Genomic DNA, 144,179 nt, shown 5'->3' with positions numbered 1-144,179 from the left:
TAACATTGAATTTATGGCTTTGCAGAATTCCCTGAGAATAGGTGAAGTAAAAAATTGTACCCATGTTGTCTACAAATTCCAAGAATAACGTTCCTGTCTATCCATCCATACAGGGGAGTTTACATGCCATAAACATATGGATGAAAACAGTAATTCACTAGCATCACAAGCAGGTTTTTTTTAAATGTGGGGGAAATACAGTAAATTTCAACATCTACTAAAAAAAGTAGGGTAGAATCTTTCTGTTGCATAATTTTGCATCTTATTCCTCATTCATTGTAAAATATATTTGGTGTAACTAATTTAAAATGTATTCTTCAGGCTTATACATGGGCAAAAACTATTCCTCTCAAAAGAATAGAGTAAAGCTTTATCAGTGTAGTCATTTTAGAAGAAGGAACATATTTCCCATATATAAATTTCAGTATTTTTTCATACTCCCGTGCCTGTTTAGTTTTCTCATACTGATTGCTAAGCCTCATGCATGCCTTTATACACAAATTTTTCAAAGAGAAATTTTTTTAAGGAGAAAGCTTTCAACTAACATCTTTACCTTTTAGCTATTATGTGTGTTTGACAAGAAATTATAACTGGAGAGACCACCACATAATCAGATATTATCACTCTATCTGAGCCTTCTCACATAATATTCACCCCTGAAGAGTCTTGTTCTAAGACTCTCACAGATTTTCATGTTAATAATTTTCTGTGCCTGCATACTTGCAAAATTGGACTTCAGTCAAAATTGTTCTTGAAAATACAACTCAAAGATTGGCAAACACCTTAAAAAATTAATCATGCTTTCTTTATATTAAAAAAAAAAATCTTTCTATTGTTCCTAAATCAGAACCATTAAAATAGTGGGCAGCCAATAAATACCATTTGTGGTTAATAACCATATGCATATTCAATGACTCCTGCTGTGCTGAGTTCTGAAAGGTGGGTGTAGCAATTATTTTTTGACCTTGCTCCAGAGAGGAGAAACTGAAGAGGAAGAACATTTATTGAAGTTATCACCTTAAGAGTCTCAGTAGATTCTGGGATGAGATGGGGGGCCCATCATTCCCCAGACACTCCACACCCCAGTCTTTCCTGCTCCTACGCTGGCTGGGGAAGATAACAGCTATTTGGTGATATTAAGTAAAATAATAATAATGCACTCTATTTACAAGGCACTTATCCTCCATTGGCATGCGAGGTGTCTGCCTGGAAGCACAGTAGTGAAACAATTAAACTTTATTGAGCTGTCTAATGTCATCCCCGTGTGGATGTTGGCGAATTGTAAGACCTCGCTGAGGGTTCTTTTGTATAAGACTTGAGTTTTCACTATAACCACCGTTGATTCTTTGTGTATCTCTAATTTCTTTCCATAACATCAATAAAAGAGAACATTGAGGGGAGAAAGGTCTCTTCCAAACAGGGTGTCTGACTCTGGGCTGTGATTTGCTTAGCAATTGGAGACTTTGTGTACAGTTTCTTCCAGCAAAAGGTAAAAATGCAGAAGCAATGGCTTTAAAAAAAAAAAAACAAAACAAAACATGGAGAGCAGCAGGAAGCCCTCTCTGTCCAATTACAAGGTGATCCCAGTTCATTTTTACGGTTTCTTTCTTTTTTTTTTTTTTTTATCACATATGTTTCCAAACACAGTCTTGATGTCCTGTGGGGCTGCTTTTGTAAAAAGCCATAGCTTCTGATTTAAGGAGCTTCAAAAATAGCACTCTGCTTCTTCAGTCTGAAAGAGAGCAGTCAAATAACAGCACATTTATTCTCTTTGAAAAATAGAATGATGTCAAAAGCAAAGTTCACAGCAAAATTAGGTTGATTTGTTTTGTGCTTCTGTGATTCTGGCTGTGGAAGTAAATAGGAATTAAAAAAAAAAAAACAGTGGTTTGTTTAATAAGCAAAAACTGCTATTAAAATGAATTTTGTGCTCAAAAACTTACGCTGGCAGGAAGAATCATCAATTATACAAGCTCCAGAGGGGAGTGGGGAGACTAAAGCTTGACTTGTAGCCCCAGTCAGCCGTTTTCCCCCTAGTCAGCATACAATTCGGGCAACACATTCAGAAAAAGGACAACCTCATTACTTTGATACAAATGATCGGTGGCTCTCAGAGATCCTCTGTGTTGGTTGTGACAGATGCTAAGCAATAATCCTGCCATTAAAGCTTCCACCAGAAAAGCAGCGTTGGCTAGTAGTGACAAAAGGGTGGGTCTGATTTGGAAAACTTTCAGGAAATGCCCCGGTGAGATTCTCTAAGAAGAAGCCACCGAAGTTCTAATCGAGAGCATCCGTGGCACAGGCTCCCTTTCCTGCACAGTGAGACTTGACACTCTGCAGCCCAGTGCTGACAGTTCTGCCGCCCAGCCTCACCTATTTCTCGGGATGGAGCATCAGCTTTTTTACAGGGTCCTGCCCGTGCTTTTTTTTTTTATTTGTATCCATAAGGTCAAGAGTGAAAACTGGATCAGCTCTCAGCTCCAAGAAAGCAGCCATAGGATTCCTTCTTCCAGAGATGCAACTGATGGAAAGGTTCCCAATTTTTGAAGTGATAAGGGTCTCAAATCAGTTCTGGGAACTGGTTGGGAAACATCATTTCCATTTGCAAGTAAAACAGACTACACTATGTCGAACCAGACTATTGTATACTGACTGGCTTCCCAGGTGGCTCAGATGGTAAAGAATCCGCCAACAATGCAGAAGACCCAGGTTCAATCCCTGGGTCAGGAAGATCCCCTAGAGAAGGAATTGGCTACTCGCTTCAGTATTCTTGCCTGGAGAATTCCACGGACAGAGGAGCCTAGCCAGCTACAGTCCATGGGATCGCAAGAGTCAGATACAACTTGGCCACTAAACAACAATTGTATACTGACTGAGATTTTGGTGTTTGTCTTTGATTTTCTTTGTGACTGTTCCCAATGAGCGTGAATGGGAAGGGAAGCCTACGCCAAGAATTCTGAATTTTCCAGGTTAGAACTTTGTTCTAATGTGATGGTACTATCAGTCATGTGGACCAAACAAAATTTTTGAACTTCTTTCTATTCCTGTTTTTTCCCATGAATATTAAGTTGGCCAAAAGATCTAGGGGAAAAAAAACGTGCACTCTGCATCAATATGATGTTTTTCCAGGAGCATAAATACTTCTGGAAGTACTGGTTATATCTTCATTTGTCTCAAGTACATGAAGCTGCAGCATACTGTAAGGCCAGAGCACATGCTATTTCTTCTGACTGGAACATTCTTCTATTCTTAGCTTTATCCAGTTAGCTTCTGCTCTCTCTGCAGTTTCTAGCCCAGTAATCACTTCTTTAGGGTTGTCTTATCTGATGGCTCCTTATCACATGCTCTCTAAGCAAGACATCACCTTGTTACCACCTACACAGGTATAATTTTACACCATTTGAGTTAGTCATTCTTTGATTAATGTCTTAAACAATAAACACAGACTAGAATGCAACAGACACCTGTATGCTGCACACGTGGCCAATTTTCAATCATGTGTGTAAAGATACAGAAATCAGTAAATCCACATATAATTTAAAGACTAGTTTTTAACTAAGAGTTTCAGTCCTCTATCTTATCTCTCATCAATATACAAGTTAAAGAAAAGGGCAAAACTAACTCTCCTGTGTTTTCTTTCTCTCTTTATTCCCAATTCATCATAAACTCTCCAAACAAACATTGAAATGGTCACTACCAACAAAGAGTAGAAAAATAGGATCCTCAGACTGGGGGCAAGATATGGTGGAGGAAAGAGACGAAAAGTAAATACCAGTAGTCAGGTCAATGCAATATAATCAAACAAAACTCCCAAGATTTGAAATCTTGGCTTTTGATAGCATGGAATAGAAGAAAACTTAGGGTTTTTTTCCCCCTTATCTCTAGGTCTCCTCTTTAGATAAGAGCATAGATAATCTAGAGCCCTTTGATTTATTTTCCAGATAGATAGACATGTAAGATGATACAAAGTACGTAGGTAATCTGAAAGATAAGTTGTCAATATTTTTATATAATTTATTCACTTTTTGTCCAAATATAGTGGATGTTGCATGGATTTTCAAGTATTATGACCACGTCCTCTAATAGCTGCCACTTTCTTTTCTCTCAGCTTAAATGATCCATTTTATTTTACCATACAGTCCATCTTTAGGCACACTGATGTCTGATATCCCCACCATCTACTTATCTGGGGCCAACAAATTACTTTTCTGAGAATGGTTCTTGGCCCTACTGTTATGAGGCTGGAGACAGATGGAGAACCATTAGCTTGCTGGTGAGATGGGCAGTATCCCATAGACCACTCTGGTGGTCTGCATGGAACCTGTGCAGCTTCCCAAGTAGCTAAGATGATAACAGACCTGTTCTGATATTGGAGATGCAAACCGCAAAGTACTGTAGGGGCTTACCAGAGCTCCAGGACGCAAAAGGTTTTCCATGAGAAGCAAACCCATTCCATTTGTGGCTTTTGCTAGTTTTGCACTATCAAGAAATGTATTTTTAAAAAACCTTTTCTGTAAAGCTAGCAAAAGCCACAAATTCGATACCTTTGGTTTACATGCAAAACGTCATGCCCAATTCACGTTAGACTTTGTACTGCATTAGCTAATGTAATAGAACTTTTTCCAAGAAGTTCCCAGGTCAACCAGTTTAACCTTCGCATTGCAAATACACTTGGACTTGAGATCTCAGCAAAACATTTGCAAAGTGCTGAATGGTCATGTAATTGTTGATTTAAAACTTAAAATATTTAAAGGTTGTATTGCCCCCATCTCAACACTCCTGATAAGCTCTCATGAAACTCATGGGCCAAAATCGACATTTGGTTCCATTAGTATCACAGAGACAAGTTCATATCACAGGAACAGGAAATAATTTCAGGTTAGAATCACTTGCTCAGCTGTGACATGATAAAAGGCAAAGAGAACAAAGGAGCTCCAAGAAGAAAACTTATTCCTGGAAATGGTTAAAAGGCTTTAAATTAGAGTGAGGGGGCAAGTTGTAAATCTCACTTTTACGAAAACCTCCAACAGATTTTGTAAGCTGTTCTCTAACACACATTAGATTCTGAAATCTCCGTGAGTGTTGATCCTCACTTTTGTTCTATAGTCTATTTTATTGTCTACAAATTAGGTTCCGTTGGATTTTCCAGGCTCTTATTGCCTTCTTTTCTGTGGAGACTGATGCTGAGATGAGTCAAATGATCACAACGCTCCACTCTGCAGCTTGGGGTGACTACTTTTGTAGGGTAAGTAGAAATATTCCCATTATATATAATCTATGATGTCAAAGTTGGATTATTTGGTGTTCAGGTTTAAGGTATTATTTTTAGGAACACAACATAATTAGGAATGTATAAGAAACATCTGAGAATCTACTGGTCTTTCCTTATTAACCCTGTTACTTGTGAGTCTGATTTAAAAAAAAAAAAAAAAAAAACTTAGAGTAATAGTAGAAGACTTTTTAAAATATGTCTCCATTATCTCCCAACCTATCATTAAGCTTTGGATTCACAGAAGCAAAATGGCCTTAGATGATGAAGATACAGATTATGGACTGAGGGCTACATAATTAAACATGTAAGATATCAAGGTAAAGTACCAGAATACATAAAGAGGATAATTTCTTTAGTCAGCAAATGGGCAATAACAGGAAAAGAATTTTTGTCTTGGGATAGCGAGCAGTTGTATAAACATATGATGCAAAGGCTTTTTCAAATAGACATAACATTGCCATATGTTCCATCCGAAAACTGCAGAGGGACTTGGGAAAATCAGAATGATTTAAGATCGCCTATACACATCTCTGCCACCATTTGGTTAGCTGAGCCCAAGCAGCTAAAAGTAAGAAGCGTAGTTAAATAGGGACATGTTGAGAGACCATAGTGTGCCCCAGAGATCTTTGTGTTAAGATAAAGAAAGCCATCAAACATCACAGACAAACTGCTTCTTCCCTTAAGATATGATGAAACGTGTGTACTACCTCTGGTCTCTCAGCTCTACAAAGTTCATGGAACGCTTTCCTCCAGATTCAGGCAGGAGCTGCTAAACATGGCAAGAGGGGTTTAAGACTCTGGGGAGATATGGATTTGCCCTTCTTCAGTACTTAGCTATGAGAAAGAGACAAAACTGCCAGGTGTCAAAAGACCAGTACAGTGAATAGATCAGTCTACACAAAGAGAAAGCAGCCCACCAAGCAGGCACCATGGAAACAGCAGCACCTCAATGCCAAGTACAGGCTGTGTCTGCACAGTATCAAATCAACCCATCGAAGGGTGAAAAATTCAACATGCACAAATGTTTTGTCTACATCACCTAACCCGTGTGTTTCCTTTCTCTTTGTAACTGAAGTGGACAAAAGTTTTGGTATCATGTCAGCACAGCCACCATGTCAGTAATTGGCACGTGAAGACAAGTCACTGCGTGTCAGTGATACAGACCACCACTCTTCATTTCATAAACTGAAGGGGGGTGGAAATCAGATTGATGTAGGGAGAAAGTGATATTACCAGCAGCATGGATTCCAATGGCCAGTCTGCTCCATACAGCTGGCTTCATGAATCTTGGCAAGGTCCAACTCAGTAAGATGACCAGCAGTGATCCTTCTGAAAATTGCTTTTCATCCATTTAGAGGATCAGATTCTTCTTAATACACAGATATATGTCCAATTCTTTAATAAAGAGGATAAGATAGGGACTTCTCCTGGCCAGAATTAATCAGATTGCCCCTAAAACTTCATTTAACCTGGTGATTACTTAAACATGCAGCTCAATTTGCCTCTTCTGCTATCTAAAGAGTCTTTTCTCAAAAATAAAAACAAAGTCTATATTATCTGAAACTACCCAACCATAAGAACATAAATAATACTATAATGAATCAAACCAAGCTGCTCAAAATTATGTCCCTGATATATTCACTCATATATGCATGCATTTTCTTATTATTTTATTCTGCATGGCATTTGATAGACTCTCCATTTGAAGTCTTTCTTCAGTTATGGAAATCCTTAGAACGATTTCTTCCTGTATAGACTTTCCTTTACAATCCCAATTCTAGTTCTCCTGCAAGTCCTCCCCAGTGAATGGTCAAACCTCCAGCTCTCCCATCCATAGTCCTGAAATTTTATATCTTCCAACTTATAATGTCATTGGGCTATGTTCATAGAGAATACCTTCCCTCACTTATACTCACTGATTCATCATTGGTGTACCCAGTATTGCTCCTCAACCCACTTAATGAATTTTTTATTTCAACAATCACGTTTTTCATTTCCAATAAGTTGTAACTGCCAGATCTTGTTTCCTAAGTACCTCTTGTAGTTTAATAATCTCCTGTTCATATATCATGTTTGCAAAAAGCTCCTTTATCTCTCTGGTGAAATTAAATATCCTTAAAGCCATTTTTGAATTGTTTATATTCACATTCTTTGGGTCTACAATGTTTCTGTTTGTGGTATCAGTAAGTGTTTCTCTTCCATTGTGTTGTCCGTCCTCAGATTTTGGGTACTTCTTGGTTATCCACTGTCTTAGTTTTTGGTTTCCTCAAAAGAGAGCCTGAGAAAGTGGTGCAAGTAGTTTATTTAAAAGGAATCTTAAGAAGCATAGGCCAAGGAGTGATAAGGGTGATCTAGGTAAGCAGGAAAAGCCAAAGAGAAGGGAGCCATCAGGGACTGCTCAATTCACACAGGACCTCTGAGAAGCATGTCGAACACTCTCAGAACTGTCTGCAAAAGGATTTCCATCCCCATTAGCTGAGTGCTGACCCTCAGAGTGTTTACTCCCTCCTACTTTTGGACTGTGTTTGCCTCTGGACCAAAGAAGTTCCCTTGGTTTTAGAGACAGGCCTGGGATGCAAAGCAGAGAAGACATGCCCTTAAGGTTAGACTGTTCGGTGTGTGTCCAGACACGCATGAAACTCTACAAGGCTGATGCAGCCGAAAGTAAGAGGTGGCATCAAGGTTCTGCCGCGTGTACTTGTTCGTGGAAGCGGTCTCCAGTATGTATTCTGGGTTGTGATAGTTCCTGACAGAGTAAACTTTCTGCAGAAGTAACCTGACATAGTAACCTTGAGCAGTGACATCAACCCCAGGACTTTAGCCTCAGTATCTGACTGGGCCGGGAAGTAAGAGCTGCCCATTGACTGCCATCTTTTTGGAGTGCCTCTTTTTTCTTTAGTCCACAGATAATTCTTATTCCTACTTTTAGGAATAAGTATAAATAGCTTATTTTAAAGTGTTTTCTATAACAGCTTCCAAGAGAAAAATGTATACACCTGTGCTCATTTATCTACCTAATGTGTAAACTAGTCTCTTCTGTTACTTGTCTTAAAGCATCACTTGCAAGATTAAAAAGATTCCCCTATTTCCAGTAGCCCTAGATTTAGAGCATACATCCACACAGCATGCGTACTAAGTTGCTTCAGTCACGTCTGACTCTTTGCAACGCTGTGGACCACAGCCCGCCAGGCTCCTGCGTCCATGGGATTTTCCAGGCAAGAATACTGACATGCATTGCCATGCATTCCTCCAGCATCTTCCCAACCCAGGGATCAAACCCAAGTCTCTTAACATCTCCTGCACTGGCAGGCAGGTTCTTTACCACTAGTGCCACCTGGAAAGCCCGTACATCCATACAACACTCATTTCTACGGGTTTCACCAACTTTGACCTTCTCTCTGCTTTCATTTCACTTGAATTCAAAGTGTTAATTATTGGAATTTCTCCTCTTATCCTCTGAAAAAGATCACAAGGACTGGTTAAGGTCAGTCCATTTGAAACAGTCCAAACCCAGCACCTTAGAAAACTTCATCTAGTAAATATTTTATGTCATTGCTCTTTTTCCATTACATAGATTGTTGTTTTTCAGTCACTCAGTCATGTCTGACTCTTTGCAACTCCGTGGACTGCAGCACGCCAGGCTTCCCCGTCCTTCACCATCTCCCGGAGTCTGCTCAAACTCATGTCCATTGAGTCGGTGATGCCATCCAGCCATCTCATCCTCTGTCATCCCCTTCTCCTCCTGCCTCCTATCTTTCCCAGCCTCAGGGTCTTACATTACATGATTACTTTGAGTTATTATCATGTAACAGTTTGCTAGGGCTGTCATAACAAAGTACCATAGGCCTGGCAACTTGAACATCAGAAATTTATTTTGTAACAGTTCTGGAGATGGGAAGCCCAAGGTCAGGACGGGCAGGCTGGGTTTCTTCTGAAACCTCTCCTTGGCTTGCAGTGGCTGTCTTCTTGCTGTGTCGACACACAGTCTCCCTTCTATACCTGTATGTCTAATTTCCTCTTCCTATAAGGATACCAGTCAGGTTGGATTAAGGCCCACCCTAATGAGCACATTTTAACTTAATTACCTCTTTGAAAACCCTGTCCTAGGATATAATCCCTTTCTGATGTTTTAGGGGCTCAGATTTCAACATATGAATTGGGGTATTACAGTTCAGCCCCACAACATGTGTGTTAAGAAAGATTTTACTTCATTATTCAAGTGCAGTGAAACCCTTCTAGGCCCTTACGTGTTAAACAAGAGGAGTTACCTTTGCTGTAGACTTTAAAATCATACTTTTTTTTTTTCTCCAAGTCTTACTAGAAAAACATTTCTCCTGCTAGTAATAACTGAGTGGACAGAAAGGAACATAAGACCATATAATAAACTGAGAGGATATAGCCTTTAGGTCAAAATCTAAACACAGCAAAACCTCCTTAATATGGAATAATATTCTGCAATGTATGTGAGAAGATAAACCAAATTCTAGAATAGTTTCAATTAATTTATTTTAAAACTAATATGTACATATCATTAAAAAACTAATCAAACAGTTTAAAGGGATCTAGAATGTAAAGAAAGTCTTCCTCCCACTCTATCCTCAGTTCCCAGCTGTCCTTCCCAGAGGCAACCACTCTTGTCTGTTTCTTAATTATCACTCTAGAGATATTCTATGGAAATGCAAACATGTATATTAATGTGCCTTTTGCTTTGTACAGTTGAGATATACTTTGTATATATTTTGGCTTTTTTCTGCTCTCCAGCAGCCAAAAATTTCTTCTTGTTTTCATACCTAGCTTTTAGTTGTTGATTAATAAGTCTCAACCTTTCCTTAGTTTTTTCCTAAAGCACCAATTTCCTCTAGCAATAGCCATCTGATTTCATTGTTCATATGATCATTTGCCCCGTATTTATTAAATGTTGATATATTGCACCCACTAGTGCATTTCTTTTCATTAGTACACCACCTTAGTTGGTGACTAATGAAAATGTTAAGACTTTCACTGCTACTTTTTGCAGGATCAGGCTAGCCCTGATCTACTTATTAACAATGTGAAGTCCTTGTTGCCAGTTGACTGGAGGGTGATCCATCTCCTAGTTTCCTCTCTCAGCCTGTACTTTCTCAGACCACCCCATACTTGGCACCAACTGTGGCAGATTGTATTGCCAAGAAAACAGATTCCAGATGGAGGTTAGCATGAAGAAAGATTATTTGAGAATGTTCTCAATATCAACATATGTGAAAGAAAAGAAGGAAGCAGGATTATACAAAGGGAGAGAATGAACTGCAATGCAGTCTCAGCGAAAGGCTTCATCTGAGCCCACAGAGAACTCTGTAGGTTGCCTGGTCCTTCTGAATTGCCCCACGTTAGCAGCTGCATTTATACTCTCAAATAAAACAGTTACTGGATATAGGCTACTTCTGGAAAAGGCATGTGAACTTAGACAAGGCAGCTCTCTTCTCAAGTATAATTCCTAGAGAAGGTGACAGCTGAGAGCCATCAGTCAGGAGATTTCCCAGAGGGAGGAATAAGTCCATTCTTGAAGGAGGACCTGGGAAATACCATCACAGCATCCATGATACAAATGCAGAAAAAGATACATACTCACCAATAATCAGACAAATACAAATGTAAACAATCAATTACCTCTTACAGCCACACAGGGGCTTTCCTGGTGGCTTAGACAGTAAAGAATCTGCCTGCCATTCAGGAGACCAGGGTTCAATCCCTGGGTCAAGAGGATCCCCTGGAGAAGGGCATGAAAGCCCACTCCAGTATTCTTGCCTAGAGAATCTCCCATAGACAGAGGAGCCTGGCAATCTATAGTCCATGGGGTTGCAAAGAGTTGGGCACAGCTAAGCAATTAATACTTTCACTTTTCTACAGCCATCAGATTGGCAGAGATGTAGGCAAACAGGAACCGCTTTATATTGCTTGTAGAAATACAAATAAGAATAGATTTTATGCAAACAATTTTTCATACTTAACAAATTTAAGTAAATGTATACCTCATGACACAGCAATCCCATAAAAACTCTCACACAGGTCTGTGAAGTTACATCAACAAGGATACTCACCTCAGTGTTGTTTGATGTAACAGGAAGTGAAGTGAAGTAGAAGTCTCCCAGTCGTGTCCAACTCTCTGAGACCCCATGGACTGTAGCCCATGGAATTCTCCAGGCCACAATACTGGAGTGGGTAGCTGTTCCCTTCTCCAGGTGATCTTCCCAGCCCAGGGATTGAACCTAGGTCTCCCACATTGCAGGTGGATTCTTTACCATCTGAGCCACCAGGGAAGCCCATAGTAATAGAGACTACCAATAGACTTGGTCTGTGTTAATAGAGAGAATCATAAGCAAAATATGGTGGTTGCAACTATAGAATTCTATGAAATATCTGGAAGCAACAAACTAGATATACATACAGAAACCCAAAAAGATGTAAAAAAAGAAAAAAATAGTAACAAAGAATTGAGTGAAAAATATTTAAAAGGGCAAAGTCTCTAACACCATTTATGTAAATGAAAAACACAAATCACAGCATGTATTTTATATTATGCATATTCACACATTCAAAGGTATATATCAAATATATTAGAGTCAGCGCTTACAGCAAAAAGGGGGACGGGAAGGAAATCAAGTAAAGAAACAAAGGTCAAAAATAGTAAACAAAGAGCAGTCTTGCATGAACCTTTTGTACCTGAGATCCAAAATGAGAACAATAGTAAATATAGTAAATGATTTGGTGCAAGTTGTAAGTTCAAAATCCAACAAGAAGAAAACTAAGTTGATTAGTAGGGTGTTCCTAGAAAAATTCTCTCCAGTTGGAAAGACACTTCACAAGGCTTTATACTTAGAATGACACCGCTTCCATCCTACTTAGACACTCATGGATAGTCCCAGTTCCTAGAATATAGCAAACTTTCCACAGACGCTGAGTGAAAAAATAAAATGAATAAATATGTAAAGGAATGAATGGAGTGAACAAGCACGTATTTGAATGAAAAATTAGGTGAAGACAAGAGAGTGGCAAAAGGTGTGAGATTAAACCATGTTCTGGAAGAAAAACTAACCAACAATCCTGAAGTTGAAAGTAGACTTTTCTTTGAAAAGGACATAGTAGAAATACATTAGGACTCTTCAGGAAGAAAACTTCTATCTGGTCATCCTAGCTCTTCTATTTATGAGATGGCCACAGCCTGGATCTCAGACAGACACCAATGAAAGCTGGTAACAAAAGGGTTATTATTTGCCTCTTCAACTGACTCTATTAATAGAGTTATTTATCTTTAATTATTTTCTAGAAGGACAAAAAGAACATGAGCACCCCACTCCTTTCAATCCTCATGGCAACAAGGAAAAGAGGAAGAGACTTTGCTACTTCACGACACACTTTCTCATGAGACCACAAGGCTCCATTAGATTCTTTTGTGTTCCATGAATCATCTCGAATTCACTCACTCCAATTCCCTCCACCTTCCATGCTTCCCAACACAAACCCTAATAACTAGCCCAGCCTTCATAGCTCCCAAGAACTGTCAACTGGAAAGAGTGTATTAAAACCAACCAGCCAGCCTCATAAGAAATAAGCAGGAATTGGAAATAGAAATTGCTGTTGCCTCTTCAAGGACCGAGCCAAACAAGGCTTCTCCTGAAAATGCCCAAGAGCTCCCTAAGGGTAGTACCTGGCCCTCTTCTGGGGTTCCCTGATGGCTCAGATGGTAAAGAATCTACCTGCAATGCAGGAGACCAGGGTTTGATCCCTGGGTCAGGAAGATCCCCTAGAGAAGGAAATGGCAACCCACTCCAGTATTCTTGCCTGGAGAATCCATGGGCAGAGGAGCATGGTGGGCTATAGTCCATGATGGGGTTGCAAAGAGTCAGACATGACAAAGGGCCTAACACTCTAATCTGGTCTCTCTGCCTCTCCTAATGGACTGCTTGGTCTCCAAGATAATCCACTGGGATATGAGAGGAAAATACTAGATCTTCTTTTTACATTTAGTTTATCTCTTTTTCAAAATTATATATTTGTGTATTTTTAAATTTTATGTGCTAATTACTATTATACAGACATATAACATAAACAAATAAATATATATGTATTTGAGCCTATATGATATCAAACACTTGTACTGATGGGACAAGATCCTAAAGATCTGAAACTTGTGCCCTTGGTCTCGCAGTTTTAGGTGGTGCCTAGTCCTGTTCCTCCATCCAGGTGTCCAGGGACCATCTGACTTGCTGCTAACTCCATTCTTTAGCATTTTATTGTTTGTCTTTGCCTTCATTCTAGACCAAATTCCTATAAAGTCCTTGTTCACTGGGCGCATGGACAATTCTGTTATTAAGTTGTTGCCTCTTTACAAGACTAAAAGGCTTTCGACTCTCAATGTTCTTTCTGAGCCTGCAATAGACCTACCAGGGCTCCCTTGGATCTTGGCCTCTGGTCACCAGCTGTGGCTTGGTGCACAGGGTGGGGAAGTCTGCTAGGGAGCACAGATTTGCCCTCGGTTTCTGTGCTCCTACTAACTTCCCCTAAATCCTCCACCCATTTTATTAATCCATTCATTGCTTTCAGTATGCTGAAGGGAATGTCCCTTCTTCTATTCTAGAAGTTCTCTCCTTTAGAGATTTTGTAGATGCAAACATCTTTAAAATGATGTATCATAGGCTAGACATCAAATTGTCTTCTGCTTGATAGCATAAATAGAATCCGAATAGAATACTGATGTTCATACATAATAAGGTAGATTCTATTTCTAATAAGGAAAGGAGGAAAGGGAAAGAAAATCTAAAAATATACAGACCAATAAAAATCAGGACCAATTATTACAGACTGAATCAAAGTGCTGAAAAATAAGTGCTAGTATGAGCAAGAAACTTGAGAATCTGAATGTGGTGCCAAACCTATAACAGATGTTCAATAAATATTGATTATTCTGGATTGAACATTATTCATTCAAAACTGAAAATGGCCTTTTGCTTTATACATTACTTATGACTGTGTTTTCATTTAAAATAAAAAAGTCTATGAATGTGTCTCCTACGATTTTCTCATAATTAGCCACAGTGCATGCTCTGTCGCTCAGTCGTGTCTGACTCTTTTCGACCCCTTGGACTGCAGCAGCCAGGCTCCTCTGTCCATGGAATTTTCCTGGCAAGATTACTGGAATGGGTTGCCATTTCCTACTCCAGAATTAGCCATGGAGCACATAACAAAATAAGATGAGTTGAACATCTCTGACCTGAGCAGTGAGAACTAAATTTTGGAAAGATATAGAAGCACTGCTGCTGCTGCTGCTGCTGCTGCTGCTAAGTCGCTTCAGTCGTGTCCAACTCTGTGCGACCCCGTAGACAGCAGCCCACCAGGCTCCCTCGTCCCTGGGATTCTCCAGGCAAGAACACTGGAGTGGTTTGCCATTTCCTTCTCCAATGCGTGAAAGTGAATAGTCAAAGTGAAGTTGCTCAGTTGTGTCTGACTTTTAGCGACCTCATGGACTGCAGCCTACCAGGCTCCTCCATCCATGGGATTTTCCAGGCAAGAGTACTGGAGTGGGGTGCCATTGCCTTCTCCGATAGAAACACTATATATATATATATATATTATATGTGTGCGTGCATGTGTGACTTGTAATAACATTTTGTTTATTGTCAAAACTGGGACATGTTTTACAGTAAAAGGATATCACATATCAATTAATAAATACAGTCGGGTAATATGATGGGATTGTCCCAGGCAAACCAGACATCCATGGTCATTCTACAGCCTACCAAACTAAAGACAGCATTGACTGGAAAGCAAACATAGGTAGTGAATGATTTCTGGCTGCATGATTCGTTGTCATCCAGTCAATTATATGACTCAGGACTTAGATATTAGTAAAAAAAAAAAAAAAAAGCAAATGGAAAGAGAAATTGGAAAATTGTCAAAATTAAATCTACCATAACATTTTTATTGACCTATAATCAGAATTGGGTTCTAATTGATTTCTTTTTCTCTGAGTCAGCCACACATTTCATACCTACCTTTACTACTAAATATTATAATTTATAATATCAGTCCTTATTTTCATAAGCTCTTGGCAGCTTTAGCTTTTACATTTCAAACTGCTGAATTTCATCTGTTTTCTGACACCAAATTCCTGCCTCTGCTCCACCCCAGTTTCTCTCCTTCCCCTAAGATAGCCTCTTTTTTTTCCATCTGTTCCTTCTCTGCTCACATTTTATATTCCCACTGGGAAGTCTGATTGGCTCTCCTAGCTTCAATTGCCATCTAGTTATAGCTGAGTCTTAAATCTTCACCTCCTGTCCAGACCACTCTCTTTTCCTGAGTTCCAGACCTATGTAACTAATGCTACTAGACTTTACTACTTCGGTGTCTCCCAAGAACCCCCGAGAATTAAATAACGTTTAAAACTTTCAAATTGTATTCAACATCTCAATCATGCCCCCCAGCTACTCCTCCTTCCGGGTTCCTTATCTCTATAAATGGCATCACCATTAAACCAGGAACCCATGGTTCCCCCTCAACTCCTTACTCTTTTACTCTGCATGTTCACTGGGTCACCAGGTCCTGTCAATTCTGTCTCTCAAATATTCTTTGCTCTCCAACCTCACTGTGACCAGTCTTGACTAAACTTGCACCATCATCCAGCCCCTTATCTAGTCAAACTTCCTCCAAACCTGCCTTTCTCTCATCCCTTTTTATATTGCAGTAAGAGTGACTTTTCGTACTGTTCACGGGGTCTTCATGGAGTTCACAAGGAGATCAAACCAGTCAATCCTAAAGGAAACTAGACTTGAATATTCATTGGAAGGACTGATACTGAAGCTGAAACTCAAATACTTTGGCCACCTGATGCAAAGAACTGACTCCTTAGAAAAGATCCTGATGCTGGGAAAGATTGAAGGCAGGAGGAGAAGGGGACTACAGAAGATGAGATGGTTGAATGGCATCACCGACTCAATGGATTTAAGTTTGAGCAAGCTCTGGGAGTTAGTGATGGACAGGGAAGCCTGGCACACTGCAGTCCATGGGGTCACAAAGAGTTGGACACAACTGAGTGACTGAACTGAAGAGTGACTTTCAACAGTGCATATCTGATCAGTTTTCTTTCTTGCTCCAAACTGTTTCCTGGCTCATAATGCAGTTTGAACAACATGACTTAACACATCCGTCCTCCATCTGGCCTTGCCTCCCTCTCCACACTCCTCTCATTCCTTCTCCTGTCTGTACTCCAGACTAGTGTTTCCAACACAGTCAGGTTCTCACTTCCTTCTGAGCTTTAACACATCCTGTTGCCATCACTGGGTCATTTCCTGCTTCATCTACTTATTCCTACTCCTACCAGCTCAAATATCATTTCCTCAAGGGGCCAGTTGTCTGATCCTGAAACTATATTCACTTTCTTACTATGGATTCCTGTAACGTGTTTTCTTTGTTTTAGGTTGAAAAGCATGAAATTGCCTTGTAACTTAATAACAGTAAAATAAAAGAAGTTGAAGATAAGACTTGTATCTGCTAAACTGTAAATTCCTCGAGAGTAGGAACCTGGCCTATCTCATACATTGTCTTATACAGTTCCTAGCACAGAGTAAATATTCAATGGATATTTGTTGAGTGAATGAATGAATGAAGTAAACTTTCTAGAAATGGGTCATCATTTTGACTTAATTTGAAGAATACTGATCATTATTTTTTTCTGTTGTACAAGTGCTCACGTACTCTGCTTAGTTTGATCAAATTTTAATAAACATCTTCTGAGTTTTTTAGCAGAGTACAGTTATGTGAACTGGTAAGCAGCCTCTTGGTCTAAAGAGCACAAAACTGAAGTAATTTTATAACGATCATCACTCTTCATAAGAGTGAAAGAAGGCAAGGAATCCGGGGAAAACTGGACTCAAAAACTCTTATATCCTCTAAAATTGTTTAACCCCTATAGGAAGTTCTATAGTGACACCTTGGAAAATGTGACTCCTGAGGTTTTAATTTGAAAAGGAACTTAAGAATGGGATAATTTCAGTAAGTATCATTCAAAAGGCCTATCACTTTGAATATTGGATAGCCTCTCAAAAGATGAATATGGGCATGCTAGCACTTTGCTAATTCCCATTAACTACAGCAATCCTTAGTGAATTGCTGCATTAATGAGGAAGTCATTGCCTATACAGTGTCTGCAAACAGAGGCAGATATCTTTGCTTCAGTTCTTCTGACAAGTGTAGCTCCGCTTTAATTATTTATGATCATACACCACAGCATAGGAGAGCTCACGAATATTTTATATGAGTAATGAAGTTTTAGTAATAAGATTCTTCACTCCATCTTGTTGCTATTAAAGCTTACAGAGGAGCAGGGTGAGAATTTAAGGTTTTTTGTGGATTAGTGAACTGGGAATTTGCAGGATTCCCTGGGATAGAGTTCTAAATAATACAATGAAAATAAATATCTACAAGTACAATTCTTATTTTTTTCAAGCTCTCTAATAGCCCTCAGAAGACCCTCAATGAACCACAAGGAAGATGATAAGGAATGAAGCAGCCAATGATAACAATAGTTATGATAATAATACTGTTTATACAAGTCTTTACGGATATGTCTACGCAAACATGTGAGATGGATGCTGAAACAGTTTCTAAGTAATTTAGAACAAACAATTTACAAGTGTGAGCAAAGGGAGACTAGAAAGGAGAGAGTTCATGTGGTCAGAATCCCCCATCTTAAATTGCTCAAACTTGCTGAATGATTTCTCATATCTTTCCTTAAAAATTCCAACTCTATTATTTAATTATTAAATCTATTATTATAATTAATTTAATTATTTAATCAGAATTCTGCACATAACTGTTAACTATGGTCAACTTCAATCTCTCTGAGAACAAATCTCTTTATGTTCCGGTTTAGACTATTTGCAACATTTTTTCCAACCATGATGCCTCTGGTTCTACAACTTTCATGATCATAAACCTATTGTCACTTATTCTTTCAATAATAGGTTATGGAGCAGCCATTTATACAGCAGGTCCTCTAATAAGGACCAGGAAGTTCATCCAGGAAGGTGTCTAATCCCAATATTAGGCTGTTGACCACAAAGCCCCTCATCACCTCCAATCTTCATAAGACCTCTGCACTCAAACACAAACACACACACAACCACTCCTATTTGCTCTGCTTGTCATTCATTTTAATCAGAATCACAGAGAAATATGAAGAGATGTATAGGGTATTGTCAGAAGCACGAAGTACTTTACACAGAGCCCTAAAACCTCGACCCTCAGAATAACAATATTCCAGGCCTGAAGGCAGTCTCTTGGACTCACTCATCTAAATAAAGAGCATCTGAGAGCAGAGAGGCTTCTGTTACTCAACAACTAGAACAGAATCCACCAGTCAAGTCTACAAGCCCTCCACACCCATGCATTGCTTGCCAACCCTGAAGAATGAAAGGTGAACCAAAGACTCCATAGGGTAATAAGATGGTGTGGAATGGCTACATTAAGTAACCTTCAGGAGCTAGTAAGGGTGGCCACTTTGAACTGCTCAAATAAAAGAACAAATAGCAATTCATCTTGGGCAATAAAGTGAATGGAAAATACAGAGTAGGAAAAAAGACATTGTAAATTACTAGATCTGCCAGATTGAGTTTTTCAGTTATATCACAGCCTAGGTAACCAAACTCAGAGAAAAAAGGGAGAAAGGAAAACTGATGTGAGAAAAATTCACTGCCTTAAGAATATGAATTCAGTCCTTATATGGCTCTCGAGCATAATTTTGATAAGTAATTTTATGTTTATGAAAAGGTATTATTATCTTTTCCTAGCAAATTGTATGTAAGGGTCCTTGCTCTTGCATTTAAGGGGTTTTAGAGCTTGAGGCTCCCTTTGTGTATTACTGCCTTGTCATGGCGAAGGAGCTTGTATAACTCAGCGAAGCTATGAGCCATGCTGTACCGGGCCACTCAAGAATGGATAGGTCAAAGTGGAGAGTTCTGACAAAATGTGGTCCACTGGAGGAGCGAATGGCAAACCATTCCACTATTCTTGCTGTGAGAACACTTTGAACAGTATAAAAAGGCAAAAAGATATGACACCGAAAGATGAACCCCTCCAGATTGTAAGGTGTCCAGTATGCTACTGGGGAAAAGCAGAGGGCAAATAATAATAGCTCCAGAAAGAATGAAGTGGCTGGGCCAAAGTGGAAATGATGCTCATGTGTGGATGTCTCTGGTGGTGAAAGTAAAATATAATGCTATAAAGAACAATATTGCATAGGAACCTGGAATGTTAGGTCCATGAATCAAGGTAAATTGGATGTGGTCAAGCAGGAGATGGCAAGAGTAAATATCAACATCTTAGGAATCAGTGGACTAAAATGGATGGGAATGGGTACATTTAACTTCAGATGACCATGATATCTACTACTGTAGGCAAGAATCCCTTAGAAGAAATGGAATAGCCCTCATAATCAACAAAAGAGTCCAAAATGCAGTACTTGGGTGCAATCTCAAAAATGACAGAATGATCTCAGTTCATTTCCAAGGGAAACCATTCAACATCACAGTAATCCAAGTCTATGCCCCAACCACTGATGCTGAAGAAGCTGAAGTTGACCAGTTTTATGAAGACCCACAAGACCCTCTAAAACTAGCACCAAAAAAAAAGTTGTCCTTTTCATCATAGAGGATTGGAATGCAAAAGTAGGAAGGCAAGAAATACCTAGAGTAACAGGCAAATTTGACCTTGGAGTACAAAATGAAGCAAGGCAAAGGCTAATGGAGTTTTGCCAAGAGAACGCACTGGTTGTAGCAAACACCCTTTTCCAACAACACAAGAGACAGCTCTACACATGGACATCATCAAACAATACCAAAATCAGATTGATTACACTCTTTGTAGCCGAAGATGGAGAAGCTCGGTACAGTCAGCAAAAACAAGACCAGGAGCTGACTGTGCCTCAGATCATCAGCTCTTTATGGCAAAATTCAGGCTTAAACTAAAGAAAGTAGGGAAAACCACTAGGCCATTCAGGTATGACCTAATGAGTAGCATCACCAACTCAAAGGACATGAACTTGGGCAAACTCTGGAAGATAGCGAGGGACAAGGAGTCTTGTCATGCTGTAGTCCATGAGGTCACAAAGAGTCAGACATGACTTAGTGACTAAACAACAACAAGGGATTGAGTCAACACCTCAATCTTTGGTCTTCCTCAGAGCACCAGTTATTCCAATTAATATCAACAATGGCTATTTCAGTCATTCAACAAATATTTATTGAGTGTCTGATACAAGTCTGGCCTCATTCTTAAGCATGTACTATGTGGCAGGGGCATAAGAGACATATGTGTGTGTTTGAAGGTGTTGAGTGTGCTCAGCCATGTCTGAAACTTTGCGACCCCATGGATTAAAGCCCACTGGTCTCCTCCGTCCAAGAAATTTTCCAGGCAAGAATACTTGAGTGGGTTGCCACTTCCTACTCTAGGGCATTTTCCTGACCCAAGGATCAAACCTGCATCTCCTATATTGGCAGGCAGATTCTTTATCAACAGTGTCACCTGGGAAGCCCCATGGCTTCTATTCTAATGTATCTCACAATCTGTGGGGGAGAAAGATGATAAATAAACACAAAAAATAAACATGTAGTAGAAGTTTAAAAAAAAAAAAAAAACCACTGGATTTTCTGAGAAAGTATAATGGGGATTGGGGTAGGGAGCATCTAATTAAGGGAAAGACTTCCCTGAGGAAGTGACAGTTGATCTGAGACCTAAGGGATAAAGAGTTGGTAGGAGACACATAATTAGGGCACATGCTAACTACCAAGCATGCTGGCATTGGAATGGGCTCAGCATATGGAGAGACATACCTGAGTGTACAAATGGAGGCTTGCATTTTCAGAAAGCTGCTTTGTTTATAAAAATAAAATGACTGCTTGGGGATCTTCAGGCAAAAAAAAAAAGATACTGGATGAGAAAGGAATAACTCATAGAACCTGAAGAGTCTGGTTTGTTGTCAAGGTCAAAAAAATTCATGTCTGAGGAGTGAAAAACCTTACTTCTTCTAAATATCTGTCTTATTTTCATACTCAATTTTGGAATTATATCTGAAGATCTCCAAAAACTCTTTCTACAGCCTTCTTTAGTAGTCTACTCCAAGACTGAACTACCCATAATGCCAATAATGTTTTGATGTAGCACATTTATTAAGAGTTTATGTGTGGCTGTGTCTTCAATAAGACTGTTAAGTGTACTTAAACAAAATATAATCACCACTCTTTGTATAAAAGTCTTCAGTATAATGTTAAAGACCGTTAGTAAACTTTCCTTCTCTCTCCTCTAGGATAGATGATATTATAGTGCATCACAAGTGTAAAAAGTTATCCTGGAGCATTTGCCCAATTTCAGTCTTTGTTAGTAATACTAGAAAGTCAACATTCAAAAAAATGTATATATGAATATGTATATATATATACACATATACATAAATACATATATGACACAGGACCAAGAAATAAGACAATGAGATCGTTAATAAACAGTAAGTTCATGTTTTGACCTGTAAAATGGGCACAAATCAACTGCCGTCTACAAAATATTTCTGTAGTAAAGCCATCTAGCACTACCAAGCATTGTTGTTAGTTGCTCAGTCATGCCCAGTTCATTCCAACTCCATGGACTGTAGCCCACCAGGCTCCTCTGTCCATGGGATTCTCTAGGCAAGAATACAGGAGTGGGTTGCCATTTCCTTCTCCAGGGAATCTTCCTGACCCAGGAATTGAAACTCAGCATTATTGTTTCTCTATTCACAACCTTGATCATTTCCCAAGGCTGTTCTTTCTGAGTTCTTTTTTTCCCCTTTTCTGGCCTAGTGCCATACTTTATTACCAGTGTTACACATTTATATTATTAGCCTAGACCTTTCTCTTTTCTTATGAATTACCACCACATGCTCTCAACATTAGCATTCTCCTCCTAGATTTATTCATTATCCCTTCAAAGTCTCTCTCATGTAAAACCGTATTCTTTACCTGAAAAACAGTAAATAGAGCAGAAGTGTTCCTGAAATACAACATTGCATTGATATAATTGTATAATTGTGTGTATATGTATTATGTTGGTAATTTTTCTGTGTTTATGTGCCTGGTCAATTTCCATCTTGTTTCTCCATTACCATATCCATGCAACACGCTTATAAAAGCTGTCAAAACAACACAACATATAAACTCAGAACAGGTTCAATGAACTGTTTCAGCTGCTTTTTCTTCTCATTTCCTTCCATTCGCTTCAGGAATCCTTGGGCTTCGACAGTGGGAATTGCAAAACCCTCAGGGCAGGTCCCTTTGTGTCTCATTCTGCATCTTATTTAGTGCTGGTATCCAGAGGCTATAAGTAATTCTGAACAGGCTGGTGCAACAGCTCGGGTGAGTCGCAACATCATGCAGGTTTGTCAATATTCTTCCTAACTTCGCCAGAATAAGGGATCAGTCATCAAGGGCTAGCGTGGCAGGGAGAGCAGTTCAGCTACACCAAAGCTCAGCCCCAAGCACTGCGTGTGGATAACTTAATGAGACCAAATTCGGGACTTAGTGAACTACTCTCCATCCTCCACTTGGAATAAGGAAAAGGCTTCAAGTACAGGAGGGTGGATTCCAGTTAGACGCAAAGATAAATCCTCTGAGAACATAGTAAACACTGGAATATGTTACCAAAGAAAACAGAAGAATATATTCTCCCTAGTGGATGTTTGTTTCTTTTCTTAAGTACATTTTCTCCAACATCTGGACTTGCTGACAGATGGTCCCACTCGAACCCAGGGAAACAGACTTGATGACCTGTGATGTGTACCTGGCTTGTCAGGGCTCTCTTTAAATGTCAAGTCCACTGAGAGGCCTCTCCCTCCCGCTTGCCCGCATTAGATTTCCCCTCTTTGTCTTTCTCTTATTTCCTGGATTTTTTCCTTTCCATCTCTTGAACTAATTTGGAATGATATTTGATTTACTTTTTTTTTTTTTTTGGTGGGGGGAGGTGCGGGGTGGGGGGACCAGTTGTTAAGTATTTGCCAACACACCACTGCTCCTAATTGTTCTTCCTGCTTCTCCCGCTCTGCCATGTCACAGCCAAATCAATTCTTTAAAAACTTGAATCGGGTCAAGACGTTCCTCTGCTCAAAAATCTCCAAGTGGCTTTCCACTTCACTCAGTTAAAAATAAAATTCTCACTGTACTTCAACACTCCCATGTGGATCTGCCCAGCCTTACTGTCTCCTGTTTTTTCCTGATGTCGTCTTCTTACCCCATGGCTCACAAGGCTTCAGCCACACTGCCTATCCTGCTGTTCCTCAAACTCACCAGGAAGCTCCTGCCTCAGGGTTACTGCCTTCATTTCTCTCTGCCTAGAAACCCTTCTCCCAGATAGAAGCATGGCTCCCCCAGTCCCTGTGCTCACTCAGTTCTCTTCCATACCTGTTCTCCAGCTCCGAGTGGTCTCCAAGTCTTCTGTGTGCAAAACTGGGTCCACCGACACCCAGCCTTTCTCCATTCCCTTTTACCTGCTGTACATCTTTCCATAGCAGTATCACCGCTTCACATATTGCGTATTGAGAGTGTTTTGATATTTATTTCACAGATTCACTCCCCTCCTCTCCTCCCCTCTGCAAGCTACATTTGCCTGGTTCCCACTGCCAACTGACTGCCAGCAAAGTTTGGCCAGGGAGAGGCACTCGCTGAAGCACAGAGGGAATAAACGAGAGAAAGGCCAGGATATCTCCCCTCTGTCCCTTCCTGCTTTCAGGTGGCATTGACAGCAGTGACCCAGCCACCCTGAGGGCTTCAGCCCCGACCCAGATGACTTCCCCTCAGTTCTCCCAAGAATAGCTCTGGGATTACTACTCTCCCTGTGATGCCCCCGTCCCAGAGATGAAAGCGGTTAACCTGGGGGTTGAAGCCCAATTGCCTCTAAGGTTTTTTAATGCTTCCGAATACTTGAAACCTACTTCTCAGGTGAAGTTCCCTGTTTTGGAACACCTGGAGTAGACCCCATTCCCTAACAGACCTTGTGGTACACCCATCTATCTCCTCTACCGAGGAGGCTGGTAACTGGTCATTCTCCACCAGGAACACTGGAGAAAGACACGGCGACACCCTCCAGTATTCTCACCTGGAGAATTCTGTGGACAGAGGAGCCTGGCAGGCTACAGACAATGGAGTCACAAAGAGTTGGACACAATTTAGAGACTAAACAGCAATAACCAAGAACACTCTTCTTTCCATGTCTCACTTGGCTCACTAACTCCTCCTTAAATGTCATTTTCTTAGAGAACCCTTTCCTTCCCACTCATTTTAGTTAGATCTTCCCACTTTGTCCTATCACCTCGTCATTTTCATTTCCATTTCTTACAACAACTTGTGGCTCTACATCAATTTACTTGTTTATTTGTATAATGTCTCGCTCTACCACTCACTTAGATATAATAAAGGAATCTGTCCTTCTCACTCTTTCCTCAGCTCCAGCGTCTGGGCCATAGTAGTTGATATACAAATATTTTATACATTAAGTAATGAATGACTAGACCCCTTATATCAACCATCATAACATTTCAGATTTAAAAAGTACTCAAAAAATGTTTGTAGAGTTGATTGGTATATATTACTTTCTCTGAAAAATTCACCAGTTTATCCAGAATACCAAGGTTTTCCATAAATCCTAAAAGGTGTGTCTTTCATACTGTTTTCCATGCATACTATATACGTTTTCACATGTTACCTTCAAAGAGCCTTCATTCCATAAGCAACATGAAAGCAGGTAAAGCAAGTGTATAAGTATGATCTAAGCATGTTCACATTCCTTGTGTCAAAAATGGAGAGTCCAAAATGCAGCTCTATGCAGATGATTACATTAATAAGGTTCATTCACTCATAGTTTTGTAGTTGTTATCTTTTTGTGTGTTTTTTTTCTCTCTCTCTCTTTTGGTAATTTTATGTTTGTTTGTTTTTTCTCTAAAGTGAACTCAGCTATTAAATGTTAAGAGCAAATTTGTGCCTGTAATCTTCCTCTTTGTTCTAAATAGTTACTGGGTTTGGGCTGTTATGGATTTTCCACATAGGCTTAAATTGGTCTCTGCAATGCTCTGTTCTTGTTTCTAAAGTAAAGAGAAAGCCTCAAACGAACACAGGGAAGTCTATCTTGCATCACTTTTTTTTAGCTTTCCAATTTCTATTTGCTCTTTATTCTCCATACTTCTCTGTCCTCTCTTTTGTTTAAAATCTCATTTAGCATTCTCTTGAGGGGAGAACATGAGATTACAATCTAACGATTGTAATGAGAACGGGTTAAGTTGGTGCTGTTTCCCATTTTCATTACAATCTTGGTGGCAAGAATAATGTAACAGAATTTTTAATGCCTCATATATTACATGAACATTTTCCCGTGAGTTCTTGCTCCTTTTCTGCGGACAGCATTGTTGCTATGTGCTGTAAGACTTTGATCTTTTTATATTCTGAATTATAATCAATTGGCCATTTCACCCCTTCCCCATAGATTAGAGTCAAACAAGTGAAAAATATTTTGATCTATAGCATACCACAGCATCTCATGACTATAAAATCCTATCACCGGCAGACCCATACTGGCAAACTCCACGTAGCCAGTGATTTGAATTGGACAGAAGGTACAATCCAGGCGTCCTAATGGTCAGGCACTTCTCTGAAAGGTACTGTGGGAATTGGAGTTTTGTAATTTAGAGTGTTAATAGACATGCTCATGCATGCTCAGTCACTAAGTCGTGTCCGACTCTTTGCAACCCCACGGACTGTAGCCTGCCAGGCTCCTCTGCCCATGGGATTTCCCAGGCAAGAATACTGGAGTGGTTAGCCATTTCCTTCTCCAGGGGATCTTCCCAAATCAGGGATTGAACCCATGTCTCCTACATTGCACTTTACCACTGAGCAACCAGGGAAGCAGTAATAGAGAGGGTAGGTAAATTTAAATACCAGGAGCTCTCTTGGGAAATTGATCTTTGAACTCCAAAATGATGATGATGATGATATATGTGTGCTCATTCGTGTCTGACTCTTTGCGACCTCATGGACTCTAGCCTGTCAAGCTCCTCTATTCATGGAGTTTTCCAGGCAAGAGTACTGGAGCATGTTACCATTTCCTTTTCAACTCTAAGATGCTTGCTCTTGAAACAGAAAACCTCACAAATGGTCATTACTCCAAGTGTGTGTCCAGAGCAGCAGCATGGGCATCCCTGACAGCATATGAGAACACAGAGTCTCAGGCCTCCTGCATTGGAGTCTGCATTCTAACAAAGCCCTGCAGTGACTGATAAGCCCTTCAGGGCTTGAGAAGTGCTGCTTCAGAGTGTCTTACAGGCTACACTCTGTACAGAAAGTCCCTCCTCCCCGAGTAACCCCAGTGCTCACTCTGGGCACCCAGCCCAAGGCAATGCCTCAGGGTCATAGAGCCCTGTCACCCAGCTTCTCAGAATCTCCCAGTGAGGTCACCTTCATTTAAGACTTTCTCTGGCCCTTTGCCTAACTAGACTTTCTAGGCTCCATTTACTAGGAAACTGAAACTGTTGGACAAACTAATTCTCAATGGCCTCTTAGCCTGCCAGGCTCCTCTATGCATGAAATTCTCCAGCAAGAGTACTGGAGTGGGTTGCCATTTCCTTCTCCAGGGGATCCTCCTGACTCAGGGATGGAACCCAGGTCTCCTACATTGCAGGCAGATTAATAACCATCTGAGCCACCAGGGAAGCCCTTGATTAGAAACACTTGGGTTCAAATCTCCACTCTGGTGATATTGCTGTAGGGGAAACTTATCTGTCTTCTCTGTGCCTCAGTATCTTAGTTTATTAACTGGAGATAATAACATTTACTCTATCAGTTAGAGAGTAAGAGCACTACTGTAATAAAGAAATCCCCAAATCACATGGTTTAAACTTCATTTTATATTAAAAAATACTGTTCCCCAAACACATAGAGCAGAAAGTGAGATTCTCCCCAGCATGGGTCTCTGTGATTCCCTAGGGCATTATCTTCATCTTCATGGGGAGCTTCCTTGCAGAAAGGGAAGAGCCAACATGAGACGAACATTAGCATCAGGTCCCACTCACCTGGAAGGAGGCTGGGAAATGTGGTCATTCATTGGATGCTTCATTCTAATTCTGTAACTGCCTAGCAGGCTGGGCATTCTGATGGGATAGCAGGAGTCCCCAGCACACTTACCTAGCAAGGTTATTTTAGGAGTTAAAGGAATCATGGAGATAGATTGGCTTCTCTAGCGGCTCAGTGGTAGAGAATCCACCTGCCAAGCAGGAGTTGCTGGTTTGATCCCTGGATCAGCAAGATCTCCTGGAGGAGGAAATGACAACCCACTCCAGTATTCTTCCCTGGAGAATTCCATGGACAGAGGAGCCTCTTGGGCTACAGTCCATGGGGTCACAAGAGAGTCAGACACGATTTAGCAAGTAAAACAACAAACAGCAACAGTGAAGATAAATTGCCTAATGCACTGCCTGGCACCCACACACACTAGGTTCTTAATGATGATAGCTGTTATTCTTATCATTTCATTATTAGCCCTCCTTGTAAAATAATCACAATTTATCAAGTCTTTTAGAATAAACTGATGGAACTAAAAGTGAATAGATTTCAATCCACCCACCTGAAGGGACCTCAAATCAAACCATAGTGACTTCAAGTCAGGTTTGTGTGACTTTGGCATGAACTTGAACAAATTTAGATCTCTAGAGAGGTTGACAAGCAACTTCTCCTACTTCTACCACTTCTATCCAAGTGCTTTGAGTTTTCAAAGCAAAAATGGAGGTGGGGATGTGAATTGCTCATGGTTGACAGACAGAGAACCTTCCAGGGAAAGCGCATGGAGGGAGTCTGATCCCACAGGGAGGTCTGGGGCAGGACTTGTGCTACAAATTAGTGCCATCTCAAGTCTTTTATGCCCCTTACCAGTCAGTCTTTGGCTGCAGGGTGTGAGACTGAGGAGGGAACACATGCAATTCTTCCAAAAGGGAGACAACAGCTGTTAGCAGCCAACTCTGCAGCAGGAAGGGGAGGGCTGGACCCCTGGTCATTCAGGCAGGACCCAACAGCATTCATTTCCTGTGGGCGTATGCTCAGTCCTTTCAGTCGTGTCTGACTCTTTGCAATCCTATGGACTGTAACCCAGCAGGCTCCTCTGTCCGTGGGATTCTTCAGGCAAGAATACTGGAGCGGGTGTCCATGCCCTTCTCCAGGGGATCTTCCTTACCCAGGGATTGAACCTGCATCTCCTACATTGGTAGATGGATTCTTTACCGCTGCGCCACTTGGAAGGCCTTTTCTGTTGATATTTGCTGTTAACTTCCCCCATATTTGAGAAACAAAGTACTGGGGTAAATCAGTGGGAAAAAAAAAAAAAAAAACTTATCAAGGTGCATGGATCAAGAAGGGTTTGGGTCTCACGGCCACAGACTAAATCTCAAACTCTAGTAGGCACTTGACCAAAGGGAACCATAAGAAATATGAATCATATAGTGTAATTTTCCCCCCTACTGGAAAATGACTTCTACCATGTCAAGAAACTAAATGTTTTCTGTAATAGGCACGCAAGAGCCTGGTTATTTAACCTGTTGATGGAGTACCACTCTTAGAAGCAACCTAGGTATTTAAAACTCATTACATACCTCAAGCCAAGAATATGGGTTGATCCAAACCAAGAGGTCTTTAAATAAACCAATTTGAGCTTTTGGCTCATTGATAGAAAAGTAAACATAAAAATTTGAGTCCAATCAGGGATTCCTCAGGAACGATGTAAGATACACTTATTTACCGTGTCATGTCCAACTTTTAGTGGAGAAGGCAATGGCACCCCACTCCAGTAGTCTTGTCTGGAAAATCCCATGGATGGAGGAGCTTGGTAGGCTGCAGACCATGGGGTCGCTAAGAGTCGGACACGACTAAGTGACTTCACTTTCACTTTTCACTTTCATGCATTGGAGAAGGAAATGGCAACCCACTCCAGTGTTCTTGCCTGGAGAATCCCAGAGACGGGGGAGCCTGGTGGGCTGCCGTCTGTGGGGTCACACAGAGTCGGACACAACTGAAGCGACTTAGCAGCAGCAGCAGCAGTCCAACTTTTAGAGCATCTCTCATATCCAAACCAAGCTTTCCAGGAGGCTCAGTTGGTAAAGAATCTGCCTACAATGCAGGCAGATTGGGTTGGGAAGATCCCCTGGAGAAGGGTATGGCAACCCATTCCAGTTCTTGCCTGGAAAATCCCATGGACAGAGGAGCCTGGCGAGTTACAGCCCATGGGGTCATAAAAGAGTCAGACACGACTTAGCAACTATACAAAAACAACATATCCAAACCCACTTCTCCCTGCCTGATACCACCTTCTGAGGCCTCATCACATCACACCAAGGTCACAGCCTCCAGGAGAGCCTTACCTGCCCCTGACTCTGGGACAGAGCCAGTCCCAGATGACAGCTCCACCTCAGGTCAGTCTGCCCTTGGACTCAGTCCATGTTCCTGGGCTTTGCCTCAACCTTTGTGTATAAAGCCACCTGGTGCCCGAGTTCTAATATCAACATCAATGTCTTATCCACTGCCTGACTTTCCCCTTTACCTCCCAGCCTGGTACCCCAGATCCTTTGGGACTGGGGCTCCATATCCCTAGGTCCTTTCATAGAAGTGCCTGATCACCAGCCTGTGTCTTCCTGCTGCTTGGTGACAGACTCCCTGGGCCACCTGCCGCCTGCATCTGCACCTATTATCTACTGCCAGACAGCCCTCCTCCCTGTGGAGGAGAAGGAACAGATGGGATATTCTTAACAGAGTAGTGTAAAGAGAAAAAATGCCAGCTAACATGCTATAGAAAATGAGGGTTCGACTCCTTCATTAGGACAGGAAAGTTGCTAATGATGGGTCCCAGGATATGGAGAGGCTGCCTTCACTCAGTCCAGACAGCTGTCACCGTGGGCGTGGCAGAGGCTGGTGGAGAGCTTGAGTTCTGGAGTCAGAGCTGAGGGACATCGCAGCCACCACTCGCTAACACATAGGAGAGGACAAATATTTCACCTCCTCAGTCTCTGTTTCTGCATCAGGAGTAACACCTCCCTCCCAGAGCTACTGTTGTCCTTGCTGAAATTAAAAGAGATATTACATTTGCCTTTAATCCTCAACAAATATCAGTATGTAATTCTAGAGGGAAAAATACGTGTAGGGAATTTTTTTGTTTGTTGTTGTCATTCAGTGGCTAAGTCATGTTTGACTCTTTGAGACTGCGTGGACTGCAGCACGCCAGGCTTCCCTGTCCTCTCCTGGACTTTGCTCAAACTCATGTCCATTGAGTCAGTGATGCCATCCCACCATATCATCCTCTGTCACCCCTTTCTGCTGCCCTCAATCCCTCCCAGGATTAGGGTCTTTTCCAATGAGTCGGCTCAAACTCATGTCCATTGAGTCAGTGATGCCATCCAACCATATCATCCTCTGTCACCCCTTTCTGCTGCCCTCAATCTTTCCCAGGATTAGGGTCTTTTCCAATGAGTCGGCTCAAACTCATGTCCATTGAGTCAGTGATGCCATCCAACCATATCATCCTCTGTCACCCCTTTCTGCTGCCCTCAATCTTTCCCAGGATTAGGGTCTTTTCCAATGAGTCGGCTCATCACATCAGAAGGCTAAGCATTGGAGTTGTAGTTTTTGTTTAGGGGGAAGCAATATTATGTATTTAGAATACAAGCCCAGGCTGGATGAAGCACTTGAATGAAGATCGATAAGTTCAGAAAATATGGAAGCGATGGCAATCGGTGAGGTGAAAACCAGAGCAGAAACCCAAGTCCAGAGCAGAAGGAAGAAGGCTGCAATGGCAGCCCTGGGAGTGGGAGTGCTGGGAACCGTTGATGAGAAGGTTGTGGCAGAGACTGGAATTGAATCAGAAAGGTCGGGGGGACCAGGGGAGAGGGACTCTGGCCATGCTCTAGGGAATAAATGCACCGTAAAATGTTCCCAAGGCAACAGAGAAAGCTATTAGAGAAGAAGTAAAGGGGAATCAAAGAATATGGTGCGTTTTATTGGAAGGGCAGTGAATGGAGGGAGGCACAACAGAGTATTCGGAGCAACTCGGAGAAGGAGAACAGTAGGGAAGTCTGCAGAGGGAGAGGTAAAAAGGCAGTCAGCTGTGACAGAGAGAAGAGGCAATGAAGAAACATAATAATATATAACACTAGTTCAAAACAACAGCTGGGAATAGGGAGTTGATAGCAAAGCAATGAATACCAGCAATGAGGGAACTAAATACCATTAAAATGCACAATAGTTAATAACAATAAAGCTGAAGTCTGGAAGCAATTAATAAATATATAACACAAAGTATAAAATGAATGGAGAAAACAGTGAGATTGTAAACATGACCGTTTAGTGAGAGGAGGGCAGGGGTTCACTGGAGGAGAGAGAGGAGACTGATGCAGCCAGGCTGCAGAAGTACAAAACCTCTAGGTTCTGAGTTGCTAAACGAGAAGGGAAAGGACAGATTCTTTCTCCCTAAGAGTCAATGGATGGAAAAGCAGCCCACAATGATTGTTACTCTCTGCTGTCCTGAGGCAGCTCCCATCTGAGAGCTATTTACCTACCACCATGATAAACAAGATCATTATCAGAACTGACTGCCTAGACTGTGCTAATAATGGAGCGCGCATATCCTAGGCTTCATACTAAAGGCCGTCTCTCAAAGTAGCTACTGGGGAATTGTTCTAAAAATGTGGGTCTTGGACCAGTTCAGAAATCCCATTTTAGATTCAGCTTCTCAATTCCCAAGCCTCATTCTCAACCTCAATGCATCTTTTTGGGTGGTTCTGGGAGTCAGTAGGAATCGCCATAGTGGAAGATCCCCAGCAGCTACCTGTGCCCTCGGCGGTTGAAACCTCAGTCATAGACCTGAGAGTCTCGGGCATTATAAGAGCTCCTCATCCTCAGGTGATTTGTTTCCTATATTTGTTTCCCATATTTCTCCTCTGCAAACATAATTACATGTAATTGGGACCACATGTTTTTCCCAAAGGACAGGTCAAGCCTTCTTTACTCTTGGTTCAAAGAATATTCTCTACTCCAAGCAGCATCTACGAAGCAAAAAAACAGAACAAAATGCTAGTGGTAAGAACCTGCCTGCCTATGCAGTCTATGCAAGGGACATGGGTTCAATCCCTGGCTCAGGAAGATCCCCTGCAGAAGAGCACGGCAACCCACTCCAGTGTTCTTGACTGGAGAATCCCATGGACAGAGAAGCCTGGTGGGCTACACTCCATAGGGTTGCACAGAGTTGGACACAACTGAAACAACTTCAGACACACACACACAATAACAACAACAAAAATATGAGAACTTGCTTTGCTCCCGGAAGAGGCGAAAACTATTACCAAGCTGGGGGGAGGGACAACCAAATGAATGGTGAGCTGGTTAGACTAGGTTTAGCGGGCCAGTTTTTCCTTTTTCTTTTAACAAGTTTCTCCCTTCCCCATTTTTACGTGACTTCAGTTGTCACTCTGTATTTTGCCCAATGACACGTATCCAGAGGCAGGGACAATTGCTTACCCTCCTCTCCTGCCACAAGCAGCTTCTGTTGTTTTTCCACATTGGTCCTCCTCCTCTCCTCCCCTCTCATGTAAGCATATCCTCTTTATCCAGGATTTAGTAACTCACACTATGGCCTAGTGGTAAAGAAACCTCTTGCCAATGCAGGAGACGCAGGTTTGATCCCTGGGTCAGGAAGATCCCCTGAAGAAGGAAATGGCAACCCACTCCAGTATTCTTACCTGGAGAATCCCACAGACAGAGGAGCTTGGTGAGCTACAGTCCATGGGCTCTCAAAGAGTCAGACATGATGGAGCACAGCATAGCGCTATGGCCCTGGGTGTAGCATGGACTTTGCAACTGAAACACTCCCAATTGGACAGAAATTGGAACATCCATATTTCCAACTTCCAATTTGACAATAAGAACAATAAGAAATAAGGAATCATAAAGTGAGAAAGCCAGACCCAGAAAAGAAATTGCTGGTACACACTACAGATAATTCCAGGGTCAGGTGGAAAAGGATAAAAGGAGAAAGAAGACAAGTGAAATTAAAGAAATAATTGAGAATTTTTGTGAAATGAGATATTAAAAATACCAATATAATATTACTTTTATATTTTTGCATATAAATGTTAATGATCAGCTACCTACAATTAGAAGTTGAATTTGTTTAATGTCCTCAAAGCAAGTACTTTTTATTGTGTAGGAGGCATAATATATAAATTGATATAAATTGCACTTAGTTTCAGTAAATGTAAAAGAATATTTTCCTTGGATCTACTGCTGCAAACATGGGACTATCTCTTTTAAGGAATTATCCTGAAAAGAAAGTCCAAGGGTGTAAGTTACAGCTCAACAGTTGTGACTTTAGTAAGTTCCTGGCATGTAAACCCTTCAGCTTGAAAGAGCAGAGGCCAAGCTTTGTTCTGGACCCGGCACACAGCATCTGCTGCGCAGGATTAAACACTGTGCATTGATCATGACTTACTGATGATCGTAATGATTAGCATCAATTCTGAAGACAGTTAATAGACACATGGGGTGATCTTTTCTCTTCAGAATCTAAATTTTTTGCTATTGGATAAGCAATTTGTGTTTACTGAGTTGGACATGAATGAAATTGATTCTAACTACTTTAAGTTTGATGCAATTGATACACTATTGTATGGCCTTTTAATGATAGATTCCTTGCATATATATAAATATATAGATAAAGAAATCTATTTCCTGATCTTTTTTTTTCATGACAAAGAAAGCCAGCTTGAGTTGACAATGAAATCTTCCCTTAACTGAGTGAAAAACAACAATAAAAGAAAAAAGAATAAAACCAAGAGTAGTTGGCATTCTCATCAATAAATTTGATAATGGGCTTCTGCGCTCTGTACTGTTCCTTCTGAGGATAGCAACGATGGGAAGAGATTACAGGTCATCTAGTCTAGGCTACTAATTTCACCAGTGAAATCTCTGAGGCCCTAAGTCCAAAGTCAACAATGGTTAACAGTGGGCTAATTTGTGCATCCTGGTCTTCGGGTCCCATCATCTGCACTCTGTCACTTACTTGCCTAAGTCTCAGTTATCCTTTTCTGCCATTATAACACAATCAGCCTATAACATTGGTGTTCAACTATCTTTCAACATCATTTTTATTGAAGAATCCCACTAGTCTAATTACAGCACTAATATTTCTTATAATGAATTGGTGCTATGTTAGAACCCCAAATATGTCAAATTCAAGTACACAGAGTGTTCCTATTTAAGTTCAAACTGCGAAATATTAGTTAATATTTGTTGAGCACTTAGCATGTGTCAGACTGTACGAAGGGTTTTTCCATAATCTCATTTAGTGACACAATAATCCTGTGAAGTCCACACTGTTCTTCTCTTAAAAAGGATAAAACCACATGTTCATTCTTTGCCCTTCCTTAGCTTCACTTGGTTTTGTAGGAAGACTAATCCCTGTAAATTAAGCTTCCCAGACTCCTCTGCAGGGGTTCAGCCAATTGCAGCACTGTCTCCCTCCGTTTGTGGCACACTCTCTCCCAGGGGGGCTGCTTCTGAATGGTTCCTGCTCTGGCTGGACAGCCTTCCCTTCTAGGTCCTCAATCCCACTGCATCCTCGTCTCCGTTCACACCTTTCCCTCCTTTGTTTCTCTAGGCCCGAGAGAAGTCACCAACTTCCTGGTATTACAAATCCTAACCTCACTCTTTCTTCTTGAAAGTTTTAGTCCTTCAAACACCTTTGCACTTAGTTCCCCAAATTAAATGCCTTCTATTGAAATACCTGGTCTTTTTCTGAACAAATATTGACAGATACATCTAAGTAAGCAAGTGATTTAAAAAGCACAGGCTGGTTTGAACTTAGGTTGCCTAACCAAATCTATGTGTTTAACCGTGAAAAGCTAGTGTTTCCTAGAGTACCATGGACTAGCTTGTGGTCTCCAAACTTTTAACTTTTTTGATTGCGCACTTTTATGAAGAAAAAGTTTATAAGCATGAGCCCCTGACATATATATGTTTATTTATAAAGTTTATGTAAGTAGTAGCTCAATTGGTAAACAATCCATCTGAAATGCAGGAGACTCTGGTTTGATTCCTGGATTGGGAAGATCCACTGGAGAAAGGATAGGCTACCCACTCCAGTATTCTCGGGCTTCCTTTGTGGCTCAGCTGGTAAAGAATCCACGTGCAATACAGGAGGCCTGGGTTTGATCCCCGAGTTGGGATGATCCACTGGAGAAGGCAAGGGCTACCCACTCCAGTATTCTGACCTGGAGAATTCCATGACTGTATAGTCCACAGGGTCACAAAGAGTCAGACACGACTGAGCAGCTTTCACTTGAGTACTTGAGTACTTCTGGATGATGTGAAGCTTAAATTGTATTCATTTTGTTCTGTTTAGTTTTGATACATTTCTCTACTTTAAAGGAAGCTATCATACTCAGTTTTTGAAACATGTCTTTAGTTCGTTTCTGCTCTTTTATAATTTCAGCCACTTCCTTTTGAGGCAAAAAAGATATTGTTTAGAAGAGCTCTATATTTTCTCCTTCCTTAGTTTTCTGTCTTCTCTTTTTCCTTGTGAACTGTGGGATACAGACAGCAGAGCTAAGGAATGAGGTACTGAAGAGAAGGCAGTGAAGAGAAAAGTGGGGATAAAGTCTCTATAGTCTTTTTAAGACCAGTTTGCACTCTAGAAACAGATAAGAATTTCCATCATCTTTTTTTATGATAGCTTTATCAAGATATATTTCACATACTATAGTCTTTGAAAGTACATAATTTAGTGATTTGTAGTATATATTCACAGAGCTATGCAAGCAGCATCACTAGCTAATTTTAGAATATTTCCATCACCTGAAAAAGAAACACATACCCATTAGCATTTATATTGCCCTAGCCTCTGGTAAACACTAATCTACTTTTTATATCTGTAGATTTGCCTGTTCTAGACATTTCATACAAGGTGAATCATACAATATGTGGTTTTTGATGTTTGCTTCTTTTACTTATCATGCTTTCAGGGATCATCCACGTTGTAGTGCACATCAATACTTCATTCTTTTTATGGCCAACTAATACTCCATTGTACGGATATACCAAATTTCCGTTATCCATTCATCAACTGACGGACACTTAGGTTGTGACATTTTTAGCTGTTGAGAATAGTGCTGTTATGAATACTTACACAAGTTTTTGTATGGACGTGTGTTTGCTTTTGTCTTGAGTCTAGGAGTAGAATTACTGGGTCATTTGGTAACTGTATGTTTAACATCTTAAAGATGTGCCAACATGTTCCAGAGTGGTTACACATTTTACATTCTCACTAGCAGGACTATCCAAAGGCTTCAGTTTTTTCTTATCCTCTCCAGTGCTTTTTTATTATTTGTCTTTTTTTAATTTTAACCATTCTGTTGTACATTAAGTGATAATCTCATTTTGGTTTTGATTTGCATTCCCCTAATTATTCATCATCTTTTAAAAGCTAAATAGCTATTTGATTAACATCAATAAGTTATTAATACAAATTAAATATTAATCTTTATTTCCAGTGAACAAAACATGAAAGATAGCTAATTTCATTTGCACACAGAAGAGCATTCCATTTCTCTGATAAAATGCATAAAGTCGCAAAGTAAAAGCTAAGCAACCATTTTATTTAGAAGTGTAATTGTATCAAGATACTTTTTTACTTCCCTTTTTACTTCTTTGACCCACTGATTGTCCAGGAGTGTGTTGTTTATTTTCTACATATTTATAGATTTTCCAGTTTTCTCATTATTGATTTGTATTTTTATACTACTGTGGTCAGAAAGGAGAAGGCAATGGCAACCCACTCTAGTACTCTTGCCCGGAAAATCCCATGGACGGGGGAGCCTGGTGGGCTGCCGTGTATGGGGTCGCACAGAGTTGGACATGACTAAAGCGACTTAGCAGCAGCAGCAGCAGCAGTGGTCAGAAAAGGTACATGATACTATTTCAATCTCCTTAAATTTTCTAAGACTTGTTTTGTGGCCTATCATTTGATGTATCCAGGAGAATGTTCCATGCATGCTTGAGAAGAATGCATATTCTGTTGTTGTTGGATAAAATCTCCTATATGTCTGTTTGTTCAATTAGTTCTGAAGTATGCGTCAGTTCATTCTTTCCTTGTTCCTTGATTTTCTTTCTGGATGTTCAATCTAATGCTGAAAGTATAGTATTGAAGTTCCAACAATTATTATATTGTTATTTATTTCTCCCTCCATTATAAGTTAGTATTTGCTTAACATATTTAGGTGCTCTGATGTTGAATACATATATATTGGTGATTGTTGTCTTCTTGATGTGTTGACTCTTTATTATTATATAATTGCCTTATCTGTGTCTTGTTACTATTCTTGATTTAAAGTTTATTTTGACTTACACAAGCATAGCTACCTCTGCTCCCTTTTTGTTTCTACTTGCATGAAATATCTTCTGCCATCTCTTCACTTTGAGCGTATGAGTGTCCTTAAAGATTAAGTGAGTCTCTTGTAGGCATTGTATAGTTAGGTCTTGGTTTTTCATTCATCCATTTTTCCAAAGAAGGTGTACAAATAGCCAACTGGTATATGAAAATATGCTCACATGGCTAATCATCAAGGAAATACAAATCAAACCACAATGAGATATCACTTATTAGAATAGCTATTATCAAAAAGACAATAGATAACAAGTGGTTGGCAAGGATGTAAAGAAAAGGGACACTGCACTGTAATGGGAATGTAAATTGACATAGACACCATGGAAAATAGTACAGATGTTTCTAAAAAGTTGAAAATAGAACTACCATATGATTCAGCAACTGGAGTAGGAAATGGTAACCCAATTCAGTATTCTTACCTGGAAAATTCCATGGATAGAGAAGCCTGACAGGCTACTGTCCATGGGGTCATAAAGAGTCAGACATAACTGAACATGCAGACAACATGACCCAGTAATTTCACTTCTGTGTGTACATCCAAAGGAAATGAAAACAGGATGTTGAGATATCTGCACCCCCATATCTGCTGCTGCTGCTGCTGCTGCTAAGTCTCTTCAGTCGTGTCCGACTCTGTGCGACCCCATAGACGGCAGCCCACCAGGCTCCCCTGTCCCTGGGATTCTCCAGGCAAGAGTACTGGAGTGGGTTGCCATTGCCTTCTCCGACACCCCCATATCTATTATAGCATAATTCACAACCACCAAGGTATAGAAACAACCTAAGTATGTGTCTTTGGATGAATGGATAAAATAAACTAAATAGGTAGACAGATGAATCGTTTTCAGCCATGAACAAGCAGTACATTTTGTCATTTTCAACAACATGGAAGAAACTTGAGGACATTATGCCAAGTGAGATAAGTCATATAGGAAAGATAAATACTGTTATGATATTACCTATATGTGGAATCATGGTCAACAAAAGAGTCCGAAATGCAGTACTTGGATGCAATCTCAAAAACAACAGAATGATCTCTGTTCGTTTCCAAGGCAAACCATTCAATATCACAGTAATCCAAGTCTATGCCCCAACCAGTAATGCTGAAGAAGCTGAAGTTGAACGGTTCTATGAAGACCTACATGACCTTTTAGAACTAACACCCAAAGAAGATGTCCTTTTCATTATAGGGGACTGGAATGCAAAAGTAGGAAGTCAAAAAACACCTGGAGTAACAGGCAAATTTGGCCTTGGAATACGGAATGAAGCAGGGCAAAGACTAATAGAGCTTTGCCAAGAAAATGCACTAGTCATAACAAACACCTTCTTCCAACAACACAAGAGAAGATCTACACATGGACATCACCAGATGGTCAACACCGAAATCAGACTGATTATATTCTTTGCAGCCAAAGATGGAGAAGCTCTATACAGTCAGCAAAAACAAGACCAGGAGCTAACTGTGGCTCAGACCATGAACTCCTTATTGCCAAATTCAGACTTAAATTGAAGAAAGTAGGGAAAACCACTAGACCATTCAGGTATGACCTAAATCAAATCCCTTATGATTATACAGTGGAAGTGAGAAATAGATTTAAGGGCCTAGATCTGATAGACAGAGTGCCTGATGAGCTATGGAATGAGGTTCGTGACATTGTACAGGAGACAGGGATCAAGACCATCCCCATGGAAAAGAAATGCAAAAAAGCAAAATGGCTGTCTGGGGAGACCCTACAAATAGCTGTGAAAAGAACAGAAGTGAAAAGCAAAGGAGAAAAGGAAAGATAAAAGCATCTGAATGCAGAGTTCCAAAGAATAGCAAGGAGAGATAAGAAAGCCTTCTTCAGCGATCAATGCAAAGGAATAGAGGAAAACAACAGAATGGGAAAGACTAGAGATCTCTTCAAGAAAATCAGAGATACCAAAGGAACATTTCATGCAAAGATGGGCTCAATAAAGGACAGAAATGGTATGGACCTAACAGAAGCAGAAGATATTAAGAAGAGATGGCAAGAATACACAGAAGAACTGTACAAAAAAGATCTTCACGACCCAGATAATCATGATGGTGTGATCACTGACCTAGAGCCAGACATCCTGGAATGTGAAGTCAAGTGGGCTTTAGAAAGCATCACTACAAACAAAGCTAGTGGGAGGTGATAGAATTCCAGTTGAGCTATTCCAAATCCTGAAAGATGATGCTATGAAAGTGCTGCACTCAATATGCCAGCAAATTTGGAAAACTCAGCAGTGGCCACAGGACTGGAAAAGGTCAGTTTTCATTCCAATCCCAAAGAAAGGCAATGCCAAAGAATGCTCAAACTACTGCACAATTGCACTCATCTCACACACTAGTAAAGTAATACTCAAAATTCTCCAAGCCAGGCTTCAGCAATATGTGAACCGTGAACTTCCTGATGTTCCAGCTGGTTTTAGAAAAGGCAGAGGAACCAGAGACCAAATTGCCAACATCCGCTGGATCATGGAAAAAGCAAGAGAGTTCCAGAAAAACATCTATTTCTGCTTTATTGACTATGCCAAAGCCTTTGACTGTGTGGATCACAATAAACTGTGGAAAATTCTGAAAGAGATGGGAATACCAGACTACCTGATCTGCCTCTTGAGAAACCTATATGCAGGTCAGGAAGCAACAGTTAGAACTGGACATGGAACAACAGACTGGTTCCAAATAGGAAAAGGAGTACATCAAGGCTGTATATTGTCATCCTGTTTATTTAACTTATATACAGAGTACATCTTGAGAAACGCTGGACTGGAAGAAACACAAGCTGGAATCAAGATTGCCGGGAGAAATATCAATAACCTCAGATATGCAGATGATACCACCCTTATGGCAGAAAGAGAAGAGGAACTCAAAAGCCTCTTGATGAAGGTGAAAGTGGAGAGTGAAAAAGTTGGCTTAAAGCTCAACATTCAGAAAACGAAGATCATGGCATCCAGTCCCATCACTTCATGGGAAATAGATGGGGAAACAGTGGAAACAGTGTCAGACTTTATTTTTCTGGGCTCCAAAATCACTGCAGGTGGTGACTGCAGCCATGAAATTAAAAGACGCTTACTCCTTGGAAGGAAAGTTATGACTAACCTAGATAGCATATTCAAAAGCAAGACATTACTTTGCCAACAAAGGTTCATCTAGTCAAGGCTATGGTTTTTCCTGTGGTCATGTATGGATGTGAGAGTCAGACTGTGAAGAAGGCTGAGCACCGAAGAATTGATGCTTTTGAACTGTGGTGTTGGAGAAGACTCTTGAGAGTCCCTTGGACTGCAAGGAGAGCCAACCATTCCATCTTAAAGGAGATCAGCCCTGGGATTTCTTTGGAAGGAATAATGCTAAAGCTGAAACTCCTGACTCATTGGAAAAGACTCTGATGCTGGGAGGCATTGGGGGCAAGAGGAGAAGGGGACGACAGAGGATGAGATGGCTGGATGGCCTCACTGACTTAATGGATGTGAGTCTGAGTGAACTCCGGAAGTTGGTGATGGACAGGGAGGCCTGGCGTGCTGCGATTCATGGGGTCGCAAAGAGTCGGACATGACTGAGCGACTGATCTGATCTGATCTGATCTGATCTGTGGAATCTTAAAAAACCAAACTCATGGAAACAGAAAGTAGAATGGTGGTTACCAGAGGCTGGGGGAAGGGAATGGTGAATGATGAGATGTTGATCAAAGACTGTACATTTCTAAGTAGAAGATGAGTGTCTGGGCATCATGATAATAGACAATACTACTGTACTATATATCTGAAAGTTGCTAAGAGAGTAATTCTTAAATGTTCTCACCACAAAAAAGAAATGATAATTATAGGATTGATGAAGGTGTTAGCTAACACTGTGGTGGTAATTATGTGTGCATGCTCAGTTGCTCAGTTGTGTCCAACTCTTTGTGATTCCATGGATTGTAACCCACCAGACTCCGCTATCCATGGAATTTTCCAAGTAAGAATACTGAAGTGGGTTGCCATTTCCTACTCCACGGGATCTTCCCACACAGGGATCAGACCCACATCTCCTGCATTGGTAGGTAGCTTATAGATGTGAGTAAGGATCTGAAATGGGAACAGTGTCATGGATAACGGTCCCTAGAAGAGGAAGACAGAAGAATCAGAGAAGATGACCAAAATAGTAGGAGTGACACCATTGCTGGAAGGGTACCGGGAGCCAAGGAATGTGAACAGACTCTAAGAACTGGAAAAGGCATGTGATAGGATCTCCTTTGTAGCCTCCAAAAGGAAAGCAGTCCTGACAACTTCTTTTACCCTCTTGAGACTCTTTTCTGACCTCCAGAACTGTATGATGAAGTTCTTTTAAGTTTAAAAAGGGAAAGAAAGTGTAATGTAGCTGTGACCTTGAAAACTGTAAATTTTAAATGCAATAAAGCTGACCCACCCCACGCCTGAACTCTTTTCTGAAACATTTTAAAGAATCTATGGATCATTTGGTCCCTTAAAATGGGGTCTATATTCTTAACCACCAAGTTAATTCTATTAATTAAGGCAGACATTTGATTAAAATTTCTAGCTCGTTCACTGAAGCTACTCCACAATAGACTATATTTTAGAACACTGTATTTTTTTCCTGTTTTGTTACTCATTTTTAATTGAAATTATACATATCATTGTTGTTGATCCTTGATAAATATCAATCTTTCCTTTGCTTACATAATACTTTCTTAAATAAATAACAATTTTGAAAAGCCTCAGGAAGTAGCATGTATTGTAAGCAATATTGTCCTAATCACGTTGCCGAGAAAGGTTTTTTTTTCCCCTAGAGCTGGGTAAGGACCACATCATTAGAGTCACAATACTGCTCTTGGCCAAGAAGAGCTACAGATCTTGAGATTCTAAATGTTTTGTTGCAAAATGAAATAGCATCAAACCAAAGAGTAATGTATTCATTCCACAAGTAAATATTAAGTCCCCACCAGGAGCTGCTTTCCAAGTGGCACTGGTGGTAAAGAACCCATCTGCCAATGCAGGAGACGTAAGAGACGCGGGTTCGATCCCTGGGTCAAAAAGATCCCCTGGAGGAGGGCATGGAAACCCATTCCAGTATTGCCCATGGACAGAGGAGCCTGGCAGGCTACAGTCCATGCGGTCCCGCAGAGTCAGACATGACAGAAGCAACTTAGCAAGCAAGCATGCGCACAACCCAGCAGGAGCCAGGCACCGTTTCAGGCACAGAGGACATACAGGAAGGAATCCAACCTCCAAAGTCCTGCCTTCAAGGAACACATATTATAATGAGTAACTTTTCATCAAACTTCTCTTGGCTGCGGCTATGTGAGGTCATGGTGCCCCTCTGGGAACAAATACCAGTACACTGAGGACCGCGGAGCTTTAAAACAGAAAGAAACCCATTTAAATGAGTGTGAACGGCTCAAAGCCCCAAAGCAATTCACTTTCAGTGGCAAGGGTTTTCCTACTTCTAATTCTCTGAGCTTGCTTTCAAGAGCTAATGTCCACAGAGGTAAAAAAACAAAAAATAGAAATAAAACTCATTCACACTGTCCGGATCACGGCCCCAATTGCTAGCTGAAACTTGTCTGAGGAGTGAAAACATAGACAGGATGTATTTCTCTAACTGGCATTTTCCACACACACCTGCTTTCAGACTGGAAATACCTGACTTCCAGAACATGCCTGGTCCCTTGGGATCAATTCCTCTAACTGCTGTTTGCCTTCCTCTTGCAAAGCTCCCAGATAGCTAGCCTAGGGTAGTTCTGATATAGCTAAACCTCAAACTGCTCGAAATCTCTATAAAAGCCTCAATTCCCAGGACATTTCAAGCTCAAGTCTCTAAGTGTGCTCATGTTCTCCAGGCATAAGTTGAGCATGACCATAGGGACCTCAAATCTGCTACCTTTTTGATGGCTCATGGGAGAAGACACTTAAAAGTGGAGCTTTCTGGAAAGGCCAAACACAAAATCTTAACCCCTAACCCCTAGATTCAATTAGGCTTCCCTTTTAAATACTCTCATAGCACTCAGAAATTTTCTCCCATGCTTTTCATCACAGCTTATTACTCAATACTCATTAGTGTTTGTATTTGATACATAAAGGTAGTCTCAGTTCTCAGTTCAATTGCTCAGTTGTGTCAGACTCTTTGCAACCGCATGGACTGGAGCATACCAGGCCTCCCTGTCCATCACCAACTCCCGGGGCCTACTCAAACTCATGTCCATTGCGTCAGTGATGCCATCCAACCATCTCATCCTCTGTCGTCCCCTTCTCCTCATGCCTTCAATTGTTCCCAGCATCAGGGTCTTTTCCAATGAGTGAGTTCTTCGCATCAGGTGGCCAAAGTATTGGAGTTTCAGCTTCAGCATCAGTCCTTCCAATGAACAATCAGGACTGATTTCCTTTAAGATGTACTGGTTGGATCTCCTTGCAGTCCAAGGGACTCTCAAGAGTCTTCTCCAACACCACAGTTCAAAAGCATCAATTCTTTGGTCCTCAGCTTTCTTTACAGTCCAACTCTCACATCCATGCATGACTACTAGAAAAACCATAGCTTTGACTAGATGGACTTTTGTTGGCAAAGTAGTCTCTGCTTTTTAATATGCTATTCAGGTTGGTCATAGCTTTTCTTCCAAGGAGCAAGCATCTTTTACTTTCATGGCTGCAGTCACCACCTGCAGGTTTGTGTGTGTGAGTGTGTGTGAAGTCGCTCACTTGTGTCCGACTCTTTGCAACCCCGTGGACTGTAGCCTGCCAGGCTCCTCTGTCCATGGGATTCTCCAGGCAAGAATACTGGAGTGGATTGCCATTTCCTTCTCCAGGGGATCTTCCCAACCCAGGGATCAAACCTGGGCCTCCTGCATTGCAGGCAAACGCTTTATCCTCTGAGCCATCAGGGAAGCCATAAAAAAATGCAGGTTTGGAAGCCCCAAAACAAAATAAAGTCTGTCACTTTTTCCATTGTCTCCCATCTATTTGCCATGAAGTGATGAGGCTGGATGCCATGATCTTAGTTTTCTGAATGTTGAGTTTTAAATCAACTTTTTCATTTTCCTCTTTCACTTTCATCAAGAGGCTCTTTAGTTCTTCTTTGCTTTCTGCCATAAGGGTGGTGTCATCTGCCTATCTGACGTTACTGATATTTCTCCTGGCAATCTTGATTCCAGCTTGTGCTTCATCCAGCCCATCATTTCACATTATGTACTCTGCATATAAGTTAAATAAGCAGGGTGACAATATACAGCCTTAATATACTCCTTTCCAGATTTGGAACCAGTCTGTTGTTCCATGTCCAGTTCTAATTGTCGCTTCTTGACCTGCATACAGGTAGGAACCTTATCAGTTTTGCTCAGCAAGGCATTCCCAGTGGATGAGTGAATGCATGTTTTCATTCACTCATTGGGCCATGAAAAATTTAGATGGAAAACTGACCTCTTAATTCAGAACATGCCCCTTCCCTTGAGAATGAAAGTTATAAAGCATGAGTATAAAGCAAGTTAGTTACCTGTATACTTTCTCTTCGATGGACGTGAGTCTCAGTGAACTCCGGGAGTCGGTGTTGGACAGGGAGGCCTGGCGTGCTGCGATTCATGGGGTTGCAAAGAGGTCAGACACGACTGAGCGACTGATCTGATCTGAAACTTTCTCTGGGGCCATATCAGTTGACAACTGAGAATCCCTGTAGGTTTATCAACACTGGGGACAACACACATCTTTTTCCAGATTTCCAAATTGCTAGCAGGTTAATGTTTAACTCTTTTCCTTGAATATGTCACCCTTTTCCCACTGCCCTGCCAAGTCAGGATTCTTCTTCCAGCCATCTCTATTAAGAAGATCCTTGATACCATGGATTAATTGTACAAAAGCTTAGTTCAGTGTTACTTAGATTCCAAAATTTCACAGAGACCAGTATTTGCTGGCAATACCCAAGATACTTTTAGAATGGAGTGTACAAAGTACAATATATTCAAAATGTCTTTTTTCCTTTACTGATTATCAAAGAACATCTTAAAACGTAGAAGTCAGTCATCATACACATTTGAATCAGTCACCATTACAAGATTAATGTTATTGCCATTCCAAGTTATAACATAAAAATCTTAGTAAACACTAAAGGGTCCAGTTCTATGTTATAGCATTCTAATCTCCTGTGATACACACTTTAGCAACTTTATTTCCCTAGAAAACCTTGCCTAATTTTAGATGCTGAAAATGTAAACCACTGTATACCAAGTGTGTTAGAGGACTTTTGTGTAACAAGAGGAGCATGTGTACAGAGATAAGCGGGGCACAAGCAGACTTACCAAAAAAGCCCTGATGCTTGGCTTCAGGAGGCCCCTCACCTACAGCTTCTTCCGGGGCCAGAGGAGGCTCCCAAGCAATATGCTAACAAAAGCGTATACATTTTTAGCAAATTGTACAAAATTAAGCTATCTTAATCCCTGGGTCAGGAGGATCTCCTGGAGAAGGGAATGGCTACCCATTCTTCTCACCTGGAGAATTCCACGGACAGAGGAGCCTGGCAAGTTACAGTTCAAGGGGTCACAAAGAGTCAGGTATGACTAAGCAACTAACGTTTTGACAATCTATTTTGTTTTCATCCAAAGCCCCACAAATTATAAAGGTTTAAAGTAAGTTCTACAGGTTCAACCTGTACACTTAAAACCTACATCCATAAACCAAAGATGAAATTTAGAAAACTTTGATATTGATCTGTTTCTCACCATCTAACAGATCAGTTCAGTTCAGTTGTTTAGTTGTGTCCGACTCTGTGCAACCCCATGGACTGCGGCACACCAATTATCTAACAGATTATCTAACATAATTTCTTTCAGGTGGAGAGAGCTACCTGCATTATTTTCCCTTTCACTTTAGCCCTTTTCTCTTTCTTGTTTTTAACCAAACTATTCATGCCCATTCTTTACAAAGCAAGAGAGACTGACAGATTATTCTCTGTGGTTCTCTTCTGAGCTTTAGTTTATTCTTTGTGGATATGTAGCATTCTATTGGGGGTTAAAAATCTGCATAGAGACACTGCCAGCTGCTCAGCCCAAAATTAGTTTTTGAGTGCAAAATTATCCACTTCAAAAATACTAAAAATCATTGTAGTTATTTTTATCTGAGAATCTGTGGCCCTCCCAAGACCTGTACTGAAGTAAAATGATTATTTAATTATTTCCTCTTATGAGTATTTGGTCCGGGTCACAGAAATATAACAAACACACACACACACACATATATATGAAATCTCTGGGAAAGAATAGGTTTTGACTGCAGGGATGGATTTTGTATGAATAGAACCCTGAGGCATCTAACAGTTTAAATAATGGTTTCTATTCCAGGGAAGAAAAAATATTTTTCCTTGATAGCACTTTTTTATATTCACCGCATTGGAATTACTTTTTCAAAATTCTGCCAGTGGAGACTTATCATACATGGGTGCCATTGCTGTAACATAAAGATAAGGACTGAAGTAAATTCCACTCATAAGCTCATGAGCCCATAAATTGGAACTATTCTTCACAACACAAAGCATTCTACCCATCCAAAAATTTTTCTTAAAGGCAAGGCAGGAGTTTTCTCTTGCAGAATTTTCTCCTCTTCAACTGCTTAAACCTCTCAACTGCTTGAATTTTGTTTGGTCATAGACTATATATGACAGAAAAATACACACACTATCTATAGCCTATTGGCTATAGAAAATGTGCAAAATAGCCCACTGGTTAAGTTTTTATCAATTTTCAATTGGGATACATATCAAAGCATTTCAATAAAAGGTACAACACTATTTCTACAGACTGAGGAAAATCATTAAAATCTATATAAAGCTTAAATAAATAATATAATTGTCATTGAGGCTTTTTTGGGAGACAACAACTTTATTCAGAAATGTTTGCACGGTGTCAGGATGTTCTAATAATCCACCAATAACCTCCAAGTGTTTCAGTCTCAGCCTAGATGTAGGGATATCACTTCTTTTTACCTGTCCACCCCTCCAGAGGAGGCCAACCTTCCCAGTAGATGTTTTATGGTACCCCACACTGACCCTTTACTATTTGGAACAATCACATTATCTGGGTGGTTGTCTTATGTCCCTATCCTCTGACAAAACTGCAAGCTTCATCAACAGGGCTCTTGTGCTTCTTGCCCATCATCAAATTCCCACTGCATACCACATCCTAGAGAGTCAATAAATATGTGTCATGTGAATGAATAAATGCAAAAGTTAATAGAAAACAATGGCAAAAATATCATTTAATTAATTTTCTCCATCTCAGAACAAGAGATCCCAAAAAATGACGTGTAATATTGCTATTGCTGATTCATTTATTTATGCATTTATTCATTCATAGATTTTGAAGTTTCAAGGAGTTCCTACAGTAGGGTCCTCCTAATACATCTTATTTGGTGCATTCTGCATTTTCTTTATCTTCTGAGGAGGCACCTGGGTCAGTCTAAGAGAACTGTAGATAACAAACTTTTTTTTTTTTAATTGTGATCATTGTATCACACTGTGAAGAAAGGGAGCAAAGTAGAAAATGATGCTTAAACCTTTCTTTCCACCCTACCCAGTACGATAGGATATCAAACCTCACCTAAACGTTCAGGTCCACAAACACCTTTCTCACTAGGAGTTTCAAATATTGTTTCAAGGGGGAAAATGCAAGTTTTTAATAAAAGATCTCTACCTTATTCTGTTGTCAACATGCAGTAATACATTTCACTATCACAGAATCATGCAGCAACTTGCAGAAAACACGGACCGCTGCTCGTAACACAAACAGCACCTACAGCTGTTAGGGCTTCATGTAACAGTCCTAATTCTTCAATAATTTGGTGTTGTTTTCCCTGCTTGTATCAGGACTTGCACTTTGTTTTACCATTGCCTAGGAAGGGGCTCAATATTTCTTTGATAAAGATAATTGTTTCCATGGGATTTGGGGCCTTTCCCCCTCCCCCACTTAAGAGATGCCTCACTGGCTGAAAACACATAAAATGGAGACGCACCTCTTCATTAAAAACTTTAACCTCGCGCTAATGATGATATTAATACCCAGCGTGCGATAAACACCTGAGACGTACTTTGTCCTAAACAACACAGCCTTAGAGAACCTTGTAGTCAATAAAATAAAATACCCCTTTCTCTTTAATTAACATATGAAATAAACACAATCTGTGACACCTAGTGTGCAGCAGCAATTAAGAGGCATTGCTTAGTTAAACCTCCTAATACCTCATTTAAATATGCAATTAAGGGATAATTGCCTTCAATCAATAAAAAAATTGAAATATTTCGCAGGGGCTTCAATTATTTTCTGCTAGGCTTTCTGCTTTACACTTGGCCAGCGCTAAGCCTGGGAGCCTCCTTTACTCCTCCGGTTAAAGCGACATTACCCCCTTTCTTGGTCCTGGCTTTTAAGCATGCTATTAACATCGCAAGAGACCAATAACAGTCCTAAGCCTTAGAAATCATCTCTTTTGGCCTCAGCTACAATTTCTATGGCTCTGAAATTGCCTCTTCGTGACTTGCCTTAGGTTATGTGCTTTGTTTTTACTCAGCCCTAAGCCCTCCATTTTCATCTCGCTGCAAAGGAATCAACAGTGAAGGAGTAACAGTTTGCCGCCCTTCCTAGTGAGGCATCAACAACAGGAAAAGCCCCTTAAGGTCATCAAAGGTGTTGGTGCACTGACTTTGGCAGGGTTGGGTTGTATCTCTTAGCCTCCCTCCCCTAGGGCTTCCCTAATAGCTCAGTTCATGGGAGCTGAGTTCCCATGGGAACTGGGAACATCATGGGAGACCTGGGTTCGATCCCTGAGTTGGGAAGGTATCCTAGAGAAGGGAAAGGCTAGCCACTCCAGTAATCCGGCCTGGAGAATTCCATAGACTATATATAGCCCACGGGGTTGCAAAGAGTTGGACACGACTGAGCGACTTTCACTCCCTCCCCAAAACACAATGCTCTTATGTACATAGAAATATTTTAAACCGAACGTTCAGACAAATGCTGGGAAGTGTGTGAAGTGGATCCAGAAGTAATCATAACTGTGACCAGAGAGGAATAACTAAAGGGGTCAGGTGTGCGACCAGCAAAGCATAACCTGAGGCATTGCCGCAGTGGACTTGGAGGCAAGGGAAATGGATGCACATGCTGATACCCGTGCTGCTTGCTCTTCAGTGAATAATGAAGTCCTTTGTCTCTGACGCAGGGGTCTCCTGTCTTCTTTTGATATCCATGAAGCAGTATTACATTAAATTGTTAGAGTTCAAGAAGGGTAAAATCAAGTCCTAGAACTGATACTCTTCTTTTACACTCAGGGCAAGAATGTGCTATGTGAAATTCTGACTTTCTCAAGTGGAGCTCGTCACTTCATTCTTTGCAGCAGCAGCATGCTCAGTGGACTCCCTTTGCTGTGTTGTTCAGTAGTTCAGTCCTGTCTGACTCTGCAATCCCATGGACCGGAGCGTACCAGGCTTCCCTGTCCTTCACTGTCTCCCAGAGTTTGCTCAGATTCATGTCCACTGAATCGATGATGCCATCCAACCATCTCATCCTCTGACAACCCCCTTCTCCTCCTGCCCTCCATCTTTCCCAGCATCAGGGTCTTTTCCAAAGAGCTGGCTCTTTACCTCCGGTGGCCAAAGTATTGGAACTTCAGCATCAACCCTTTCAATGAATATTCAGGGTTGATATCCAGGACTTCCTTATTATTGTACGTTTTAATGTTAGACAAATATGCAGCTACTGGGCAGTGGGTTCCATGAGAGTGGGAGCCATGGCTTATTGTGTTGTTGTTATTCTACTTATAAGTAGTGTTCATTCAAAAATGATGAGTTAAACTACTGAATGAATAATATAGTATCCCTGCTCTTTACAAGCTTATAACTTATATCTGGTTTTTGTTGTTTTTGTTAACTTTTTGTATAAAAGATAGGGTTATCTTTGGAGGAAAAAAGCATAATTTTATTTTTAAAAATACAAACTAATATATTACATATTGTCCTATTAATATTATAAAATTCCTTGTTCCTTTCATTAGCACCATACTTCAGAGGAGCTTCTGGGTTGGTATATGGCCTTCCAGATATTTTCTATTCATATCCAGATATTTATTTCCATTTATTTTCATTACATAAGTTAAATCATACCATAGATATACTGATCTATCTCCACTTAACATATTGTGGATATCTTTTTAAGTCTATATATATCTCATTATTTTTTAATGGCTGCCTGTTATTTATTTTCTAGTTTAAAGTCATAGGCTGCATTATCTATTTGATTCTCCAGAAATGAATATTTCGCTTTTTTTCCTTTTTTTGCTATTTCTGATATACAAATAATTCTGCAGCAAATGTTTTATTATGCATTTCTGTGCCTGGCTGTGAGGACATCTCCCAAGAAATTCCTAGAAGTGGAATTTCTGGTAAAGGCATGTGACTTTTAAGTTTTTATATCAATTGCTATGGGCTTCCCAGGTGGTGCTAGTGGGAAAGAACCCGCCTGCCAACACAGGAGACATAAGAGATGCGGGTTTGACTGCTGGGTTGGGCAGATCCCCTGAAGGAGGGCATGGCAACCCACTCCAGTATTCTTGCGTGGAGAATTCTGTAGACAGAGCAGCTTGGCGGGCTACAGTCCCTACAGTCACAAAGAGTCGGACACAACTGAAGCAACTTATCACGCACGCACCAGTTGCTATATTCTTCTCCCAAAATATGTACCAATTTAAACTCCCACCAAATAGCCTAAGTGTGCTTGAGTCTCCACGCCCTCTCTAATACCAAACATTTTTAAGCCTTTGTGTTTTCCAAAAGAATATCTCAATCTCTAAACTCTGTTTATGGGCATACATTTTATATGTCTTGTTATTTATCTTCTCTTTTCTGTGAATTACCTATTTCTTTATTTTCTAAGATACTCTGGTTTCCTTCTGGGTTTTTTGGAAGAGAAAATGCAGCTTTATTTACTTTTTGTTTGATTTCGTCCCTCATCTGAGCTTTTTCCTGCTGGGAAGAATCTTAATTCAACAGATAAATTTAATCCAATGACTCCTCTAACTGATTTTTAAGAGTGCTTCATGAATTAAGAAAATTCACTTCTTGTCCTGTGTATTGCATAAACTTCCTCAGTTTGTTATTTTTTCATCTGTCTTATGATACTCCGTATCTATAATCTATATAGAAATTGTTAAAAATTTTATAATCAGGTTTGCTTTTCTTTATAGCTTCTGGTTTATACAGTTATTTGTTTTTCCTGTTTTATTTAAATTTTTGCTCCATCTTGAATTTATTTTGAGCTATGATATGAGTTAGGATCCAACTTCTTCATTTTTTCATAATTGCATTCTAGATGTTTTTAAAAGTTGCTAAAGGACATTTGTGGAGTTACAAGTATTTTGTGCTAGCTGTACAATGAAGAGAGTAATATTTACTACAGAAATTAATATAAATTGTTGCTATCCTCTCTGAGGCATTTCTGTATTTTGACTTTTCCTTAATAAAAAATGGTGGCTCAGACAGTAAAGCATCTGCCTATAATGCGGGTAGACCTGGGTTCAATCCCTGGATTGGGAGGATCCCCTGGAGAAGGAAACGGCAACCCACTCAAGTACTCTTGCCTGAAAAATCCCATGGATGGAGGAGCCTGGCAGGCTACAGTCCATGGGGTCGCAAAGAGTCAGACATGACTGAGCAACTTCACTTTCTTTCTTAATACTTAAAAAGAAACTTAAATACTTAAAAAGAATACTTAAAATAAGAACATCTTTATTCAAGATTTGGTACCAGCTCTACTGGGCTTCCCCAGTGGCTCAGTGGTAAAGAATCTGCTTGCATTGCAGGAGATGCAGGTTCAATGCCTGGGTTAGGAAGATCCCCTGGAGAAGGAAACGGCAACCCACTCAAGTACTCTTGCCTGAAAAATCCCATGGATGGAGGAGCCTGGCAGGCTACAGTCCATGGGGTCGCAAAGAGTCAGACACGACTGAGCAACTTCATTTTCTTTCTTAATACTTAAAAAAAAACACGTAAATACTTAAAAAAAAAAACTTAAATACTTAAAAAGAATACTTAAAATAAGAACATCTTTATTCAAGATTTGGTACCAGCTCTATTGGGCTTCCCCAGTGGCTCAGTGGTAAAGAATCTGCTTGCATTGCAGGAGATGCAGGTTCAATGCCTGGGTTAGGAAGATCCCCTGGAGAAGGAAATGGCAACCCACTGCAATATTCTTGCCTGAGAAATCCTACGGACTGAGGAGCCTGGCGGGCTACAGTCCATGGGGTCTCAAGAGAGTCAGACATGACTGAGCGAATAAACAACAACAATGACAACGACCACCTCTACTAGGGAGATGATTTCTCATTATGCTAGTTGATCCTTCTTAAGGTCACCAAAGGTAGCAGAGAGGTTCAGGAATGAATCTTAGATCTGGGAGGCTGGACTCTGGTCTTGCACTGGGTACCCCATGAGCTTATGGTCCCACCTATTACAGCTCATGGAGAAAAGCAAAAGATGGAGCCCAAAGAAGGCTGGTGTCTGAGAGAGACCAAAGCAGCTGAATGAGATTATAAAAAGACCTATCAAAACCTGACAGAGGGGAGTTTGAGAAACAGCACATAATTTGTAGAGAGTCCTGAGAGCTGGGTTCCTGCCAGTCAAACAGGCCCTCCATTGTTCCCCGAGCTGCCTGTATAGATTCTGACCCAGGCTTTTGTGGCTATCCCAACCCTCTGCTGCTGCTGCTGCTGCTGCTAAGTCGCGTCAGTTGTGTCCGACTCTGTGTGACCCCATAGACGGCAGCCCACCAGGCTCCCCGGTCCATGGGATTTCCCAGGCAAGAGTACTGGAGTTGGGTGCCATTGCCTTCTCTGCCCCAACCCCCTAGGAGTCTCAATACAAGAGTGCATTCACTCAGCAATACAGATCATGTACCATGGGCAGGTACCACACTAGATCTGGTCTTTACCTTCTTAGAGTCTCCATTCTAGCAGGAAACGTAAATATTAAACTGCTGATTTGATCATCTATTTCTCTTTACAACAAAAGAGTAGGCAGAATGCTATGAGAGTAACTAGGTAACTAGACCCATTCCAAGGGCTGAGGAAAGTCTTCTTTGTTGCTGCTGCTGCTAAGTCGCTTCAGTTGTGTCCGACTCTGCGACCCCATAGACGGCAGCCCACCAGGCTCCCCCATCCCTTGGATTCTCCAGGCAAGAACACTGGAGTGGGTTGCCATTTCCTTCTCTGTTGAGCTGAATTCAAAAGGATGGTGGGGAATTAACTAACTTGGGTAGAAGTAGGTGCCCAGCTGACAGGGGAAACTGCCAAGCAGAGGTTAAGAAACAGAGGGGAGTATGGATGGTGAGTGTTTCCGGCTCCAGCTCTCGCATAAGACAAGAGGATGTGAAGGTACATATTCTACCTGCGTTGGGGAGTTCCACGTGGGTCCAAGCCCAGGACACGTTGATACACTCTGAGGTTACAGGACTGAGCAGGTGCATATGTGAGTCTTCTCCTGTCTCTCCTAGGGAACATTCCCTCACCAGTAGAAACCCAGTGACTTCTCCTTAAGCATGAACTATCCATATCTCTTACCCAAACCCATCTGCCATCTGAGTTAGTGGTTTTCATACCTGACTATGAATAGGAATCTTCTAAACTATGAAGATGACTATGAACAGGTATAAACCTCCAAATTTTCCAACCTCATCTCCAGATATTCTGATTCAACAGGAGTCTGGGGTGAGGCCAGGGACTTATTTTGGGGTTGTCATTATTTGGGCTGGTGGTGGTGTGTGTGTGTGTGTGTGTGTGTACACAGGTGTTCACGTCCATGTGTGTTTCTGGCCATCAAGCTTACCAGGTGAATCTGACGCAGCCAGGTCTGAGAATCTGGCTTTCAGTCTGAGAGTCAGGATTTTAATTTGTCTTTCTTCTCAAGTGTATAGGCTTGATTTTCCTAGGTAGATATTAAGCTCCTGGGGGCAGAAGTTGTCCTTTACGTGTGTGTGTATATATTTCCTGCTTAGCAACTGGAAGCATGCCCCATGTTTAACACAGACTCTGTGAAGTGCACTGAGATAGGAAATGAAACCTGGACCTTCCAAGGCAAGAGCATTGCCACACCCACTTGTGATCCACAGGGTCACCCGTAGTCCCTGCTGCCTCCTTGGTTCCACATGCCCTGCTGTCATGGTGCTGAAAGCCCCTCGTGACTTGCAGCACATTGGCAGCTTCAAGCCCAACTTCTCCAAGAGCTCTCTGCTTTGTTTGCTTGTTGAGCTGAGTTTAAATCCAAATTCAACTGTGAATCATTAAAAGGGGGATTTTTCTTAAAACCAATGATTTGTCTTTGGACAACTGGCAGCCTTAGTCCTGGTTTGAGCCACATTAATTTCAGAAAGAGTTCTTTGGGATGAAGGAAAGCCAGCTGGGGCTGCCAGCTTTTAACTCCAGCTCAGGGAGCTTAAAGAAGTAGTCCTGAGGTTCCCACAGCCACGACCTTCTTTAAAATCAATTAAAAAGAGCAAAAAGTGAAAAACCCATTGTAGGAAAAAATACTGTCTAGGTGATCTCAGTTCTTACAAGGGTAGTTTTGCTTTTCCTGAGGCACGTGGGTGACTGTGTTTCTACCTGAATCTTATCTAGGGGAGTGCGTTGAAACATTCATTTAGGTGAGAACATTTTGTTAACCAGAAAATTGGTCCCTTGCCTTCCTGTTTTTTACATATATAAGTATGCTTTACTTTATTTTTTTCTTAAATGGTACTTATACATACATCTTATTGATGTTTTATTCATGTGGACAAACTGCTTCCATTATGTGAATGTACAATAGCTGGAAGTCAACGGAAATCAAACAGCTGTACCTCAATGCAGTGCTTTAAAAATTGCAGGACTGATAATAACAACTTTTGTGACTGCCAGTGTTGAGATAGAGTTGATCAAACTTTCTACTTGAATTTACAGTGTGTATATTCATCTTCAAACCCTCAAAAAAAACTCAGCACCAACTGTTTCCATAAACAGGATGAACCTACGATTCATCTGCTTAGATGAATTCATCTACAAGATCTGCTCGACCTAAGAGCATAAAGTCCTCATTTTTCCCTGCCCTGTAACATCAGGAAAGGCAACTACAATCGGCCATCTGTGCCCCAGGAGTACTTGCTATGTCAGGCACTGTGCTGGCCAGAGAGAGACAAGGAGCCGATAAGAAAAGATTTACCCTGAAAGCACTCCTCTATGGAGGAGATGCTCATTTCATTCACCTTGTGAAAGCTCAGGAGAGAAGGGAATGTACACAGGCCATGAGAGGAGAAAAGCCATAGCTGCAACATATGAACCCCACAAAAGTTTTCTCAACCATTTGGGAACAATAGGAAGCTTGAAATGTTCACCTAAAAATATAAGGCAAGAATACCTGGAAAGTGGGGGGAAAAAAAAAACAACCCTGCAATTTGTAAGGAATTAAATGATGAGTTTTAAAGATCATGAGAACAAATTAGATATATTTGCTCAAGACTTGTATTTACATATTTTGTTGATTGCCTATGTAAATAACTTAAATTAATCAAAACCTCTGTTTGAAAAATTATGGGCTTCCTTGATGGCTCAGACGGTAAAGAATCCGCCTGCAATGCAAGATCCTGGGTTGGGCAGATCCCCTGGAGGAGGGAATGGCAACCCACTCCAGTATTCTTGTCTTGAGAATTACCTGGACAGAGAAGCTTCATGGGCTACAGTCAGTGGGGTCACAAAGAGCCAGACACAACTGAGCAACTAACACTTGAAAAATTATAATAGCTACTAGAACTAAAATTCCTTTATACATTCTGAAACCCACCTGGGGCAGCCACCCCAGACATGGCCTGTGCAGGCATCCAGCCTCACAGCTCATGTTTCCACCTTACAGAGAATCTTGCTCAAGGCTCCCTCTTTACGGAGGCTCACACCTGTAAGTCTACTCAGGTCCAAATGTCCTGCGTTCTTTCACTCCCTCTGAATACAAGCAAACAAATACTTTTTGATTGAGCTAATCACTTTGACGCAGCTACACTGATTTTCCGTTTGTTTAGGTTTTTGTGTGTTTATGCCTTTTTTGTGTGCACCAAGAATCTGTACATCAAGTGTTGGGTTGATCTTTAAGAGCAGAAAAAAGTGTTCTATTTCTATCTCTCCCAAGTATTACATGTTGTTAGATGAAGAAGAGATTAATCTAAAGTTAGAAAACAAGAATAATAAGAGGATTAATCACAGAGGTGGGGAAGATGGATGATTAGTTTTGGTGTATGAAAACTGATTATGGGCAAAATGGTGACAACCTAGAAAAATGAGATCCTAGGCCGAAAATGAAACCAAAAAACCTTTAGAAATGAGTTTTAACTATTCTGATTTTGGTAAAAGTTATGGGATTCCATCTTATCTGCTGGGAAGCTAAAATTCTCAGCAGAGATCCTAAGAAACTAAGTGTTAGAGCTGCGAAGGCGTTCTTTGCTAGGCTGTGCTTGCTGGTGTTCAGTATCTAAAATGCCTAAGCAACCTCTGGCAAGATGCCCTCACCTGCCAGGCCACTTCAGCCTCCACCATGATGACGTCTTAGAATGGAAGCAGCATATCTAGAGCTTGATGCAGAAATCAGTGGGTGTAGCACCAACGTGTGCTCTTGCAAGCAATTATTAGAGCTGCCAGCACTCCTCAGGGTCCCCCTCTTTCCATCCAATTCTCTTAACTGATGCCTTGTTTGTGGTTGGTTCATCCACCCTCACCTACCACCTGGCTACTAATAGCTGGCTACAGTCCCCTCTACACACATAAGTAGTAGTAGACTGATAAATGATAGAGGATAGTAGATAGATAGATATAGACATAGATAGGTAGATACGTAGATTATAAATAGAATACATGTGGTTCAGTTGCTCATCGGGATAATTTCTCTGCTGACCTCCTATCTCTAGGATCTATTACAATCTGACATTCCATAGTTCCCCCAGATTCTCTCAAGGTGTTTAGCCCTTCTACAGATGACTCCCATCCTTGACCTTACTGGGCAAAGCACACCGTCTGATGCTCAGCCATACAAGGTTGCTCATGGTCGTGTCTTTCCAATTTCTTGGATTCCCCTTCAAGCAGTAAGATTCATATTATAAAAGAGACCAACATAATATCTCCCTAGGAAAAACAAGGAACTGGAGTCTCCAGAAATGGATGTTGTTTTCCTGCTGTTGTTGCCCTTGACCTGTTCTTTTCTTTTAGCTTTAAAAAAAAAAAAAAAAAAAAAGCATTGGAAGGGGACAGTTAATTGAGTTAGATACTCAGGTGGGGGTGAGGCAAATAAAAGAAATTCACCATAAGCTTTCCAGGCTCAGAAACTTTTAGTGGAAGCCCAGGTCCAAGTGATGACATTTTTACATAGGGCCACCATTTCTAGTCCCTGTTTTGACTTAGTATTTAACAGAAGCCTATCATCTGAAGTCTAATGTGTGGTCTGGTGTTATATTTTCCTCATTTTCTCCTTCTGATCTCCAGATACTTTTCTATCTTCTAAAAGAACGATGGTAATTAGATCACAAGTGTTCTTCTCATCCCTTCCATTGGCTGCATGCAGGCATGCGTGCTCAGTCACTTCAGTGGAGTCTGACTCTTTGTGACCCCATGGACTATAGCATGCCAGACTCCTCTCCCATGCGAGTCTCCAAGCAAGAATACTGGAGTGGGTCATCCTTTCCTTCTCCAGGGGATCATCCCAACTCAGGGATCAAACCCAGGTCTCACACATCGCAGGTGGACTCCTTACCATATGAGCCACCAGGGAAGCCTAAGTGTCTATTTTAGCAAGCTGGCTTATGACTATATTTTTCTAAAGAAATTTCTTGAAGATGAATGAATGTCCTTCTTCCTAATAGCTGGTGCTTATCCTACTAGACTTCTTTATAGTTGACTATATTGAACAACCTGTTTTGTTTTTTTTTTCTTGAAATTTCCTCATCCCTTAGTTTCTGTCATCCAGTAAGTGTTGTCTTCCTTTCTGACCTTCCCATCTCAGGCTTTAGCATAGATTGGCCTTGACTTCCCCCCACCTCAGTATTCCCTCCACTACCCTCTTCTCTTCTAACTTGCTGCGCTATCCCACCATGACCTTAAATCTGCATTTCTCATTTTCCTTTTCAAATTCAGACATGCGTTTCCAATTCTCTACCTGAAAATCTGAGCCACCATGGTACCTAGCATGATGCATTTATTGCTTAGTAAATATTCACTAAATTGAATATAGTAAATACTTATTAAGCACTAATTATATGTTAGACATCGTGACAAGGACAAAGATGAAAATACACAGCTTGTGGGCTACACAGAAAATGATTGTGTGGGACTCTGGCTAACCAGAGAATGTTCCATGGACCAGAATATGTCCTCGGAGTTCCTTAAAAGTCAGGTTCTCAGGGACAAATATGGGAAGATGAGCTAAAATTGTACCCTAAAATTCAAATTCATTTTGGAGAAAATCTTGGAATATATTCACATGGTCTTAAGGAAACTACGAATGATTCCTCTAAAGAAATTAAGATACACAGCAAGGGGTGCCAAACTTAGCCCACAGGCTACATCCAATCTGTTTCTGTGAATAAAGTCTTTTCTGGACACAGCTACACTCATTCATGCCCATCCTGTTTATGACTTTGTGCTGCAATGACAAAGTAGCTACCGAAACGACATGGTCCACAAACTCTAAAACATCTACTGTCAGTCTTATGGACTCTGCGGGACAGGGAGAGGGTGGGAAGATTTGGGAGAATGACATTGAAACATGTAAAATATCATGCAAGAAACGAGTTGCCAGTCCAGGTTCGATGCACGATACTGGATGCTTGGGGCTAATGCACTGGGACGATCCAGAGGGATGGTATGGGGAGGGAGGAGGGAGGAGGGTTCAGGATGGGGAACACATGTATACCTGTGGCGGATTCATTTTGATATTTGGCAAAACTAATACAATTATGTAAAGTTTAAAAATAAAATAAAATTAAAAAAAAATAAAAATAAAAAAATAAAACATCTACTGTCTGGCCCCTTAAGAAAAATCTTTGTCAACCCCTGCTGTATAGCTGACAACCCCAACTTCCCATTATGAATATTACCTAAGGTGTTTCTTAAAAGAATGTATTTCTAGACCCAGATCTGAGAAGTAGAATTTCTACAGGAGGAACCTGCAACTCAGGATTTTCAATAGGCACTACAGGTGACCCTTGGGATCAGGCAAGTTTGGAAAATTCTGGCAGAGATTTTTAAAGCTTAGTCTTTAGAATCTTAGAGCTTTGGGTTTGTATCTCAGCTCCATCACTTCTAATTGTATTACTTTGGGCAAGGCACTCACCTCTCTGAACTTCAGTTTCCTTGACGAAGTTGAGGAATAAATGTACCTTGCTCATAGAGTTGTTGGGGGGATTCATGGGAAAATTATTTTTGAAAATATGCAGTACAGGTTCGATAAGCATTTTATCACCATCACGTTATCATTATCACCAGCATCATGACATTCTCCTCTTCCTCTTTCATATCAGCATCTGTATATACACTCTATGTGCTTAGTAAGCTTTTGATGTGATCCTACTTGAAAATGGTGGATTAGTTTCCCTGCAGAAGTTCAGGAATCCTGAGTTCTACTTTCTCCTTTCTAAGTACAAAAACATTCAGCAAATAAATCTTTCAGTGATAACATCTTTTGTTTAAGGAGCACAAAGTACTTCACAAACAAGTGAGTGTGATGGTGGAGATGCAGAAGGTAAATTGACCTACCCCAAACCACACAGCAGATTCAGGAACAGAATATACAATGCCTAGCTCCCAGCCCAATACCTGAACTCAAATACCAACACACCTTTCCAGATAAGTCTCTTTATTATTTATTTATTACTCTCTTGAAGGCAGGATACAACAAACCTATCAACAAAAACCTTTTACAGGCCCACAAAATGCTCACAGGGCTCCTCCACCTTTACCATTGCTGGGAGGTCGATGAGGTCAGGGAAATGGACTTGCCCAAACAACCCCAGAGCTACTTTGGCGGTGTCACTCCCTTTCTCAGAACACTTCAGTGGGCCCCTGTTGATTCTCCATGAGATTTCAATTTCTCATTGTGGGCTTTAGATTCCACCTCTTTCCTGTATGTAAGTGCTCTCATCCCTCCTTTTATTCATTTGTATCTCACTTTGCAGTATTCACTCCTGCCAAGGAAATCTACCACAGCCCACCCACACAAATCCTAGACTTTTCCACTGGATCTTGGGTTCCATTAAAAGAAGAAAAACACCCTGAACAAGAGGGATGACAGTCTGAACAATACTCTCTTCTGTTCAAACCACACTTGGGAAGTTATGTTCCATTCAGAAAACAATATTCTCAGGGTGGGGCAGAGGGGTTGGAAACCATGTTGGCCATCCAGAGAAGCTCCAATTGAAAGTGAAGTCACTCAGTCGTGTCCAACTCTTGTGACCCCATGGACTGTAGCCTATCAGGCTCCTCCATCCATGGAATTTACCAGACAAAAGTACTGGAGTGGGTTGCCATTTCCTTCTCCAGGGAATCTTCCCAACCCAGGGATCAAACCCAGGTCTCTCACATTACAGGCAATTCTTTACCAGCTGGGCCACCAGGAAAGCCCAAGAAAACTGGAGTGGGTAGGCTATCCCTTCTCCAGCACATCTTCTTGACCCAGGAATCAAACTGGGATCTACTGCACTGCAGGTAGATTCTTTACCAGGTGAGCTAACAGGAAGCCCAGATAGTTCTGTGAGCTTGCAACAAAAGAGCATCTTTCAGATACTTGGGTTAGACTAACTCTGAAGGACTCCAGAGAAGTGAAATCAACACAATGAATTCCCCCATCTTTCAGGAAAGCAGATTACTTCTCCATTTAGAAGAGGAACTTCATAATAAACTGAGCTGTCCAACACTGGAATATACTGTTTAGGGAAGTATGCGATCCGGTTGTGATCAAGTATGTAAAGGATGTTGTAGTAATGATACGAAAGAGATGTGGGTTCTATCCCTTCATCAGGAAGATCCACTGGAGGAGGGCATGGCAACCCACTCCAGTATTCTTGTCTGGAGAATTCCATGGACGGAGGAGCCTGGCAGGCTACAGTCCATAGGGTTGCAGAGTTGGACACAACTGAGTGACATAGCACACACAGACAACTTTTAGAGTAGAGCTAAGTAGTTCATAGCACAGCCTTTTGATCCAAACTGTCTGGGCTTGAATCCTACTCCAGCCTTACACAAAGCATGACTTGAACCTATCTGTGCTTCAGGTTCTTCATGATAATAGTACCAATCTCCAAGTATTACAGAAAGGGATTAAATGAATGAAGGTAAAGGACTTAGACTCTGACATGTAGTAAGCATTGCATTAGTGTTTGTTTCTAGTGTTTCCTGATTTTTATCATCCCGAGACAATAGGACCTACTACTGTGTGCCCTTTGGATACAATGAAGCTCCGACTTGTTTCTGCAGAACACAGAACAACCACTAGAAGTTAACTTTTCACAAATGCAATTCTTCCTTCTCTTTACTGGGGCCTTGAAAGAGGAAGACTGGAGTACCCAGGCCTAGACTCAGCGCCTAGAACATGCAAAGAAAGGGAGGAGAAGATTCTCAGCTGTTTTCTTTTCCACATTTTCAGCCATGGATGATGTTTCAGGAAAACAGCCCATCAGAAAGAAATCTAATCACAAAGGAAGACACCATGTTCCCTTCTAAAATACACCTAGCACAGGGATGGCACTCCAAAGCATTAATAGTGCAAATCAATTGGACCTGTGAGCCAGGAGCTGAGACAAATGAAACTGAGCTCTAAAGAAATCAGATGATAAGCAAAAAGAAATTTCAATAAAATTATCTAAGGTTTTCACTAACACAGCAGTCATCCACACATGGTCCAATGAGATACCTATCAGTTTCTTGAGTTATCTCTGGAATGCACAGATCAGCTCATGTCCCGCCGCCCCCCCCCCGACTTCTTTAATGCCTCCTGGACTCCCAGCTACTTACAGTACCAAGGCCAAGTCTCCTAGCAGAGCTTCCAAGCCCTTCATAGTTCATCCCTTTCGGACTCTGGGCAGCTACAGGGAATTTAACCATTCCTGGAAAAAACAACACACAACCATTACATCCTCACCTCCAGCTCCCCTGTATCTGACTAAACCCACCCATTCTAAAGATCCTGCTTTCCCTAACCCTCCAGATGAAGGCCGTTATAATTATCTATTATCTATTATGATTAGCATTATAATTATCTATTTTCCATGTCTGTCTCCTCCACTAGACTATGATTTTCCTGAGAACAGGAATTATGACTTATTTTTCTGCACACCCCCAGTGGTTAGCATCATTTCTGCAGACAACAAGCAGTAAATACCTTTCTTGAATTAATAAAGGAATGAAGGAAAGCAGGAATGAGTCTAAGCAGACCCAGGATCTTAGTAGCCTACCCTATTGAATCCCTGAATCAATTTAGAATCTATATATGATCACTTTAATTCCACCTAAGCTATGCCTGACATACTATGCAAATTTTTAGTGATACTTGAATGAAAGAAACATACAACACACCCTTTAATATAGAAATCTTCCCTCCAAGCTCCCAGCAACCTCCCTACTTATATAAATAGCTACAATTCTCTTCTCAAGATCTGAAGAGGTGACATTGGCTTCGCCTGTGGTGTAATGGTCTCTGCCCCTTTTGCTTCTGTTTATTTGTGTTTGTCCTGTCTCCTTCATTCCACTTTAAGTCTTTACCTGTAAGTGTTGACTGCTTTTGTAACTCACCCCAGTACAAGATATGCACGGGTGACTGACTGCCATATTAGTGAATAATGTTTGATAATTTTATTGAAATTCCTTTTTACTCATGGTCTGATTTCTTTAGGGTTTAGCCTAATTTCTTTCAGCTCCTAGACTGCAGGCCCATGTTGATTTACATTATGGCTGTATTAATGCTTTTGAATGCTATCCATGTGCTAGATGCTGTTTAGAACTAAATAAAATGCCTTGCCCTAGTGATTTGTTTTCTTTCAACTTGGCAGATTTGTGTGACCCCTGTGTTTCTAGGAGCTGAAATTGTCAAGACTCTTTTAATGCACCTCTTTGTTCAGGCAATCGCATGCCTGGTGGCTTTGAGAATAGCTGTCGTTCAGAGAATAGCATTTGTAGACACAACTGCTACTGAAAAGGGAAACTCTATACACGGACTATTTCACTGGGAACAAGGCAGCAAAAAGAGCGGCTATTGTTCTCTGAGAAAAGACATAAACAAAACCTACTGTATTAATTTGATCCGGAACATGATGTAGCATCTTACTCTAAATCTGGACATGATTGTATCTATATTGTCCACATCAGTGCAGTTCTGATCCCAATCAGTGTCTGTGATCACCCCCCAAGGCACCCAGTGCAGAAAAGATCTGGCCCCTGCTTCAATGAACTTCCAAGATGGCTTTGAGTAAACAGCGCTAGCCGCAGCGTGAAGCTCCTCAGGTCCTTGTTACACTCCTGAGTGTCATAAGCTCAGGCAATCTCGATGCTGTAAAAACCAGACAGCTACAGTCCGAAAGGACCAGAGGCTTAGGATACTTCTTTGAAACTTGGATTTGTGCCACTACAGTTTAGCAAAAGTTGGAGACAGAGCGGGTACATCTGCCGCGCTCCTGCCAGTGAAATACGGCTCCTCAGTGTGTTTGGTCACGGCTGTGTTCTGACCACGGAGGGGCTGAGAGAACTGCCTTTGCCACTTTGCTACACTGAATCCTCTGGCTCAAATGCACATGCTAAATCTCTTGTCGCGTGACAGACACACTAAAAATCTGAAATTCAGCTGCCTGTCTTTCTTTTTAGAACTTTTGTCTAATATACAATTCTAGAGTAGTCCATATCAAAAACTACAGACAAAAAAAAAATACGACTTGCTTAAAAATAAAATAAATAACAGGTTAGAAAGAATTTCAAACTAACACTATGGTCTCATTATTTACCCTCCTTCTCCTGAAAATATCCTGGGAGAAGAATTCACTACGGATGCTGAGAAAATTCAAAAAGTAATTTTTTTTTTTAAATCAAATGTAAACAGGTTCAAAGAATTGGAAACATGTTAAGAACAGATACATTTAGGAAAGAAAAATTCCAAAGCAATATTTATAAGTTTCCAAAACTTAATTCCAAAGGAAATAACTGATTTTAAAAAAAAAGAGAGCAACAAAAGAAACTGAGAAACAAAATTAAAGTGAAGGAAGAGCACAGATAAACTAGGAAATCTTCTAAGGATAAAAACATCAGAACGTCTTTACATTTTTGCTAATTTAATAAGCAAAACTATCTCCCATCATTTTAATTTGCATTTGTTTGATCACCAGAGAAATCAAATGTTTTCCCATGAATTGTCTAACCAATCTATTTCCTCCTTTGCAAATTGTTTATTAACAACTAATCTTCATTTATCCATTGCTTTTCGTACCAATTTGTCTGAGCTTTCTATACAATAAAGATGATTGTATTTACTGTATTTAGGATAGTTCCACTAAATGACACAGCTATAAGCCAGAGATATATTTATTTATTTACAAATGTGTATGTCATGACTTTTGATTCATACTCATCAATATGAGAATAAATAGATTGGAAACTAATATTCCAGATAGGTCAACCATGTTATAGTAAATATTTAGTAAACATGTAAGGGGCAGCAAATTGGGGTGACAGTCAGCATCTGAGAAATTGGTGGTTCCTCAGTACACTGAAAAATGGGGGACACAACAAAGTGGATTTGGTGGGGCAGGTGCAGTATCAGAAAAAGCCATGGGCAACTTGGAGGACCTTGGAGTAATTCACAACATTCACTTAAGGCTGAAGAATTTGAGAACCATAGTGACTAATAGACTTATCTAGAATTTTCAGTGTGAGTCTAAAAGCAAACACTGCATACAGAATCTGCAATATCCTTGTTATAGTCAATGCTGAGTCACATGCTTAAATCTTGTTCCATTCATTCTGTTCTTTATTTAACCAATATTGGTTGGATCCCAGCTCTGTGCCAGACCCTGGGCTAGGCACTGGGTAAATATTGTGCCATAAGATCATCAAAGTCTCCGTCCTGGTGGAGCTTACTGTCTAGAGGGAATGAGACAGACAATTAATAAATAACCAATAAATGAATAATACAAATTGTGATATGTGATATGAAATGGAGGATAAAGAATAACATGGCCAGGTACATACGTACACACACACACATATGTGTACACACACATATGTGTACACACACATGTAATGACAAAAAACGGAAAACAAGATCTGTGAGGAAAGGCTAAGGAAGGATATTCTTCCACCTGGAGGAGAAGTGATAAAAGAACCAAAAAAAAAAAAAAAATGCTCCCAAAGAATACAGAGTATTATCCTTGTCCACTGAAGATGCCCAAGGTAAAATGGATACCCTTAGTAGTATATTAAATTTATCAGCTATTGACATGCAGTTTTAAAAATATTTTCAAAAAAGAAGAAGTTTAAAGTTTCTCTCCTGTGATAGTATTTTAAAAGAGGAGATTCTCTTTTATCTGCGATTAACATCCCAAATGTTCAGAGAAACACAAACCACTTTAGAATGTCTGCCAGAAATGGAGATGCAGACGTACAGAACAGACTTGTGGACAGAGGGGGAGGAGAAGGTGGGACGAACTGAGAGAGTAGCATGGAAGCATGTACATTACCCTATGTAAGATTAGATAGCCAGTGGAGATTTCCTGTATGGCACAGGGAGTTACAATCTAGTGCTCTGTGACAACCTAGAGGGGTGGGCTGGGCTGGGAGGTGAGAGGGAGGTTCAAGAGGGAGAGGACATATGTATACCTATGGCAGAGTCAGGTTGATAGCAGAAACCAACACAACATTGTAAAGCGATTATCCTCCGATTAAAAATTTAAACAAAAAAAGTCTGCCAGCTTGACGTCTATTTTTCTCAAAGTTCTTCCTGGTTTTTCCTTCTTCCCCTCTGCTCCTTTGAACAATCATTGTAAGCAATCCCTTATTAGGAAAAAGTTTGTGTGAGTATTATCTGGTGAGGGGTTCTATTCTAACCTGTCTGGATCTCAGAATCTTGATTTCAATTTTCAGATGTTTCTGTACTATTCAAATATCCTACTTTAAGCATTTCTCAGGATTCCTTAACTTGGAATTCTGTAGAGATAATAAGTGATTAGTTTAAAAGTAATAAAGCCACACAGGAATAAACAATCACTGAAGTGTATATATTTGTCACCTAGTCTTTATTCTTGGGCTTTCCCAGGTGGCGCTAGTGGTAAAGAATCCATCCACCTACCAATGCAGGAGAATCAAGAGACATTGAGTTCGATCCTTGGATCGAGACGACCCCCTTTAGGAGGAAGCAGCAACCCACTCCAGTATTCTTGCCTGGGAAATCCCATGGACAGAGGAGCCTGGTGGGCGACAGTCCACGGGGTCTCAAAGAGTCAGACACGACTGAGCACACAGCACAATCTTTATTCTTACATGTGTATATTGCTAGATATGGCTGTGGTGAATGGATATATAATTTTGGAGCTTTTTCCTCCACTATGGTTCTAAAAGTTGACATAAATTGACAGTTCTAGAGGTACATTTGTGTGTAGCAGCAGGACGTGGGAGAAGAAAAGGAACATACCTATTAGTCCCATTTTAAAGATGAGAAAATTGAAGTTATAAGATTGCTTTGCTGAAGGTTTGAAGTGATTCAGAGTGAGGAACAGATTTTAGACATCATTCTCAAAGCGCTAGCCTCTAAACAAAGTAAATGAATGAATGCCCATTTCCAGTTGGCATAGAGAATCTCCAGGGTTTAAGGGCTGGAAATCTGCTTTAAGAATTCTAAAGCAAAAATCCTTTGAAAATAGAGTCAGAGTGCACTAATTAATATGTGTCCCTCTGCTTCAGTCACCTCAAGAGCCTGAGATTGTTAGAACCACTTAGCCTTGCTTGCTTGGCAGTGTTCACTATAAGAATAGGGGCCCTGGTGGTCTTTCTGACAAGCCAAGGCATAGATGTGTGTCTGCTGACATGAAAAGGACCCTCTGTGAGATGTATTTAACACTTAGCGTTTCATTACAGGGTCTTAAACATTCTTTCTCTATCCATCTCTTCATTCCCAGTCATATCCCATTTTTTAAAAAAATCAAGGCCACCTTCCAGAGCCTCCATCAGTTTCATATTTTGTAATTTTAAATGAGTTTTCAGCTATAATTTAAAAGATAACTCATTCCTATTTCCAACATTTAATGTATTTTCTTTTTTTTGTGAAAGCAATATACGTGTGTAATTAATAAACAATTTAGTATGTTGACGAACCTAGGAACTTGGCAAATGTTCTGGGGATATGAAATCTCAAGAAAAGCAGCACATTATAAGAAATAGTAAGTAATTACTTATGTAAGCTTTCTTTTTAAATTCTAAGAACATTAACTACTAATTACCTACTAATTACCACTACTTCCGCAGGTGTTTGCACTTAACTGTAGGCTAAAGCCCCTGTGAAAAACAAACCCCTCACAGCCTCTCTCAAGATCAAAGCTGAATCCCACTGGACCTTCATAGCTTCAGCAAAACTGGGTACAAGCCAAATCGTTCACCACTTGGCTGTGTTAGGTGAAAAAGTAAGTCCGCGTTTGTCGGTCTGCCTTTCTCTTGTTGCCCAAATGCAGTCATTATCAACTAGTGAGAAGGGCTGGCCTGGAGGGCAAAGTCAAGGTACGTGGCGTTAGATCAAAAGGCAATGAAGAGGTCTTACTACATCTGTCTGGCTCCCATTGGCTAAAGCAGCCCTCTGAGTGTGATGGAGGACCATCCAGCCACCTCTCCACATTTCATTCCTGGTATCTGCAAGGGACATGTGTTTATCTCATTGCTTTCCATTCTCTTTATCTTCATATGAAAATGATCTTTAAGATTCTCCCAACTTACAAAGTGTGGGATTCTCTGACCCTCTGCATCTCATTTAGAACTGAAGTCACGTGACAGTCACGGAGGACCCAGGAATGCTCCCCATTCAGAAGGTCCCCACCTGGAGAACCTTGTGTTCTACAGCCACAGGCAGGGTCAATGCATGTCTCACAAGAGATCACAGGTCCTTCGTCCAGACACCTCAGTCATGTAAGCATCGCCCCCTATTGCTACAGAAGGAGCGCAGAAACCAAAAGATGATCTCTGGTAGCACAAATCTATCCTTAGATCCGGGCATCCCCAGTGGTGCTAGTGATAAAGAACCCACCTGCTAATGCAAGAAACGTAAGGGACGTGGGTTCGACTAAGGGACGTGGGTTTGACTAAGGGACTTGGGTTTGATGCCTGGGTCAGCAAGATCCTCTGGAGAAGGAAATGGCAACCAATTCTTGCCTGGAGAATCACATGGACAGAGGAGCCTGTTGGGCTACAGTTGCAAAGAGTCGGACACAATGTAGCAAGCACACACACCTTTGATCTACCACGAGGCTGTCATTTCTGCTCAGGATGCATTCTGAAACAGCTCATGTCTCTGTATTAGTTTCCTGTGGCTGCCATAACAAATCCCCACAAGCTTGGTGGCTTCAAACAACTGAAATTTATTCTCTCCCAGTTCTGGGGACCAGAAGTATGAAATTGACTGTATCAGCAGGACCACGTTCCTTCTAGAGGCTCCAGAGGAAAACCTGATCCCTGCCTCCTCCCTGCTTTAGGTGTCTTCAAGCATTTCTTGGCCTGTGTCTTCATCACTCCAGTCTCCATCATCACTGTCGTGTTATCTCTTCCTCTTCTGCCTGTTCAGTCTCCCCTGCGTGTCTCTTATAAGAACAGTTGTCATTAGATTTAGGGTCTGCTCAGATAATCCAATGGCACCCCACTCCAGTACTCTTGCCTGGAAAATCTCACGGTCGGAGGAGCCTGGTAGGCTGCAGTCCATGTGGTCACTAAGAGTCAGACACGACTGAGCAACTTCACTTTCACTTCCCATTTTCATGCATTGGAGAAGGAAATGGCAACCCACTCCAGTACTCTTGCCTGGAGAATCCCAGGGACGGGGGAGCCTGGTGGGCTGCCGTCTATGGGGTCGCACAGAGTCGGACATGACTGAAGCGACTTAGCAGCAGCAGCAGCAGATAATCCAAGATGATCTCATCTCAAGATAAAGTGGTTTATATCTGCAAAGTTGCTTTTCCCAAATAAGATCATATACAGCTAGTTGCCAGGGATTCAGAGGTGGCCTACCATTGGGGTGTCACCATTAAAACCACTACAATCCTCTGAATGGTCTCTCCCCCTATTAATTTACTTATTCAACAAATTGTATTGTGGGGGAGCTGCTCAGTCACTCAGTTATGTCCAACTCTTTGCAACCCCATGGACTGTAGCCTGCCAGACTCCTCTGTCCATGGGATTCTCCAGGCAAGAACACTGGAGTGGGGAGCCATGCCCTCCTCCAGGGGATCTTTCTGACCCAGGGATCAAACCCACATCTCTTGTGTCTCCTGCACTGACAGGTGGATTCTTTACCTCTAGAGCCACCTGGGAAGCCCTAAAATTGTATTGAGGCCTACAATATTTCAGGAACTATTTTAGGGCTACTACTTTAGGAAAAAGAAAGATAAGATCTCTGCCCTCAGAGAGCTTCTGTTAGAATCCTTCCCCTCACTTTGTTTTGTCCATTCATTTGAGATATACACATTTTCTTGAATCTGCAATGGACAATTGATATTCCAAACACATACAACTCTCGAAATCTAGTTAAATCCTAGCATGTGTGCAGGTTTGGGAAATAGGAGACATGCATGAAAAGTTTCTTTTCAAGTTTTCGGAGAACAAGAGGAGAAAAAAGCATAGATGTGCAAATTTTATAAATTCATTTTACAATGTAATTGAAATGCCAAAAGATTGAAGAATTCAATGTTGATGAAGAAACGGATATTAGTGCAATGAAGAACAGCTCTGTCTTTGTCAGCCGGCCGTCTTTTCTATGTCACAGGCTGTCACTTTCTATTGCGTTTCAACTGACTAATTACCTCAGTTTATTAAAACTGAATATGAATTCACATATTTTACTTTCTGAGCCTGCAAGTGCTCCTGTTATCAGGAGCTATTACCTAAGAATATATTCTACAATTCTGGGGTTTTTCAGGTAAGGAAATGAGTGGGCTACTCTAGGTGGGTGTCAGTAAACACTGGACAGCCGATGTCCAGGGGAACTGATCTGCCTGCTGTTATTTGTGACCACAGGTGTTGTCGGAGGTGGAGTACAGATTGGCCTAGCATGAGTGAAAACACATTCTAATGGAGGCAAAAGTAGTGCCTCTACTTTCTGATCAGAAGTAACGACCAGACGTAATCAAAGGAAGGGACCATAAATTAATTATGTTGCAGTATCGGAGCACTACCTCAACTGCAAATTACACTCACATGTTAAAAGTTTATTGGGTTTTGGTGGAGTGGAGGAATGGTTCTTTGTGGTAACGGTGTTTTGCCTGTGTGTTGGGCGGGGGGAGCTGTTTTGTTTTTAAGCACATTGGAGTACACTTGCAGGTGTGATAAATGGGGTTGTGTTAGATGACAGCTAAGTCAACCTCATATGAAAAAGCAAATTTCATCATTTCGCAATGTGATTACAGATTATAAGAGAGCCATTGTCAGAAAAGCAGATTTTAGAAACGAGTAATTAGGACTTTGATCTCCTACACGGTTGCAGCAGCCATTCCACTTTCATTTGATTTGCACCTAATATCACGATGGAAAGGAGCAGAAGTGGCACCTACCGCTCTCTAAAGGAATACTGTAGCTCGACTTTCAAAGTGTAGACCTTCAGATGACCTGGTCATTTCTTGGTCCGAGAGGTAAATGTGGTAGGTGAGTGAGGAGAAATCCCCAGTAATGTTTTCATAAATTGCCAGAGGTGGTCAACATTTTCGTGAAAAAAAAAGACAAAAAACAATACTTTGGGAAATTATGTAGATGTGGGGAACCGACAAAGAACAAAACGCCTAGTCACAGAGGAAAACGCCACTTATCCTCAGCTCTAGTTACAAATGCAAAAACAGAAGCCTCCGGAAGGGGAAAGGGCTTGTTTTTTCCTTAGCAGATTCAAGTTGTTTGTTAAGAAAGGTGGTTATTGTATGCTTTTCCACGGTAGCTCATGCTATCTTGCTCCAATCAGAATGTGTCTACATTTCAAAGACTGAGGGGAAAATAGTCAACAAACCCAGGGTGCAGCCCGGTCTTCTGGCCAGCAACGTGATGGGGCTGAAAGCTTCTTCTGAGCCAACTTTCTGCAGAGGCTCCAACTGCCTCCTTGTCCTACTCATTCAGTCACCCAGGGGCTGTAGTTGCCCTGGGCACTGTGTTCTTTTTTTTTAATATTAACTTTATTAATTTATTTATTTTGGCTGTGTTGTGGCAGGCGGGATCTTTCATCGTGGCCCATGGACTCTATTTCCGTCTCACAGGCTCCAGAGCACGTGGGTTCAGTAGTTGCCACATGTGGTCTTAGTTGCTCCACAGCATGTGGGATCTTAGTTCCCCCGTTCAGTTCAAGTCACTCAGTCATGTCTGGCTCTTTGTGACCCCAACCAGGGATCAAACTCATGTCCCCTGCATTGCAAGGTGGATCCTTAACCACTGGACCACCAGGGAAGCCCCTGGGCACTGTGTTCTTAACCAAATGAACCAATACTTTAAAAATCAGGATATCTGCTGGGAACAATCTGAATTTCCAACATTTTTTGGAAAATCTGAAGATCTAGCCTCAGTGAGCCCAAACCCCCACAGAACCCCAAGGGCAGCTGCCCTTCTTCCAGGGCAAATGGACCAAGCCTCACCGCTCACCTGCAAATATTCCTGGTCTGGCCCCAATGGGCTTCTGAAGTTATGATGCCTGCATATACCCTGTGGCCCTCAAAGGCCTCTCCAGGTCCCTCTTGATGTATTCCTTCCAGGATGGGCCTCACCTGCCCTCCTGATACACCCACTCCTGCTCTACCATTCCAGACCTGCCCGCCAGAAGCATTACACGCTCTCTCTCCTCCCAGAGTACCCACCAGCATTGTTAGAGACTTTCTCACTGACAAACCCTGTTTCCCAAGTAAAATTTGACTTGGAATCCCAATGTGCTAAACAGATCAAAGACAAGCTTCTCTGCTTGTGTCTGGGGAACCAGAATCCTGCCTCCTTCCTGCTCCCTCAACCACCACACATGAGCCCCTCAGACAGCCCCTAAAGCACCTTGATGGAGCCCCACCACCCTCCCCTCAAACATTGGTATATCTTTCATTGGTGTCTTTTATATACTGCTCCATAATATTCTGGGAAAGAGAGTATTCCATAATATCCATAATATACCAGAGGAAGATAAGTCATCCAGCTCTTCTCCAAATCTAGCCCAGAATATATACTCTGCTCTTGCATAAGCAGATTGTTTAGATAGCTATACCTAATGCCCACATTCCACAATGCCTTTTTGTACATAGAGTGTATGAAATAGAGCTTGGTGGGCTTCCTCTCTGCTGTGGTTTAGGGTAGCCATGATTCCTTAGCAAGGAAAATTGGAACTTCTCTTCCCAACAGAACCCACTGCTAAATATCAGAGCAAAGAGAATGGCACCAAGACAGTATCCAAGGCAGGAAGGGGGTGCCACCTTGTTTGTTCACTTACAGGGAAGGTCTGGATCCATCTCTGACACTAAGGTCCAGCACCATCCGGGACGTGTAAAATAATGACCACAGGAATGGAAAAAAAAAAAAAAAAGACACCACTGTGTGGGTAGTGTCCTGTTTCCTGATCTGCTGGTTGCTTATATGGATTATCCAAATGGTGGAAATACACTTAACAATTTGTGTGACTTTCTGTATATGTGTTTTAGTCAATAAAAAGAAAAAAATAAAAGAAAGGAGAAACAGTCAAACAAAAATCTTTCATAGAGGATTTTCAGCGTTGAGTCAAGTATGGTGTACCCTATTTGCACCTGAGGGCAGGTGCTCAGGGCAGGGGCTGGATTTACTCAGGTGTGTATCACAGATGTCTAACTCAAGGTCTGCTGTGCAGTAAGGGCTGGTAGGTTCTGGATGAATAAATGAATATTGCCTTTTTATACAATTCAGTCGGAGCAGGCAATGGCAACCCACTCCAGTACTCTTGCCTGGAAAATCCCATGGACGGAGGAGCCTGGTGGGCCGCAGTCCATGGGGTCGTGAGGAGTCAGACACGACTGAGCGACTTCACTTTCACTTTTCACTTTCATGCATTGGAGAAGGCAAGGGCAACCCACTCCAGTACTCTTGCCTGGAGAATCCCAGGGACGGCAGAGCCTGGTAGGCTACCGTCTATGGGGTAGCACAGAGTCGAACATGACTGATGCGACTTAGCAGCAGCAGCATACAATTCAGTACAGTAAGAGTTTCATTCACTTCTCCTCATATCTCTTTATATAATACAAGCATCTACACGACCTGTTGCTAGTTGCTGGCTCTTCATAACATTGGCCTCTCTTTCTAGGAATAGAGAGGGGTGAGAGCTGTGTCCCAAGCCTGTTGTGTCATAGAGCTTTGTCTGGACACTGCCAAGCATGCACCAGACGCTGCACTAGGAGCCAAGGAGATGGAGATGAACACAGTTGTGTGTTAGAGGAGTCAGTTATGAACACAGTTGGCAAAGGCAGAGTATCTGCCATGGGTCCTGCAAACAGAGCACCATGGGAATAGCTCTCAAATCCATCTGGAGGTCCTGGAAGTTTTCCCAGAAGAAGATGACATGTGATCTGTGTAGGGCTTTACCAAGTGACGATTTCAGTTTCTGTTATCATATATATTGTGAATGGTTTCCCATTCTTCTCAAAAATGCTTCTTTCTGACTCTTCAAGATCAAGAGAAAAGTCATCTGGGTCTTCTCTAAATCTAGCCCAGGACAGTATTGCAATTGTTTGAAAATGTTCTAGTCGTTGTCAACCTCCAGTTTGTAGTTGGTGAACATATATGACAAAATTATTCTATGTTCTGTCATTTTGGAGAAAGCATGATTCCAAACAGGTTAATAGTCTTTTCAGCAATATACAGTGAAAGGAAAGGCACAGTAAGCAGAATACTAGTCCCCCAAAGATATCCATAGCCTAATCCCCAAATCTGTGAAAATTCTAATGATGTTCACACCTTTATGGGACAAAGGATTTTGCAAGAGGAATTAAGGTTACAGGCCTTAAAAATAGGCAGATTATCCTGAATTATCTGGGTGGGTCCAATATAATCATGGGACTCCTCAGGTGGCCCTCGTGGTAAAGAACACGCCTCCCAATTCAGGAGACATAAGAGACACAGGTTGGATCCCTGGGTCAGGAAGATCCCCTGCAGGAGGGCGTGACAACCCACTCCAGTATTCTTGCATGGAGAATTCCCAAGGACAGAGGAGTCTGGCGGGTTACAGTCCAAAGGGTTGCAAAGAGTCGGACACGACTGAATCGACTTAGCATGCATGCAATATAATCACAGAAACCAGTCAAAGCAGAACCAAAAGAGGGAGTCAGAGAAATATGAAGCATGAGAAGGACTCAGTGTGCCATTGCTAACCTTGAATATGGAGGCCATGTGTCAAGGAAATGGGGGGCCTCAGTTCTACAACCAGAAGGAACTATATCCTTCCCAAAACCTGAGTGAGCTTAGAAGCAGGTTCTTCCCCAGAACCTCCACACAGGAGCCTAGCTCAAATGACAACTTGACCCTGAGAGGAGAATCCAGTCAGGCCCAACTGGACTTCTGACCTACAGCACTGTGACATATATTGTTTAAAGCCACTATATTGTGGAGTGGGTTATGCAGTGATAGAATGAGTCTGAGGGGTATTATCAGGAGGGATGTTCCAGGACAAAAAATGCAGGACCAGCTGAGCAGAGCTGCCTGCAGAGAAGGGCTGTGGGGAGACAGTGAGGGCAGAGCCCAGATGGCGAAGGGAAGAAAAGGAGCTGGCCCAATGCTGCAGCCCAAGTGCAGGTGCCTCCTGGCTCCTTTTCTAGCTCCTTCCCTGCTTCCTTCCCAGCTCCTGCTCCAACACGGTACAGGAGTTTGTTGGATGCATTTGAAGAGCAGCACTCAAGAGGGCAAATGTTGCTTATGTTAGGTAGTTAGAATAGAAAACAGGAGTCCAGAATGGCGGTCGCTAAAAGATAAGGAAGGGAAAAGCCCGCGAAAATAGAACAAAGGAAGATCCGAGGACAGGAGTGAGGACCTCAGGTAGGACAAACAACACTCCTGGCTGGCCCAATTTACATAGGGCAGGCCCATGGAGAGGAAAGGACATATAAAAGGGGGCCAAAGGGCCGGGGGTCTCTCTCTCTCTCCTGCATGCTGGGGCGCTCTTCTCTTCACATCTTTGGGTCGACATGCCCTCACGCCTCAAGGATGGATTTTCCTGCTATTTTCTAAATAAAATAGAGCTGTAACACTGATTTGTCTAAGAGCTATAACACGGTCTGTCCAAGACCCTAGAGCTGTGACGCGCTGAGGGGGCTTTAATGTCCGCCACTCCAAATCTTTGTTGTGACGGGACAGAACCGAGGAGCGTACACTCGCCTGACACTTCTTCTTGTTTTCCTCAGGAAATGAAAGGGGCTTCCCTGGTGGTCTCGTGGTTAAGAATCCACCTTGCAATGCAGGGAACACTGGCTTGACCCCTGGTCCAGGAAGATCCCACATACCATAGGGCAACTGTGCCCACGTGCCACAACTACTGAGCCCAAGCTCCACCACAAGAGAAGCCATCACAGAGAGAAGCACATGCACTAGAGAACACCCACATGCAACAATGAAGACCCAGGGAGGCCAAAAATGTAAATAAATAAATTAAATTTTAAAAAAATTTTTAAAGGAAAAAAATCTGAGGAGAAAAACAAAGGTGACTGGCTATCAGGTGACTCTCTTCACCTGACCTCCATGTGACCTCCCCAACCCAGAGCTACACTCCCATCTTCTTCTCCAGCTTAACACTGAGCATGGTACAGATCACATGTTCGATAAGTGTTGAAGGAATGAGAATGCACTTAAAAATGAAAGCTGTAATAAACGCTCTCATGCACACTGACCATTAAACAATCTTTTGCCTCCTGCCTCTCTCCAGTTAAAAACATCCTGGAGTAGAGGACAGCAGGAGGCCACCCGTCCAGTAGAACTTAAGGAGTACACGAAATGCTTCTTGCCTTGAAAGATTTTATCAAACAGTGCCCCAGATTCTTCCGTTTAGACCTTCATTTCTTTGAGTTCTGAAAAAGACATCTGCTAACTCCTTAACAGCATTGCTTTCCTGTTTGGCAGCTGGAGAAGTGGGCAAGGGGATCCAGAATGTAGGACGGGGAGCAAGACAAAAGTGAAGGAAGCAGGAGGGACACAGGACTAGCAGCAAGAAAAGGACAAAAAAAGGCTGCCTCTCGATGCCAACTGCAAATGATGATTCTCTCAAGTACCAAGAGAGAGAACTGGGATGGCTAGATCAAGGACAACTGCTCATTTTTGGCTACTCCTCCCAGTCAGGGGTAGAATGTCAACCTTTCCCCCTATACTGGGCTGGCCTTAGTGATCTGACAGGTAGAAAGTGTAGCAGAAGTTATGTTCTTGAATTTCTGAGGCCAAACTATAAGGAGCCTTATTTTAAGAACCTTCTGAAACACTTGGCCTCTTGAAACCTTATTCTAGGAGCCCCGAGCCACCATGAAAAATATCCAGCTACCCTGACATGACCAACGTAGGAGCTAACACGTCAGGGATTCTATTGACACTCCCAGCTGAGCCCAACCTTCCGTACCAAGGCCCTAAACAAAGGAACAAAGCCATCGTCTCCACCAGCTGGATGTCACCTGTGTGCATGCATGCTCAGTCCTGTCCAACTCTTTTGCAACCCCATGGCCTGTAGCCCACCAGGTTCCTCTGTCCATGGGATTTTCCAGGCAAGAATACTGGAGTGCCATTTTCTGCTTCAAGGATCTTCCCAACCCAGGGATTGAACTTCCTTATCCTGTGTCTCCTGCTTTAGCAGGTGGATTCTTTACCACTGGGCCACCTGGGAAGCCCAGTGTTGGGGTAGATTATGATCCACAATTGATACCTGGGATAATGAGATGGGCCCAACCATGTTCCAGCTCCTTTTAGGGTTTAGAAACAAAAACCACAAGTCATGCTTTAGAGGAAAAAACCGGAAAACCTGAATCACTTTTCCCCTGACATGGACCCTCCCAAGGGGGAATATAGTGAGAGAAGAGACACATCTCTCAACCTCCAGAATCTCTGCCCTGGATGCTTGCCGATGGTGCTGCTTAGAAGCCCGGTGGTAATAAATGCCGCTTGTCTGTTACAAATCCATTCCCTGAACAGGAAATACTGGGATCAGCATCCCCAGGCCCGAAGCACAGAGCTTGTTTGTGGCCCAAATGCCACAGCTGCCCTCACATAAGTGGGGTGAATTCTCTGATGAACAATCCCCCGTGTGCCATTAACTTCGGAAATATCCCTCATTTAGTCTAACTCTCGTGGTTCTGACTCAATCACTTCAACCGCTAAATAACTTGTGACAAATGGCAGGATTTCCTTGATGTGACAATTACATGGCACCATGTAATAGGTAAAAGTAATCTTTTACCTGTTGGGTTTTGGCTCCCTCTGTCACCATCCTCACCCGAGTGCAGGGTTCCCACACTATTCCACGTGTGTGTGGAGGTCATGGGTGACTATCACAGTCACAGGAAGACTCTGAGACATGGCTTATTAGTCTAGGTGGAGGGCAGGGGGCACCCTCTTCAACTAGCTCTGCATTAACTGGAGGGACCCCCCCAGACAGCCTTACTCTTGAAACATCACTGGAAAATGTTAACTTCAAATTTGGCGTCAGTACATTTGCAATGCAGAGCAGTAGATCATCTGGCTTTTTATGAAGCCCTGGGGTCCCTCAGACATGAATAGTTATTCAGTTCAATATTCATTAAGTGCCTACTATGTGGGAGGTGCTGCTGACACAGAAATGATTCAGACAATATGCTCACTCATGAAGAACTCAGCCTAGTGGAGAAGATGGCCACTTAATACTGTCCCCTGAAAAACCTCTGCCTTCTGGAAGCTATCGGTTCCTAAGAGGTTGCAGAAACAAAAATGAATCTTGAGCTGGGAGTTTAGGGAAGTGGCCTGCGGTATGAACCCCATGGCTAACTGTGTGAAATTTCTGAGGTGCCCCCACCTTCTCTGGCCTTGGTTTCCTCATCTGATAGCCCCCCAGGACATAACATTGTCATGGGTTGTTTTGAGAGTGAAATGTAATATTGTCCATGGAAGTCATCTAAAAAGTATAGAACTCTGAAAGTGTGACTGAGAGCCTTGTGTGACGAAGCAGATGGTTAATTTAAAACCGGGAATCCCAACACAGCATTAACCCTTCACGTCTTCCCCCAACACGGCCAGCGGGTACCTTCGTCCCTTCATTTAATAACGTGCCCTCCTGTCATCTTCACTATCCTTCCCCATGTCACCTTTCCCTCCCTCTCTATTCATTTTCTACTAAAATACTGTAAGATGCTCAGATGTGGCCAGGCCCCTGCTGAGCACATGCATATGCATGAGGTAGAGCTCTTGCCCCTCGGAGACACTGATGTCACGACTCTGGGGAGATGGCTAAGTAACCATGACAACACGGTACGGTGCTGCGGCATCCTGCCCGGGAGGATTCTGAGGACAGCCAGCCCGTCACACAGGCAGGACAGTGACATTCCCTCAGCAAGGAGTGCGGAGTGTCCGGGTGATGGCAGCCAGCCAGTGGTGACAGAGTGCTGAGCACACTTCCTTCCATCTGGCCTCCCCATCCCCACTCTGGTGCCTGGAGGGGCATCCCGTGACTTATCAGGCTGAGCACTCCCACTCAGGAGCAGTGGGTGGCACCTCCACTCAGGGACAGCAATGGATGGCCTGGACAGGCAGCGCAGACAGAGCCTGGCAGGTTTGAGTCAGGGCTTTGATCTTTGTCAGTTTCTTCCCATTTTAACCAGATATCACCAACTTTATGGTACCCTTTCAGAAAGACTTTACTATTTTAAAGTCATTAACTAGGGGAATGCAAACTCTGAAATGTGGGCAAAGGAGGAAGGAGGCCTTACTCTGGATAAAAATCAGCTAACTTATTGTAAGCACTGAGGGCGTGAGTTTTTCCTCTTAAACCACCTTTGAGTCAATAATAATAATTTAGTCACTGTGTTACTTCCCAAATAAACTTTCTCAGATAAAGCTCCCTCGCTACTATATTTTCTAGATCTTTTTTTAAAAAGTGTAACTATGTGTTTAGTGCCCCCATCATGCACTGCTGAGATTCTGGAACCATTTTATTCCATTTCCTCAGCCCCTCCTGCTGCCCAAAAGTAATAATACAGTGAATACTCAGCATGTCTACATTGTACCAGTCAATTTCAGAAACATTTGCACCATTAAAAAATAATAATTTAATGGGGCCTGGGTGTATGAATGTTACTCTGTTGTTCAGGGCTATAATTTCAATAGCATTAAAAAAAAAAAAACCTCCCTCACTAACAGGATGTATATTGAGGGCTTTATTCCAAATGTCCTGCTCAGAAAAATCAGACACATGAAAGAAAAAAAAGCAGACCATTCCTTGCAACAGTAAGCAATAAAATGAATGGGCCATCACTGCTGAAGCATGGGACATGGCAGTGATATCATTCATCCAGTTGGGTGGCTATGTGAGACCCATAGCATCAAGGACCTCTCTCTATAGTATCACAGTCTTTCTTCAAACCTACCCTTAGAGTAAAATTGCGGCCCCAACAGATCCAGAGTTCTGGGAGGTGCAAGTCACAGGTGGCCCCTAGGGCTTCTCAGATGAGGGTCTTGGTTCTGTAAATCTCCCCTTTGCTTCTGTTGGTGCTGACCTTCTTGTCCCCATCACCTACCACATGGCCATCTGATCCCTGCCACTTCTCAACTGTCCAGGACTGTGATGATCTGAACACTGGCCAGCAGCCAAAAGAGGGTCTCTGGGCTCCACAGTCACAAATGTCAGGACATTATAGATATTCCTACTACCTTACAAGAAGGAAGGTTTACATACACACTCGTGAGTAAAAGTACCATTATGGCAAAAGTACCAAGTATGGCAAAGTCACAGTTCCTGTGTGGGCAAAGATCGCAAGGATCACATGAATCGTATTACCCTATGGATTTAAAGATTGTGTTCAGTGATGTAACCGACTACACTGAGAGAGAGGAAATAGTCTCAGCTACACTGGACACTTTGTTTAGAACCTGAGGCCCCTGCAACAGCTATGTATGGTGGCGTAAATTCAAACTTAGTCAAGAAGTAAACAGTAGAGCCATTGAGTGCTGCTTATCTCTTGAGACGTCTCAGATGATGGTTTCCCTGACAGTACTGCCACTGCCCGTTCAGTATGCCAACTAAACTAGGTGGGTAAGCCAGATTTCTGCTCCTGAGTCATAGTTCTTTTTAACACAAGTAAACACTTGACTCTGGGCCCAAAGGGCCAATAAATGAGAAGTTCTATATGCTTTGTATTCATCAAGGTCCTTAAAAGAAAGTGAAGGAAGTTGACTCTTACTGATGAATGAGAAGGTAATATCAATCTTACCGTAAGGATACTGGGTAACTTACAGAATGATAGAAGGAGTAAAAAATAAGGCTTGAGGCTAGTTTCCAGAAAACATACTCCAAACAAACTCTTGAACTGATCTAACAGGAAAATAAGCTTCACCGCCACTATCACTGACCATGGGGTCTTGAACTTGCACTGAACCTCCTTCTGCATGAGGAGGTTGAGTTTATGAGCACTGATGCTCCTCTTGTGCCAATTACGTAACCTTGCGGTAAGCTCTCCTGCCAGCCTCAGCATGCCAACTCTGTCCTTAGACTTGTTGCCCCATGTCACAAGATGGCTGCCACTGCTCTAAATACAATCATGTTCAAATCAGGAGGAAAAGGCAAGAGGTGTTGCCAGTGAGAGTTCCTCTCTCATATCCCCCTTGTATCAGGAAGCAAAATTTTTCCAAGTAGACTTTCTTTTACTTCTCGTTGTTCAGAACAGTTCCCTAATCTCTTCCAATCTTTGAGGTAATCTGAGAAAGAGGGTGCCTGTGAAATGGAGTGGAATCACCCCTTAGGGATGGGCACATTGACAGTCATTAAAGCTGTTTTCAAGTATGTAGAATAAGCATGACACACTGGTTCAAGGGCTTTATTTCACAACACACTGATCCTTTATGTGTGTTCACTGGTGCTATTTCTTCCAAATACTAATATACTTAAAAAAAAGAAACTCAAGTAGGTAAACTTTTCTCGTACTTACGTCACACTGCCTCAGTTTACAATTAGAATGCTCAGCTTCACAATAAAGTCAAAATTCCGTCTTGTGTTGCAGTCTCCCTCATTTCCTTTTGCTCATGACTATCCCACATCTGGCCTGTAGGCAGCACTTATGCATTCTTTACCCTGGCAAATTCTAAGAAAACACACATTGCAAAATAACCACCTCTCCCTTGACTCATCTATCAGCAGTTTCTACACCCTCCCCTCATACATTAGTTTCTCAGATGGCCTCCAAGTTCCCCCAAGTTTACAAAATACATATCAATCTCTAAAACAGGTCACATTACAGCCCTTCTCACAGGACTGAATGAAGGGAAAATATCTACCTTTCTCTCTGGTAAAGCTAGGATCACAGAAGAACATTAGCTCTCTCTGGAAAGGTCCCTCAAAACAATCTTTCTCGGTTTCTACTATACATTCCTGTATACCCACCACGTTGATCTTAAGAGTCATATAATTGATTTTTTGGTTACTCGTTTTTTATCACACGCTACAGAGAAATCTGCCTTCTGACTCATATTGATATATCTTATATCTATCTTTTAAAGGTCTTGACTAAAATTTCTGTCTTATTACACACGAAAATAAAACTGTTCTCTTTTTTTTCACATCTGCCATGTGCTTTAAAATGTATAAGTAATATATCATTCAACTTCCCCCTTGTGAAGGAATAATTACTACAGAAATATAAACAACAGAAATTAAAATGAAATATATTAAATAGCTGCTTTCTGACATTGAACAGAGACATGAAAAACTGTGATCCCAGAGAAAAAAGATACAAAGGGGAAAAAAAAAAGATGAGCTTTATGATTGTCCCACCTGGCAACCTGGAGGTAGTTTCCAGGACTAAGGAATGAAAACTCAAACAAAGCCTAAAATTCTTGTAGAGTTAAGAAAACACTGACCAGGGTTCAGGAAAGACAGAGCAGCTAGAATTTTCAGAACAAAGGAAGATATGCAGAGAAAGGGTTCCAGAAATCTACATAGGAGTCCCCTTAAATTTTTCCTTGATCTGTTCACGAACAAGTCAATACCCCATGAGACCAGCAAAAAAACGATTTCAAAGGAAAGAACAGTTATTGGGTAGTTATAAGATAAACAAATCCCAGAATCCACACAGGGCTGAGAATTCATTAACTTCTTCTTAGAAATGGCACACTTTAGAAATGGAGCTAAATTAACCCAATAATAATAGTTGTTCTAGATTTGCCCTAATTAAATTTAAAGACAGGTCTTAAACATATCAGCTTAGCCCAGTTAACTTAGCTTTGTGTCGAAACAAAGTCTAACATTCCTTAAAGGAATACAAAAAGACATGGTGCATAGCAACATAAAATTTACAACGTTGAACATTGAGTAAAACTAGCTAGATAGAAGAAGCAAGGAAAAAAGACCCATAACTACAATAAAAATCATTCAACATAAACAGATCCAGAAGTGACGGATATGATTAGCACCGATAAATGGAATTAAAACAGCTCAACTTAAAGTATACTGAAGGAGATAAAGAAAATATGAACATAATAAGGAAAGAAATACCCAATTAGAACTTCCAAAAATGAAAAATAAGAACAGCAACAATGTATAAATGAAACAAATACACTGGAAAGAATTAACAACAGATTAGGTACTGCAGAAGAAAGATTGGTCAACTTGAAGACAACCATAAAAGCTAAATAAAATGAAGGACACAGGAAAAAGAAGACTGAAAAACAAACAAAACAAAACAAACAAAAACAAAAAAACAGGACTCAATGGTCTATGGCTGCTACTGCTGCTGCTGAGTCGCTTCAGTCGTGTCCGACTCTGTGCGACCCCACAGACGGCAGCCCACCAGGCTCCGCCGTCCCTGGGATCCTCCAGGCAAGAATTCTGGAGTGGGTTGCCATTTCCTTCTCCAATGCATGAAAGTGAAATAGCTCAGTCGTGTCCGACTCCTAGCAACCCCATGGACTGCAGCCTACCAGGCTCCTCTGTTCATGGGATTTTCGAGGCAAGAGTCCTGGAGTGGGTTGCCATTGCCTTCTCCGTCAAATAGTCTAAGTATATGTAATTGAAATACCAGAAGGAAATGAGAGAAAGGAGCAAAATGACAAAAATATCCGAGGAGAGAAAAAGAAATAATGACCCAAATTTTCCAATGTGATTAACAACTATAATCTAACAGATACAGTAAGTATGATGAACCTCAAGCAGAATATCACACAAAGCACATCATAATCAAATAACTGAAAACCAGTAATAAAGAGAAAAAAAGTTTTTAAATCAAGCAGAGGAAAAAAGACATACTACATAACATAAGGAAGAGATCAAGTTTCCAAAGACGTCCAGAAACCACGGTCCAGCATCGAAGTGTTCTGTGGGCTGGTGCAGTTCCCCAGAGACGTGAGCAGAAAGGTCCTCCCACAGCTCTTCCTCCTGCTCTGCGACCCCTTCCCCATGATCTGGAAGAACATGGCCAGCCAGGTGTATGAGATGGTGCTGACCTACAACGTGGTGGTCGCTGGCATCCTGGACACGGTCATGGCTGTGCTTAGGAGCACAGCCTGGGACACTAAGTTCCTGCCAGTAAAAGCCCAGGGGAACTGCTGGTATGACTGCCGGGGCCTGCCTAGACCACAGCTGGTCCCCAAGTTTTCTCAACTTCTGTGATGCATTTGAAGTTGTGTTCCCTGTAGCTCAGCTGGTAAAGAATCCACCTACAAGGCAGGAGACCCTGGTTCGATTCCTGGGTCAGGAAGATCCCCTGGAGAAGGGAACAGCTACCCACTCCAGTACTCCTGCCTGGAGAATTCTATGGACAGAGGAGCCTGGTGTGCTACAAGTCCACAGAGTCGCAAAGAGTCAGACACGACTGAGCAACTTTCATTCACTCACTCATATAACAAAGAACAAAGATAAGAATTAAAGCAGACTTCTTGTCAAAAATGTTTAAGCCAGAAGACAGTGGAAAGACATCTTTTAAGTGTTGAAAAGAAACACTGTCAATCTAGACTTTTAGAGAAAAGTATGCCCAGTGAAAACATCTATCAAAAATAAAGGCAAAATAAAGAATTTATCAGACAAACAAAAGCAGAGAGAATTCACCATTAGTAGAACTGTGCTAATAAAACCGGAAAGAAGTTTTTCAAGCCAAGGATATTAAACTAGATTGAAATTTCAGTTCAGTTCAGTTCGATTCAGTCACTCAGTCATGTTGACTCTTCACAACCCCACGGACTGCAGCACACCAGGCTTCCCTGTCCATCATCAACTCCCAGAGCTTACCCAAACTCATGTCCATCGAGATGGTGATGCCATCCACCCATCTCATCCTCTGTCGTCCCCTTCTCCTCCTGCCTTCAATCTTTCCCTTGGATCTACACAAAGGAATGAAGAACATCTGAAATAATAAGCTTGTGGGAAACATATAAGACATCTTAAAAAAAAAACTTTCTAATTTTTAATCCCTTTAAAAGATAATTAATTGTTTAAACCAAAAATAATAACCATATATTATGGGGTTTGTTAACATATGTAGAAATGAAACGTATGACAACAATAGTGAACAGGATGTGAGGAGGAAATAAAAACATTGATATAAGGATCTCACTGCTCTATATGATGGAGAAGGCAATGGCACCCCACTCCAGTACTCTTGCCTGGAACATCCCATGGACAGAGGAGCCTAGTAGGCTGCAGTCCATGGGGTCGCTAAGAGTCAGATATGACTAAGCGACTTCACTTTCACTTTTCACTTTCATGCATTGGACAAGGAAATGGCAACCCACTCCAAGTGTTCTTGCCTGGAGAATCCCATGGACAGAGGAGCCTGGCGAGCTACAGTCCACAGTGTCACAAAGAGTCAGACACGAATGAAGCGACTTAGCACATATGCATGTGATAAATAAAGTATATTGTACATTGTATGGCAACCCACTTTTAAGGAATGAAACAGAGGTAATGTCCAACCATGGAGATAAAATAGAATCATTAAAAACTCCCTGGTAGTCAAAAATAGAACATATTTCAAAGGTAAAGCCTATCCTAGGATTTAAAAGTAATTTTGTTGCCTTTAATCAAACACTGCCGATTCCGTTGAAGACTAGGCATTCAGGACTAAACATGGGATGTCCTACAGTCAGTCTAACCACACTTTTAAAGCAGTACTTGTCTTGACAAAAATGGAAGTGTGATTCTTGAAGGTGAAACACATCAACCCATCACAACACTAGCAAACAGATGTATGAGATAATTCAGCAAAGTCCAGTTATAAGTCAGTATTTTATGGCTACAAAGTCTGGGGCTTGAAGCCAAGTTTAGACCTCTGACAGAGAGAGACTGAGGGAGAGAGGCCAGCAAGTCCAGCTGAGGTTGTACTGTCTTGTAAGCTCAAAGAGGGAAGGGTTATATACCTTTGTTAGTCACTGCATAACATCACCTTGCACAGCAACTGGCACTTAGTAGGTACTCATAAATGTTTATGGACAGAAGGAAGGAGGAAAGAAGGGAAGAGGGACCTAGTAGTGTAAGGAGTCCCTAGGACAATGTGTCTGCACCTATCAGAAGCCTCTGCATTTCTGGCATTTCTTACACACAACAACAACTAGAGCTAGGAGGAGTAAATGTCTTAAATGATGTGGCACTTAGAGAAAACGACCAGAATCTTTTTAAGGCTAATCTTTAAAAAGCACCCGATACAGCCCTCTCAAATGCCTTAAAAGATTCTCCTTGACTTAACCAGTAAGGTTTGTGCCAAGAAATATCCATTTACTCTGACTGCTCAGCTAGCAACTACAGTCTGACAACTGTCCTAAAGATTGATGCATAATATAATCAGGAAACTAGAGCCCCACAAATTGAGAGGTGTGTTTATTACAATACAGGTCTTAATGCACATCAGAGGCCATTCTTCAGGCAGAATACTCAATTTAGAAATCTATTGTCACCCAGATACATCTGCCAATAAATTGTCGGAGAGATGCATTTACATCGAGGGCAAAATACTTTGCCTTATGGTTCCTCCTAAGCTCCTTGAAGATAAAATGGTTTATCCTCAGCATCTTTGCTTAAATGGCAATAAAAGCCTCACCTGACATGAAGGTCAAAGTAAGCAGAACAATTGACATACACAGTGATTCCTCATGGAGCGAGAATGCCTCTGCTCTGAACTTAGTGGGGCTTAAGAAAAGGAATGTTACTCCATCATAATCCCGCTAGCGATCTGAACATGTGGAATGTGAGGTTTAAAAATGTGCAATCTCTACAGTGACTTAACATCTGGAATGTCTCTATAAGAAACTATTAAATATACAAGCAAAACTATTGAGTCTGTTTTAGGAAAATATTGTCACATGGAGAACCAAAACACTTAATCCTAAATATAGCATCTCCACCCCACTACCTCCACCATCACAGCTGATACACACACACACACACACACACACACACACACAGAGGTATACATTTCTACACACATATAGAAGTATATACAATATTATTTGTCCTGCATTCTATTGAAATAAATTCAATTTGCTAGTTGTTGTTCAGTTACTCAGTTGTGTCCAACTCTTTGCAACTCCATGAACAACAGCATACCAGGCTTCCTTGTCCTTCACTATCACTCAGAGTTTGTTCAAACTCATGTCCACTGAGCTGATGAAGCCATCCAACCATCTCATCCTCTGTCGTCCCCTTCTCCTCCCGCCTTCAATCTTTCCCAGCATCGGGGTCTTTTCCAATGAGTTGGCTCTTCACATCAGGTGGCCAAAGTATTGGAGCTTCAGCATCAGTCTTCCAATGAATATTCAGAGTTGATTTCCTTTAGGACTGACTGATCTCCATAAATTCAGGGGGAAATCCTTATATGATCCATCTGTTCTGTTCTTTTCTCCTCCTCTCCTTTCCTTATTATCCTCTCCTCTCTTTCCTTGGGGGTTGACTATTTTTCTGGACCCCTCCCCAGCAAAGTTTTTATTCCATCAATTATCATTCTAAGAAATCCATCCTTTTCTCAGCAACTGGTACCTGAGCTGTTGGAGTGAATTCTGTCCCAGCAACTCCTGCAGTGCAGGCAGGCTGGGGAGGGAGGAGGTCCATCTCAGTGGGATGCCTGTTTGTCTTGTATTTAACAAAAGGGAAAGGGTTTCTTCCAAGGAAATTTTTTGGCTTGGGAATCCTGAATGTAAACTTACAACAGTGACCTAAGTTCACCTCAGGAACAATATTAGCTGACAACCACCTTGGGAGTGAAAAATAAAATCCCATTCCAGCTCCCTTTGACTGATCTAAGCTTCTTTTGCTGTCATTTAACACTGCAGATCTGATTTAATTTGATGAGACTTCTAAGACAATTTAGAAACTTAAGCATTTAATGCCAACCCTAATCATTCTTCTTGCACACGTTTTCAAAGGTTTCCTGGGTCTATAAACAAAAAGCAGAATCAGATGTGAGAGCAAGAATAGAACTTTGTTTTTCTACTTTTTAGTTTGTAAGTAAAAGTTATCTTCCAAAGAAAAAACTGGGAGGAATGAGTGGAAATTATATTAACAGAAAAATAGGTTGGGGCTCAGCATAAGAAAGCTCTCTGTAATGTTTAAAACTGTCACAACCAGAAGGGGTACCATAGAAAAAAAGAAGCTTCCCTGGCACAGGAGGGGTTCAAGGAGAGACTTGGGTTGGACAGGGTGAGTTTGGGATTGCCTAAACCCTGAAGAGCATCAGGGTACTTCATATGGTTCGATAATTTGGGCAAGTTGTAATAAAGTGGCATTTCAGCAACAGAGTAACAGTGTAAAAATGTGGTAAAGGACTGCAGCTGCTAAGTTGCTTCAGTCGTGTCCAACTCTGTGCGACCCCATAGACGGCAGCCCACCAGGCTCCCTGGTCCCTGGGATTCTCCAGGCAAGAACACTGGAGTGGGTTACCATTTCCTTCTCCAAGGCGTGAAAGTGAAAAGTCAAAGTGAAGTCGCTCAGTTGTGTCCGACTTTTAGTGACCCCATGGACTGCAGCCCACCAGTCTGTGCTAAAAAGGCAACTTGACTATGTTTAGTTAAAAATGAAGGTGCCTAGTGAGAAGCTGCTGTATAGCACTGGGAGCACTGCTGGGTGCTCCAGAAGGATGGGACAAGGAATGGGGCGGGGGGAGGGAAACCCAAGAGAGAAGGGATACATATACACAGATAGCTGATTCATGTTGTTGTACAGCAGAAACTAAAACAATATTGTCAAGAAATTGTACTCCAATTTAACAAAAAGTGAAGGTGCCAAAGGACAACAATCCGGATGTCCAAGCTTCATCGTGGGCTACTCCTCTCTTTCTCTGTACTCCCTCCAAAAGGATAACATCCTGGCCAAAATTTGGCACCTGGTTACACAGGCATGTCCTGGGATCGTTGTGGTTTCATGTTTGTATTAAACATTCATGATGAAGTTTTCCTCTAACGTTGCTGTTCAGTTGTCAGAAGAGAAACCTGCACTGAGATTTCTGCTACTGGGGAAATTGCTTCAACTCAAACTGCATTTGAAGCCTGTAAACAGCCTCCACCAAGCAAACACCTGGAGGCCAGCAGCTGCTGATCCCTGCCTGTGGGCTCAGTCTGCAGAAGGACAGGACCCCCTGAGTGTGTGAATGAGGTGGGGGAGAGGGGAGAGAAGAGGGCCAGGTGCGGGGGCTGCGTCTGCTTTGACTTCTCCCGTGACCTCTGTCCTCTCCTTCACAAGCCCCTGATCCCCTGGAGGCTTCTTGAAGCTGCTGTGACACCTTTCCTCAATCATGGGCTTCCATGGGTCCACATCCATCATTCCCAAGTATCTCTTTCTGCCTCCACTGCTGTGCGCTCGGCCCAGCCACCAACTTCTCTCACCCCGATGGCATTGCTGCAAAAACTGTCCAAGCCGCTCCCCCTGCCCACGCCTACCCTCCACCACATGTCTCCAACAAAGAGGGAGGCTGATCCTGATGTTGCAGCACGGATTTCTGTTTATTTCCCAAGGCCCCAACTAATGTAAAAGCTGCAAGAGGCAGGGTCTTTGCTTCTGTTTTTCCCTCACTGTGTCACCGGCACTTGGAACAGCATCAGGCACACCATAGACATTCCGTAAGTATTTGCGGTGCTCAGGGGAATTTTCCACTCACACCTGCACTTGCCAGGGAGGTGTGGAAACTGGATGCTCTGTTTCATGACCACTGTCAAAAATCAGAACTTACTAGGCTTAACTGAGGACTTTTTCCTGACTCTTGAACAGGAAACTTGTTTTAACTCATCCTATGCAGATTACAGACTTATTCCATTTTACCCAGAATAGGACAGATTGATTTCCTTAGTGGGCATAATTACCAAAAGACCCTCTTTCTAACACTCTAAAAGATCTGACTTACCCCCTCAGTAAACTACCCATTCTGTTTCTTCCCTGGGATGTGTTTCTTTGCCAAGTCAGTAAATAAATGCAAGAGAATGAATGAATGAATGAATGACCTTCCATGGGTGGTCAGATATGTCCTCAGACTTAGTTATTAGCCTCTTTGCACAACCATAATCAAGGCCCTCTCCCACTTGGAAGGGCTTTTCCCAAGGAGGGTTCTCAGAAAGCACTGATTTTGGTTCAGTGATAAATAATGGTAGATGGGCTCTACAAATAAACATTCATCAACCACTAAATATAGGCCTGCATGGTCTAGCACGGTGGGCAGGGAAAGCCCAGGCTTCTGAGAGAAAGCTGAGCTGAATCATGGCTCCACACTCTTTCAGGAAAATTGCTGAACAATGCTAAGTCTTAGCACTTTCGCCTGCAAAATAATATCTGCCTGGCTGGGCGTGTGCGTGTGTGCTAAGTCACTTCATTCCTGTCCAACTCCTTATGACCCTATGGACTGTAGCCTGCCAGGCTCCTCTGTCCATGGAATTCTCCAATCAAGAATACTGGAATGGGTTGCCATGCCCTCTTCCAGGGGATCTTCTGATCCAGGGATCAAACCCACGTCTCTTATGTCTCCTGCATTGGCAGACAGGTTCTTCACTACTAGCGGCCTGCCTGGGTGGTTATGAGCTTTAGAGAAAATGTACACAAAGACCTGAACACAGGTTCTGGCAGAGTGAGGGCTCCATAGATAGTTATTATTAGTCACTCTGGTAGATACTGACTTTACAGGTTAATCTAAGGAGAGCTTCACTATCTTTCTTAGGAGATGCTATATTCATTTTCTATTGTTTTGTAACAAGTTACTACAAGCTCGCTGGCTTAAAACAACACACATCTGTTCTCTCAGTTTCCATGGGTGAGGTCAGGGCATGATTCCTGGGCTGTGGGTTCTCTACCCAAGGCTGCAATCACATTTTCAGCCAAAGGCTAGAATTACATCCTACCCACTCCAGTGTTCTTGCCTGGAGAATCCCAGGGACGGGGAAGCCTGATGGGCTGCTGTCTCGGGGGTCGCACAGAGTTGGACATGACTGAAGCAACTTAGCAGCAGCAGCAGCAGAATTACATCCTAGGATCAAGGGCCCCTTCCAAGCTCACATGGTTGTCAACAATTCATTTCCTTGAAGCTGTAGAACTCATGGTATCTTCTTCAAGGTCAGGGGGAAAGAAATTTATTTCTCCCATCTCTGACCTCTAGATCCTCTTGCCAAGGGCTTACCTGACTTATCAGGCCCACTCAGGATAATTTTCTTTTTAACATGAAGTCAACTGAATAGAGGGCTTCCCTGGTGGCTCAAGTGGTAAAGAATCTGCCTGCAATGCAGGAGATGTGAGTTTGATCCCTGGGTCGGGAAGATCCACTGCAGAAGGGAAAGGCAACCCACCCCAGTATTCTTGCATGGAGAATTCCATGGACAGAGGAGCCTGGTAGGCTACAGTCCCTGGGGTCACAAAGAGTCAGACACAACTGAGTAACTGTCACTCACTAACTCACTCCCACTCAGTTACACCTGCAGAATCTTTCATCTTTGCCATAGAAAGCAACCTATTCCTGGCAGTGCTGTCCCATTAAATTTTTTGTATCCTATTAGTTAGAAGCAAGTTGCAGTTCCTGCTCATACTCAAGGACATGGCCATTAAGGGTCCTCTTGGAATTCTGCCTGCCATGGGCATCATTTGTAACTCCCGTGGAATCTAAACATTGCTGGCCTAGAGTGGTGATGGAGTCAAGTCAAGGAACACTACTGTTAGCATATTTCTCACTCTACTGAGGATCCAAGAGAGCCAGACATAAAGGGGATGACTCTGCAGCTGGTCAGCAAAAGGGCAATAGGGAAATCAGAACTCTTCACAGGTTAGTTTGAAATTCAGCCTATCCCCCATAACTCAGGAGAGAATAGTGGGCTGTGTGGCTATGGATTGCTGCTGCCATAGATTAACCAAAATCAACTGGTCAAGGGCCATTGCCCTCCTGGAGATACCTCCATATAGGAAGAATTTGTCATTGAGGAAATGTATTCATTATTGCGCACACACATACACACACAGCCTAAACAGCCAGATGCGTTCCACTGGCATTCAAGGATATCTGTGCCAGTCTCCTCAATGTGGCTTCCTGGGTGCTGAGGTTGGGGGTGGTGAGTTAGAGTGTGTTTTCATGCAGATGAGTAAATGATTCTTCTCCACCATCAAGAGAAGAGAAGACCCATAGTGTCTTTCTTCATATGTGGTCCCAGAAGCAGCAGCTGTCTCTGGGTAGATTGGGTCATCACCTAGTTAGGTCATAGACAGGAAGCCGCCTTCAGAGTGAATTACAATCTGCTGTCTGAACAGCTGGGCCCAGGATTCGAGGGAACCAGCTGGAGAGCAGAGAGCAACTCATCCGTGCATGGGGGCAGGGGCATGCTGAACCCCTTTCTGTCCTGCTGGCCACGGCGTGTGTCTAAGAGCCATATCCGAAGTAAGACCTCTCTAGAAACCCAAAGATTCATGAATGTACACCCAGGTATCCAGAGCATGACCCCCTCCCCAGCCTCAGACCACCAGCTCTCTGTGTGAAACCTGCCTCCAGGCTCAGACCCGTGCAGCCACGAGATACAGAGGCATGACAAGGTTTCTCGGCCAGGCAGAAACATCAAGTTGACAGCTGGTGATCCTTCTGCCTGATCGTTTCAAAACCATGGGCTTCCTTTCTAAATTTTTCCCCCTTACATCCATTTAGTACTTTGCTTCCATTTTTTCTTTGTTTCCTCTTTCCGGATCTCCCACTCGTCTCTCCTCTCAATTTTCGCTGCTGCTGCTGCTAATTCACCTCAGTCGTGTCCGACTCTGTGTGACCCCATAGATGGCAGCCCACCAGGCTCCCCCGTCCCTAGGATTCTCTAGGCAAGAACACTGGAGTGGGTTGCCATTTCCTTCTCCAATGCATGAAAGTGAAAAGTCAAAGTGAAGTCGCTCAGTCGTGTCCGACTCTTAGCGACCCCATGGACTGCAGCCCACCAGGCTCCTCTGTCCATGGGATTTTCCAGGCAAGAGTACTGGAGTGGGGTGCCATTGCTTTGCTACCTCCCCCCAGCTTACACCTTTCTCTAGGACTTGCTCTTCACACTTGGATTTCTCTTGTCCCCTCCCTTCACCCTTTGCTCCCTTCACCTCTGCTACTCTGACTCTGTAACTTGCATTCCCTGAGCGAACCTGCAGAGGGCAGGATTCTGGCTGGAAACTATCTCCAGATCTTCCTTGTAGATCATTTAACTAAATGTCCTTGCAATGTGTTCAACAAAACCTTAGTTTTTCTGTGTGTGTGGGCGGGGGGGGGCGGGGGGCGGGGGGGGGTGGTGAGGGGCAGGGGTGCGGGGGGGGGGGTGTTGGTTTTTTTTTTTTTTAGTCAATGAACAGATTAAATGTGACACACTGTCCTTATCAACATTAAAAATAACTCTCTTTAAGTCGGGTGAATTCTTATTGAATAGATAATATATTGGGCTTCCCTTGTGGTTCAGATGGTAAAGAATCTGCCTGCAATGCAGGAGACCCAGGTTTGATTCCTGGATCAGGAAGATCCCATGGAGAAGGGCGTGGCTACCCACTTCAGTGTTCTTGTCTGGAGAATTCCATGGACAGAGGAGCCTGGCAGTCTGCAGTCCATGGGACTGCAAAGAGTCAGACAAGACTGAGGGACTAACACTTTCACATTCACTTTTCAGGTAATATATTGGGTAAAGTGTATCAACAGAACCAAATAATGCAATAGTCAGTGCTGTGGGCTGAAGGTTTGTTCAGGTTGTTTGCCCAAAATTCTTATCTGAAATCCTAACCCTAAAGGTGATGCTATTTGGAGGCGGGACCTTTGGGAGGTGATTAGGTCATGAGGCTGAGGCCCACCATGATAGGCTTAGTGCCCTTATAAAAGAGACCCCAGAGAGCTCGCTCACCACTTATTCATCATGTGAAGACACCCCAGAACACGGCTGTCTATGGACCAGGAAGCAGGCTGTCATGCCTGTGTGCTCAGTGATATCTGGCTGTTTGCAACTCCATGGACTATAGTTCACCCTCACGTCTGTCCCTGTGATTTCCCAGGCAAGCATACTGGAGTGGGTGCCATTTCCCTCTCCAGAGGTTCTTCCCAACCCAGGGATCAAACCCACATCTCCTGTATCTCCTGCATTGGGAGGTGGATTCTTTAGAGCCAAGCCACCTGAAAACAGGCTCTCACCAGACACTGAATCTGCCAGCACCTTGATCTTGGACTCCCCAGCATCCAGAACTTTGAGAAATAAATTTCTGTTGTTTATAAGTCTTCCAGTCTACTGGGTTGTTACAGCAGCCCAAATGCGCTAAGACAGTCAGTACAGAAACATCCATGAGGAAAAGGAAACTTCTTGCAGATGAGGCAAGATCCATTTCCTGATACTGCTGGAGGCATTTTTACTTGTGAGAGAAATTCAATAGAACACACAGGCGACCCTCAGCACAGTGAGGAAATGGGAACCCCGTTGTGCGGCCCCCCTCATGTTCTCACACCTCTTCTTCGCTTCTGCTACCACCCTTCAGTGTGTTCGCAGAAAGCAGCTTGCACTGTGGAAGATTCCCATTTTATGCCGTGCTGCCCTTATTCCTTAAACATCCTCGAAAATGATTTTCTGCATCATAACAGGAACACTTACAAGTATCTTGGTGATGACACAGAAAATCTGAACACTTCAGCCATTCTGTCAATGTTTGAGGGAAAAAATATTCCTGACCCAGCTCCAGCTGAAAAGCAACTTGCTGAAACATCACCTAAAACAGGAGGTTCCAATTCATTGGAACTCAACTTATTACACGCTTGAGCAGCTACTGGAACAAGAAAACGCTGTGCAAGGTTTTGCTGGCCAGGGTGTGAGAACCAAAAAAAAAAAGAGGGGGAGACATTCTTAGAGCTTTTACTCAGTGGAGGAGTTGGACAAGCTCAGGGGCTCTCATCCTCCTCCTTGAAAGGTCACTGCTGACCAAGGCCAGACTGGACTAAGTACTGGACAACTGAGCAGGTTTCTGGACCTCTTGGTCTAATCAATTCTAACTTAATTTGAAGTCAATAAAATACTCCTCAGGTTCAGAGCCATGCATGCTTCATATCATCCTGGGAAAGAAGGAAGTGTTGGGGCAGGGTTATCTTCTTAGCCCACAGTTCTCTACTGATATTCTAACCCTCGTTCTCGGATGCCTCTGACCTCTCTTTGCTATGTGGTGCTTAGTCGCTCAGTCACGTCCAGCTGTCTGCGACCCCATGTACTGTAGCCTGCCAGGCTCCTCTGTCCATGGGATTCTCCAGGCAAGAATACTGGAGTGGGTTGGCATACCCTCCTCCAGGGGATCTTCCCAACCCAGGGGTCAAACTCAGGTCTCCCTCATTGCAAGTGGATTCTTTTACCATCTGAGCCACCAAGGAAGACCCTGACCGCTCTAGTGAGGTTGACTTAAACCAAATCTGCATGGAACCCCAATTCTTTCCTCTCTTCTCAAGGTCAAGGGCATCTCAAGAAAAACAAAGTCTCTTCAGTTTATTTTGAAACATGAAACCCCATTGTTTCCTCTCAGATTCTAGTCAGTAAGCCAGTGGCAACAATTGCCACGTTCACTGGAGCTGAGAAGTGGTGGCAGAGGTGATAGAAGCAGTAGAGATGGTGAAGGTCCCGTGTGTTTCAAAGGTTCATTCTCATGCGCACCAGAGCTGAGAGCTTCTTCCCTCTGAGATGCACAGTGAACTTCAAACCATCTGGCTGCTGCGCCCCTGCATGGATGTCCCAGAGTTGCTCAGATTTCTGGCAACAAAATGATTATATCTTAATAAAAATCAATACACTTAACACAGTTCATGCACACGTGTGAGCTAAGTTGCTTCAGTCATGTCCGACCCTTTGCAACCCCATGGACTGTAGCCCGCCAGGCTCCCCTGTTCATGGGATTCTTCAGATAAGAATACTGGAATGAGTTGCCCTGCCCTCATCCAGGGGATCTTCCTGACTCAGGGATCAGACCCAGGGATCAAACTCATGTCTCTTATGTCTCCTGCTTTGGCAGCCAGGTTCTTAACCACTAGAACCACCTGGGAAGCCCATAGTTCATGTACCAATATCTAAAGACTATTTCCTTTTTTACAGTTTATAGGGAAATGGTTGATATAAGGCAAAGCAAATTAGATGAGCAATGCCCCTCTAGTCCTTGAGATTTCAGCAGTTGATCATTCCAGCCATGCATTTGCTAAACCCAGTGTTCATCCCAAACCAGCGGCTGATGGCCTTGTCTTTAACTGTGTCTGTCTTAGTTTTGCATTTACTGGGAAACTTCTTTCACTAAAATAGTCACTTGCAACAGACAGTGTACACACACACCTATAAATACAAAAAGTCAAGTCCTATAACACAAGGCTCTTGCGTTAAAAGTAAGGTCGTGTAATTTTAGATATATTGTCCTTTTCATCTAAGATTCAACTTGAAGATCTAATCCCTTCAAGTTGTTAATTTTAAAAGAGAAAACCAACTCTGTATTGCATTTGAGTCACCTTACGCCATACGCTTCATCAGGCTAAAGCTTTCAGATAAGTGCTGGCCAATAGAAATATGGCATAAACCAACTGAGCAATTTTAAATTTTCTAGTAGTCATATCAAAAATGATCAAAACAAACAGCTAAAATTAATCTTAACAATACTTTATCTAATCCAATTGGTCTAAAATATTGTCATTTTAACATGCAATCAATACAAAAAGTTGTGATTTTCCTTTACACTCTTTATTCCTGCACTACTCTTAGAAAGCTGATGTGTATTTTGCTCTACAAGTGCATCTCAGTTGGAACAAACTGCATTTTAAGTTCTGAATAGACTCTGGAAAGCACTAAACAAAATACATGCCCCAATCGGCATGATGATTAGATGTCAGTTGTAATGATGATGATGTAGTAGAAACTGCCTGGGTTTTAGTCCATTAAGACCTATTTTCAAATCCTGACACCACTGTTGATTTTCTATGTGAACTTGCACAAATCACTTAGTATCTCTGAACTTTAATCTCATCTTTGAAAGAATTTTAATTTCTACATTTCAAAGGATTATTGTGTTTAAGAAATATACACATATGTAAGGTGCTTAGTGCAATAGATAGCACACAGTAGGAACTCAATAATAGTTATTTAGTATTATTGCCATCATTCATGAACTAAACACATAAACAATGACTATAAAACATGTCTTTTTTTAATCTGGAAAAAACTTTCTTTTAAGCTGTTTTTTTTTAATTAATTTATTTTTTAAGTGAAAGTCATTCAGTCGTGTCCAGCTCTTTGTGACCCCATGAACTATACAGTCCATGGAATTCTCCAAGCCAGAATCCTGGAGTGGGTAGTGTTTCCCTTTGCCAGGGGATCTGCCCAACCCAGGGATTGAACCCAGGTCCCCACATTGCAGGCGGATTCTTTACCAGCTGAGACGCGAGGGAAGCCCTTTTAATTGAAGGATAATTGCTTTACAGAATTTTGTTGTTTTCTGTCAAACCTCAACATGAGTCAACCATAGGTATACACATATCCCCTCCTTCTTGAACCTCCCTCCCATCTTCCTCCCCATCCCACCCCTCTAGGTTGATACAGAGCCCAAGTTTGAGTTTCCTGAGACATAGAGCAAATTCCCATTGGCCATCTATTTTACATATGGTAGAGTAAGTTTACATGTTACTCTCTCCATAAAAGTGAAGTGAAGTAACTCAGTCATTTCTGACTCTTTGAGACCACATGGACTGTAGCCTACCAGTCCTCTCCATCCATGGGGTTTTCCAGGCAAGAGTACCAGAGTGGGTTGCCATTTCCTTCTCCAGGGGATCTTCTTGACCTAGAGATGGAACCCGGGTCTCCCGCATTGCAGGCAGACGCTTTACCCTCTGAGCCACCAGGGAAGCCCCACTCTCTACATAAAGAACTCTTTATTTCTAATTTTATCTACAGAATATTCTAATCAAATCAGCATTTCTGTGTACTATTGGCTGCACTTTGTTTTGTTGTTATCACGGTTAGAAATAGTCAATCTAAGAAGGTAACACTGACAGAGCTAGGACCCCATGACTTTTAAACCCCTAAGGAATAGAGACTCTCAAAAAGCTGTTACTTTTAAATGGCAAGCACCTGGACTTCATACACTGCAGCTTTCTGTCCCATCAAAGGAGTTGCCTGAGACTTGTGTGTATTATTCTGTTCTGGAGTCATAGGGGAAGACCCTACCTGTAGGCTTCCCTAAGGAAAGCAGACATCACCCATGTATGGTTTTACATAAAAGGAGATTGTGAGATAGTAAGTGAAATTTCACTTGTGGCCCTTAAGGAGGTTCATTTTAGAAGAGGACAATATCTCTTTCTCTGTTAGGGGATTGGGAAGGTTGAGAACTTGGACTCCAGAGAAGAGAGATATGACCAAAAAATCCCTCCCAATAAGGCATGAGAAAAGACCAGGACAGAGAAAAGTCCCCCAGACAGATATATCTGGAGGGGGTTAGATGGGTGCATCCTGCGAGGGGTCTTATCTAGTATATCATTTTAAACTTCTCTATGTTATAATTCAGAGAAGGCAATGGCAACCCACTCCAGTACTCTTGCCTGGAAAATCCCATGGACGGAGGGGCCTGGTGGGCTGCAGTCCATGGGGTCGCTAGGAGTTGGACATGACTGAGCGACTTCACTTTCACTTTTCACTTTCATGCATTGGAGAAGGAAATGGCAACCCACTCCAGTGTTCTTGCCTGGAGAATCCCAGGGACAGGGGAGCCTGGTGGGCTGCCATCTATGGGGTCGCACAGAGTCGGACACGACTGAAGTGACTTAGCAGCAGCAGCAGCAGCATGTTATAATTTCCTTCTCATGCCTATTGTTCAGTAAAATCTTGTAAATATTATAATATGGACTCAGCTCTCATAGTGGGAAGTGTAAAGGGAAGGACTAGACCCATTCCTAACACAGAGTGATACCAGAAGTGAGGGGTGGCCTCCAGAGAGACGGTGAGCCTGAGATGGCAGGGAGCGAACCGCACTGGGTGTCATAATGAAGTGGGCAAGAACAGGAGCGCCAGGCTGCAGGGGGAATACTGGCTGAGGGGGGCACACATCCGTGATAACAGATGGGGGAGAAAGTTAGCCTCCCCCCAATTCAGTTCAGTCACTCAGTCGTGTCCGACTCTTTGCGGCCCCCATGGACTGCACCACACCAGGCCTCCCTGTCCATCACCAACTCCCAGAGCTTGCTCAAACTCATGTCCATCAAGTGGGTGATGCCATCCAACCATCTCATCCTCTGTCTCTCCCTTCTTCTCCTGCCTTCAATCTTTCCCAGCATCAGGGTCCTTTCCAATGAGTTAGTTCTTCCCATCAGGTGGCCAAAGTATTGGAGTTTCAGCTTCAGCATCAGTCCTTCCAGTGAATATTCAGGACAGAATTGAACTCCAAAAGGATGAGCAATCAATTATTATAAAGTAAACTTTGAAAAGAATTGTAGCAATATTGCCTAGCACATCCTATGGGAGGCTTGAACATCCTTGTTACATAGTGGGGAAATACTAACTTCTCTAGTCATTTCTCACACAGTTGTATATTCTTGGACAAAGTATTCAACTTCTCAGACCTGCAGCTTGCTCCTCCTCAGAATGAGGGAATTGAACAAGGTGGCTTAAAATTTCTTCAAGATATACAATGCTGATCACTTCATGACTTGAATATCAGCCACCTAATGTGTTTGGTGAGTAGATTCTAGATTTGGACATAGCCTCATCATTCAAGTTTAAAAAGCCATTTGATAACCTGATTCAATATAGGTGGCAGAAATATCCTAAATGTACACTTGATCAATTCAAGTAAGATCAAGTGTAATAGATCTAGTGAAGATTTATAAAGTGATTTTTAAAAAAACACTAAAAAATAAATGTAAGTCAGGGGATGTTCATTTCACTTCATTGGAGCATGGCAATGTCAAGTTTTATTACACCTGGTGCTGTTGCAGTTGTTCATTCGCTAAGTCATGTCTGACTCTTCAACCCCATGGACTGCAACATGCCAGGCTCCTCTGTCCTCCACTATCTCCCAACAGACTCATGTCCATTGAGTTGGTGATGCCATCCAACAATCTAATCCTCTGTCACCCTTCTCCTTTTGCCTTCAGTCTTTTGCATCATGAAAGTCTTTTCCAGTGAGTCATCTCTTCACATAAGGTGGCCAAAGAATTGGAGCTTCAGCTTTAGCATCAGTCCTTCCAATAAATATTCAGGACTGATTTCCTTTAGGATTGACTGGTTGGATCTCCTTGCAGTCCAAGAGCTTTCTCCAGCATCTATTCTTCAATGCTCAGCCTTCTTCATGGTCCAACTCTCATATGTGTACATGACTATTGGAAAAACTGACTAGATGGACCTTTGTCAGCATAATGATGTCTCTGTTTTTTATTAACAATATGCTGCCTAGGTTTGTCATAGCTTTCCTTCCAAGGAGCAAGAGTTTTTTAATTTCATGGATGCAGTCATCCTCCACAGTGATTTTGGAGCCCAAGAAAATAAAACCTGTCACTTCTTCCACTTTTCCCCCTTCTATTTCTCTTGAAGTGAAGGGACTGGATGCTATGATCTTAGATTTTTTTTTAATGTTGAGTTTCAAGCCAGCTTTTTCTCTTCTCTTCCACCCTTGTCAAGAGGCTCTTTATTTTCTCTTCACTTTCTGCCATAGAGTAGTATCATCTGCATATCTGATCTTCAGTTCAATTCAGTTCAGTCACTCAGTCATGTCCGACTCTTTGCGACCCCATGAATTGCAGCACGCCAGGCCTCCTTGTCCATCACCATCTCCCGGAGTTCACTCAAACTCACGTCCATCGAGTCGGTGATGTCATCCAGCCATCTCATCCTCTGCCGTCCCCTTCTCCTCCTGCCCCAATCCCTCCCAGCATCAGAGTCTTTTCCAATGAGTCAACTCTTCGCATGAGGTGGCCAAAGTACTGGAGTTTCAGCTTTAGCATCATTCCTTCCAAAGAACACCTGGGACTGATCTGATCTTAGATTAATTCAAATTCATGTTGGTATAAGGAAGCATATCAGATCAGATCTGGAATGAATGAAAAATTCTGCCAAATTCACTTGACTCTTGATGCTATTAAAATTGTTTCTTACCCTTCAGTTTTTAATCTTACTACACCATTATAGCTGTTTCAGTGCATTCTTATTTTAAAATGAGATATGATATGCCATCACAAATGATATCAATGATAAAGAAAAGAGGTGTGTGGACATCTCAAAAGGAAAAAACAAAAAAACCCAGCACACCTACACAGACAATTCCCAAATGAAATTGGTGGTGGTGGGGGGGGGGGGGTGCGGTTTAAAGAGTGTTCTCAAAAGAAATAGCTGGCAAGGCTATTGATCAAGGTAAAATATTTAAATGGTCCATGGCATTGGGAAGGCCACAGATTAGAATACCCAAAAAATCTAAAGATAAGCAACAAGGAGTTTTCTTAGCTTAGTTTGAAACTAGAAAAGGGAGCAAAGGAAAAGCGACAGTTTAGAGAAAACGGCTTGTTAAAGTGTAACGACTTGGCAGAAGGACAGAGGTATGAAATCCCGTGTTTCATTTCTTCTCCATAAAAGAATATAATATTCAATCTGGAAAGGGTAAATAACCATAATAAAAATAAACATAAAGTTCAGATAGTTAAAGCTTACAAAAGCTCAAGTTTCCAGGTCCTAAGAACCCCATCCAGGGTGCTCAAAGAATGCTTGGCTGTCACCACTCAGCCACTGTTGAGGAATTATTTAAAAAGGGAGAAAAGCTAAGAGGTTGAGAATGGGAAAATATTATGCAATTTGCCAAAAGAATAAAAAGTGGATTCACGGGATGGTAAATGAATCCTGCGGTAATCCAATCTGAATTAGCAACTCTGTGATTTGTAAACTTGAAGGAAAGTATGTGGTGGTTTTACTAGAGCCAGGAGGACGTACTGAACCAATCTGGCTCTAACCATTATTAACAGAGTTGCTCAGAAAATAGATTATGAGCATGTCAAAGGCATAGTTTCTGGTCCTTAGCAAAACACTTAAAATGCCCTAATCTTCCCTTTAAGACAAAAAGAATAAATATGGGATGGAAAAAGATAGAAGGTAAGTTAGTTCATAATTAAAGTCACAACATCAAAAAGTATTAATCGATGGCATGTGAAAAAAAATTCCATCCTAATCAACATTCTTATTACTTACCAAGGAAGGATACCTATTCAATTTAAGGAAGACACAATGTTAGGAGAGTTAATCAAAGCCCATATATTTGTCAGAACTCTTGATTACCGGGGACAGAAGCTCAGTTTAAGTTAGCTTCAGAAAACAAGCTATCTGGGGTGGGGAGGATAACTCACTTAAGGCATAGGTGGATGTAGCTGCTCGTGTAATGAAATCAAGCTTCAGACACTCTACATCCTGGCTCTGCTTTCCTTTATGTTTGCTTCATTTTCAGCCAGGTCCTCCCAAATGAGATGAAATACGACATTAGATTTCCAGATTTATTTTCTACCAGCTCAACAACCATAATGGGAAGAATGTCCCTTTTGCTCAAGAGTTCTAGTCAAAGCCCTGAGTTGCTTATTACCCTGACTTGGGACATGTGCCATCATAGAACCAACTACAGCGATTTAATCCTTTAATTTTCCTTGTAATTTCCTTGTAATTGAAGCTTGAAGGACCCATCCACTCAAAGTCCAAGGAGGAGAGGAAGTTGTTCTTCAAAGAGATTCAATGCAAACAAAATACAGCAAACAAGTACACCAAAAATAATAAGCTAAAGTAATGGATAAAAAAGCAAGATTAAATAATACATTAAAAGTCCTGAACTTGATTTAAAACAATTACATAAATTTTAGATGAAGATAGACCACATTTGTCAACAAATGGTTCATGTGAAAGAAATTTAGAGATTATGTAGACAATACACTCCTTGTGAAGCAACAATGTATTGCAAAAACTGGAAGAACTAATTCAATTTTACATTGCCTTAATAGGAAAATCATAACCTAATTATGGGATGTTATGGTCCCACTGTTTTCTTCATAAGTCAGACTGCCACAGCTGAATGTGACATCTTAAAAGGACATTCCCAAGCAACAGAGCATCCAGAGGAGGCTCACTGGGATAAAGAACTAAAAGCTTAAGGGGAAGACCTGAAGAAGTTGGAGATTTCCATCCTAGGAAAGGGTAAACCAAATAGCAATGTTGAAATGCTTAAAAGGCAATCATATGGACTTAAGACTGACTTAATCTGTGCTACTTCAACAGTAGGAACTACTGTGTGCAGTGAAATTAATAGGAAATAGATTCTGGAACCGTCCAGAACTGCAGTGCAAGTAATATTATCCTGCAAAATAACTGGCTACCTTGAGGTGAAGTGAGCTTCTCTCAAGTGTAATTACAAGGATGCTGTAGTACTGTGTTACGAACTAGTTATCTGACCCAATTCTTGAATTTTATAATCCAGTGATTTCATAAATGTTTGGTAACTTCTCCATGATGGAAAAGTCAACAGGAAATACATAATCTTTCTTATTTTTAAGAGTGAGAGAAGAACCAGGCCCTCTGGATCTGTGATATGAATATGACTCAGGGAATTCACCACTCTTGGTGACTGGAAGAATTTCAGTACTGTGTGGAAGTCAACTCCACATTGAAGAACCTTGTAAACAAGACACCAAGGGAATTGAAGATTTGGGCAAATGTCTCATCACCTTGGCACCATCATGCATTTGTCACAGATCAACGTGTGTTTTAAATGAATTAAACATCACTATCTGACAATTATTCTTTTATCTACTTTTTCTGAGAAATAGTTCAAATTTCTATTAAAATAATTTTTATCATCCATGAATTTATTTACTAATGTTATCTTCAACACAAATAGTGTAAAAATGTAATAAAGTATCTAAAAATGTTTTATAAATTATCAGAGTATATACATGTAGGGCGTCCCCACTGGCTCAGCAGTAAAGAATCTGCCTGCAATGCAGGAGATGCAGGTACGATCCCTAGGTTAGAAAGATCCCCTGAAGGAGGGCACAGCAACCCACTCCAGTTTTCTTGCCTGGAGAAGCCCATGGACAGAGGAGCCTCTTGGGCTACAGTCCATAGGGCTGCAAAGAGTCAGACATGACTGAAGCGACTTAGCATGCATACACATATATATGTGTAAGGAGTTATTGTAATTATTACTCATTCTACCATGACTTAGATAATGTAGAGTTTGTTATATGCTAAAATTTTCTTTATAAAATTATGAAGATTCACTAAATCCTTGAAAGACACAAAATAATCAGGTAAAGGATCATATTCGTCTGAACTAAGAACTAGTTCTAGACTAAGTAGATGCTACATCAGTAGTGTGTACTTCAGAGAAGGCGATGGCACCCCACTCCAGTGCTCTTGCCTGGAAAATCCCATGGACGGAGGAGCCTGGTAGGCTGCAATCCATGGGGTCTCGAAGAGTCGGACACGACTGAGCGACTTCACTTTCACTTTTCACTTTCATGCATTGGAGAAGGAAATGGCAACCCACTCCAGTGTTCTTGCCTGGAGAATCCCAGGGATGGGGGAGCCTGGTGGGCTGCCGTCTATGGGGTTGCACAGAGTCGGACACGACTGAAGTGACTTAGCAGCAGCAGCAGCAGCAGTGTGTACTTAAATGTCACTGAATAGCCCTAAGGATGAAGTGAAATCTTGTCCAGGAAAAGTGTTTTGAAATACATTGTATAAATCCAAAATCAGGATATTATCATTCTGTTCTCAATTTTTCACTATCCTACTATAATGAATTAGCTGCAGAAACATAGATGTCAGGGCTAGGCCAACTGTACCTGATAATTAATATCTGAATTCTGGCACCCAGAGTGGGCAAAATCAGGTAACAGCTTCCTTACCTATGAGAGGTTGGAATACATTAAATCAGCTTAATTATTAACTATTACCAGAGGACATGATCTTAAACATAGGGAATTTGTGGCCTCTCTGTATATCACAAATCACTCTTTTAATATCCCTTATGTTACCAAATTGCATGGTAAAAGCTCTAGATCAATAATAAAAGTAAGTATGTGGGAGACCTATATTAAGACTACATCTTTAAAAAGGAATCGTTGAAACCATTTTAAGTCTCCATTACCATAATTGCAAAAGGCCAATAGGTAGGATTCATAAAGCCTAAATATTCTATAGATTCATGTTAGTGGCTTTTGAACAAGATGAATCTCATAACCTGGGGATGAGAGCAACAGAAAGCTGAACCTTCTCATTTTATAAATGAGAAAACAGAGGCTCAGAGCAAATAAGTTCCTTAACCAAGGGGAGACTGGACTTAGCAAGAGACTGAAATTTTTAGGAAATTTTTAGGAAAGCTTCTCAGGAAAGTTTTATTTATTCTTAACAGTAAAATCTGACCACATATTTAATAAAATCATCCAATAGATCTGTAGTCCTTTCTTTTATGGTCACCATCCTCATCAGATGTATATTATTAAACACATGAAAGGAGGCCTGGTAGAAACTGGATGTTACATTTGAAAGGTCATGATTTATCTCCATCAATAGCCAAGATTATAATCAAAAAGGGGTAAAACTGCTCCTCTGTACAGCCATATAGGTTTCCCTGGTGGCTCAGCTGGTAAAGAATCTGCCTGCAATGTGGGAGACCTGGGTTCAATCCCTGGGTTGGGAAGATCCCCTGGAAAAGGGAAAGGCTATCCGCTCCAGTGCTCTGGCCTGGAGAATTCCATGGACTGTATAATCCATGGGTTGCAAAGAGTTGGACATGACTGAGCGACTTTCACTTTCATACAGCCATACGTGCTTACTTCCATTCCAAGTGTGTAAGGAACCAGAATCACTCTGCTGCATGAGCAAGGTCTGCAAAGAAACGTGTTCATGCATGCAGAGCTATGGAGATATGAAGGACTTGTAAGAAATGGATGATAAGTAGGAAATATTGACCTTGCTTCTACTTGGGGTCAAAAAATGCAAAGAGATTCTTTCATATATTTTATTTCCCTGGGGATAGCAAGTGACTTATTTAAAAAAAAAAAAAAAATCCTTGAGCAATGCAGTCTCTCCAGTTTCCAGTGGTGCTTTTTCTTCCTAAGCACTATTTTACCTCAAAATAATTCTTGCACAGTTCAAAAGCAAAAAGGAAAATTTGGGCAAAATCTAACCCGTTCAAGATGGATGTTAATTGCAGTGTTATAATACTAATTTGTGCATCCTTACTCAACCATAGGAAACTCATAATGACCTCATTTAACATTCTGAAAACATTTTTAGACCTTTTATAGGTTCAAATGGAAATAAATATAACTATATGTGTGGAATTGTCATTTTAATCAAATTAAATTTTCCAATTAGAGAAAGAAGTCTTGTTAAGATCACCCATAATTCATATTCATAGGAGACTTCAGTTCAGGTTATAGAACTCTGAAAGACCATTTGGGACAAGAAATTTGATTCTTGCAATAATATGTTTATAAGTTTTTGGTGATTCTATTAAACACAAAAACACTATTTTGTAATAATGTATTAATGACCCATAGTTTGAACCTTTCAAAATGCCAGCTAGTTCAGAATTCAAGGGTCAAAGACTGGATATAATTAGAAAGCGAATAAATATATTCCTAAATCGCATCACCTGTTTAAAAGATACAAAGAGTTAAAATTTTGCTTCTTATGACAAACCTAGACAGTGTATTAAAAAGCAGAGACATCACCTTGCTGACAAAGGTCCATATAATCAAAGCTATGATTTTTCCAGTAGTCATGTAGGGATGTGAGAGATGGACCATAAAGAAGGCAAAGAGCCAAAGAATTAATGCTTTTGAACTGTGGTGCTAGAGAAGACTCCTAAGAGACCCTTGGACAGCAAGGAAATCAAACCAGTCAATCCTAAAGGAAATTAACTTTGAACATTCATTGGGAGGACTGATGCTAAAGCTGAAGCTCCAAAACTTTGGCCACCTGATGCGGAGAGCTGACTCATTGGGATAAAACCTTGATGCTGGGAAAGATTAAGGGCAGGAGGAGAAGGGGATGACAGAGGATGAGATGGTTGGATGGTATCACCAATTCAATGGACGAGTTTGAGCAAACTTCAGGAAATGGTGGACAGGGAAGCCTGGTGTGCTGCAGTCCACAGGGTTGCAACAGGTGGACACAACTGAATGGCTGAACAGTAACAATTAATGAAAATGCTGATACTTTTTCAGTGCAATTTACTCAATGCTTGTCCAGGCTGTTTTTTTTTTTTTTTTTTTAAGTACATGGCCTTAATATCTATAAAGTGTAAGTAAGAGGAACTAAATCAAAATAGAAAGTTGAATCTGATCAGCTTGAAGCATTTAATAGTATCATTAATAATAGATCCATAAACTATGTCCATTTAAATACCAAAGTTGAGTTCTTAAGCAGAATAAATAAATATACTCGGTGGAATCAAAGACTTTTTAGGATGACTCATTACTTTCAACCCTAACGTTCAGCTAATGATGATACATTACATTGCATTTATTTCACATTGCATTTATATTACATTAGGAACAATCTTTATGACCTGATATTCAGGATTTTTAAAAATTTTTTCTTCCAAACTTACCCATTTTTTTAAACATTGGAAATCAAAAAGCACAAATCTGTGCACTATAATTAACATACTGCCTGAGGTTTATAAAATTCAGAAAGCAAGAACTTCCAGGATTCCTGAAGAGATCTAACCTTACGAGACAGATGGTCTGCAGCCATCTCATCAGCAGGCTTAGAATTAGGTCTAGGTAGAGGAGGCTGTGACCCCAGATGTATGATTGGAGGGGACTGGAAAATGTCTTCTGTTCCACCCCTGGCCTATAGTATTCATTATCTGCTTTTAAAAAAATTGCATTCTTACAGCTCAGGGCTGTATCTGCCAGAGTCCCCTGTCACAACTCATCCCACACATGACTGAATACATTTGTTCACAAATATTTACAAAGTACCTACCATGTTCTAAGTATTATTAAGAATACAAAGATGTATGGGCCATAAGACTGCAGAATACTAGCAAGTGACAGAAAATTAGGGACAGAAAAGCTTAGGTTCAAACCTTTTCATCACCTTTTACTGGCAGTAAGATCATGGATAAGTAACAAAGTCTTAGCTTCCTGAGCTGTAAAATGGGAGGATGATAGACGCATATCTCAGGACTGCTGCTGCTGCTAAGTCGCTTCAGTCGTGTCCAATTCTGTGCAACCCCATAGATGGCAGCCCACCAGGCTCCACCGTCCCTGGGATTCTCCAGGCAAGAAAACTGGAGTGGGGTGCCATTTCCTTCTGGGTCATGATTAACTGACTGAACATATGGAAGGGACTTATGAGAGTGTTCTGCACATACTAAATGTTGAATAATTATAGATATTACTATATATATATATATAGTAGATATATATTACTATACTACATATTTCTATTACTATCTATCTATCTATCTATCTATCTATCTATATATATATATATATATTTGCCAAGCCGCATGGTTTGTGGGATCTTAATTCCTCAGCCAGAGATTAAACCTGCACCCTCAGTAGTAAAAGCATAGCGTCCTAACCACTGGATCACAAGACAATTCCAGCAACTATTTTTATTATCATTATCAGCCATAGACACTATCTCCAAGGAATTTAAAGTGAAATAGGGAGATGAGGTATGTGCATACATAACAGTGAGACAAACAGTAATAGTTCAGAAAAAGAAAAGATGTCTTTGAGATAGTTTGAGGAAAAATGTCACATTTGAGCTGGATCTTAAAGTCTGAGCAAATATTTCTTAAAAGTAGGAACTACCTTAACACCCAATCAAGATTTAGCTTACTCATTCATTCATTTATTCATTCATTCAACAAAAACACTTTTTGAGCTTAAGAGAGATACTTGAAGAGAATGGGTAGTTTTGATTACTGTGAATGAATACAGGGCTTTGTTTTGGTGGTTACATTATTTGGGTCCCTTCAAAGTCTGTTTTTAAGCTTTCCTTTGGTAGGTCTTACATAGCCTTTACTCCAGGCATTCAACTCTGCTGCTTCTGTGTGATCTCTGGATTTTGTTGAGCTTGCAAGTAATTGGTTGGACTTTGCTCAGCTCTGTGGTGACGTATCTACACATACACATATGCATACATATATACCCTGGTATTCAGCAAAGATTCAAAGGCATTCCCTTACAGGTTTCTGGAGCTCTTGTTTTTTAATTCTTTTTTTTTTTTAACTTTTATTTTATTTTTAAACTTTACAATATTGTATTAGTTTTGCCAAATATCGAAATGAATCTGCCACAGGTATACCCGCGTTCCCCATCCTGAACCCTCCTCCCTCCTCCCTCCCCTACCCTCCCTCTGGGTCGTCCCAGTGCACCAGCCCCAAGCATCCAGTACCGTGCATCAAACCTGGACTGGCGACTCGTTTCATACATGATATTATACATGTTTCAATGCTATTCTCCCAAATCTCCCCACCCTCTCCCTCTCCCACAGAGTCCATAAGACTGATCTATACATCGGTGTCTCTTTTGCTGTCTCGTACACAGGGTTATTGTTACCATCTTTCTAAATTCCATATATATGTGTTAGTATACTGTATTGGTGTTTTTCTTTCTGGCTTACTTCACTCTGTATAATAGGTTCCAGTTTTATCCATCTCATTAGAACTGATTCAAATGTATTCTCTTTAATGGCTGAGTAATACTCCATTGTGTATATGTACCACAGCTTTCTTATCCATTCATCTGCTGATGGACATCTAGGTTGCTTCCATGTCCTGGCTATTATAAACAGTGCTGCGATGAACATTGGGGTACACGTGTCTCTTTCCCTTCTGGTTTCCTCAGTGTGTATGCCCAGCAGGAGCTCTTGTTCTGAATGGCTCTTTCCTTTCTTAAGTTCTGCCCTGCAAATCTCAGCCATCTCAGCCTCCCCGAATGCAGGTCATCGTTTCCTCAATGGGTTCTGTCTTGCTGTTCCTATTGTCTATTGTTTCCAAACCAAAAGTGAGAGATTATAGAACTAACACCATTTTTCCTTCTCTGAGAGATCACAGTCCTGTAGCATCTGTTGTTTGATGTCCGTAAACAGTTGTTTTGTGTTTTTAAAATAATTTTATAATTTACTGTAAGAAGGTAAGTCTAGTCCTTCTTATTCACTTATGGCCAGAAGTACCAGTTCAAGATTGGAGATGCTGAAGAAATAAATTCTGACTCTTCTATGGTGAGTAACGCCAATCAAAAGGACAAGAAACTAAGTCATCATGAGGGTCTATTAGGGTTTGTATTTAAAAAAAAAAAATGAATGCCTAAAAGCATAATCTAATTTTATTTTATTCATTTGGAGGGATGTTTCTAGGGGAAAATTTCAGACCACTATCCAATTCAACATTTTTATCAATGACTTCAATTAAACAAGTCTATCAAATTTGACAGAAATATAAAGCTAAAAAGATTAGCTACTTTTCTCAGTGAATTCAGGAATTTTTCAATAGCTGGGACAAGCTAGAACTTAATGAGAATAACTGAAAAAAAAAAATTATGTTCAAAAGACCAAGGACACAAGTACAAGACAGAAAGATCTGCTGTCTTAATACAATTTACATGAGAAATATCTATCATTTAATTTGGCCAGAAGCATAATATGAACTGTGTTATCATTGATTTTTTTAATATAGGAAAAAAGAAGAAAAGAAAGAAAGGAAGGAAATGAAAAGAAAAGAAAACTTTAAGCCAAAGACAATAATCCTGACTTCAGACTCCAGAGGGCAGGAGCTTTTATGTATTCAGGTAACCTCTTAATTCCTCAGCCAGAGATCAAACCTGCACCCTCGGCAATGAAAGCATAGAGTCCTAACCACTGAATCACAGGGCAATTCCAGCTACTATTTTTATTATCATTATCAGTCATAGACACTACCGTAAAGGAATTTACACTGAAATAGGGAGATGAGGTACGTGCATACATAACAGTGAGACAGACTGAGGAATAGTTCAGAAAAAGAACAATTAAAAAGGTCTCAATATGCTTTTGTGCAGTAATTTGTGTTCAGTTTCAGGCATCACATCTTAATGTGGGACAATGATAATCAAGAGTGCACCCAGAATGGGAAACCCAGCATTCAGTTGATTCTGGAGGGTGTCCCAATAAAAAACTATTTGAAAGCATCTTGTATTCAAATCAAAGAAGATAAAGCTAAGGAAAGAAATGAAGACTATCTTCAAACAGTTGAAGAGCTAGCAAATATTTGATGCTGTCAAATTGCTCTGTGTGTTTCCAGAACAGAATACTACCACTAGTGGGGAATGTTTGGGAAAATAAGTTTGCACCAAACAATGGAACAGCATCTTTTTAGAGTAGGAATGAGGTCACAAACATTGAACTTAAACAGCACACCAACCATTTAAAGTATTTTGAAGAGGTGTTTTAAGACTGCTTAGGAATTCTATTTTTTTTTTTTTTAGACTATTTAGTTTTAAGACTGCCTAGGAATTTGTGAACTTTCAAGCTGGATTTAGAAAAGGCAGAGGAACCAGAGATCAAGTTGCCAACATCTGTTGGATCATCGAAAAAGCAAGAGAGTTCCAGAAAAACATCTATTTCTGCTTTACTGACTATGCCAAAGACTTTGATTGTGTGGATCACAACAAACTGTGGAAAATTCTTAAAAAAAACAGGAATACTAGACACCCTGACCTGCCTCTTGAGAAATCTGTATGCAGGTCAAGAAGCAACAGTTAGAACCAGACATGGAACAACAGACTGGTTTCAAATCAGGAAAGGAGGATGTCAAGGCTGTATATTATCACTGTGCTTATTTAACTTATGTGCAGAGTACATCATGTGAAATGCCAGACTGGATGAAGCACAAGCTGGAATCAAGATTGCCGGGAAAATACCATTAACTTCAGCTATTCAGATGACACCACCCTTATGGCAGAAAGTGAAGAAGAACTAAAGAGCCTCTTGATGAAAGTGAAAGAGAAGAGTGAAAAAGTTGGCTTAAAACTCAACATTCAGAAAACTAAGGCCATGGCATCCGGTCCTATCACTTCATGGCAAATAGATGGGGAAACAACAGAAATAGTGGCAGACTTTATTTTTCTGGGCTCCAAAATCACTGCAGATGGTGTCTGCAGCCATAAAATTAAAAGACGCTTGCTCCTTGGAAAAAAAGCTATGACCAACCTAGATAGCATATTAAAAAGCAGAGACATTACTTTGCCATCAAAGATCCATCTAGTCAATGGTTTTTCAAGTAGTCATGTATGGATGTGAGAATTGGACTATGAAGAAAACTGAGCCCTGAAGAATTGATGCTTTTGAACTGGGGTGTTGGAGAAAACTCTTGAGGGTCCCTTGGACTGCAAGGAGATCCAACCAGTCCATCCTAAAGGAACTCAGTCCTGAATATTCATTGGAAGGACTGATGCTGAAGCTGAAACTCCATTACTTTGGCCACCTGATGCAAAGAACTGACTCATTGGAAAAGATCCTGACACTGGGAAAGATTGAAGGTAGGAGGAGAAGGGGATGACAGAGGATGAGATGGTTGGATGGTATCACCAACTCTATGGACGTGAGTTTGAGTAAGCTCTGGGAGTTGGTGACAAACAGAATCCTGGCATGCTACAGTCCATGGGGTCACAAAGAGTCAGACACAACTGAGCAACTGAACGACTGAACTGAACTGAGGAGTTCTATTTCCCTTCCATCTCTATAAATACCTGACTCCTTAGTATCAGTGAAATAGAATAAATATTTTTACTTTTCTCAAGGGCATGGCAAAAAATCTTTAGTCAGCACTGTTTTATTATTATGTCTTCTACCAAAGAATTGATAGTTTCAAACTGTGGTGCTAGAGAAGACTCTTGAGAGTCCCTTGGACAGCAAGGAGATCAAACCAGTCAATCCTAGAGGAAATCAACTCGGAACATTCATTGGAAGGACTGATACTGAAGCTCCAATACTTTGGCCACCTGATGCAAAGAGCTGACTCATTGGAAAGATCCTGATGCTGAGAAAGATCAAAGTAAGGAGAAGAAGGGGACAATAGAGGATAAAATGGTTGGATGACATCACTGACTCAATGAACACGAATTTGAGCAAATTCCAGAAGATGGTGAAGCACAGGGAAACCTGGCGTGCTGCAATCCATGGGGTCACAGAGTCAGACATGACTTAGTGATTGAACAACTTCTACACAGACCAGTGTTCTTGCAACTAGAGGGTGATCTCAAACTTTGCCACCATAGAGAAACTCCTGAGGTGGAGATAGAGGAGGGAGAAGAGACAGGAGATAATACAAAAAGCACATAAGTATTCTGTGTTGGGAGACATGAGAGTCATAAAAAATAACCCTTATGATTTCCACGGACTGGTATGAGTCTGTATACTACAAACCAACAGGCTATTGCACTCAGTGGTCTGCCTTAATACACAGTATGTTCATTCTGATACTAATTCTTGACTGTTCCAGTCACTAAAATATAAAAATATAGACGTATGGCAAAATGCAGAAAACTGTTGAATAATAGGTACACAGGGATTAATTATACCATTGTCTCTATTTTTGTGTATGTTTGACAGGGTCCATACTAAAAAGTTCTTATTTTCGTCAGCAGCTATCTTCAGGACATTCAGAAACATTCAGGAGAAGCACTTAAGCCTTCTTCTAACTGTGCTGTTCTGTGTGGAGGGAATATCACTAGTACAACACTCCCTGCCTCTATGACCTCTGGTTCCAGCTTCCCCTGGGAAGGGACCTATCTGACAGGTGAGTTTGGGATAGGAAAACGCATGTGCAGCTCATCCCCTTCCCTCCCCCATTTCAAGGAAAGCACAAACCTGGTCTACCATGCATACTGGAAGTTGTGCAGGAACAGCTCCAAGTTAGGAGGCTGCTCCAACGGTACCTGCTGCCAAGAGAGTAAGTCCACTTCTGGGGTGGATTATTAGGATGTCTGTTGTTAGTGTATATCTAGGTTTTTTTCATCTAATCCAAGTATTATAAAGTTGACTGTTTTCTGTCAATCTACCTGAACTTTTTGTCTTTCTCAGAGAATTCAGAACTCTGCAAAAAAAAAAAAAGAAGAAGTGTGCTTAGCCCCACCTGCTGCTGCTGCTGCTGCTGCTAAGTCGCTTCAGTCGTGTCCAACTCTGTGCCCCATGACAAGAAAGGCTTTCCATTCCTCCCCTGGCATGTTCATCTTTATTAGTCAACCTTTGTAAGAAGTTTCTTCTGAAGTGCTACATCAAGTGAGTCACTACTCACTTATGCTTCCTCTCTCAGTGGTCCGAGTATATACACATTGTATTATTTATAGAATTACATTGTCATCTGTTTTCACATCAGTTTTGCCAACTAGACAGTGCTTTCCAGAGAAAATAGCGTCTTATTCATCTGTGTATATCCAACCTTGGAATAATGTCTGGTTCTTAGTTGCTGCTAAATCACTTCAGTCGTGTCCGACTCTGTGTGACCCCATAGACGGCAGCCCACCAGACTCCCCCGTCCCTGGGATTCTCCAGGCAAGAACACTGGACTGAGTTGCCATTTCCTTCTCCAACGCAGGAAAGTGAAAAGTGAAAGTGAAGTCGCTCAGTCATGTCTGACCCTCAGCGACCCCATGGACTGCAGCCTTCCAGGCTCCTCCGTCCATGGGATTTTCCAGGCAAAAGTACTGGAGTGGGGTACCATTGCCTTCTCCAGCCTTTTTAGTTAGGTGTTCTGTAACAGAATGAATGAATGAGGTACTTAGTCTTTTGAGTAAGTAGTTATTAATTCTGAGTAGTGGCTCCTTCTTAACACCTTAGTCATTGTTGCTGATAAAATCTAAAAGCGCTAATGCCTGAGACAACCATCATATATACCAACTGAATTTTAATTTATATTGACTATTAATTTAGCCTGTGGGTCCAAAAGCAATGCATTAATTTACTGGGTTCTTCGGTCATTACACTGTGGGCCAAAGAGTCAGGGATCCTGAGTTTTATCTTTGGCTCTATCACTGATACAGCTTTGCCTTTGAAGAAATCACTTAAGCAATTGGTGTCTCAGTGTGTATCTATAAAATACAGACAACAATTTTATTAGTAAAGTGCTCTAATAACATACTACACATGTGTTAGTCAGTCAGTCATGTCTGACTGACCCCATGGATTGTGGCCCACCAGGCTCCTCTGTCCATAGAATTCTCTAGGCAAGAATACTGGAGTGGTTAGCCATTCTCTTCTCCAGGGGATCTTCCCAACGCAGGGACTGAACTCAGGTCCTCCTGCATTGCAGGCAGATTCTTTACTCTCTGAGCCATGAGTGAAGCCCAAAATGTTCTAATATCCCTTGCCAACTAACTCTCTCCACATGAAACCTGTATTTTCAATTTTTAGTTATAATTTCAGACCATAGATAAACCTTAGATATACTTGAAAAGCAATTATATTTTATAGCAAGATATATATATTTTTTATATTTTCACTGGTATAAAATAATTCTTTAATATTGAAAGAATCTGAATCCATAAAGTTACCTCTGTTCAATAGTGAGGTAATCATTTATATACTTTGACTAAATTAAGGAATAAAGACAAAATCTGAATATTATTAAACTTGGTGATACTTGAAGGAAAATAGTCACATTAAAATATAATAATTTATTGGTTGAATTGTTAATTTAGAAGAAGGAAAGTCTGATACAGTATCAGAATAGCTTCTTCCTTTCTAGCAACTGGAAAATCTCCCATTGGTACATGCCTGTTTTTATAGTTATTGCAGAGAAAGAAGGAAGATGAAGGAAAAGAGCTATTACTAAAATGAACAAACCATCTGTAACCAAGACTCCAATTTACCCAAACAATATCCATTCTCTTCTTTTTCCTAAATATAAAACTTCAATTTTATTCCAAGCAGCAAGATTCTTGGGTTAAAAAATATTTTCCAGCCTCCCTTGCAGCTAGCTAGGTACAGCACTGAAGTTGAGTTCTGCCCAATAAGATGATGACAAAAACGGTTGATGTGCTTTCAGAGATTCCAGAGAACCCCTAAAAGGCCAAAAGATATTTATCACATCCCTGTTGCCCCTTGCCTTCGCCCTTTATATCTGGAATGTGGACATGATAACAATCTCCAGGAATCATTTTGTAGCTTTGAGGGTGGAAACCAGTGCTAAGGATAACGGAGCAGTAAATTAGAATGAGCCTGGGTCCCAAGAACCATCATAGAATCATCTTATCAGTCCTTGGGGTTTCCCGAGTATTAACTACCTCAAAACTTCCTTTCTGTGAGGAAAATGAACCCTTCATTTCTTAAAGCCATTATGAGAAGGATGCAGATTCTAGCTGTCAAATGTGATTTCTAAGTGTCACACCACATCCTACCTCAAAAGAAAGACAATCCCAGACCCACATAACTTTAAAAGTTTGGGGGGACAAGAAAAGCATGATGAGATGTTTTACTGCTTTCATTTGCCAAGTATATTTTAAAATCTCATACTGAGAAAGGATCAACTACCCTTAGAAACTCTGCATGGGGTCATGGCCCAAGGGCAATTTGTCTTATTTTCAACAGTCATCCAAATGAAACAGCTCTCCACCTAGTACAAAAACAAGACTCAATTTAACTTTAAACACCTGTGACTCAAAGTATGTGTGACCCCACGAGGTATATGATACTGGCTCTGATGGATATTGTTATCATTTTTTTTTATCATTACATGTATCTGTTCATAGGTATGTTTCTCCCTCAACTGTGAGTTTCTTGAGAGCTGCGATGATCAAATTAGTCATTGTGTCTTGAAGGAACAGGCACTCCATAGATGCAAGTTGAATGAATGAGTGATTGAATGCATGAGTGAATGAATGAATTCCTAGGGCCTGAAGTTCTCGGGGACAAACTACAGAAGTAACTAAATTCTGATGCGAGGACTGGGGGGAATGAAAACCTTCAGCAAGTGTGAAGCATGTCCAAAAGCCAACAAGAACCAGTTCATCCTTCTCGCTGCTGGAAAAAGTGGTGAGTAAGATGAGAGTAAGAAAGGAGAGAACTTCCCCTCCCTCTATATTCAAGAAAGAGACATTTCACATTAAAAAGATGGTACTGATTACACCACTGCTTAATCTTTTCAATATTATGACAACAGGAATCTTTGTATCCTTGTTTGATGTAGGAAAACAATCTACACTTAGAGCCATAGGAAAAACCATAAACTTGATGAGAAGGGGCTTGCAGGGTGAAGAGATAGTCATCACGTAGAGGGAAGCATTTCTGTCAGAGGGGAAAACATGGTGGCATGAAAAGTTTGGAGCATTTGAAGGGTCTTTACTACTCCATGTTATGACTGTGTCCAAGCACAAAATTCTGATCAAATTATCAAAAGAAAATTCTAAAATGAGTCCTCAAAGTGGCTTTTGTCTTCAAACACATTGCTCAAAAGAAATCTTTAAATAAAGTTCAATATGCAAAACAACAAAAGTGGAACTTCCTGGTTGAAGAGGCAGGTGAGAGACACGAGGACTACCTGTTTCCCATCCCTCCATCTACCACATCCTCATGCTGCCCTTGGTGAAGAAAGCACAGTTTGAAAACGACTCAGGACTGTCTCCTCGATTAGCCCACACATAAACCCATAGGCTACGGAAATATTCATTCCTTTACTCATTTCCCAGCAGCCAAAAGCCCATTAGCCCCAGACAAGAAGCTTAAAACTTGAGAGCCTGGAGTCAAAATCCCTCCCCTCTCCCTGCTGTGATTTTACCTGCCTGCTGTTCCTCAAAATGAAGCAAGAGACTAAATTATTTTTTTAACATTTGGCTGAATGTATTCACTTCATTTGATAGCATACCTGAGTTTTAAAAAAGTAATTTGTTAAATGGATTATGCAAAGTTTTAGCATTACTGACTAACATCTTCCCTCACATATGCTTATGTTAACTTCCCAAAACAGCCTTTGGCCATCAGAAAGACAAGGAGAGAGTCCAATTAGCTGCCTTGGTCCATTCTCCTTGATCAAACAACCTATTTGGTGATTCACATTCTTTCAGTTTCTCAGGTATAAATGTGATTTAGTGCCTTCCTATCTGGACACCAGATGTTTTATTTGAAAATAGTTACTAGAATATAAATGGAATGAAAACTAATCACGTTTTTATAAATTCAAATAAGGTAGTTTGTTTCTTTGAGAAAATCTTTGGTGACTGAGCAAAGAAAGGAGTATTTTCATCAGATGAAACTTGGGCATTGCACAAGAAAGCCCTGTGTAATCTTTCCACATAGCTTTGGGCACTCCATAAATATTAAACAGCAACAGTAAAACCACCATGGCCATGACCTGCAATACCTCTGGATTCTCTTGGCTTCTCATGAACGCTGTCTACCTATCTAATGGTATAATGTTTGTTAGAGAAAATCTAAAGTGTAATAGTCTGTCTCTACTTAGTAGGAGAGGGAAGTAAGGTTCCTGTCAAGCAAGTTTAAAACTTTGAGTATTTCTTTATAGATACAGATAATAAATTTAGTTACTTCTCCTGTGCTCAGTTGTTTAGTAGGGATAACTTAGAATTGGAATGTTGTTGTTAAAGCAAATTTCAATTATAAGAACAAATACGGTGTATTTTTCAAGTTTATTTATTGTAAGGGGGAAATCAGTGAAAGTGGCCAAAGGATATAAACTTCCAGTTATAATAACATTCTGGGGATCGAATGTATAGCTGGTGACTGCAGTTAACAATATTTTACTGTGTATTCAAAAGTCGCTAAGAGAATAAATCTTAAAAGTTCTCAAAAAATCTTTATAACTATGTGAAATGATATATGTGTTAACTAATCTTACTGTGGTAATCATTTAACAATATATACATATACTGAATCATTATGATATACACCTTAAACTTAAACAGGATTATATGTCAAATTATGTTAATATATTAATAAAGCAGGGGAAATGTTTGCTTATTATATTTGTTTGCAAGGGCTGCCATAGCAAAGTACAACTGATTGGGTGGCTTGAACAACAAGGTTTTCTCACAGTTCTAAAAGCTAGATATCTGAGTTGGAGGTTGGTTTCATCTGAGGCCAGTCTCCTTAGCTTATAGATGGTGGTCTTCTCTCTGTGTGTTCACATGGTCTTCCCTTTGTGTTTATTTGTGTTCTAATCTTTTCTTCTTATAAGGACACCTGTCATATTGGATTCGGGTCAACCCATATGACCTCATTTAAATTTAATTACATTTTTAAGGCCTTATCTCCAAATATAGTCACATTCTGAAGTATCTAGAGTTATAATTTCAACATATGAATTTTAAGAGGATGTAATTTGTCCCATAACACTTACTTTAATTTGAAGGAGCCTCATGCTCACTTACTATAAATCCCTCATTTTGTATTTGAGGAAATCTGATCTAGGGAAGTAAAGGGACGTGCACAAGAAGAGATTTGCCATAAGGACAGAATGAGAAAGGGACAGGAGAGTCCATTGTTCTTTTTCTGAAAATTTAGAGAGGGAAAAAACTGTTCCGTGAAAACCTGGCTGTGTGCAGTGGAGCTGTGGTGTAAAAGTCATTCCACTTGATCTATGGATTGGACATGGTGAAGTTTACACAAGAACTGGACACTTCCTCTTAGTCCCAGATGTAATTGCACTGACTTATGATTTATGAGCAAAACTACGCGACTTCACTTACCTATCAAAGAGTGCATACATTCTAGGTATCCTCAAGACAATCCACAGGGAGCAGGAAGAAAATATTAGAATTCCTATATCATCTTTTTCATGCTAAAGTGAGAAACAAATTCGTTTAGATGCATTAAATATATGAATTGACACTGGTCCAGTGTCATGTGGCACTGAGGGGAGAAAAGACATTTTCCAGAGCAGCACTGTAAGAAGTTGCCACGACTTACAGCTTATAATCATGTGTCTGGTTAAATGAATATATGGTTTATATTATCCAGTTTGAAATAGATTATCCCTCTCAAAAATGAACAAATGGCTTTAAAACATTCTTTCAAAGAAACAGCAGATTGAAGACAGCATAAATAATACAGCACAAGTAAATAAGAAAATGGCTGAGCTGAATACTTTTCTTCCTAGTAGAAGCTCATCATCAAACACAATATAAGGTAAAAGCAGTGATGACCTAATTACACCTGACATACTGACTGAATGAATCACATTCTTTTCACACTCTTTTCTTTTTAAAAGAGAAAAAAAAAAAAAAACCTTATGTGATTTTATATGATTAATAGAAAAAAACCTTATTTTTAAAATATAGCTTATTTTATCTTTATTTCATCCTTTACACACTTAATTATGATCATGTGCTCATCATGTGCAAACATGTACATCGGATACAATAATTCACTACATATATGTTTTACAACATTCACAATGAGGACATGTGTGAACATTTACATATTGCATATCCTCATTCAAACTATTTTTGCTGCTGTATGACCTAAAATGTTTGGCCATTGGCCATAGCAGTTGAAATGGTGAAAGGCAGAGGAGGTGCTTTTCCACAGCAGGCGCCCTGACTTTCTTCAACAGCTTCCTGGTACTCAGCAGATCTGGATTTTGGTGCATCGTTTTTGGTTTTAGTTTTTCATTAAATTTTAACATACATACAAATTTGCATAGATCACAATGATTTTTGCCAACATGAGCACCGCATGTCTGCAATACCCAGATCAAGAAATAGAACAACTGCAAGACACCAGGAGCTCCTCTCACGCCCCCTTCGAATCTCTAGATGAGCCAAGGAAAATAACTGTCACGTGTTTACACCATAACTTAGTTATGCTTGCTTTTAAACTATGTTTAAGTGGAATCATGCTATCTTTTCATTTTTGTCATTTAGGAGTTCTTTATATATTCTGAATGAAACCTCATTATGTATACATATGAATGTATACATATGAAAATATGTATACATTTATATATTTTAAAAATATCTTCTCCCATTCTGTGGTTTGGCTTGCCCTTTTACTCTTTTAATGGTGTCTTTTGATGAACAGGAGTTCATTTGAATATAATTCTAATGTTTCAAAAATGTTTATGTCTTATTTAAGTAATCATTGGAGCTTCCCTCGTGGCTCAGATGGTAAAACTACCTGCTTGCAATGCTGGAGACCGGGGTTCAATCCCTGGGTGGGGAAGATCCCCTGGAGAAGGAAATGGCAACCCACTCCAGTATTCTTGCCTGGAAAATCCAATGGACAGAGGAGCCTGGTGGGCTATAGTCCATGGGGTAGAAAAGAGTTGGACACAACTAAGCGACTTCACTTGTACTTTTTTCACTATGTATTTCAAATACTCTCCTTTCCTATTGGACAGCATTGTTACCTTTTCCATAGGTGGTGGTGGTTGTTGTTCAGTCGCCCAGTCATGTCTGACTCTCTGTGACCCCATGGACTGCAGCAGGCCAGGCCTCTCTGTCCCTCACCATCTCCCAAAGTTTGCCCAGGTTCATGTCCATTGCATCAGTGACGCCATCCAGCCATCTCACCCTCTGAAGCCCTCTTCTCCTTCTGCCCCCAGTCTTTCCCAGTATCAGGGACTTTTTCAATGAGTCAGCTGTTTACATCAGATGACCAAAATACTGGAGTTTTAGATTCAGCATTAGTCCTTCCAAGGAGTATTCAGGGTCTATTTCCCTTAAGATTGACTTGTTTGATCTCCTTGCTGTCCAAGGGACTCTCAGGAATCTTCTCCATTCAAAGGCATCAATTCTTTGGCGCCCTGCCTTCTTTACGGTCCAGCTCTTAAAACAATCGTACATGACCACTGAGAAGACCATAGCCTTTGTTGACAGAGTAATGTCTCTGCTCCATTGATTCCAGCAATGAATCATGGTTTTGGGTTTAAAATGTAAATTTTAATTTTCATAACTTACATTAAATTTACTCTCAGATATTTGATGTTTTCTGTTGCTATTGTAACGGCATCATTTTTAAATGTCAATTTCTAATTTTTTTCTTGGTACAGAGAAAAGAAATCTGTGTTAGCAAAAGATCTTTTGTCCAGATAGCATACTAAATTTACTTACTAATTCTAATTTTTTTTCTTATACTCTGTAACCTTACTAAATTCATTTTTTAATTATGATGGCTTGTCTCTGGATTCATTTAAATTTTTGACAAGATCATGTTCTCTGTAATGTAAATATTTTATTTCTTCCTTTCCAATGCATATGACTTATATACATATGTATTATTTTTTTGCTTTGGCTCCATCCCTTCATTCTTTCTGGAGTTATTTCTCCACTGATCTCCAGTAGCATATTGGGCACTTACCGACCTGGGGAGTTCCTCTTTCAGTATCCTATCATTTTGCCTTTTCATACTGTTCATGGGGTTCTCAAGGCAAGAATACTGAAGTGGTTTGCCATTCCCTTCTCCAGTGGATCATATTCTGTCAGACCTCTCCACCATGACCCGTCCATCTTGGGTGGCCCCACAAGGCATGTCTTAGTTTCATTGAGTTAGACGTGGCTGTGGTCCGTGTGATCAGATTGACTAGTTTTCTGTGATTATAGTTTCAGTGTATCTGCCCTCTGATGCCCTCTCACAACACCTACCGTCTTTACTTGGGTTTCTCTTACCTTGCACAGACCGCACAGAAGCGCAGCCGAGAGGAGCTACCCCTCGCCCAAGGTCAGGGGTGGCGGCCGAGAGTGCCAGGCTGCGTGGATGTGACTGGTGATAGAAGCAAGGTCCAATGCTGTAAAGAGCAATATTGCATAGGAACCTGGAATGTTAGGTCCATGAATCAAGGCAAATTGGAAGTGGTCAAACGAGATGGCAAGAGTGAACGTCGACATTCTAGGAATCAGAGAACTAAAATGGACTGGAATGGGTGAATTTAACTCAGATGAGCATTATATCTACTACTGTGGGCAGGAATCCCTTAAAAGAAATGGAGTAGCCATCATGGTCAACAAAAGAGTCCAAAATGCAGTACTTGGATGCAATCTCAAAAACGACAGAATGATCTCTGTTTGTTTCCAAGGCAAACCATTCAATATCACAGTAATCCAAGCCTATGCCCCAACCAGTAACGCTGAAGAAGCTGAAGTTGAACAGTTCTATGAAGACCTACAAGACCTTTTAGAACTAACACCCAAAAAAGATGTCCTTTTCATTATAGGGGACTGGAATGCAAAAGTAGGAAGTCAAAAAACACCTGGGGTAACAGGCAAATTTGGCTTTGGAATATGGAATGAAGCAGGGCAAAGGCTAATAGAGTTTTGCCAAGAGAACACACTGGTCATAGCAAACACCCTCTTCCAACAACACAAGAGAAGACTCTACACATGGACATCACTAGATGGTCAACACCAAAATCAGACTGATTATATTCTTTGCAGCCAAAGATGGAAAAGCTCAATACAGTCAGCAAAAACAAGACCGGGAGCTGACTGTGGCTCAGACCATGAACTCCTTATTGCCAAATTCAGACTTAAACTGAAGAAAGTGGGGAAAACCACTAGACCATTCAGGTATGACCTAAATCAAATCCCTTATGATTATACAGTGGAAGTGAGAAATAGATTTAAGGGCCTAGATCTGATAGATAGACTGCCTGATGAACTATGGACTGAGGTTCATGACATTGTACAGGAGACAGGGATCAAGACAATCCCCATGGAAAAGAAATGCAAAAAAGCAAAATGGCTGTCTGGGGAGGCCTTACAAATAGCTGTGAAAAGAAGAGAAGCAAAAAGCAAAGGAGAAAAGGAAAGATATAAGCATCTGAATGCAGAGTTCCAAAGAATAGCAAGGAGAGATAAGAAAGCCTTCCTCAGTGATCAATGCAAAGAAATAGAGGAAAACAACACAATGGGAAAGACTAGAGATCTCTTCAAGAAAATAGAGATACCAAGGGAACATTTCATGCAAAGATGGGCTCGATAAAGGACAGAAATGATATGGACCTAACAGAATCAGAAGATATTAAGAAGAGGTGGCAAGAATACACAGAAGAACTGTACAAAAAAGAGCTTCACGACCCAGATAATCATGAGGGTGTGATCACTCACCTAGAGCCAGATATCCTGGAATGTGAAATCAAGTGGGCCTTAGAAAGCATCACTATGAACAAAGCTAGTGGAGGTGATGGAATTCCAGTTGAGCTATTTCAAATCCTGAAAGATGATGCTGTGAAAGTGCTGCACTCAATATGCCAGCAAATTGGAAAACTCAGCAGTGGTCACAGGACTGGAAAAGATGAGTTTTCATTCCAATCCCAAAGAAAGGCAATGCCAAAGAATGCTCAAACTACCACACAATTGCACTCATCTCACACACTAGTAAAGTAATGCTCAAAATTCTCCAAGCCAGGCTTCAGCAACACGTGAATTGTGAACTTCCAGATGTTCAAGCTGGTTTTAGAAAAGGCAGAGGAACCAGAGATCAAATTGCCAACATCTGCTGGATCATCGAAAAAGCAAGAGAGTTCCAGAAAAACATCTATTTCTGCTTTACTGACTATGCCAAAGCTTTCGACTGTGTGGATCACAATAAATGTGGAAAATTCTGAAAGAGTTGGGAATACCAGAACACCTGACCTGCCTCTTGAAAAACCTGTATGCAGGTCAGGAAGCAACAGTTAGAATTGGACATGGAACAACAGACTGGTTCCAAATAGGAAAAGGAGTATGTCAAGGCTGTATATTGTCACCCTGCTTATTTAACTTATATGCAGAGTACATCATGAGAAATGCTGGGCTGGAAGAAGCACAAGCTGGAATCAAGATTGCCAGGAGAAATATCAATAACCTCAGATATGCAGATGACACCACCCTTATGGCAGAAAGTGAAGAGGCACTAAAAAGCCTGTTGATGAAAGTGAAAATGGAGACTGAAAAAGTTGGCTTAAAGCTCAACATTCAGAAAACTAAGATCATGGCATCTGGTCCCATTACTTCATGGGAAATAGATGGGGAAACAGTGGCTGACTTTATTTTTCTGGGCTCCAAAATCACTGCAGATGGTGACTACAGCCAGGAAATTAAAAGACACTTACTTTTGAAAGGAAAGTTATGACCAACCTAGATAGCATATTCAAAAGCAGAGACATTACTTTGCCGGCAAAGGTTCGTCTAGTCAAGGCTGTGGTTTTTCCAGTGGTCGTGGATGGATGTGAGAGTTGGACTGTGAAGAAAGCTGAGCACCGAAGAATTGATCCTTTTGAACTGTGGTGTTGGAGAAGACTCTTGAGAGTCACTTGGACTGCAAGGAGATCCAACCAGTCCATTCTAAAGGAGATCAGTCCTGGGTGTTCATTAGACGGGCTGATGCTAAAGCTGAAACTCCACTACTTTGGCCACCTCTGCAAAGAGTTGACTCATTGGAAAAGACTCTGATCCTGGGAGGGATTAGGGGCAGGACAAGAAGGGGACAACAGAGGATGAGATGGCTAGATGGCATCACCAACTCGATGGACATGAGTTTGGGTGAACTCCGGGAGTTGGTGATGGACAGGGAAGCCTGGTGTGCTGTGATTCATGGGGTTGCAAAGAGTTGGACATAACTGAGTGACTGAACTGAACTGATGTATTATTTGTCATTAACGTACCAACTAAGACCTTCAGTTCACTATTGAACAGATGTACCAATAGCATCAATAGTTCTGGGTGATTTCCATGTCTCATTCTGTCTCATGGGAAATCTTCCACTATTTCATCATAATTATGATATTTGCTCACCACTTTTTTTTTTAATATTTTGTAGGTAATGCAAAAATAACATCAGGAAGTACCTTTCTGCTTACGTTTTGTTAGGAGTTTAATGATAAATAAGTTTACTTGAATTTTATCGTAAACTTTTCCTGCATCTATTCATATGATGAATTATGTTTTTTGAGATTTGCTTAATAATATAAAGTATTAAAGAGCATGCAAGGCAGCTAATTAACAAAAAAAATATATTTTATGGATTAAAAAAAAAAAAACCCTTACATTCCTGGAATAAAGCTGTGATGTGCTACCTACTGTCATGCTATTGGATTCAATTTGGGTTAGGATTTCTATATCTAAGCTGTTGAAACACATGAGTTTATAATTTTTCTTTCTTTTAATGATCTTGGCAGTTTAAAGATCAAGATTATAGATTAAATCACCTCAAAAAAAAGAATATATTTTTTTTTCTATTTATATCCTCTGGAAGAGTTTAAGATTCATGCTATTTCTTGCTTCCATATTGACAAACTGTATTTATAAAGATATCTCAGGGCTTTTATAATAAAATTTTTATTAACAAAATCAATTTTTTCAGCTAATATAGGTATACTTAAATATTTTCATTTCTCCTGTCAATTGTGGTAAATTATATTTTTGAAGAATTGATCTTTTTTCTGAATTTTTTAATATATTGACATAAAATTGCTTATAATATCTTATTTTCTTAATTTGGGTTTGCAGTAATGCCTTCTGTTTCATTCTTGACATTAGTAATTTGTATTTTCTCTATTTTTTAATCTCAGTTGATCTTTCTAAGGGTTTATCAACTTTATTAATGTTTGCAAGGAACCAATTTTTGGTTTGGTTTATTTATTCTGTTTTACATTCATTTTCTATCTCATTGGTTTCTGCTCTCATCTTTATTATTTTGTCCCTTCTGCTTAGATTTGACTTCCTGTTTCTATTTTCTAGCTTCTTGAGATAGAAGCTTAAATCATGAATTTTCAGTTTTTATTATTTTTTAAGGTATGCATTAAAGCCTCTAAATTTTTCTCTGAGTACTTCTTTAGCCACATGCCACAAATTTTGATATACTGTATTATTATCATTCAGCTCAAAACATTTTCTAATTTCTATTACTGTTTCTTCTTCGCCTATTGGTTATTTAAGAGGCTATCAGTCAACTGAAAAAGCAGTTGAGAATTTTCTGATTACCTGTTTGTTATTCATTTTGATCTTATTTATATTGTAGATAGAATATATGCCCTGAATAATTTTAATCTTTTGACATTTATTGGGGTTTGCTTTTAACCAATACATCATCTATGATGTTAAGTGTTTACTGTGCACTTAAAAATCTTAAATTTGGATGTTGCTGGATGCAGTGTTATGTATATGTCAATTACAGTAAGTCATGCAGATATTCTATATCCTTAATGACACTGACATATTTCTATATCATTTTTTATTTCTACCATTTGCTTTATTTTAAACTATATTATTGGGTATATACAAATTTAGGATTGCAATATATTCCTCTTGGTCTGGCTTATTTGTAGTTGTGAAATGTCTCACTTAATCTCTGGTAATACTTACTTTAAAGATTTTTTTGTCTGGTATTAGTAACTATATCAGCTTCCTTTGGTTGATACTTTGTCATGTTTTCTTTTACTTTAAACCATTTCTTTTAGTTTAGACTCTATGTTTAAGATGTACCTCTTGTAATCAACACATATTTAAATTTTTGTTTTTCAGAAAAATCTCACCATTTTAGTCTTTTATTGATAGAATTTACTTCATTTACATTTAATATAATTAATGATATAATGGGTTTATACATAACATCTTACTATATGTTCTTTACTTGATCCATCAGATTTATGTTTTTCTTTTTTCTTTCGTTCAGTTAGATCTAATTATATGCATGTCAGATATTTTCTGTGGTCCCACATATTTACTGCGTGCTTATCCCTATTTCCATTCTCTTTTCTATGTATACTTGACTTGGGGATATACTCTATTGATCTGCCTTCTAGTTCTCATGTCTAGTCTACGTTAAACCCATCTACTGTGTACTTAATTTCATATAATGTATCTTTTACTTCTGAAATTTCTATTTGCTTTTTTCTACATACTCTGATGAAATTTTTCATTTTTTAATCTATATTTCTTTCTTTTTTTTCTTGAGTATAATAATAAACTTCTTTGAAAGTCCATGTTATTTAATTATAATATCTATATCACCTATAAGTCTGTTTCTACAGCCTGATTTTTTTCTTGCAGTGATGTTACATGGCCATGTTTCTTGACATATATAATGAGTTTTATTTAAATGACAGACATGGTAGCCAGAATCTTTCACCAGAGAAAGTTAATCACTTCTACTAGGTATAATAGACTCAAGGGAAGGGCGATTCCCCTTATGTACTTAGGGACTCTGCTGAGTTTAGGCTGTGTTGCAATTTTAGTAAGACAGTCTAGTTCGAATTAAACCTGGTCCCTAAAGCAAGGCACTTTTAAAAGCAAAAGTTTTTAAGAGAGTCTAGTGAATCTTTTGTTTCTCTAGAACTAAGAGTCTCTTGGAAATGCCTCTCTGTATTTGTTAGTCTCACAGATTTCCTTCAGAATTTGGCATATATCTTGAGGAGAAAAGTAATCAAGTGTTTAAGACTCCTTGAACCAAAAATTTCAGCCAATGCCTGGAACCTATGCTGCTGCTGCTGCTACGTTGCTTCATTCGTGTCTGACTCTGTGCAACCCCATTGACAGTAGCCCACCAGGCTCCCCCGTCTCTGGGATTCTCCAGGCAAGAACACTGGAGTGGGTTGCCATTTCCTTCTCCAATGCATGAAAGTGAGAAGTGAAAGTGAAGTCGCTCAGTCATGTCCGACTCTTAGTGACCCCATGGACTGCAGCCCACCAGGCTCCTTCATCCATGGGATTTTCCAGGCAAGAGTACTGGAGTGGGGTGCCATTGCCTTCTCCGTTCAAAAAACAAAGAGAATGAAAATTGTTAGCTAATCTCTAAAAGGTTCTCTCCTCTCCAGAACTTTAATCTGTTTCTCTTTACTTCTCCATTTCTTCGATGTCTTTAAACACAGGGATTTTTATGTGTGTTTTATCCGTCTTTTCTGACTGTCCTCAGCAGGAATGCAAGTTTGACATAACTATTCCATTCTACCCAGTGGTGGGAGTCCTCAGTCTCCGTTTGGGAAGTAAAAGAACAAACAGTCTTAATTACTTGCTACCTCAAAAGAGTTTTTAATTTTAAGTTCCACTAAGGAGTTTTTCTTCTTTAGTTGTTTTATGAGGAAAGGATTACTTTAGGGCCAATATTCATTTTTAAAGTCCTGTTTGTTTAAAGGCTGAGGGCAACATGGACCAGCAAAGCTGAATAATCCTTTTGTAATTTGAAATCTAGCCAGGCACATGGTAATTATAAAAAGCAACCAGTTAAATGAACATAAAACAAGCTGACAAGAATTCTGCAGAACATGGTGACTTGTATAATGTTCCCTTCTCACTGTCAAGTAGAAACTCCCTGTTGTATTAACTAAATGTCAGATGGAGTAGTTGAGAACACTGTGGGCTTCTTAAATGTACTACAAACATAATTTGCCAACTTGCTCTGCTACAGGACCATGTTATTCATAAAAACTACTTTTTCGTTATATAGTAACGAAAATTATATATTATTTCATTAGGATATGAAAATTACATAAAGTAAAATACTCATATGAATATCTCTCTCTCTGAGGAGGTTACTGTGAAATTATTATGCATCGTATTTTTAATAAGAGAATAATCTTTTCCTTCAAGTATTGAAAGATGCCCAATGAATCTTAGAATAATGTATTAAATTTTTCCTATTAACATAAATAAATTCTGCCCTTCTATATTATTTTAACTTATAACCACTAATAATAATAATAATACCAATAGCTTTAATCTAATCATGTCTAAAGATTTTTAAATGCATATTATGGATCAAGCCTAGTGCTTACTGCTCATATGTACCATCCCACTGAGTCATTGCATCAGCTGTGTAATTTTTACTTAATTTTATAGATGAGGAAACTAAGTTGAGGCTCATACACAGGTTTGTTTGATACCAAAGGTAATACTCTTCACCACAACTGTCTTTGAGAATAAATGAAAGCTGATGTATGGATTTTCAATTTAATAGGTACCTACTTCTTGTTCAGTTTCACCAGATGGATAGACTAGTAAAGAGCAAAAAGTGTAAGTTAAATTTATCATTTCTCTCACGGTGAGAGGCTCAAATAAATGTTGACTGCAGAAAAAAGGTAGCAGCTAAAATGAGTTTCTGGCATTATCAGAAGATGACAATTTTCTGTCCCATCTCTGTCTAACAGAAACTGAAAAGGCTGACCTTATCATTTCTTCTTACCCCTGCTCTTTCACCCAAGATGGTCCTCTGTCCCTACTTTCTTGCTTCCACTTCAGTGTCTAGTGGACTAATCTGATTCCAACAACCCAGAGTCTAATAAAAGGAACTGTATTAATCCAATCAGCTGTCAGACTAGGTCTATAGGGTTGCATTTCCTGATTACTTGCATAAAACCATAACAAAGAATGACCTCTAACCCTTTTACCTGCTTTTCCTTTTCACCTAAGCTTTTAGTTATTATTACCATCATGGTTAATTTTGCTGCTGCTGCTATTATTATTATTATTGTTCATGTGTCTTAATTAATGCTTTCATTGTACACCATTTAGCCAGACATGTCTACCTTACTGATATTTCCCCACCATATGCCTCTTTCTTGTTAGTCTTAATAGAGATATCAAAGACTCCAATCTCATCATAAATTAATTCAACTTCCTTTGGGATACTTAAAAGTTTTAGGTCTCTATAAAAGCATCCGCTATAAATTTACTTATTTTTTTCTATTCTGTAGTTTCTATGTCATTTGTTAATCAAAATAATAAGAATAAAGTTACACCTTTAATAATAATCCCCATGCCCATGTTATTTGCATGCTATTCAATTTTAATTCTTCTGGTCTTATTATCATTTCATTATTCAAAGTAATCCTTTTCTCTTTCCTCAGATTGAATCAACTTACAGTTAAAAGTATTTTTAATGATTTCAGAAATTTCCTTAGATAAATTATATATATTATAGTCTAGCTTCTGTAAGTAACACTTCTGAACATAACCCCCCTAAACACTGGCAGATAATACTCTAGGAAATAGGGATCAGTGTAGCCAGGCAACAATTTCAAAATCATCACATGGTCAAGCGGTAAGGTGGATATGAAAAATGCAGGCAGAGGTTCTATAGAACCTCTCTGGAGGGGATGTCTTAATATATTAGCATTACAAAAATGTCTCTGGCTCCCCAATCTTAAATACATAATTTGTGAATAATATTATGGGTGTGCAGCTGGCAGTGAAGTGTGATATATTGTTAATGCTTTTTGCAAATGTTAGAGTGGATATCTATCAAGTCTCTATTGTCTCTGATGGCTTTCATATAGCACAGTCCAAAAAAACACTTCGATCTCCGGTTAAACTAGAGATTTTACTGTTCTGCAGATCATTAGAATTTTTATTACATCTAAATAATAAAAGCTATTATTAGGGTCAATTCATAGCTATAGAGTTTGCAATTTTAGGATTTCCTCTATGGATTTGGCTTGTACTCTCTGGAATCTAAGCTTTTATTTGGGGTTGGGGGAGAGATGTTAACTTTTTGTAGTTTCCTTGTATAGGAAGACAGCCCTGATAATAGCCAAATACTGTGCTAGAGAGCTAAGCATATTAGTTTCCAATTAACATTCCCCACCCAAACTCATCTCAATTTTTCTCCGGCTGAAGGAGATGGGGCTATACTGAAGGGTTGTACTTATAAAGTGATTATGAAATTTTCTTCTGTCACTCAGTTTTGTGTGATATCTCTGGGCAATTTCTGATGTTGCTGCTGTAGCAACAGCATATTTAGTGCTTGTCAGTGACAGGAGCATTTTGAAATTGTGAGGGAGGAGCCATGATTTATAATGTGCTACAAATTGCTCTCAGCGCTAGAATACAAATTCAAATATGATAGTTGATACCAATCTGCAATGTATTTTGGAGTAATCCCAATTGCTTATGAAAATCCCTTGATGGTTTAGGGATACATTTTGTCTACCAAACAGTCACTCTGACTGCATTGAGGATTCAGACACAATTTTTTAAATGCAGAAGGCAGAAGGGATTTCAGAATAAATTAGATTTTTTAAAACCCCAAGTGTTCAAAATAGAGGCATCTTTGCTTTAAGCATCAAGACCCTGTAAGACTCTGCATATAGGGTAGCTCTGAGAAAAATTCCATTCCTAGTAAATATGACTGGCAATATCAACTGAGTATGACTTTAAATGACATGTGTTTGGTAGGCATTTTCCTACATGAAGAGTGAACAGTGTATTTCTCATCATTTCTTTTCACAACATCTTTATTGAGCAAGAACAAGTATGTTTGTATGTGCCAACCTCCACACACACACAATCCACTGGCAGGTGTTTCTACAACAGCCTGAAGAGTGCCAGAGTGGAAACAAATATGCAATGTGGCTATTTGAACCAACAGAGCTATCTCATATTTTGATTGTTTAGACTCCAACACATCTATAATGTATTACTTGTTTAGAATTTGAGAATAAATTTATCATAAACAAATCTCAAGTTCAAGTGTCTGTATCTAAATTGAGAGAAGAAAAGCATGTAGACAGAGGTAGCTAGACTAATAGCACACTGGCACCAGCAGTGGGAAGGATCACTCCCAATGGGCTTGACTTGAACCATTATTATCTCAATGGGATGGCCAGCAAGAAGGCACTGTGGGGTGGGAAACAAAGGGGCAGACTTTTCATGGCAATGAGGGTGGTCCTCACCCTTGGAAAGTCCCATGAGGATTCCTCAACACTAACCCCTACAAGGATAGACTGCAATTTATTGATTCTTCATCATGTTATATATGGGGAGGAGGTCAACAGATCCTTCTCGTGTTGTACGTTAAAGCTTTGTATCATTTGCTCTGGCTGCCATAACAGAATAGTGCCGACTGGGTGGCTTAAACAACTGAAATGTATTTTCTCACCATTCTGGAGGCTAGAAGTCTGAGATCAAGTTGTCAACAGTTTTGTTTCTTCTGAGGCCTCTCTCCTTGACTTGTAGATGATCATTTCCTCCCCATGTCTACACATCATACCCCATTGGTGTGTATCTGTGTCCTGATTTCCTCTTCTTACAAGGACACCAGTCATACTGAATTCTTGCCCATCCAACTGACCTCATTTTAACCCAAATACTTCCTTAAAGGCCCTATCTTCAAATTTAGTGATACTCTGAAGTACTAGGAGTTACGAATTTTGATATGTGAATTTGAAGAGAGACAGAATTCAGTGCATAACAAGCCTAGGCATTGATATTAATAATATTTCACCTCTACTGAGCTTCCCAATTCATTGTGATTTTGCAATATTAGTCATGAATACGTTGACATATTTGGGCACCCTCTGCTTGATATGGTAAGAACACAGTGTTGAGGAAGCAGTAGAGGACTTGACACTTCTTGATCCCACAATGGATCAGCCAGTATCACATGTGCAGTTAAGCTGTGGAGGACAGTATTATAGCTCAAGCTTGGCCATGTGACTTGCTTTAGCCAATAAAATGTGGGTGGAAGTGAGGTGTTCCTCTTTCAAGCAGAGCAGAAGAGCCATTGCATGGCCCCACCATGCTAGCCTTTCATTTGGCAGTAAGCCATGTTTTCTCAGAGAAGGCACAAAACATGAGTAAAATGAGCCTTTGTTGTTGCAATCTGCTGAGATTTGGGGATTGTTTGCTACCTTAGTACAGTTTCATCGGAAAAGACCCTGATGCTGGGAAAGATTGAGGACAGGAGGAGAAGGGAGCAACAGAGGATGAGATGGTTGCATAGCATCACTAACTCAGTGGACATGAGTTTGAGCAAACTCTGAGAGATAGTGAAGGACAGGGAAGCCTGGAGGGCTGCAGTCCATGGGGTCACAAAGAGTCTGACACGACTGAGTGACCGAACAACAAACAGTAGTGTTTAGTCAAATCTGCATGATACATCCTGCATTCTCATCCCTGCCCCTGAGGTTCCTGTCTATCTGTGTTACACCATCCATAAATTGCTAGAAACCCCAGCAGCATATGCCATGCAGATCCGTCAGCCTATTCTGGGCAGTGTCATGAGTTTTCTCCTGCCCAAATAAAACTCTAACTCCTTTTTATCCCTCTATTAGCAATCAGGAAAGCCACTTGACCAATACGATACATAGGAAGGTACATGCATGGAAAACCCTGCTGTTCAGCTTGATATATAAACTACTAAACAGTCCATGGAATTCTGCAGGCCAGAATACTGGAATAGGTGGCCACTTCCTTCTCCAGGGGATCTTCCCAACCCAGGGACTGAACCCAGGTCTCCCGCATTGCAGGCGGATTCTTTGCCATCTGAGTCACCAGGGAAGCCCATGGAAAACCTTTTAATTTAAACAGAGATGTACTGATCCAAATAAAAACTCTCTCTAATAATGAGATTTCAAAAATGTTGTTTGGGGAAAAGGAAAGCCATTCCAGTAACTCTAACACTGCCTTATCTACTTACTAGATAACCCTCCCTGCCACTGGTACAAAAGTTTTAAAGCATAAATGCTAGGGAGGACACTCGAGCTACAACTTGAACTGTATATCCCTATCCCTATAGTTACTTACCATCTGTAGGCACTGTGCAGGGCTCTTCACATTTATTATTCCATGTACCCTCTTCAACAGCAATAGTTACAATAGTTACCCTCTTCAATACAATATTTACAACTTCTTATCCCCGCAGTACAGAGAAGGCTCTGGTCATATAGCAGGTGAGTTGTACAGCCCATGCTCATAATTGTTGTGCTATTTAACAATGACATCAATGCATTCTTTACTCCCAGAATCCAAGAAAAATAAAGCATCACTGTGGATTTTCTAAGATGTGTCTTCCTTTTAGTTTATGATCTATACTTTACTTGTTTGATGGCATATAGGATAAAGGGGTTGAGAGGGCAGGAATAGAGGCAGGTATTTCCCACTAAAATAACTTAGTAAGTTCAAAACCCAAAGTTGATCTAAACCTGTGCTTCAAACACTTGTAAATAATAGATGAGAAATAAAAAATAACAAAAAGAAAAATAAGCAACAAACAGGAAAGATATATCAAGGTTAGCCAAACTGTGCTATGAATCTAAAAAGAAAAACCCAAAACAATGATAGACAGGAGTAAGGATGCTCAAACCATGACCTCTAAGACTCCGCTAGTAGTCAAAACACTTGCTCCTACAAGATAATGGAGATTAAAATGGTTCCATGCCACATAGATACCTAGAGCCAAGTTCACTACTTGAAGCCAGAAGCTAGAGGTGGTTAGCCATTGCTCCTGAAAGAAAGTGTCTTTTTCTAATGCTACTGAATGAAGTCCAAGGCTTTAGCTATCAGAAAGCCTGGGATCTGGCAAAGGAGGAACCAAGCTTTCTGAGTCTGTGAATGGATCAGTTATTTCCCTAGTACCATCAGAAATTTTGCACAATTATAAAACCTTGATCATAAGTAGGGTGTAGGGGCCTGGGTGAAAGCAATAGCTGAGTCTCTAAGCAGAAAGAAGAAAGTAGAAAGGAAAAGAGCAAGAAAAAAAGTGAGAAAATCACCCCACTTAATGTGAGCTTGCACACTCAAATTCTAGAACACAGAGAAAACTAATGCTAACAAAGAGAATGATAGATAAATAAATAAATCACTCTAAATAGAATCTAGGTCATAAAACAATCTAACAAAGACTTAAAAATATGCATGGTGAGTATGGCCAAAAAGCAACAACAGAAAAATATAACAATAAATAATAAAATAAAAACACAGAAATGAAACAAGACACTTATGAAATAATTAGGAATAACTAGGAATTCTGGAAAGGAAAATATCAGAAACATAAAAATTAATAGAACAAATTAGAGACCAGGATGAAAAGAATTAGTAAACTTGAGTAGTTCCAACATGCATTGAAAAGGAGTTCCAGAAGAACTGAAGAAATAATGGCTGAGAATTTGCCAGAGTTGAAGAAAGACAGGAGTCCTCAGATTCAATGTATATTCCAACCTCTGAGTAGGATTTAAAAAAAATGAATGCCCAAATGAAATTTAAAAATCTAAGAGCTGCCCAAAATGATAGATGATGGACAAAATAATGGCAATTAGACTGGCAACAAAATTTTCATTAGCAACCATAGGCGCCAAAAGACAATGTAATAATATTTTCAAAGTGCTCAGGGAAAGAAATAGTAAGCTTCAAATTTAATACACAGCTAAACATTTAATTAAGAGTAAGAGCAAAATAATGGCCTTTTTATACTTACAAAAATAAAAGAGTTACCACCCACAGATACTCATTAAAGAAATTATTAAAGAATATGTTTTGGCAAGAAGGACAGTGAAGCCAGAGTGAAGATGGACATGACTTGCACATAGATCAGATCCAATCTACGTTCCCTTACCCAGGGGAGAACTAGATTTTCCTATATCTCTTGAAGTCAGGCTTGGCCATGCGACTTGCTTTGGCCAAAGAGAACAAAAGCAAGCAAAGTGATGCCTAATTCTCTTTCATGGAGGCTTTAAGAGCCAGCTCAAGTCTACTGTACCCCTTCCCCTCTGCCCCCACCACCCACGCTCTTCAAAACGGGTGCTGCCCCTTAAGTGGTTTCAGAATGCAGGAGTTGAACCTCTAGCCAACCAGGGATGTGAGCAAGAAATAAAACTCTGTTGTTCAAGCCACTGCTTTTTAAGGTTGTTTGTTATGGCTGATACAAAGACAATCATACAAAATCAGAGAGATTACAAAAATTGATCAAATATGCTTGAAAATTGAATTAAAAATCAATTATAAAAATGCTAAATTTTAATGAACATCTAAATCTCTAGGTAACAATGTGGAGTATGTTCAAAAGAGAGTTTAAAATATTCTAGAAGACAATAGAAACACAGAATAATCTTAAGCTTTGTTTAAAAATGTATAGAGACATACACATGTTTACAATTTAAGGATTCTTACCAGAAGAATAGAAAGGCAATTTATAGCTTTCAAACAGCAAGGTAGAGAAAGTAGAATATTGAAAACTCACTCAATTCAAGTGAAATTTGGAGAAGAAAAATGTAAAGAAAATGATAATAAACAGAAATTATAAAAGAATGTGGCAGAAATACATCAAAATATTAAAATCACAATAAAAGGAAAGGAGTAAAGTTACATATTAAAAGAATCCCACTGGATCAAACAATCTAACCAGATTGCATGTTTTTAAGTCCGGTCATTTGCTGCTTTATAAAGAATATACCTAAACAAAGCAAAACAAAAAAAATGAAAGATGCACTAAATGAACAATAATTGTTGTGGCTGAATTGAATCTCCTTCCTCCCAATTTATGTGTTGTACCCTCACCCCTAGAACCTCAGAACATGACAGTATTTAGAAATAGGCTCTAAAAAGAGTTAATTAAGTTAAAATGAGGTCCTTTGAGTGGGCCCTAATCCAGTATTACCAACATCCCTATAAGAAGAGGAAATTTGCACTCAGACAGGTACAGAAGAAGTGTGGGACACAGGAAGAAGATGCCAGAGGATTGTCTACAAACCAAGGGAGGCCCCAGAAGAAGCCAGCCTGGCTGACACCTCGCTCTCTGACGTCAAGCCTCCAGACTGTGAGAAAACTAATTTCTGTGTTTAAGCCACCCAGGCTGAGGTACATTGTTATACAATAGCACCCCTAGCAAGCTAATACACTGACCAAACACACACAGAGACAAAACTGGTGTGGCAATCTAACATCAGACCAAAATAAAACTCAAGTCAAAACACATGAATAGCATTACAGTGGAATACCAACCACAAAAAAGGGCCAACCCACCAAGACACAAAGTCATTCTCCCGTGAACCCTCTCCAGTCAAGCTATGGTTTCTACTTCTCAAAAAAAAAAAAAAAAAGAACTCTCTTGTAAGTGTTATCAAAGACTTTCATGTTATCAAAAACCAATGGTCAGTTTCCAGTCATCATTCTGAATATCTCTCCTTTCCTCTAAGCAGCACCATACTCTTCACTCTCTCTTCCTGGCCCTTCTGATTTCCCCAAACTTACACACTACTCATGGGGCTGAGGGCTCAAGCCTCCAGTGTCTTCTCTTCTCCATCTACAAGCTCACAGCAGAGACTGCTCTTGCCTCCTCAGAACAGCCGCAGAGGCTGCAGGCAGGATGCGGGTGGTGCTGGTGTTCTTCAGTCCCTAAACCATATCTGACTCTGCGAACCCGTGGACTGCAGCACGCCAGGCTTCCCTGTCCTTCACCATCTCCTGGAGTCTGCTCAAACTCATGTCCATTGAATGGATGATGCCATCCAACCATCTCATCCTCTGTTGCCCACTTCTCCTCTTGCCCTCAATCTTTCCCAGCATCAGGGTCTTTCCCAATGAGTCAGCTCTTCACATCAGGTGGCCAAAGTATTGGGGTAGAGTTAATTGTATTAAAGTTCCCTGTGATGCAGGGCAGAGAGACAGGGGGTCCGGGAGTAGATATGCAAGCAACCAGACAAACAACTGACAATAACGAATAGGCTGCTGCTGCTAAGTCGCTTCAGTCGTGTCCAACTCTGTGCGACCCCATGGACTGCAGCCTACCAGGCTTCTCCGTCCATGGGATTCTCCAGGCAATAACACTGGAGTGGGTTGCCATTTCACCAGGCTAGTACTCTGAGGACAAGCTCTTCACTTTTACCCCATACCTGATCTTCCCAAGTCTTCCCCCTCTCACTAAATGTGATCTCATTCACCCAGTTGCTTAGGCGTAACTCTTAGAAACCATCCTTGATTCCTGTCTTGCTAGTCTGTCTAACGTTCAGTTCATCAGCAAATAGTGGGCCACATTTCCAAAACACATTCCAAATCCTCCCACTTCTACCAGTTCATGCCTCTTCCCTGGACTGTCATCTTAGCCTCCTTACTGCTCTCCTTCCCTCTTGTTTCAATAAGTTAGTTCCCTTACAGGTGACACAGGTACCCATTCAAAGGGCAAGTCATGTCCTGTCACTCTGGCCCTCTTGCCATTCTTCAAACACATGAGCTGTGCTCCCTCAGCATACCATACTCCCTCCTCAGGGCCTTTCTGCTTCTGCCTGGAATGACTGTCCCTGGGTACTGGGTGTCTCATCTTGCTTAGTTCAGTCCTGAAGCATCACCTCCTCAGGTGCCATCTCTGACCACCTCCTGCAACAGCAGCTCCTCATGCCAACCTGTCATCTCTCTCCCCTTCCCTGCTTTATCCTCACAGCACCTGTAGCTGCCAAACCTTAGAGACTGGTGGTCTATGCTAAATTGTCTCTCACCCCACTGGTAAGCTCCGTGAAAGTAGAAATTTGGGGTGGAGGGAGTTGTTCATTATGCTAATCACAGTACTTAGAACACTGCTTGGCACATCATAATTATTCAGTAAATATTTGTTGAAAGAATGAACATAGAGGTCAGTGAGTTAATTATGATGCTGTTTGTACCAAATAACAAGAATGCACAGGGCTGTTCTCCCTTGAACCCACTGTAGTCAGCAAGGCCTTGAAATATATAAGCCAAATCTGAGAAATCACGAGAAATTAATACTTCTCAAGTTGTACCTTTCTTAGGTGAAATAAAACAGATACCTCAAATTTTAAAATAGAATAATAACAGAATATTTGAACAGCAAATTAATATGTTTTATCTATGAAATATCCTGCTGCTGCTGCTGCATCACTTCAGTCGTGTCCAACTCTGTGCGACCCCATGGACTGTAGCCTACCAGGCTTCTCCGTCCATGGGATTCTCCAGGCAAGAACACTGGAGTGGGTTGCCATTTCCTTCTCCAATGCATGAAAGTGGAAAGTGAAAGTGAAGTCACTCAGTTGTGTCTGACTCTTAGCAACCCCATGGACTGCAGCCTCCCAGGCTCCTCCATCCATGGGATTTTTCCAGGGAAGAGTACTGGAGTGGGGTGCCATTGCTTTCTCCCTGAAATATCCTATATGCCCAAAATAGAAAGTACAGGTGCTTTCAAGCCCATATTGATAAATGTGGAAGATATCTAAATCAAAAAGGAAGCCCTAATAAATTCCAATGAATACATATCATGCAGCCTGTATTCTCTGAAGACAACACAAATAAAATCAAAATCAACAGTAAAAACATAGTAAGTTGAGAAATATGTGTTTGGAAATTAAAATTGGACCTCTAAATGTTCATGGGTTGAAACAAAATCAGAAGTTACTATATCATGCTAAACAGACCACATTTCAACGCTTGCAATATGCATCTAGAATATTACTTAGAGTGAAATGTATGGTTGTCAATGAATGTGTTATAGAATAATCAACTATTTTTAAGGTGGGCATGTTAATTAACTGTATGGTGGGAATCCTTTCACTATGTGTATGTATATCAAGTTACATTTTAAATATCTTGTGATTTTTGTCAATTATATCTCAGTAAAGCTGTAAAATGTAAATAAAGAAGATAATAATTAAGCATTCAAATTAAAAAACTAGGAAAAGAACGCCAGGGTACAGTATAAAAGCATATAAAGTAAAATGTAAAACGAGACATTTATGAAATAGAAACAAACAACAGGGGGACTCTATGAAATAAAAGTTTATCTTTGAGAAAATAAGATCTTAATAAGTAATATTATAATTAAAAGGACGTAATTACAGGTAGAGATGAATAAAATTACTTAAAAAATAATTTGAGTTAATTTATGCCAATAAATGGAAACTTTTCCATAAAAGTTTAATTTACAAAATTGACTGAAGAAATAGAAAACCTGAGTAAATTATTAAACCACACATCAAAAACAGTAGCAGCCAAATATTTCTTCTACTCACAAAATCTCCCTCCTCAAAATAAGGGGTATAATTTTACAGATAACGTTGAACAAACCTTCAAGAAATGTATAATCTCCACTTTCTTTTTATCTTTTGTAATATTTATTTATTTGGTATTGTCGGTTCTTAGTTACAGCATGTGTATCTAGTTCCCCGATGACCCCGGCTGTTTGCCTTGGGAGGGCAGAGTCTTTGCCGCTAGCCCACCAGGGAAGTCCTTGCTGCTAGGTGCTGCTAAGTCGCTTCAGTCATGTCCGACTCTGTGCGACCCCATAGACAGCAGCCCATCAGGCTCCTCTGTCCCTGGGATTCTCCAGGCAAGAACACTGGAGTGGGTTGCCATTTCCTTCTCCAGTGCATGAAAGTGAAAAGTGAAAGTGAAGTCACTCAGTCGTGCCCGACTCTTAGCGACCCCATGGACTGCAGCCTCCCAGGCTCCTCCGTCCATGGGATTTTCCAGGCAAGAGTACTGGAGTGGGGTGCCATTGAGGGAAGTCCTTAATGCCACTTTAAACAACAATCATTTCAGAAAATAAAAAAGTAGGAAGGCAAGCCAATTAAGTTCATAAGGTTATTATAACATGTAATAATACATGTTATATTATTATTATTAATAAGACAGAGAACAAACACAATAGAAGAAAAGATTAAAAAAATAATAGACAATATAAAAAAGATCGATACATTTAGCTCATTAGAATTAAAAGCTTTCCTACATCGAAAGATACCACAAATAAAATCTAGTCCCAAACTAAGAGAAGATACAGATAGATAGATAGACAGACAGACAACATGTGTGTGTGTGTGTGTGTTAGTCGCTCAGTCATGTGAACTGTAGCCCACCAGGCTCCTCTGTGTATGGAATTCTCCAAGCAAGAATGCAGGAGTAGGTAGCCATTCCCTTATCCAGAGGATCTTCCTGACCCACATACATTGCTATTGAGCATACAAACTGGGTCCACAGCTCTAGAAATCAATATGGCAATAATTAGTAAAGGCCATATGCCTGATAATAATTCTTCGTATGTAATCCAGGTAAATTCTCTAGTATATGTGCTCAAGAAGACATGCACAAGAATAATTGTAGCTATTTTTGTTGTAGAAAGAAAAAAATTAAAAACAATGTTCATTAAGAGTAAATTGTATAAATAAATTGCAGTATATTCATACAAAGGACTTTATACAGCTATCAAGACAAATTATTAAAGGTGAATTTATCAACACAGATAAATCTCAAAAACATTAGATTGAGGGGAGGAAGGCCAGTAATAGAATATCAATATATTATCAGTCCAAAGATCAAAAAAGTACAAAACAACAGTATTTAATATTTATATGTGGTATATATGTAGTCTCAGTAATAATATAAAAACATGCATGGAAATGAAAAGGAGAAATTCAAGACAGTGCTGACATCTGGGGAGTGTCATAGTATGGAGGAGATGCACAAACAGATTTCATGCATGTATGAGATACATCTATATCTATACCTATACAGAGACACAGGGATAGAGTACTTTTATTTCTTAAGAAAAGATCCAAAGCAAATAAAGCAAAATTTTAATGTTTGTAAAGTTTCAAGATGAGAGGGTGTTTTTTATATTGCTTATCTTTATGATTTTTTTCCTGTATGTTTGGACTATTTCATAATAAAAATCAAAATAAAACAGACGGCAGGAAAAAGTTCTAAAAGAACAGAGGATGGGAAACACTTGGGGTTAAATATTTCCCTAGCCCCAAATATTTCCCATCTCTGTACTTTCAGACCTTCTCTCTGAGTTGGAGAGAAGGAAAACATATGAGAAGGTAACACCAAAAGGAAGAGCCAAACAGATAATTAAGATGAGCAGGAAACGGGCAAAAGAAATCAACTGCTGGCCAACGTGTGAGGGAATGCAAGTGTGCAGACATCATCTACCATCACACTCTCTCTTCCCCTGTTGACACCACCCACTCAGTCACTCCCTCAGGGATAGAGAGGTGGTGAGGGAATCCAGGGCTGCCTTGACCCCAGCCAGCTCACCTCTGCGCGCCTAGCTCCAAACAGGCAGATCCCTACTATTCCAGGGGACTTGAGGGGGTCAGGTTATTTACCTATCCTGAAGTAGGTGCTGTAATCTCAATGACTCCTGTAGTACAAACACTGAGAAAGGCAGGTCAGTGCTCCTAAGACAGCTTTTACCTGCAGTAGGAAGTCACTCCCTGGGCAATGCCAACTTTAAGAACCTTTTGACAATTTAGTCCTAGGAAGTAAAGCAATTTTTACTTTTAGGAGAAATTTTACTGTGAAAAGGAGAAATCACTGTGTTAAGAGAAATTACATGGTCTGCATTTTCATGCAGCATGAAGTAGAACTTACCATCTTTAACTCCAAATATTTCCCATCTCTGACTTTCCTTCTCCCCACTCACATTTGGCAAGTGTGAGGCCACCTTGACCCCTCCTTCCTTATCTTCCACATTCAGTCCTCAAGTCCTGTCAGTTCACTGCTCAGCACATCCCACGTATGTCCCCATCACTCGTCTAATTGGTCCCCATACCTGGGGTTGCTCCTCCTTAAAAGCATCCTCGCCACCACCACTGATAAAGGTTGTTCTAGCCCAGCTCTGGTCTCATTACGCTTTCCTCAGAAAGCACAAATGGTACCCCAACGGGTAAGAACCAAGCTCACACGCTCCAGTATTCGAGGCAAGCCTGCTCCGATCTGGCCCCTGATTTATCTCCTGCAGCTGTTCCTCTTGGCTCATTCCAGCATTCTGCTCCCACACTGTGCCTTGCCAAATGGTCATTCTTAAACATTCCCCGCCACTCTCCACCTCTGAACAGTTCCTTAGAAAGTTTTCTGTTTCCTCTTCCCCCATCCCCACCAAGGCCTCCAGGGTCCAGTTCAAATACTGTCCG

The sequence above is a fragment of the Bos indicus x Bos taurus genome, chromosome 24 (genome assembly GCF_003369695.1).
Source record: "Bos indicus x Bos taurus breed Angus x Brahman F1 hybrid chromosome 24, Bos_hybrid_MaternalHap_v2.0, whole genome shotgun sequence".
Taxonomy (NCBI): domain Eukaryota; kingdom Metazoa; phylum Chordata; class Mammalia; order Artiodactyla; family Bovidae; genus Bos; species Bos indicus x Bos taurus.
The sequence above is the reverse complement of the archived record's forward strand: the minus strand, read 5'-3'. Positions refer to the sequence as shown.